The following is a 144,179-nucleotide window of genomic DNA, read 5'->3' as shown; positions in this document are numbered from 1 at the left end:
CGGCTTATATGGGGGCTATATATAATTATGGACCGATGTGGACCAATTTTTGCATGGTTGTTAGAGACCATATACTAACACCATGTACCAAGTTTCAGCCGGACCGGATGAAACTTGGTTCTCTTAGAGGCTCCGCAAGCCAAATCGGGGGATCGGTTTATATGGGGGCTATATGTAATTATGGACCGATATGGATCAATTTTTGCATGGTTGTTAGAGACCATATGCTTACACCATGTACCAAATTTCAGCCGCATCGGATGAAATTTGCTTCTCTTAGAGGCTCCGCAAGCCAAATCGGGGGATCGGTTTATATGGGGCTATATATAATTATGGACCGATGTGACCAATTTCTGCATGGTTGTTAGATACCATATACTTACACCATGTACCAAATTTCAGCCGGATCGGGTGAAATTTGCTTCTCTTAGAGGCTCCGCAAGCCAAATCGGGGGATCGGTTTATATGGGTGCTATATGTAATTATGGACCGATATGGATCAATTTTTGCATGGTTGTTAGAGACCATATGCTTACACCATGTACAAAATTTCAGCCGGATCGGATGAAACTTGGTTCTCTTAGAGCAATCGCAAGCCAAATTTGGGGGTCCGTTTATATGGGGGCTATACGTAAAAGTGGACCGATATGGACCAATTTTTGCATGGTTGTTAGAGACCATATACTTACACCATGTACCAAATTTCAGCCGGATTGGATGAAATTTGCTTCTCTTAGAGCAATCGCAAGCCAAATTTGGGGGTCCGTTTATATGGGGGCTATACGTAAAAGTGGACCGATATGGCCCATTTGCAACAATCAATAACAACTACTTGTGCCAAGTTTCAAGTCGATAGCTTGTTTCGTTCGGAAGTTAGCGTGATTTCAACAGACGGACGGACGGACATGCTCAGATCGACTTAGAATTTCACCACGACCCAGAATATATATACTTTATGGGGTCTTAGAGCAATATTTCGATGTGTTACAAACGGAATGACAAAGTTAATATACCCCCATCCTATGGTGGAGGGTATAAAAAAAATTATCATTTTCATAAATATCGAGTGATGTTTCGAAATGTCATTATACTGTTGTTACAAGTTCTTTTCAAGCTATTTCCTTATTGTGTTGGTCTAGAGAAGGAACAACCACAAAAAAATATTCACTTTACCTTTTGCAGCGGTAGTACTTAGCCGGCCGTCATTTCCAAAAATACTCATGTCATCGTTTTATATTCTGGCACAATTCAATTTCTATAGGAATATGAATCCTAGGCACGTTAGCACTTATGAGTTATGCGAATAATCAATTTATCATTTAATTGATTCACACGAACATGTCTATGAAATTACGTTTCCTTTCCGTTTTCATCCTTAGACCTTCTCATACACACACACACACACACACGTGCATAGGCATTATTCTCTTCGTTGCTTATTAATGGAATACTTATAAGGTTATGGTTGGTACTTTTTCACCTTGTCTGTCATTTAATAACACACTTTAATTTTTATGTGGCTGCTAATTTATGTTAATGTTCGTTTGCTATCTACAAGCCTTGAAACTTAATTAATCATGTGTTTCCTTTTTATGCTTAAGATTAATGGGAAAGTTTATTCTGTGGTTTATTTGGAAAATAATTTATATAGAGGAAAGGAACATCAGAAAACATTTGGATTAATTTCATTGCGAAAGGGGAGTCTCAATCTTCGTTATCTACTACACCATCGAAAAAGTGAACAACTAAATTGTGAAATTGAAAGCGTAAAACAAGCTAATAGGGACTAAATTTCATGTCGTGCTGTATCACATATACCATGGATCATGTGCTAAATTACCTGGTAAGGTTAAGAAATGCAAAACCAGCTTTAAAGGGTTCAAATTGTTATCTACTCGTATATTGGATGTTGGTTCCTAAGAAAACTTTGTCAACTGCTGAACATAAATATAAGATCTCTACGAGAAATAGATCAGCTCCACACTCAAAAAAAGTGAACTCTCTATTTCACTAAAGCCAATTTAACTTTATTGTAGTTGGATGTTGGTTCCTAAGAAAACTTTGTCAACTGCTGAACATAAATATAAGATCTCTACGAGAAATAGATCAGCTCCACACTCAAACAAAAAGTGAACTCTCTATTTCACTAAAGCCAATTTAACTTTATTGTAGTTCATGGAATTATTATGTTTGGAGAAAGTTTCCTTTACGCTAATAATTTTTTGCATATGTTGGTTAAATTAACTAAAACCGAGGAAAATAATATACACAAATGAAGCATAAAGATTAACTAAATTCGTGTCTTCCACAAAATTTTACTACAAATGCGTTCATCATGAACTTCGTATGTCACTAAAGACATTCTTGCAATTTTGAACTCCAATTTTTTCCTTCAAAATGCAAAATTTTCTTTAATAAGTGAAAAAACTTAATTATGTCTAATACATTTTTTTTTTGAATTTGTCGAAAAATATTTACCCATTTTTATAATATCGGCGTGATGCCAGCGTTTGTAATACTGTTTAGTTAAAATTTTCTAAAAGTATTCAAGATTTTCTAAAATTAACCCAAAATTTTCTTCCTGTTTTTTCAGTGCATGACCGGTGCAGAACCAGTTCCAGTTCTGATCAAAATATATGGAGCGGTTTGGCTATTTCTAGTCCAAATTTTTGGTGTACATCGGTTAGCTCTCGAAAATTCAATGGCTTTAGTCAAAGCTCACTTTTCAATATGTAATGCATCCTTTCTAGCGGTGGCATCATTAGACCATACGTTCTCAAAGATTAAGTAAATAGTAACGTAACTGTGAGCTCTATCGTGAAGTTATATCCAACTTCTTGTTTGCCCAAAATACAAAAGGTGCAGGTCGAGTTCTTGCACCTTCAACAAGGTGCAAGATAAATTTTGACAAAATTTTCTATAAAAATAAAATTTGGCAAAATACTCTATAGAACTAAAAATTTGGCAACATTTTCTGTAGAAATAGAATATTGACAAAACTTTCTATAGCAATAAAATTTTGGCAAATTTTTCTATAGAAGTAAAATGTTGACACAATTTTCTATAGAACTAAAAATCTTACAAAAAAATTTTACCAAACTAAAATTTTTACAGAAATAAAATGTTAACAAAATTTTCTATAGAACTACAATTTTGGCCAAATATTCTATAGAAATAAAATTTTGGTAAATTTTTCTATAGAACTAATATTTTTACAAAATTTTCGATAGAACTAAAATCTTGACAAAATTTTCAATCGAAATAGAATTTTGAGAAAACCTTTTATAGAAATAGAATTTTGAGAAAACCTTTTATAGAAATAGGATTTTGACAAAATTTTCTATAGAAATAAAATTTTGACAAAACTTTCTATAGAAATAAAACCTTGACAAAATTTTGTATAGAAATAAAATTTTGACAAAATTTTAACAATATTATAACCTGCTCCACACTGTGGAACAGGGTATTATAAGTTAGTGCATATGTTTGCAACACCCAGAAGGAGACGAGATAGACACATGGTGTCTTTGGCAATAATGCTCAGGGTGGGCTCCTGAGTCGATATAGTGATGTCCGTCTGTCCGTCTGTCCGTCTGTCCGTGAACACATTTTTGTAATCAAAGTCTAGGTCGCAGTTTTAGTCCAATCGACTTCAAATTTGGCACAAGTATGTGTTTTGGCTCAGAATAGATCCCTATTGATTTTGGAAGAAATTGGTTCAGATTTAGATATAGCTCTCATATATATATTTCGCCCGATATGGACTTATATGGCCCCAGAAGTCAGAGTTTTACCCTAATTTGCTTAAAATTTTGCACAAGAAGAACAATAAGTACTGTAGTCAAGTGTGCCAAATTTTATTGAAATCGGTTCAGATTTAGATATAGCTCCAATATATAGCTTTCGGCCGATTTACACTCATATGACCACAGAGGCCAATTTTTAACTCCGATTTAGTTGAAATTTTGCACAGGGAGTAGAATTAGCATTGTAGCTATGTGTGCCAAATTTGGTTGAAATCGGTTCAGATTTAGATATAGCTCCCATATATAGCTTTCGCCCGATTTACACTCATATGACCACAGAGGCCAATTTTTTGCTCCGATTTAGTTGAAATTTGGCACAGGGAGTAGAATTAGTATTGTAGCTATGCGTGCTAAATTTGGTTTAAATCGGTTCAGATTTAGATATAGCTCCAATATATAGCTTTCGCCCGATTTACACTCATATGACCACAGAGGCCAATTTTTAACTCCGATTTAGTTGAAATTTTGCACAGGGAGTAGAATTAGCATTGTAGCTATGCGTGCCAAATTTAGTTTAAATCGGTTCAGATTTAGATATAGCTCCCATATATAGCTTTCGCCCGATTTACACTCATATGACCACAGAGGCCAATTTTTTGCTCCGATTTAGTTGAAATTTGGCACAGGGAGTAGAATTAGTATTGTAGCTATGCGTGCTAAATTTGGTTTAAATCGGTTCAGATTTAGATATAGCTCCAATATATAGCTTTCGCCCGATTTACACTCATATGACCACAGAGGCCAATTTTTAACTCCGATTTAGTTGAAATTTTGCACAGGGAGTAGAATTAGCATTGTAGCTATGCGTGCCAAATTTAGTTTAAATCGGTTCAGATTTAGATATAGCTCCAATATATAGCTTTCGCCCGATTTACACTCATATGACCACAGAGGCCAATTTTTTGCTCCGATTTAGTTGAAATTTTGCACAGAGAGTAGAATTAGCATTGTAGCTATGCGTGCCAAATTTGGTTTAAATCGGTTGAGATTTAGATTTAGCTCCAATATATAGCTTTCGGCCGATTTACACTCATATGACCACAGAGGCCAATTTTTAGCTCCGATTTAGTTGAAATTTTTCACAGGGAGTAGAATTAGCATTGTTGCTATGCGTTCCAAATTTGCTTGAAATCGGTTCAGATTTAGATATAGCTCCAATATATAGCTTTCGCCCGATTTACACTCATATGACCACAGAGGCCAATTTTTAACTCCGATTTAGTTGAAATTTTGCACAGGGAGTAGAATTAGCATTGTTGCTATGCGTGCCAAATTTGGTTGAAATCGGTTCAGATTTAGATATAGCTCCCATATATATGTTTTTCTGATTTCGACAAAAATGGTCAAAATACCAACATTTTCCTTGTAAAATCGCCACTGCTTAGTCGAATAGTTGAAAAAATGACTAATTTTCTTAAACTTCTAATACATATATATCGAGCGATAAATCATAAATAAACTTTTGCGAAGTTTCTGTAAGATTGCTTCAGATTTAAATGTTTCCCATATTTTTTACTAACATTGTGTTCCACCCTAGTCCATTAGCCGACTTAAATTTTGAGTCTATAGATTTTGTAAAAGTCTATCAAATTCTGTCCAAATCGAGTGATATTTAAATATATGTATTTGGGACAAACCTTTATATATAGCACCCAACACATTTGACAGATGTGATATGGTATCGAAAATTTAGATCTATAAAGTGGTGCAGGGTATAATATAGTCGGCCCCGCCCGACTTTAGACTTTCCTTACTTGTTTTTCTATAGAAAATTTTGTGAAAATTTATTTCTATAGACCATATACTTACACCATATACCGGATCGGATGAAATTTGCTTCTCTTAGAGCAATCGCAAGCCAAATTTGGGGGTCCGTTTATATGGGGGCTATACGTAAAAGTGGACCGATATGGCCCATTTGCAATACCATCCGACCTACATCAATAGCAACTACTTGTGCCAACTTTCAAGTCGATAGCTTGTTTCGTTCGGAAGTTAGCGTGATTTCAACAGACGGACGGACGGACATGCTCAGATCGACTCAGAATTTCACCACGACCCTGAATATATATACTTTATGGGGTTTAGAGCAATATTTCGATGTGTTACAAACGGAATGACAAAGTTAATATACCCCCATCCTATGGTGGAGGGTATAAAAAAAAATCATCATATTCATAAATATCGAGTGATGTTTCGAAATGTCATTATACTGTTGTTACAAGTTCTTTTCAAGCTATTTCCTTATTGTGTTGGTCTAGAGAAGGAACATCCACAAAAAAATATTCACTTTACCTTTTGCAGCGATAGTACTTAGCCGGCCGTCATTCCCAAAAATACTCATGTCATCGTTTTATATTCTGGCACAATTAAATTTCTATAGGAATATGAATCCTAGGCACGTTAGCACTTATGAGTTATGCGAATAATCAATTTATCATTTAATTGATTCACACGAACATGTCTATGAAATTACGTTTCCTTTCCGTTTTCATCCTTAGTCCCTCTCATACACACACACACACACGTGCATAGGCATTATTCTCTTCGTTGCTTATTAATGGAATACTTATAAGGTTGGTACTTTTTCACCTTGTCTGCCATTTAATAACACACTTTAATTTTTATGTGGCTGCTAATTTATGTTAATGTTCGTTTGCTATCTACAAGCCTTGAAACTTAATTAATCATGTGTTTCCTTTTTATGCTTAAGATTAATGGGAAAGTTTATTCTGTGGTTTATTTGGAAAATAATTTATATAGAGGAAAGGAACATCAGAAAACATTTGGATTAATTTCATTGCGAAAGGGGAGTCTCAATCTTCGTTATCTACTACACCATCGAAAAAGTGAACAACTAAATTGTGAAATTGAAAGCGTAAAACAAGCTAATATTGACTAAATTTCATGTCGTGCTGTATCACATATACCATGGATCATGTGCTAAATTACCTGGTAAGGTTAAGAAATGCAAAACCAGCTTTAAAGGGTTCAAATTGTTATCTACTCGTATATTGGATGTTTGTTCCTAAGAAAACTTTGTCAACTGCTGAACATAAATATAAGATCTCTACGAGAAATAGATCAGCTCCACACTCAAACAAAAAGTGAACTCTCTATTTCACTAAAGCCAATTTAACTTTATTGTAGTTGGATGTTGGTTCCTAAGAAAACTTTGTCAACTGCTGAACATAAATATAAGATCTCTACGAGAAATAGATCAGCTCCACACTCAAACAAAAAGTGAACTCTCTATTTCACTAAAGCCAATTTAACTTTATTGTAGTTCATGGAATTATTATATTTGGAGAAAGTTTCCTTTACGCTAATAATTTTTTGCATATGTTGGTTAAATTAACTAAAACCGAGGAAAATAATATACACAAATGAAGCATAAAGATTAACTAAATTCGTGTCTTCCACAAAATTTTACTACAAATGCGTTCATCATGAACTTCGTATGTCACTAAAGACATTCTTGCAATTTTGAACTCCAATTTTTTCCTTCAAAATGCAAAATTTTCTTTAATAAGTGAAAAAACTTAATTATGTCTAATACATTTTTTTTTTAAATTTGTCGAAAAATATTTACCCATTTTTATGATATCGGCGTGATGCCAGCGTTTGTAATACTGTTTAGTTAAAATTTTCTAAAAGTATTCAAGATTTTCTAAAATTAACCCAAAATTTTCTTCCTGTTTTTTCAGTGCATGACCGGTGCAGAACCAGTTCCAGTTCTGATCAAAATATATGGAGCGGTTTGGCTATTTCTAGTCCATTTTTGGTGTACATCGGTTAGATCTCGAAAATTCAATGGCTTTAGTCACTTTTCAATATGTAATGCATTCGTTCTAGCGGTGCCATCATTAGACCGTACGTTCTCAAAGATTAAGTAAATAGTAACGTAACTGTGAGCTCTATCGTGAAGTTATATCCAACTTCTTGTTTGCCTAAAATACAAAAGGTGCAGGTCGAGTTCTTGCACCTTCAACAAGGTGCATGATAAATTTTGACCAAATTTTCTATAAAAATAAAATTTGGCAAAATACTCTATAGAACTAAAAATTTGGGAAAATTTTCTGTAGAAATAGAATATTGACAAAACTTTCTATAGCAATAAAATTTTGGCAAATTTTTCTATAGAAGTAAAATGTTGACACAATATTCTATAGAACTAAAAATCTTACAAAAAAATTTTACCAAACTAAAATTTTTACAGAAATAAAATGTTAACAAAATTTTCTATAGAACTACAATTTTGGCCAAATATTCTATAGAAATAAAATTTTGGTAAATTTTTCTATAGAACTAATATTTTTACAAAATTTTCGATAGAACTAAAATCTTGACAAAATTTTCAATCGAAATAGAATTTTGAGAAAACCTTTTATAGAAATAGGATTTTGACAAAATTTTCTATAGAAATAAAATTTTGACAAAACTTTCTATAGAAATAAAACCTTGACAAAATTTTGTATAGAAATAAAATTTTGACAAAATTTTAACAATATAATAACCTGCTCCACACTGTGGAACAGGGTATTATAAGTTAGTGCATATGTTTGCAACACCCAGAAGAAGACGAGATAGACACATGGTGTCTTTGGCAATAATGCTCAGGGTGGGCTCCTGAGTCGATATAGCGATGTCCGTCTGTCCGTGAACACATTTTTGTAATCAAAGTCTAGGTCGCAGTTTTAGTCCAATCGACTTCAAATTTGGCACAAGTATGTGTTTTGGCTCAAAATAGATCCCTACTGATTTTGGAAGTAATTGGTTCACATTTAGATATAGCTCTCATATATATATTTCGCCCGATATGGACTTATATGGCCCCAGAAGTCAGAGTTTTACCCTGATTTGCTTAAAATTTTGCACAAGAAGAACAATAAGTACTGTAGTCAAGTGTGCCAAAATTTTATTGAAATCGGTCCAGATTTAGATATAGCTCCCATATATATCTTTCGGCCGATTTACACTCATATGACCACAGAGGCCAATTTTTAGCTCCGATTTAGTTGAAATTTGGCACAGGGAGTAGAATTAGCATTGTATAGCCAAAATTTTATTGAAATCGGTTCAGATTTAGATATAGCTCCCATATATATCTATCGGCCGATTTACACTCATATGACCACAGAGGCCAATTTTTAGCTCCGATTTAGTTGAAATTTGGCACAGGGAGTAGAATTAGCATTGTAGCTATGCGTGCCAAATTTGGTTTAAATCGGTTCAGATTTAGATATAGCTCCCATATATAGCTTTCGCCCGATTTACACTCATATGACCACAGAGGCCAATTTTGAACTCCGATTTAGTTGAAATTTTGCACAGGGAGTAGAATTAGCATTGTAGCTATGCGTGCCAAATTTGGTTGAAATCGGTTCAGATTTAGATATAGCTCCAATATATAGCTTTCGCCCGATTTACACTCATATGACCACAGAGGCCAATTTTTTGCTCCGATTTAGTTGAAATTTTGCACAGGGAGTAGAATTAGCATTGTAGCTATGCGTGCCAAATTTGGTTTAAATCGGTTCAGATTTAGATTTAGCTCCAATATATAGCTTTCGGCCGATTTACACTCATATGACCACAGAGGCCAATTTTTAGCTCCGATTTAGTTGAAATTTTTCACAGGGAGTAGAATTAGCATTGTTGCTATGCGTGCCAAATTTGGTTGAAATCGGTTCAGATTTAGATATATCTCCCATATATAGCTTTCGCCCGATTTACACTCATATGACCACAGAGGCCAATTTTTAGCTCCGATTTAGTTGAAATTTTTCACAGGGAGTAGAATTAACATTGTCGCTATGCGTGCCAAATTTGGTTGAAATCGGTTCAGATTTAGATATATCTCCCATATATAGCTTTCGCCCGATTTACACTCATATGACCGCAGAGGCCAATTTTTAACTCCGATTTAGTTGAAATTTTGCACAGGGAGTAGAATTAGCATTGTTGCTATGCGTGCCAAATTTGGTTGAAATCGGTTCAGATTTAGATAAAGCTCCCATATATATGTTTTTCTGATTTCGACAAAAATGGTCAAAATACCATAATTTTTCTTGTAAAATCGCCGCTGCTTAGTCGAAAAGTTGTAAAAATGACTATAATCTTCCTAAATTTCTAATACATATATATCGAGCGATAAATCATAAATAAACTTTTTCGAAGTTTCCTTAAAATTGCTTCAGATTTAAATATTTCCCATATTTTTTACTAACATTGTGTTCCATCCTAGTGCATTTTATATCTATAGAAAATTTTGTCACAATTTTATTTCTATAGAAACAAGTAAGGAAGGTCTAAAGTCGGGCAGGGCCGATTATATTATACCCAGCACCACTTTGTAGATCTAAATTTTCGATACCATATCACATCCGTCAAATGTGTTGGGGGCTATATATAAATGTTTGTCCCAAATACATACATTTAAATATCACTCGATCTGGACAGAATTTGATAGACTTCTACAAAATCTATAGACTCAAAATTTAAGTCGGCTAATGCACTAAGGTGGAACACAATGTTAGTAAAAAATATGGGAAACATTTAAATCTGAAGCAATTTTAAGGAAACTTCGCAAAAGTTTATTTATGATCTATTGCTCGATATATCTGTGGTCACAACCCTTAAAAGCCCTTAACTCGAGTTAGGACACAATTGAGTTATTAGCACCACCATATTCAGAGTATCTAAATTTATTTGCTCTAAATTTTTCATGTTTGTATCTCTTCTAGGAAGGCAATTAATCCTAATGCCAAAAAACACCTTCTCCTGATTTTCAATGAAGATTCAAAACTTCCCAGCAAAAAAAGCGTCGCCAAAAAAGTAGTGAAAATGTTCTTTTTGGATCCGGAAGTGGTGCAAAATTGGCGCAGAAGCGATGATTTTAACATGGGTTTGTCATAGGACGAATATCCACCATATCAACAGCCGTTGCACTGAATTTGCATCACTTCTTAAGGTGTGATGCAAATCCAGTTATTTCGATGTGAATTAAGAAATTTTTGATATTTTTACGAATAAATAATTTTTAAAATTTTTTATGATTTTTAATGCATTATAACGCTTGTCTGGAACGTTGACATCAAATATTTTCAAAAATTCGCAATTTTTCTAGAAAGGATTTAGCATTTTTTCGGCAAAATTTAAACAATTTGCACTATTTTTTTAATTTTTAATCTGTTTTTAACCCATTTGAAACAATAAAACTTTAAATTTCCCATTAAAAATGTGAAAAAAGCGAGTTATAAAAAATTGCCTCAAATGAACTTCCAGTGCAGTTAACATAAAGAACATATTTGGGAGGACATTTTCGGAAGCGCTTTTAAAGTTGTGCCTTTAGAAGAACTTCAAAATTTTTTTGCTGGGTTTAAACTCCTGTACTGAAAATATTGAAAAACAGACTTAGGCTGTTATGGGTTGTGACCACAGATATATGTATTAGAACTTTAGGAAAATTTGAGTCAACTTTTCGTTTAAGCAATGGCGATTTGACAAGGAAAATATTGGTATTTTGACCATTTTTGTCGAAATCAGAAAAACATATATATGGGAGCTATATCTAAATCTGAACCGATTTCAACCAAATTTGGTACACATAGCTACAATGCTAATTCTACTCCCTGTGAAAAAATTCAACTAAATCGGAAATTGGCCTCTGTGGTCATATGAGTGTAAATCGGGCGAAAGCTATATATGGGAGATATATCTAAATCTGAACCGATTTCAACCAAATTTGGCAAGCATAGCTACAATGCTAATTCTACTCCCTGTGCAAAATTTCAACTAAATCGGAGCAAAAAATTGGCCTCTGTGGTCATATGAGTGTAAATCGGGCAAAAGCTATATTTGGGAGCTATATCTAAATCTGAACCGATTTCAATCAAATTTTGCACACTTGACTACACTACTAATTGTACTCCTAGTGCAAAATTTCAACCAAATTGGGGTAAAACTCTGATTTCTCCGTATTAGTCCATATCGGGCGAAAGATATATATGGGAGCTATATCCAAATCTGAACCGATTTCAATAAAATTTGGCACACTTGACTATGGTACTAATTGTTTTTCTTCTTATATATATATATATATATATATATATATATATATATATATATATATATATATATATATATATATATATATATATATATATATATATATATATATATATATATATATATATATATATATATATATATATATATATATATATATATATATATATATATATATATATATATATATATATATATATATATATATATATATATATATATATATATATATATATATATATATATATATATATATATATATATATATATATATATATATATATATATATATATATATATATATATATATATATATATATATATATATATGGGAGCTATCTGAACCGATTTCTTCTAAAATCAATAGGGTTCTATTCTGAGCCAAAACACATACTTGTGCCAAATTTGAAAACTGCGACCTAGACTTTGATTACAAAAATGTGTTCACGGACAGACGGACATGGCTATATCGACTCAAGAGCCCACCCTGAGCATTTTTGCCAAAGACACCATGTGTCTATCTCGTCTTCTTCTGGGTATTGCAAACATATGCACTAACTTATAATACCCTGTTCCACAGTGTGGCGCAGGGTATAAATATGGTTTTTTACAACATGTAATGCATTTGGATTGGAACAATCAGTTTATCAGTTTAGCAAGTGGCGAAGGGTATACTATAGTCGGCTCTGCCCGACTTTAGGCTTTCCTTACTTGTTTGATTTAAAGTCGTCAAACTTTTTTCTACCTACCCTAATATTCAACATATATGTATATCTTGGACTTGAGGCCATGCATGTTTTATTAATGTTGCGTACGTGTTTGTAATGTTTTTAAAGCTAGAACTTTTTGTATCAATGTATGCTTGTGTAGGTCTTGGCCTTCTATGTTTGCATGCGGGTTTTATATATATGATGATGTGAAATTTTGTACCTATGTATTTGTGTGTTTTGTATTATTTACCTTTTATTTGTTGTATGTACGTGTGTGTTTTTCGAGTTTCGTACCATTTTTATTTTATTTATTTTATTGTTTAATGTGAAATTTGTGGCTTAATTTTGGTGATGTTTAACAAATAGAATTTAGGATTTAATGTTTATCGCCCACACTTGTAAGGCTTCCCAGATATTTTTGTGAAAACAAATCATCTTGTTTATGAAAGCTGATATGAAGGGGCTATGACCTTGACGTAACTGAAGGCGATGGTGATGCGATAGGCTTTGTCCAAATAAATTTAACAAACGATTTGGTTGAAACAGATTACTGGTGGAGTCAAAATGATTTTTCTATAAATTCAGTGGAATTGTCGCTCCCAGAAAAGTCGATCAAAGACGAAACTAAAAGAAGACACAGATAAATAAAATATAGGAATTAAATAGTGGACGGTATTGAGGGATTTTATTTCTGTGAAATAATTTTTACCAATAAGTATGGACGCTTGCAGTAATAGCAACGTTAGTAAAATCTAAAGGAAGTGAAGTTCCCAGCAAAAAAAATTTGGAAAAGGCACAACTTTAAAAGCCCTTCCAAAAATACCCTTCCAAAGACGTTCTTTATTTTAACTGCCCAGGAAGTTCTTTTAATTCAATTTTTTATAACTTGGTTTTTTATACTTGGTTAAAAACAGTTTAAGAATTCATAAAATGTACGAATTATTTAAATTTTGTCGAAAAAAATGATAAATCCAATCTGAACAAGTAAAAAAAGTCTAAAGTCAGGAGGGGCCGACTATATTATACCCTGCACCACTTTGTAGATCTAAATTTTCGATACCATATCACATCCGTCAAATGTGTTAAGGGCTATATGTAAAGGTTTGTCCCAAATACATACATTTAAATATCATTCGATCTGGACAGAATTTGATAGACTTCTACAAAATCTATAGTTTCAAAATTTAATTCGGCTAATGCACTAGGATGGAACACAATGTTAGTAAAAAACAAGTAAGGAAAGTCTAAAGTCGGGCGCGGCCGACTATATTATACCCTGCACCACTTTGTAGATCTAAATTTTCGATACCATATCACATACGTCAAATGTGTTGGGTGCTATATATTAAGGTTTGTCCCAAATATTTTACATATCACTTGATCTGGACAGAATTGATAGACTTCTACAAAACCTATAGACTCAAAATTTAAGTCGGCTAATGCACTAGGGTGGAACACAATGTTAGTAAAAAAAAATATGGGAAACATTTAAATCTGAAGCAATTTTAAGGAAACTTCGCAAAAGTTTATTTATGATTTATCGCTCGATATATATTTATTAGAAGTTTAGGAAAATTAGAGTGATTTTTATAACTTTTCGACCAAGCAGTGGCGATTTTACAAGGAAAATGTTGGTATTTTGACCATTTTTGTCAAAATCAGAAAAACATATATATGGGAGGTATTTCTAAACTGAACCGATTTCAACCAAATTTGGCACGCATAGCTACAATGCTAATTCTACTCCCTGTGCAAAATTTCACCTAAATCGGAGTTAAAAATTGTGGTCATATGAGTGTAAATCGGGCGAAAGCTATATATGGGAGCTATATCTAAATCTGAACCGATTTCAACCAAATTTGGCACACTTGACTATACTGCTAATTGTACTCCTAGTGCATAATTTCAACCAAATTGGGACAAATCTCTGGCTTTTAGGACCATATTAGTCCATATCGGGCGAAAGATATATATGGGAGCTATCTCTAAATCTGAACCGATTTCAATCAAATTTGGCACACATGACTATACTACTAATTGCACTCCTAGTTCAAAATTTCAACCAAATTGGGCCAAAACTCTGGCTTCTGGGGCCATATAAGTCCATATCGGGCGAAAGATATATATGGGAGCTATATCTAAATCTGAACCGATTTCTTCCAAAATCAATAGGGTTCTATTCTGACCCAAAAAATGAACACGTGCCAAATTTGGCACACATGACTATACTACTAATTGTACTCCATGTGAAAAATTTCAAGCTAATCGGGATAAAACTCTGGCTTCTGGGTCCAAATAAGAGCATATCGGGCGAAATATATATATGGGAGCTATATCTAAATCTGAACCGATTTCAATCAAATTTGGCACACATGACTGTACTACTAATTGTACTCCTAGTGCAAAATTTCAACCAAATTGGGCCAAAACTCTGGCTCCTGGGGCCATATAAGCGCATATCGGGCGAAAGATATATATGGGAGCTATATCTAAATCTGAACCGATTTCTTTCAAAATCAATAGGGTTCTATTCTGACCCAACAAATGAACACGTGCCAAATTTGAAGGCGATTGGACTTATATTGCGACCTAGACTTTGATCACAAAAATGTGTTCACAGACAGACGGACGGACGGACGGACGGACGGACGGACAGACGGACAGACGGACATGGTTATATCGACTCGGGAGCCCGCCCTGAGCATTTTTTGCCAAAGACACCATGTGTCTATCTCGTCTCCTTCTGGGTGTTACAAACATATGCACTAACTTATAATACCCTGTTCCACAGTGTGGTGCAGGGTATAAAAATTGTGATTTTCGTGATCAAAGTCTAGGTCGCAATTTAAGTCCAATCGCCTTCAAATTTGGCACATATTCCTAATTTGGGTCAGAATAGAACCCTATTTATTTTGGAAGAGATCTGTTCAGATTTAGATATAGCTTCCATATATACCTTTCGCCCGATATGCACTAATATGGACCCAGCAGCCAGAGTTTGATACCGATTTGCTTGAAATTTTGTAGAAACATAACACTTAGTCGTATAGTCAAGTGTGCAAACTTTTATTGAAATCGGTTCAAATTTAGATATAGCTCCCATATATATCTTTCGCCCGATATGGACTTATATGGCACCAGAAGCCAGATTTTTGGCCGAATTTGGTTGAAATATTGCACTAGGAGTACAATTAGTAGTATAGTCAAGTGTGCAAAATTTGATTGAAATTGGTTCAGATTTAGATATAGTTCCCATATATATCTTTCGCCCGATATGGACTAATATGGTCCTAAAAGCCAGAGTTTTGGCCCAATTTGGTTGGCCCAATTTTGCATAGGGAGTAGATTTTACATTGTAGCTATGCGTGCCAAATTTGGTTGGTTGAAATCTTTCGCACGATATGCACTTATATGGACCCAGAAGCCAGAGTTTTATCCCGATTAGCTTGAAATTTGCACAAGGAGTACAATTGGTGTATAGTTATGTGTGCCAAATTTGATTGACATCGGTTCAGATGTAGATATAGCTTCCATATATATTTTTCGACCGATATGGACTTATATGGCCCCAGAAGCCAGAGTTTTGGCCCAATTTGGTTGAAATTTTGCACTAGGAGTACAATTAGTAATGTAGTCATGTGTGCCAAATTTGGTTGAAATCGGTTCAAATTTAGATATAGCTCCCATATATATGTTTTTCTGATTTCGACAAAAATGGTCAAAATACCAACATTTTCCTTGTAAAATCGCCACTGCTTAGTCGAAAAGTTGTAAATTGACTCCAATTTTCTTAAACTTCTAATACATATATATCGAGCGATAAATCATAAATAAAGTTTTGCGAAGTTTCCTTAAAATTGCTTCAGATTCAAATGTTTTCCATATTTTTTTAGCCGACTTAAATTTTGAGTCTATAGATTTTGTAAAAGTCTATAAAATTCTGTCCAAATCGAGTGATATTTAAATGTATGTATTTGGGACGAACTAGATATATAGCCCCCAACTCATTTGACGGATGTGATATGGTATCGAAAATTTAGATCTACAAAGTGGTGCAGGGTATAATATAGTCGGCCCTGCCCGACTTTAGACTTTCCTTACTTGTTATACCATCATAGGATGGGGTTATATAAACTTTGTCATTCCGTTTGTAACACATCGAAATATTGCTCTAAGACCCCATAATGTATATATATTCTGGGTCGTGGTGAAATTCTGAGTCGATCTAAGCATGTCCGTCCGTCCGTCCGTCCGTCCGTCTGTTGAAATCACGCTAACTTCCGAACGAAACAAGCTATCGACTTGAAACTTGGCACAAGTAGTTGTTATTGATGTTGGTCGGATGGTATTAAAAATGGGCCATATCGGTCCACTTTTACATATAGCCCCCATATAAAGGGACCCTCAGATTTGGCTTCTGGAACATCTAACAGAAGCATATTTCTTCCGATCCGGCTGAAATTTGGTACATGGTGTTGGTATATAGTCTCTAACAACCGTGCAAAAATTGGTTCACATCGGTCCATAATTATATATGGCGCCCATATAAACCGATCCCCAGATTTGGGTTGCGGAGCCTCAAAGAGAAACAAATTTCATCCGATCCGGTTGTAATTTGGAACATGCTGTTAGTATATGATCTTTAACAACCATGCACAAATTGGTCCACATCGGTCCATAATTATATATAGCCCCCTTATAAACCGATCCCCCGATTTGGCTTGCGGAGCCTCTAAGAGAAGCAAAATTTATCCGATCCGGTTGAAATTTGGTATGTGGTGTTAGTATATGGTCTCTAACAACCATGCACAAATTGGTCCACATCGGTCCATAATTATATATAGCACCCATATAAACCGATCCCCCGATTTGGCTTGTGGAGCCTCTAAGAGAAGCAAATTTCATCCGATCCGACTGAAATTTGATACATGATATTAGTATATGGTCTCTAATGACCATGCCAAAATTGGTCCACATCGGTCCATAATTATATATAGCCCGCATATAAACCGATCACCAGATTTGACCTCCGGAGCCTCTTGAAAGTCCAAAATTCATCTGATTCAGTTGAAATTTGGTACGTGATGTTAATATATGGCCACAAACACCCATGCAAAAATTGGTCGAAATCGGTACATAATTATATACAGGCCCCATATAAACCGATCCACAGATTGGACCTTCGAAGCCCCTGGGAAGAGCAAAATTCATACGATTCGGTTGAAATTTGGTACGTGATGTTAGTATATGGTACCCAACAACCAAGCAGGTATTGGTTCTTATCAGTCCATAATTATATATAGCCCCCATATAAACAGATCCCCAGATTTGACCTCCGGTGCCTTTTGGAGAAGCCAAATTCATCCGATGTGGTTGAAATTTGGTACGTGGTGGTGGTATATGTTATTTAACAACAAAGGCCTGCACAAGCCTATTCGAAGTAATCGATGTTCTAGTGAAGGCAATACACTCCACGAATACTTCGATTAATGAATAAAACAAAACCACTGTAAAGCGATTACAGTGTCAAGCATTGCAGAGCCATCACATTCAAAAGGAATCGTTTTACAGTTCTTTTCAATATTTTGGTTTTGAAGTAATCGTCACGATACGAGTAAATCAAAACATTTTTAGTGAAGATAGAATACTTTGCTTTAGCAACGACGAAACTTCGTATGGGACACGAAGTAACTATCAAACAAAAGACAAGCACAATCGTCGATCAGTTGATTGACAGAAGTGAATGAATGCAGGCTGTGAGCGGATCTGTGCTTTTTATTGTATGCGGCAACAATAAACAAAATAGGAATGGTGTGTATGCAGTGGTGCCAACTGTTTTGGGCTGAAAATCGTCAAAATCGTCAATTCATCCCAAAGAATTCGTCAAAAAATCGTCACTCATAAAACAGTTGAAAAAAAAGATTTAGGAACCAAATAAAAATTTTATTCAAACATCTGAGGCATCCATATATTGTATACACAATAAAGCTGTTATTAAAAAGGGGTTTATTCATTTTATGGTGTTTTCTTTTCCGAAAAAAGTGCTTTGCCTTCATTTTGTCTGTACAGAATGCGCATTTTTAAAATGTTGCCAGCAACCTTAAAAAATGCTGTCGTTTCAGCGGGCAGAAAAGAATTCAAAAAAGGAAACAAGGCAATCGCAGCACTCTCGTTTGTCGGCGGTGCTGAAAATGCCCGCACTTTGCCTCTATGCGTGGCGCTATTTTAACAAAAGAATTCGAAGCCTTTTCGCACTTTTGCCTGTTTTTTAGAAAAGAACCTAAAAAGTACATTTTCCGGGCAAAATGCAAACAAAGTGCGCATTTTATACAAGAAAAGAAAACGCTATTAGTTACATGAATAATGCCATTTAAATCTCTAAGTAAGTCATATAGTTTCCAGTTTTTTAAACGACGATTAATTGAAATAAATTTTTTAATTAATTTAAATTAATATATCTGATTGTGACCATATGTACTACATTGTTTAACAAAATTTTCTTTACAGAAAAATTTCCAACTCTCCAAGCGAATTTAAATCCTTATTACTTGCTCATGTATAATTTTTTTTTATTATTACTATTATCGGTAATGAATAAATAAATAAATTGAATTTAACTAAACTGGCTTCATAGCAATCAAAATTATTTCGCTTTAAATAGTTTATAGACAAAAGAATACCTTGCAATGTTTAAGTTTCAAAGGGATTTCGAATTTTAGGTTTATTTATATTGATTGCTTTGAAATTTCTTTCTACATTGGAGACGGCTGGGAGCAAGCTACATATAAATTGTCATATTATTGAGATCCAAAATAACATGTTTACATTACAACTTATGAAAATCGTCAACTTATAACTACATCTCTTTGAAAAATCGTCAAAAACCCTTAAAAGCAAACGCTTGAGTCGAGCATTTTAAAAAATCGTCATCTCATAACTAAGTTGTTTAAAATCGTCGTCAAATCGTCAGAGGCCAAATTTACCATCAAAAATCGTCAAAATGACGAAAAATCGTCTGAGTTGGCACCGCTGTGTGTATGTGTGTGAAGCATACTCTTATAATTGAGAAAACGAAATAACTTCATCTACACAGAAATGGAAAATATAAAACGAATGGATTTGGAATTCCGATTACATTCGAATACTTCAAAACATTGTTGGGTGCTTGCTTTACTGGGTTCTATTTGTTTTGGTTCACAATGAGCAAGGTTTATATTTCACTCGTTTGAGAAATGTACAATGAAGTGACTACTCGAATTGTGTGGCGTGTGCTTGAAGTATTCGCTTGTGTATTCTTTGCAGAGGTTTGCTTAACAACCATGCCAAAAGTGGTCCATATCAGTCCATAATCGTATATAGCGCCCATATAAACCGATCCCGAGATTTGATTTTGGAGCCTCTTGGAGTAGCAAATATCATCCGAGTCAGTTGAAATTTGGTACATTGTGCTAGTATATTGTCGTTAACAACCATGCCTAACTAGGTTCATATCGGTCTATAGTTAAAAAGTTTTAAGATACCACAACCCAAGTAATTCAAAGGTGGATGACAGTCTTTCGTAGAAGTTTCTACTCAATCCATGGTGGAGGGTACATAAGATTCGGCCTGGCCGAACTTACGGCCGTATATACTTGTTTTTATACCCTTCACCACTACTGTGGTACAGGGTATAATAAGTTTGTGCATTTGTATGTAACGCCAAGAAGGAGTAATCATAGACCAACCTTTTAGTATACGGATCGGCTTAGAATTAAATTCTGAGTCGATTTAACGATGTCCGTCTGTCTGTCTGTCCGTCTGTCTGTCCGTCTGTCTGTCTGTCTGTTGATGTATTATTGTGTGCAAAGTACAGCTCGCAGTTTTAGTCCGATTGTCCTAAAATTTGGTATAGGGTCCTGTTTCGGCTCAAAGACGATCCCTATTGATTTTGGAAAAAATCGGTTCAGATTTAGATATAGCTGCCATATATATTTTTCACCGATCTGGTCATAATTGGCGTGTATATCAACCGATCTTCCTCAAATTCCGTACATCCGAATATTTTATGAGTCTCGAAAAACTTGCAAAATATCAGCCAAATCGGTTCAGATTTAGATATAGCTCCCATATATAGCTTTCGCCCGATTTACACTCATTTGCCCACAGAGGCCAATTTTTTGCTCCGATTTAGTTGAAATTTTGCACAGGGAGTAGAATTAGCGTTGTAACTATGCGTGCTAAGTTTGCTTGAAATCGGTTCAGATTTGGATATATCTCCCATATAAAGCTTTCGCCCGATGTACACTCATATGACCACAGAGGCCAATTTTTAACTCCGATTTAGTTGAAATTTTGCACAGGGAGTAGAATTAGCATTGTAACTATGCGTGCCAAATTTGGTTGAAATCGGTTCAGATCTAGATATAGCTCCCATATATATGTTTTTCTGATTTCGACAAAAATGGTCAAAATACCAACATTTTCCTTGTAAAATCGCCACTGCTTAGTCGAAAAGTTGTAAAAATGAATCTAATTTTCCTAAACTTCTAATACATATATATCGAGCGATAAATCATAAATAAACTTTTTCGAAGTTTCCTTAAAATTGCTTCAGATTTAAACGTTTCCCATATTTTTATTTTTTACTAACATTGTGTTCCACCCTAGTGCATTAGCCGACTTAAATTTTGAGTCTATAGATTTTGTAGAAGTCTATCAAATTCTTCCAGATCGAGTGATATTTAAATGTATGTATTTGGGACAGACCTTTATATATAGCCCCCAACACATTTGACGGATGTGATATGGTATCGAAAATTTAGATCTACAAAGTGGTGCAGGGTATAATATAGTCGGCCCCGCCCGACTTTAGACTTTCCTTACTGGTTTTTTGCTGGGGTTCTTCAAAATGGCCTAGTGCTAATGTGCATCAAAATATATAATAATTTTTAAACCTAAAATTTAATTCGGCTAATGAAATATTTTCGAGACGGAATATATCACTCCATATATCTGTAAAAATGAGTCATTGCTTGATAGAAAGTTACAATTGCATTAGTTTCCACAATGCGGAAGAAATTAAATGAATCACACAGGTTTTCTTTGATCGTCCTGATTGTTACTCAGGCAAAGTTTCATGCGGGATATTCTTCTATTTGAAATACTCGTAGACCTTCATAAATTTTTTGAATTCTGTTTTCCGTGTTATGTTGATTGAAATTCGTATCTCTTTTAATTTTTTTCATCTATTTCCTTTGCAACAAAGTGTTTACATATCCAATGCAATTATGTTATGGAGCGAGAAGTAGTGTTTGTTAGCTCGAGTCAAATTCTAAACTAAATTTATTTCCTCTTTTGGATGAAAATATTTCATTAAACATTCATAAAAAAGAGCTTTCAAATTTTGATATTGTTGCATAGAATAGATATGGGAATGGATAGATGGATGGTTGATATCTCACATGCACATATTTATCTGACAAACAAATAAGAGCTAAAATTTGTATAAATTTGACACACTTGCAATTCGTACACCATCAAAAATTTTATGAATGAAACATTAAAAACAAATGTGAAAATAAAAATCGAAATTATGACAAAAATATTTCTGCCACGTAGCAGATGATGAAATCAATATCTTATAAAAATATGGTTTTAGTACTAAAACTTCACTTTTTGCAATCCTGTATCATGTGCTAAATTTCAAACCGATCGCATGAAATTTCCTACGCGGATAGGCTCCAGAAGCCAAATCCTTGTACTAACGTTCAACCAGATCGGATGAAATTTGCTCCTGCAAGAAGCTGCACTAGACAAATCTAGGGGGTCGGTTTGTATGGGGGCTATAAAATTGGCCCATAATGGTTTGTGGCAAATTTCAAGCCAATAGCTTGTTCAAGACAATAGCTTGTCCGTCCGCCCGTTATATCGATAGACGGGCGGACGGACGGACAGCGCTAGATCGACTCAGAATTATACCATGACATAGATAATTTATGTAGTCTGAGACCAATATTTCGATGTGTTACAAACGGAATAACAAATATTTTATACCCCCCACCCCCCATCTTGTGATGGAGAGTATAGTATTAATATTCAGTGCTAAAGAAGTATATACGGCCGTAAGTTCGGCCAGGCCGAATCTTATGTACCCTCCACCATGGATTGCGTAGAAACTTCTACGAAAGACCGTCATCCACAAACGAATTAATTGGGTTGTGGTATCTTAAAACTTCTTAACATCGATTTCTAAATTGTGAGTTAGTCCATACGTGGTATATGTTGGACAAAAAAGGTATATATAGGTAAGTCTACAAATAATTACGAATCGATATGGACTTTTGCACGGTACGTAAAGAGCCAGAATTGAAATATGGGGCTCGCTTATATGTGCGATATATATAATTATGAACTTGATATAGACCAATTTTTTGTGTGATTGGGGATCTATATATCTGAGGGCTATATATAAATATAGACCGATATGGACCTAGTTAGGCATGGTTGTTAACGGCCATATACTAGCACAATGTACCAAATTTCAACTGACTCGGATGAAATTTGCTCCTCCAAGTGGCTCCAAAACCAAATCTCGGGATCGGTTTATATGGAAGCTATATATGATTATGCACTGGTATGGACCACTTTTGGCATGGTTGTTAAATATCATGTACTAACATCACGTAGCAAATTTCAACCGAATCGGATGAATTTTGCTCTTCCAAGGGACTCCGGAGGTCAAATCTGGGGATCGGTTTATATGGGGGCTATATATAATTATGGACCGATTTCGACCAATTTTTTCATGGATGTTTTAGGCCATATATTAACACCACATATCAAATTTTAACCTAATCGGTGAATTTTGCTCTTCCAGGAGGCTCCTGAGGTCAAATCTGGGGATCGGTTTATATGGGGGCTATATATAATTATGGACCGATGTGGACCAATTTTTGCATGGTTGTTAGAGACCATATACTTACACCATGTACCAAGTTTCAGCCGGATCGGATGAAATTTGCTTCTCTTAGAGGATTCGCCAGCCAAATTTGGGGGTCCGTTTATATGGGGGCTATACGTAGAAGTGGACCGATGTGAACCAATTTTTGCATGGTTGTTAGAGACCATATACTAACACCATGTACCAAATATCAGCCGGATCGGATGAAATTTGCTTCTCTTAGAGGATTCGCAAGCCAAATTTTGGGGGTCCGTTTATATGGGGGCTATACGTAAAAGTGGTCGGATATGGCCCATTTACAATACCATCCGATCTATATCAATAACAAGTACTTGTGCCAAGTTTCAAGTCGTTAGCTTGTTCCGTTCGGAAGTTAGCGTGATTTCAACAGACGGACGGACATGCTCAGATCGACTCAGAATTTCACCACGACCCAGAATATATATATATATATATATATATATATATATATATATATATATATATATATATATATATATATATATATATATATATATATATATATATATATATATATATATATATATATATATATATATAGTGGGGTCTTAGAGTAATATTTCGATGTGTTACAAACGGAATGACAAAGTTGATATAAAGAAAGGTTTCTCATTAAAAACAGGTACATCTGGCTTAAATTTGGGCTGCCGAATCTCAGAAACCCACCGCCATGAACCAAATATAAAAGGTGACAGATGCTCTTCCAAGTTCAAATGGAAGTTTAACTTAAAGTTTCTTCACCAGATTCTGGATTTAAAAGTACCATACTGTTTGATTTGAGTTTTACAGGAATCTTAAGCATATCGACTAAGCCTTTAATATGGTTTGAAATCAGATTTTTCTATATAGTTATACGCGCATTATTTGAATGAGCACAATAACAAAAATCTTAGGTCCTCCAATTTGAATGGTTAGTGCAACATCTAAACCTTCAAGAAGTCAAATCGAGAGACTGATGTATTTGAGGATTATATCAAATGCTCATCTATTTAAACCAAAATTGACATATATCTTTATAATTCTAGCATACTTCTAGATCTACAATTTTAGGAAAAAATTGAGCTATATATTTTGGGCTTTAACAAAATATGAACCGATATAAACCGAATTCGACACTGATATTTGTGGACTTAAAATACCGCCAGATTTCGTATTTCAGGCAAATCGGGGAAAGTTTTCCGTATCTACAAGTTCAAAAAATTAAATCAGGAGATCGTCCTATAGGGGGGCTATACCAAGACATGGACCGATACTCACCATATTCAGACACTAGATTTCCCATTTCTGGCAAATCGGATAAAAACAACGGCTTCTAGAAGCAAAAGAACCCAAGTCGGTGGGGGGGGGGGGGTCGGTATATATAGGGACTATATTAAGACATGAACCGATATAGCCCATATTCGAACGTGACCTGCCTGCAAACAAAAAACAAATCTGTGCGCCAGTATTGAAGGCTGTCGCGTGATTACAAAAGACAGGCAGACTGATGTGGAAATATCGTCAAAGAACACTCTTTTTCTCACCCTTGATCTCAAAACGACATCGAAGCTTACTCTCAAAGTATGAAGTTCATTAAAACGGTATTGTGATTGACTTGACGAAGTCATCATCTAATCTTGGTATCATATCCAATGAAAAGTTATACTGGTCAAACCATATAAATTCAACTGTTGGGCAAAACGTACTTGATGCCCTTGATGCTTTATCAAATGGATGTGAAATATTCTTCAGCTGTAGCAACACTGGTTATGTGAAGCTTAAAGTTGCATCCAATAATAGTCCCAAATATATATATATATATATATATATATATATATATATATATATATATATATATATATATATATATTATATATATATATATATATTATATATATATATATATATATATATATATATATATATATATATATATATATATATATATATATATATATATATATATATATATATATATATACACCACTACTTTGTAGCAATATCGAAATTTTTATATGATCAATGGACCATTGGAAAGATACCTACACCCAGAGAAGGAATACGATCACCTCAAACATGATTTAAGAGCAAAATGTTATTTTTGGGTGGTGACCATGTAACATGGTTTTCGCAACCATGTTAATTTCTCGGAAATCATGTTTCTGATTTCGGCAAACAGGTTATATTTGCCGATAAAATAACATTTTTGTGACAAACATGTTACATGGTCACCCTACAAAATAACATTTTGTTCTTGAAACACGTTTGAGGTGATCATATTCCTTCTCTGCGTGTAGACGCAAGATATATTTGGTCTACGGACCATACTTAAAGCCAGTTAGTAAATACAAGACTTATAATCCTCACTATTCGTTCGCATCAGGTGAAGTTTAGTATTTTCCTCTGGCGAGGATGGAGAAACGCAAATTTTTTCTCCGTGTATTTTTATATAAAGTCATCTCAAATTCAGCTAGTTATGCATACGAATACTTTTGAAAGCGCATCAGCTTTGATTTTTAGTATACAAAAATGAATTTCATTATGTGCTAATAAAAATCCTATATAGAGAGGTTCTTACTTTGAGTAATTTTCATAAAAAAAAATGCAGTATACAAATAGCTGACATAAATTGCTAACAAATTCACACTGATACAACTGCTTAAGGTGCTGTTAAATACAACTCCCAAAGAGAACAAGTAAAGAAAGTCTAAAGTCGGGCGGGGCCGACTATATTATACCCTGCACCACTTTGTAAATCCACATTTTCGATACCATATCAAATCCGTCCAATGTGTTGGATGCTATATGCCCCCATACACACATATTCTGTATATCTGACCAGATCTGGACAGAGTTCTACAATGCTTATAGATTTTACATTTAAGTCGGCTAATGCGCTGAGGTGGAACACAATGTTAGTAAAAAACAAGCATATACGGCCGTAAATTCGGCCAGGCCGAAGCTTATGTACCCTCAACCATGGATTGCGTAGAAACTTCTACTGAAGACTGTCATCCACAATCGACTTAAATACTTGGGTTGCGGTAACACTTGCCAATGGCAAGGTATCTTCTTAAAACTTCCTAACACCGTCTTCTAAATTGCAAGGTAGTCCATAGTAGTATATATTAAACTAAACAAGTATATACGGCCGTAAGTTCGGCCAGGCCGAAGCTTATGTACCCTCCATCATGGATTGCGTAGAAACTTCTTCTAAACACTGCCATCCACAATCGAATTACTTAAGTTGCGGTAACGCTTGCCGGAGGCAAGGTATCTTAAAACCTCCTAACACCATCTTCTAAATTGTATGTAAGTCCATACGTGGTATATATTAAATCAAAAAAGATCGATCCAATACGTACATAATTCAGTTTGACAAAGTAGACATAAAATTTTGACAAAATTTTCTACAGAAATAAAATTTTAACAAAAATTTCTATAAAAATAAAATTTTCACAAAATTTTCTATAGAAATAAACTTTTGACAAAATTTTCTATAGAAATAAAATCTTGGTAGATTATTTTTCGCTCGAGTGGCAACCATGATTATGAACCGAATAAAATTTGAACAAAATTTTCTATAGAAATAAAATTTTGACAATGATGAAAATTTTATTATGAACCGAATAAAATTTTAACAAAATTTTCTCTAGAAATAAAATTTTGACAAAATTTTCTATAGAAATAAAATTTTACAAAATTTTCTATAGAAATAAAATTTTGGTAGACTATTTTTGGCTCTAGTGGCAACCATGATTATGAACCGATATGGATCAATTTTTGTGTGATTGGACCAATTTTAGTATGGTTGTTAGCGACCACATACTAACACCACGTTCCTAATTTGAACCGGATCGGATGAATTTTGCTCCTCCAAGAGGCTCCGGAGGTCAAATCTGGAGAACGTTTTATATGGGGGCTATATATAATTATGGACCGATATGGACCAATTTTTGCACGATTGTTAGAGACCATATACCAACACCATGTACCAAATTTCAGCCGGATCGGATGAAATTTGCTTCTCTTTGAGGCTCCGCAAGCCAAATCTGGGGATCGGTTTATATGGGGGCTATATATAATTATGAACCGATGTGGACCAATTTTACATGGTTGTTAGATACCATATACCAATATCATGTATCAAATTTCAGGCGGATCGGATGAAATTTACTTCTCTTTGAGGCTCCGCAAGCCAAATCTGGGGATCGGTTTACATGGGGGCTATATATAATTAAGGACCGATGTGGACCAATTTTTGCATGATTGTTAGAGACCATATACCAACACCATGTACCAAATTTCAGCCGGATGGGATGAAATATGCTCCTCTTAGAGGCTCCACAAGCCAAATCTGGGGATCGGTTATATGGGGGCTATATATATTTAATGACCGATATGGACCAATTTGTGCATGGTTGTTAGAGACCATATACCAACATCATGTACCAAATTTTAGCCGGATCGGATGAAATTTTCTTCTCTTTGAGGCTCCGCAAGCCAAATCTGGGGATCGGTTTATATGGGGGCTATATATAATTAAGGACCGATATGGACCAATCTTTGCATGGTTGTTAGAGACCATATACCAACATCATGTACAAAATTTCAGCCGGATCGGACGAAATTTTCTTCTCGTTGAGGCTACGCAAGCCAAATTTGGGATCGGTTTATATGGGGGCTATATATAATTATGGACCGATGTAAACCAGTTTTTGCACGGTTGTTAGAGACCATATACTAACACCATGTACAAATTTTAGCCGGATCGGATGAAATTTTCTTCTCTTTGAGGCTCCGCAAGCCAAATCTGGGGATCGGTTTATATGGGGGCTATATATAATTATGGACCGATGTAAACCAGTTTTTGCACGGTTGTTAGAGGCCATATACTAACACCATGTACCAAATTTTAGCCGGATCGGATGAAATTTTCTTCTCTTTGAGGCTCCGCAAGCCAAATCTGGGGATCGGTTTATATGGGGGCTATATATAATTATGGACCGATGTAAACCAGTTTTTGCACGGTTGTTAGAGACCATATACTAACACCATGTACCAAATTTCAGCCGGATCGGATGCAATTTGCTTCTGTTTTAGGCTCCGCAAGCCAAATCTGGGGATCGGTTTATATGGGGGCTATACGTAAAAGTAGACCGATATGACCCATTTTCAATACCGTCCGACCTACATCGATAACAACTACTTGTGCCAAGTTTCAAGTCGATAGCTTGTTTCGTTCGGAAGTTAGCGTGATTTCAACAGACGGACGGACATGCTTAGATCGACTCAGAATTTCACCACGACCCAGAATATATATACTTTATGGGGTCTTAGAGCAATATTTCGATGTGTTACAAACGGAATGACAAAGTTAATATACCCCCATCCTATGATGGAGGGTATAAAAAGGCCCATTTAATACATATATAATTAAGTTTGACAAAATTTGACAAAATATAGAAATAAAATTTTGATAAAAGTTTCTATAGAAATAAAATTTTGACAAAATAAAATTTTGACAACATTTTCTATAGTAGTAAAATTTTGATAAAATTTTCTATATAAACTTTTGTCAAAATTTTCTATATAAATAAACTTTTGTCAAAATTTTCTATAGAAATAAAATTTTGACAAAAATTTCTATAGAAATAAAATTTTGACATAATTTTCTATAGAAATAAAATTTTGACAAAATTTTCTATAGAAATAAAATTTTGACAAAATTTTCAACAGAATTAAAATTTTGACAACATTCTCTATAGATATAAAATTTTGACAACATTTTCTATAGAAATAAATTTTGCCAAAATTTTGCCAAAATTTCCTATAGAAGTAAAGTTTGACAAAATTTTCTATAGGAATAACATTGTGGAAAAATTTTCTATAAAAATAAAATTTTGACAAAATTTTCTATAGAAATAAAATTTTGGTAGATTATTTTTGGCTCGAGTGGCAACCATGATTGTGAACCGATATGGAACAATTTTTGTGTGATTGGGGAACGGCTATATATAACTATAGACCGATATGGACTAAATTTTGCATGGTTATTAGCGGCCACATACTAACATCACGTTGCAAATTTCAACCGGATCGGATGAATTTTGCTTCTCCAAGAGACTCCGGAGATCAAATCTGGAGAACGGTTTATTGGGGGCTATATATAATTATGGATCGATATGGACCAACTCGTGTCCATATCGTGTTTGTTAGAGACCACATATTAACACCACGTTCCAAATTTCAACCGGATCGGATGAATTTTGCTCCTCCAAGAGGCTGCGGAGGACAAATCTGGGGATCGGTTCATATGTGGGCTACATATGGACCAATTTTTACATGGTTGTTAGAGACCGTATACTCATACCATGTACCAAATTTCAGCCGGATAGGAGGGTCCGCAAACCAAATCTGGGGATTGGTTTATATGGGGGCTATATATAATTATGGACCATATAGTATATATAGAGACCATATACTAACTCCACGTACCGAATTTCAACCGGATCGGATGAATTGTGCTCCTCTAAGAGGCTCCGGAGGGCACACCTGGGGATCGCTTTATATGGGGGCTATATATAATTATTTACCGATATGGATCAATTTTTGCATGGTTGTTAGAGACCATGTACCAAATTTCAGCCAGATCGGATGAAATATGCTAATCTTATACGCTCCGCAAGCCAAATCTGGGGGTCCGTTTATATGGGGGTTATACGTAAAAGTGGACCGATATGGCCCATTTGCAATACCGTTCGACCTATGTACATCAATAACAACTACTTGTGCCAAGTTTGAAGTCGATAGCTTGTTTCGTTCGGAAGTTAGCGTGATTTCAACAGACAGACGGATGGACGAACATGCTTAGATCGACTCAGAATTTCACCACGACCCAGAATATATATATACTTTATGGGATCTTAGAGCAATATTTCGATGTATTACAAACAGAATGACATAGTTAATATACCCCCCATCCTATGGTGGAGGGTATAAAAATATAGGAAACATTTAAATATGAACCAATTTTGAGGCAATTTCGTAAAAGTGTATTTATGGTTTATCGGTCAATAGATATTTATTAGAAATAAAGGAAAATTTGAGTCATTTTTACAAGTTTTCGACTTAGCAGTGGTGATTTTATAAGGAAAATTTGAAGATTTTGGCCATTTTTGCCCAAATCGGAAAATCATATATATGGAAGCTAAATCGAAATCTGATTCGATTTCAACCAAATTTGGCATGCATACTTAGTATGTTAATTCTACTCTCTGTACAAAATTTCACGTAAATCGGACTACAACTTTTAACTCTGTGGTCATATGACGGAAAATGGGGAGAAATATATATATGGAAGCCGTATCAAAATCTGAACCGATTTCAATAAAATTGAGCACACTAGACTACACTACTAATTGTACTCCTAGTGCAAAATTTCAAGCAAATTAGGGTAAAACTCTTGCTTCTGGGGCCATATAAGTCTATATCGGGCGAAAGATGTATATTAGAGCTATATCTCAATCTGAACCGATTTCAATCAAATTTGGCACACCTGACTATAGTACTCATTGTTCTCGTGGTGCAAAATTTCAAGCAAACTCTGGCTTCAGGGCCATATAAGTGCATATCGGGCGAAAGATATATATATAAATCTGAACCGATTTCTTCCATTCTGACCCAAAACAGGAACTTGTGCCAAATTTGGAGGCGATTGGACTTAAACTGCGACCTAGACTTTGATCACAAAAATGTGTTCACAGACAGACGGACAAACGGACATGGCTAGATCGACTCGGGGACCCACCCTGAGCATTATTGCAAAATACACCATGTGTCTATCTCGTTTCCTTCTGGGTGTTGCAAACATATGCACTAACTTATAATACCCTGTTCCACAGTGTGGCACAGGGTATAAAAAGCGTACTCTTATGGATGATTGCACCTTTTAGATTTAGAGAGAATTTAGAAACAGACCATTTGCCGTCGCCCACTTATGGACACTCGAATATCTTTGAGTGATCAAGATTTTACACGGATGAAAAAGACTGTTTTTCATATGTTTGGCTATAATCATTATATGTTTGGGACACAAATTTTTAAACACAATATTTTTGAGTGCAAGCATATAATGTTCATAAACTAGCATAACATGTTTGGGACATATATGTTAATATGTTAGAACATATTATGTTTGGGACATAAAATGTTTGTAAATATAATATGCTTGGATGCAAACATATATTAATTTAGAAATAGCCTATAAACATATATGTGTTTAGTAGCTTGGAGCGCTATTTAACAGGGAGCGATATTGAATTAAGTTGGTGGTTGTTGCTTGTTATTTCAAAATTAACATTTTATTTTTCCTTGGGCAATTGATCAGCTACTTCTCTGATCCTTACAAACTGTGTGGTCCGCTGTTCGAATCCCCGTCCGGCAAAAGGTAAAATTAAAATAAAAAAAATCATACAATTGAATAATTTCTTCTACAATGTTTGTATTACAGAAAAAGGTGCTAAGAACTAAAAAATCTCGTGGAAGTGAGAAAGATGTGGGGGAATATACAATTGGGCAGAAACAAAATTTTGAGCATTCAGGTCGAAAACCTATGTTGTTAGCACCTATATTACCTGTTTATTTTCATAATTCATTATGATTGTAAATATATAAATAAATAAATAAAATGTTGAGCACAATATTGTTTGTGAGAATTTTTTTAAGCATATAATATTTTTGGGTGCAAAATGCTTCCAAACATATTATATGTTCACATAATAACATATTGTTTTTTGGAAGACAACATTATTGAATTTGGATGCAAAAATACAAAATGTTTGGAACTTAGACTACCCAAACATATATTGTTTAGACCAATATGCTTTCAAACATATTATATATTGGAAGAGATCAAACATATAAATGTTTGGGCAATACCCAAAAATGTATATGCTTGAAGCAAAATATGTTTGGGAGTATATGTTACAGAAGCGATTTTTTGTGAGCGTGTATACATCATTGCTTTTGCTTTCTTAATTTTCTTTTTGTTTTATTATAACAAGGAAATCTTACATACAATATCCTTATGCTAAATATACTCCTTATACTAAAGCCCGAGTCAAAATTTAATTTCAAATTAATTTCCCACCAATATCTGCCGTTCACCTCCTTCCCATCAGTGTCGTTTCATTTTTATGATTTCGGCCAAAGGCAAAGGTTGCATACGAATATCAAGACCATTGGCTGATGTTTGATACTCAGTGGAATCGGAACAGGGTTGACAACCACAGGCAGATGGTATTTCCAATTCCTTGGAGATTTTGATACCATCTTCACAAGTCAATTGAACTGTAATCGTTTTATAGGATTTGATATTGCAACAATGGCATATCTTGTCTTGGACGAAAGTGTCTGGAAGATGCCGAGAGAGAGAGAGAGAGAGAGAGGAAGAAGTTTACTTTTGAATCACCTGAAAAATTATTAAAACAAGTAACATACCTTTATTGTATTTCGAGCCAGAATTACAAGAGCCCATGCATTCGGTGAAACCTTGTATGGGCTTCTCATTGATACAATAGCCATGACCAGGTTTTAGGACCTTAACCAAGTTACGAGTTTCCGTTTCGGCCAAAGAAACAGGCAAACAATTGGCTGTGTAGGAAAACAAAAAATAAAATGGCCATTGATTATTTTTCAATCGATACCAGTGTGGAAAAAATTTTTGAGACCTTTTAAATAAACACTATACAAAAGAGGCTAACGGTTTTGTTAGAAAAATTAACTAACTCGTGCGAAAATTAAATTAAATTTATAGTGTGGTTCATATGTATTACAACCAAGTTCGGGTTGCTTACATTTCTAAGCCACTCCTTTTATAGCTGACAGATTTATTCCAGTGACAAAATTGTTTCAGTGGCTCAATTTTGGTTTGCAATATTTTCCCACAATACACACAAAGAAAATTTCGCCTAAGAAACTTCTTCATTATGACATTGGAAATGTTCGTTAATAGTATGGAACGTTTTGCTATTAAAACAAGAATTCTTTACAATAAAATATTCTTTGTATTTACGAAATTGTTTGATTGGCTCAAATCGTTTCGTTGGCACAAAGAAAATTTCAACAGAAAGTGAGCCAACGAAATTCGTTCATTACGACAATGAAATATTATTAAACGTTTTGCTATCAAAACAATAATTCTTTACAAAAAAAACATTCTTTGTATTTACGAAATTGTTTCATTGGCTCATTAGGAAAACGAAAGTGTTCATTAATAGTATGAAACGTTTCGTTATAAAATCAAAAATGTCAATGCAATAACGAAAAATTTCTTTGTTGTTAAGAAATTATTTCGTTGGCTCAATTTGAATGAACATTTTCGTTACAAGCTTTTACTACCCAACTTACTCATATCTTCCTTGCGTGGTTCCTCCTTGCAAATCATACAACAACTGTCCTTTTGTGGCATTAACAAATCTTCTCGGCAATCGCTAACATCCGGGCAAGTCTCTCTCATCGAACTTACAATCAAACTTTCACCCTTTTTCACACATGCATAGGTGGTGCAATTGTCTGTGGCTGACTTCCATTGTTCGTTGGCTTCATAGAGTTTACCATCCAATACACATTGGGTCTGGACACATTCGCCACAGCATTTGGAGAGATCTTTTCGCTTATACTCAAAACCGGGACCACATTTTGTGTCACATGTTACTATGGTGCTCAGAATCTGGGCAGTATCATGGGGTCCATATGAACATTGCATTAATCGACAAGGATCCTTGGGATCTGTCCATGTATCGGCTATAGTCTTGGTATATTTTCCATTAGGATCATCCTCTTCTACGATGCAAACGTCCTTGGGTGGATCACAATAATATGTGGGACAACAATCGGCGGCTTCTTGTTTCGTATAGACTTCATAGAATTCCTCTGCACAAGACTCTGGTTTGACGGGACATTCACTCTTATCACAGGCAATTTTTTGTGTGGGACAACAGCCAGACTCGTCCTTGACTAGTTTCTCACCAGGTTTCAAAATTCCTGGGGGTTTCAATGGCTCACATTCCTCTTTGGGCTTACATTCTGAAAATCAAACGCATTTAGTTTCCTTTCGTCCCCCGCTCATCGAGGTCAAATAGGCCATACTCACCGCATATATATTGGGGACATCCATCCGAACCGGTTTTGATTTTCTTAAATTGTCCCGGTCCACATACAGGCATCAAGGGCTCCAGACAGTCTTTGCGTTGCGGTTGTGGTGGTTCCTGGACACAAGTAAAACGAGGACAACACTGATCTTCGGGATCGTATTTCTTTTGTTGGACAAAACCTTCGGCACAGATATTCTCCTCGACCAAACATTTGCGTTCCAAACATTGCGTCTTTCCTTGCTTGTCGCACAGACATTCAGTGCATTTGTCCTTCTGCCAACGCTCACCAGGCATATGATCGGGATCTTCACATTTCACACACAATTCCTCGCTGATACAACGGCCATTATCCAAGACCTTACCAGGTGGACAGAAACAACCTTCGTATCTTTCACTGGGTCCACACAATTCCTCGGTGGTGACGGTATTTACCATTGTATTGGTATTCATATTGACCGCTTGGAATTCATTTAATTGCTGCAAGGAATCACAAGACTTGGAACAGCCACATGATTCGTAATGCATGTCCATGGGACAATCGTAGGGACACAGATCGGGACTGCGCCAATCTAAGCAAATGCCCTGTTTGGCACATTCCTTGGCATAGGCCGATAGGGATTCACAAGAGCCCTTTTGATCGTTACCCGGTTTGCACATATCTTGCTGGCAAGTGGATATATAGGGCAAGGGGTCCACAATCATATTGCATTTGCCAAATATGCCTTCATCAAACATCAACATGCAAGGATCTTTCTCTGGGGGCAAAGGTAAACACTCTTCCGTGACATCGATTTCACTCAAACACTCATCGACTTCCAAACCCAATTTGGGTTCATCAGCCTTCCAGGAGTTGATGACATCAACCAAATCAGTGCTGGCTTTACGACCCTTCTTCTTAGCCGGATTGGGTTGTAAATCATTATTGGGATTACCATCACAATCACCACAGAGACCTTCCATTTTACTGCCATACTTAACGCTGGGAACACCAATGGAGAAAATCAAATCTTCAAAAGCCGCCTTAAGTTCAACATGGGCCTCAGTTAAACTGAGAACCAATTCCTTGCCGGGTATGTCTTTCAGATTAATCCAGCTATCTTTATATGGGAGTTTCTTAACCATAAAACCATCGACTAGGACTTGCAATGCCTTAGGCTTTTTAGGATCTCTTTGAATGTGTATGACATGATCACCATTGAGAATATGCAGGGATTTGGCACAACTCGAATGTTCCGGAGCTGATAGTTTACCCAATTTGCGGCAATCATCCATGGTAACGTATACCTGAAAATGCGACAAGGAATGCAACACATATTGAAAAATAATTAAATACAGTTAAAAGTCGGGCGCCCCGCCTATATTATACCCTTCACCACTGTGTAGACCACAGTACGATCTCAAATCCATTAAATTTGGTGGGAGCTATATAAAGGTTTGTATTCCCATACACATATATTTAAATTTAAATCGATTTGGACAAATTTTTTAAAACTCTACAAATTCTCTACGCTTAACCCTTTCACTACCGATGTCCACCAAGGAGGACATACGAAAACGACACCAAACTCTATTTATCAATTTAGTTTCTATTTTTTTCTCTATCTTATTTTAAAGTAGAGGCTATAATCTAAATAAGCTATAAATATTTTACATAAAATGCATTTTTATAAACTTCTTTAGCAATGAACGAAAAATACGAAATTTTGAGTCCATTTTTCTACTGTATGTCTGTGGTAAATGGACATTCGTACAAAAACTATAGCTGATATTTTTTTGGGGTCTTTTTTGTAGTTTTTCTCACACTTCGAAAGATATAATAGGTCAAAAACCGCTTATTTTCATAGAGCTATTTGGTCACAATCCAAGAATCAAGTTTTCAGAACAAACTCATATAGCTCTTGAAGTAATTGAGGTAGGTCCTCAGAATTAAAATTTTTATTCTACATGCTGTTAATACAAGTAAAAACAGAAGAAAATCTTAAGTTTGTAACGTTGGGATTATTTCGGCAGTGAAAGGGTTAACATTGAATTCGGTTAATACCCTGGAAAGAAACACAATGTTAGCAAAAAAGAAGTATATACGGCCATAAGTTCGGCCAGGCCGAATCTTATGTACCCTCCACCATGGATTGCGTAGAAACTTCTACAAAAAGACTGTCATCCACAATCGAATTACTTGGGTTGCGATAACACTTGCCGATGACAAGGTATCTTAAAAATCCTTAACACCGTCTTCTAAATTGTAAGCTAGTCCATACGGGGGATATATTAAACAAAACAAGTATATACGGCCGTAAGTTCGGCCAGGCCGAATCTTATGTACCCTCCACCATGGATACCGATGGCAAGGTATCCAGCATTGAAATATGGGGGTCGCTTATATGGGGCTATATACAATTATGAACTTGATATGGACCAATTTTTGAGTGACTGGGGATCGATTTATCTGAGGGCCATATATAACTATAGACCGATATGGACCTAGTTAGGCATGGTTGTTAACGACCATATACTAGCACAATGTACCAAATTTCAATTCACTCGGATGAAATTTGCTCCTCCAAAAGGCTCCAAAACCAAATCTCGGGATCGGTTTATATGGGGCTATGTATGATTATGGACTGATATGGACCACTTTTGGCATGGTTGTTAAATATCATATACTACCACCACGTACCAAATTTCAAGCAGATCGGATGAATTTTGCTTCTTCAAAAGGCATCGGAGGTCAAATCTGGGGATCGGTTTATATGGGAGCTATATATAATTGTGGACCGATAGGAACCAATTCATGCATGGTTGTATATATACTAACATCACATACCAAATTTCAACCGAATGGGAAGAATTTTGCTCTTCCAAGGGGCTCTGGAGGTCAAATCTGGGGATCGATTCATATGGGGCCTATATATAATTATGGACCGATATCGACCAATTTTTGCATGGGAGTTTCAGGCCATATATTAACACCACGTACCAAATTTCAACTGAATCAGATGAATTTTGGTCTTCCAAGAGGCTCCGGAGGTCAAATCTGGTGATCGGTTTATATGGGGGCTATATATAATTATTGACCGATGTGGACCAATTTTTGCATGGTTGTTAGAGACCACATACTAACACCATGTACCAAATTTCAGAAGGATCGGACGAAATTTGCTTCTCTTAGAGGCCTCGCAAGCCAAATCGGGGGATCGGTTTATATGGGGGCTATATATAATTATGGACCGATGAGGACCAATTTTTGCATGATTGTTAGAGACCAGCCGGATCGGATGAAATTTTCTTCTCTTAGGGGCCTCGCAAGCCAAATCGGGGGATCGGTTTATATGGGGCTATATATAATTATGGACCGATGTGGACCAATTTTTGCATGGTTGTTAGAGACCATATACTAACACCATGTACCAAATTTCAGCCGGATCGGATGAAATTTGCTTCTCTTAGAGGCCTCGCAAGCCAAATCGGGGGATCGGTTTATATGGTGGCTATATATAATTATGGACCGATGTGGACCAATTTTTGCATGATTGTTAGAGACCATATACTAACACCATGTACCAAATTTCAGCCGGAGCGGATGAAGGCCTCGCAAGCCAAATTTGGGGGTCCGCAAGCCAAATTTGGGGGTCCGTTTATATGGGGGCTATACGTAAAAGTAGACCGATATGGCCCATTTGCAATACCATCCGACCTACATCAATAACAACTACTTGTGCCAAGTTTCAAGTCGATAGCTGGTTTCGTTAGGAAGTTAGCGTGATTTCAACGGACGGACGGACGGACATGCTCAGATCGACTCAGAATTTCACCACGACCCAGAATATATATACTTTATGGGGTCTTAGAGCAATATTTCGATGTGTTACAAACGGAATGACAAAGTTAATATACCCCCATCCTATGGTGGAGGGTATAAAAAGGCCGATTAAAGACGTATATAATTCAGTTCGACATAATTTTCTATAGAAATAAAATTTTGATAAAATTTTCTATAGAAATAAAATGTTGACAAAATTTTCTATAGAAATAAAATTTTGACAAAATTTTCTATAGTAATAAAATTTTGACAAAATTTTGTATTGAAATAAAATTTTGGTAGATTATTTTTGGCAATATGGACCCATTTTTGTGTGATTGGCCATTGGCTATATAAAGGGTGATTCTTTTGAGGTTAGGATTTTCATGCATTAGTATTTGACAGATCACGTGGGATTTCAGACATGGTGTCAAAGAGAAAGATGCTCAGTATGCTTTGACATTTCATCATGAATAGACTTACTAACGAGCCACAACGTCGAATTTTCAGTGAATGGGCCCTAGAAAAGTTGGCAGAAAATCCGCTTTTTTATCGACAAATTTTGTTCAGCGATGAGGCTCATTTCTGGTTGAATGGCTACGTAAATAAGCAAAATTGCCGCATTTGGAGTGAAGAGCAACCAGAAGCCGTTCAAGAACTGCCCATGCATCCCGAAAAATGCACTGTTTGGTGTGGTTTGTACGCTGGTGGAATCATTGGACCGTATTTTTTCAAAGATGCTGTTGGACGCAACGTTACGGTGAATGGCGATCGCTATCGTTCGATGCTAACAAACTTTTTGTTGCCAAAAATGGAAGAACTGAACTTGGTTGACATGTGGTTTCAACAAGATGGCGCTACATGCCACACAGCTCGCGATTCTATGGCCATTTTGAGGGAAAACTTCGGAGAACAATTCATCTCAAGAAATGGACCGGTAAGTTGGCCACCAAGATCATGCGATTTGACGCCTTTAGACTATTTTTTGTGGGGCTACGTCAAGTCTAAAGTCTACAGAAATAAGCCAGCAACTATTGCAGCTTTGGAAGACAACATTTCCGAAGAAATTCGGGCTATTCCGGCCGAAATGCTCGAAAAAGTTGCCCAAAATTGGACTTTCCGAATGGACCACCTAAGACGCAGCCGCGGTCAACATTTAAATGAAATTATCTTCAAAAAGTAAATGTCATGGACCAATCTAACGTTTCAAATAAAGAACCGATGAGATTTTGCAAATTTTATGCGTTTTTTTTTTTAAAAAAGTTATCAAGCTCTTAACAAATCACCCTTTATAACTATAGACCGATATGGACCAATTTTTGCATGGCTGTTAGGGGCCATATACTAGCGAAATGTACCAAATTTCAACCGAATCGGATGAATTTTGCTCCTCCAAGAGGTTCCGGAGGTCAAATCTGGGGATCGGTTCATATGTGGGCTACATATAATTATCGACCGATATGGGCCAATTTTTGCATTGTTGTTATAGACCATATACTAACACCAAATGCCAAATTTCAACCGGATCGAATGAATTTTGCTTTTTCAAGAGGCTCCGGAGGTCAAATCTGGGGATCGGTTTATATGGGGGCTATATATAATAATGGACCTATATGGACCAATTTTTGCTTGGTTGTTGGAGACCATATACTGACACCACGTACCAAATTTCAACTACATCGGATGAATTTTGCTCCTCCAAGAGGTTCCGGAGGTCAAATCTGGGGATCGATTTATATGGGGGCTATATATAATTATGGACCGAAATGGACTAGTTTTTGCGTGGTTGTTAGATACCATATACTAACACCACGTACCAAATTTCAACCGGATCGGATGAATTTCGCTTCTCCAAGAGGCTCTGGAGGTCAAATCTGGGGATCGGTTTATAGGGGGGCTATATATAATTATGGACCGATACGGACCAATTTTTGCATGGTTGTTAAAGACCATATACTTACACCACATACCAAATTTCAAGCGGATCGGATGAATTTTGCTCCTCCAAGAGACCATATACTAGCACCACATACCAAATTTCAACCGAATCGGATGAATTTTACTCCTCGAAGATGGTCCGGAGGTCAAATCTGGGGATCGGTTTATATGGGGGCTATATATAATTATGGACCGATATGAACCAATTTGTGCATGGTTGTTATAGACAATATACTAACACCACATACCAAATTTCAACCGAATCGGATGAATTTTGCTTCTCCAAGAGGCTCCGGAGGTCAAATCTGGGGATCGGTTTATATGGGGGCTATATATAATTATGGACCGATAAGGACCAATTTTTGCATGATTGTTAAAGACCATATACTTGCACCACATACCAAATTTCAAGCGGATTTGCTCCTCCAAAAGGCTCTGCAAGCCAAATCTGTGGATCGGTTTATATGGGGGCTATACCTAAAAGTGGTCCGATATTTCCCATTTGCAATACCATCCGACATACATCAATAACAACTACTTATGCCAAGTTTCAAGTCGATAGCTTGTTTCGTTCGGAAGTTAGCGTGATTTCAACAGGCGGACGGACGGACGGACATGCTCAAATCGACTCAAAATTTCACCACGACCCAGAATATATATAGTTTATGGGGTCTTAGAGCAATATTTCGATATGTTACAAACAGAACGGAACAAAGTTAATATACCCCCATCCAATGGTGGAGGGTATAATACTAAATACTTTGTTGCGTTACATATCAGTCACCCTGCATTGCGAAGTTTTTTTTTCAATTTTTTACAATTTTAATGACATATTTCGTTAATATAACAAAGCCGAGTGTTCAATCAGCTGGTCGAGAGAAAAGTGCCGACATTCGGATTTTTGCAAAAGTGGAAAATTCGACTTTTTCCAAATTTGGGGAAAATTAAGTTTTATTAAAAAACAATTTGCTACGTAGCCAGTCACCGTGGTGCAATAGTTAGCATGCCCGCCTTGCACACACAAGGTCGTGGGTTCGATTCCTGCTTCGACCGAACACCAAAAAGTTTTTCAGCGGTGGATTATCCCACCTCAGTAATGCTGGTGACATTTCTGAGGGTTTCAAAGCTTCTCTAAGTGGTTTCACTGCAGTGTGGAAAGCCGTTCGGCTATAAAAGGGAGGTCCCTTGTCATTGAGTTTAACATGGAATCAGGCAGAATCAGTGATAAGAGAGAAGTTCACCAATGTGGTATCACAATGAACTGAATAGTCTAAGTGATCCTGTTACATCGGGCTGCCACCTAACCTAACCTAACCTAACCTACGTAGCGACTTTTGTCATGTTGATGAATTTTTAGTACAAAAGGAGCTACATAAATTTTGCTTTCAATTGAAAAAGGGCTTTTCCATTAGGCGATGGTGGTCACAGAATCGGTGACTCGAGTTTGACCAGCAACAATTAATACATCGATTTGCTATGATTTCCATAAAATAAAAGACAAGATAGATATAGAATATCCACATTATAAATTTCTCACCTGGAAAGTATGAACACCTGGTAGGACTATATCTCTGGACAACAAATATGTGCAATTTCCATTAAAAGCAAAATCATTGCGATCATAAGTGAAATACTTTTTGGCACCAATGGTATCGCATACACAATCTTTACACTCTGAAATGGGCACACAGGTTTCATCCTTACGTACGGTACCCTCTGGACAATAGCAACCGGCAAAGCAGGCATCCGATAAAACGGGACAATCATCAGTATTCAGAGTATCACAGGATGGTTCGCAGCGACGTTTATAACAATCGGAATGTACAAAAGGTGCTGGACAGGCAATTTCTATGAAAGATAAATGAATGACCAAATGGCCGATTTCCGATTTATAGGTTAAAGCTTACGATATGACACCATACTTACCGCATTGATGTTTCGCTCTCCATGTATCCAATTTTACATTGGGATTTACAGCCAGACATTGTTTAACATAATCCTCCATAAGATTGCATCTACATTTCTTGACATCACCATCATGTACCTTGAGACACTCACAGGTGGTTTCCACACATTTTGTGGCGAAAGGTTTATAGCTGACCGATTTTTTGCAATTGATAAATTCATCGAACCTAAATAGAAAAAAAATATATAACCAAAATATTTCCATTTGAGATGGTGTTTGAAACTGAAAAGAGTAATCGACTAAAAATTTAAAAATAGAATATTGAGAAATTTTTAGGTAGCATTTCCCTTTCCCCCTTGTCATACTTACTTGATTGAATTGCACAATGTCAATGCCTGTGTACGCAATTTCAATGGACATGTCTGAGGATAGCACTGATCTTTGGGCGTTTTATTGTCAAACCAACTTTCACCGAATTTCACTGTATTTGGCATTTGGGTGCCATCGGGAGCACGCTTGTCATTGCTGGCATTGCCATCATAGTAACCACATAGACCATCAACGGTCTTAATGAATTTCGATGAAACGCCTATTCTAATGTATCCAATGTCATCGTAGCGTACCCAGAAACCATTGTCTGGCGATACTACCATAACTGTATCGCCCACCTGAGAGACAACGAACGATGCCTTGCATATGGGTGAGTTTATCAATTGTGGTACAGTGTATTCGAAGCCATTAAAATTCAAACGTTTTCTGGGTAGAATTGTTAGGGTAGCACCACGTACAGCATCCTTGATGGTAATCGTTTTACGACAAACTTTGCGTGTGGCATCGGTGCACTCCAAATGAACTAAAATAGAGGGGAAAATAAAAATTCAAATTAGAAAAGACAATCTTTGGAGCAAATTAACTAAAATTTTTATACCCTCCACCATAGGATGGGGAGTATATTAACTTTGTCATTCCGTTTGTAACATATCGAAATATTGCTCTAAGACCCCATAAAGTATATATATTCTGGGTCGTGGTGAAATTCTGAGTCGATCTGAGCATGTCCGTCCGTCCGTCCGTCCGTCTGTTGAAATCACGCTAACTTCCGAACGAAATAAGCTATCGACTTGAAACTTGGCACAAGTAGTTGTTATTGATGTAGGTCGGATGGTATTGCAAATGGGCCATATCGGTCCACTTTTACGTATAGCCCCCATATAAACGGATCCCCAAATTTGGCTTGCGAGGCCTCTAAGAGAAGCAAATTTCATCCGATCCGGCTGAAATTTGGTACATGGTGTTTATATATGGTCTCTAACAACCACGCAAAAATTGGTCCACATCGGTCTATAATAATATATAGCCCACATATAAACCGATCCCCAGATTTGGCTTGCGGAGCCTCAAAGAGAAGCAAATTTCATCCGATCCGGCTGAAATTTGGTACATGGTTTTGGTATATGGTCTCTAACAACCATACAAAAATTAGTCTACATCGGTCCATAATTGTATATAGCCCCCATATAAACCGATTCCCAGATTTAGCTTGCGGAGCCTCTAAGAGAAGCAAATTTCATCCGATCCGGTTTAAATTTGGAACATGGTGTTAGTATATGGTCTCTAACAACCGTGTCAGAATTGGTCCATATCGGTCCATAATTATATATAGCCCCCATATAAACCGTTCTCCAGATTTGACCCCCGGAGCCTCTTGGAGGAGCAAAATTCATCCGATCCGGTTCAAATGTGGAACGCGCTGTTAGTATATGGTCTCTAACATCCATGCAAAAATTGGTCCACATCGGATCATAATTATATATAGCCACCATATAAACTTATCCCTAGATTTGGCTTGCAGAGCCTTTAAGAGAAGCAAATTTCATATGATTCGGTTAAAATTTGGTACGTGGTGTTAGTATATGGTCTCTAACAACCGTGTCAGAATTGGTCCACATCGGTCTATAATTATATATAGACCACATATAAACCGATCCCCAGACTTGGCTTGCGGAGCCTCAAAGAGAAGCAAATTTCATTCGATCCGGCTGAAATTTGGTATATGGTTTTGGTATATGGTCTCTAACAACCATACAAAAATTGGTCTACATCGGTTCATAATTGTATATAGCCCCCATATAAACCGATCGTCAGATTTGCCTTGCGGAGCCTCTAAGAGAAGAAAAATTCATACGATTTGGCTGAAATTTGGAACATCGTGTTAGTATATGGTCTCTAACAACCCTGTCAGAATTGGTCCATATCGGTCCATAATTATATATAGCCCCCATATAAACCTATCCCTAGATTTGGCTTGCAGAGCCTTTAAGTGAAGCAAATTTCATATGATTCGGTTAAAATTTGGTACGTGGTGTTAGTATATGGTCTCTAACAACCATGCCAGAATTGGTCCATATCGGTCCATAATTATTTATAGCCCTTATATAAACCGATCCCCAAATTTGACCTCCGGAGCTTCTTGGAAGAGCAAAATTCATCCGATCCGGTTGAATTTTGGCACATTTCGCTAGTATATGGCCGATAACAACCATGCCAAAATTGGTCCGGATCGATCTATATTATATATAGCACCCAAAAAAATTATATTTCTATAGAAAATTTTGTCAAAACTTTATTTCTATAGAAAATTTTGTCAAAATTTTATTTCTGTAGAAACTTTTGTCAAAATGTTATATCTATAGAAAACAAGTAAGTAAAGTCTAAAGTCGGGCGGGGTCGACTTCACCCCTATGTAGGCCAAAATTTGTTTTACCATCTCAACTACTTCACATTTGCTGGAAGCTATATAAAGGAGACAATTTTTTTACTTCTACAAAATCTCTAGAATTAAAATTTAAATCGGCTAACGCTATCCAGTTATAATTGGAGAAAACTTCCATTGAAAATGGGTCTAAAATGTGTAACAGTCTACCTTATTTCCCCAACTCTGGTGTACGTATGTATGGGAGCTATATATAATCTGAACCGATTTTGACTAAATTTGACATGTATAGTTAGAATAATACTTCTGCTATCTATGCGAAATTTCACGTAAATGGGAGTATAACTTTGGCCAACCTGGTCATATGAGTGCAAATCGGACGGAAGATATATATGGGAGCCATATCTAAATCTGAACCGATTTCAACCAAATTTGGCACAATCAACGATACTACTAAACGTACTCCTTGTGCGAAATTTGAAGCAAATCATGGCAAAACCCTGGATTTTGAGGCCATATAAGTTCAAATCGGACGAAAGATATATATGGGAGCTATATCTAAATGTATAGATGACCATATTTGGTACATACAATAGTATCGTTAAAAGTACCGCTTGTGCAAAATTTGAAGTAAGTCAGGGCAATACTCGGGCTTTTGAGACCATATAAGTCCAAATCGGGCGAAAGATATATATGTGAGCTATATCTAAATCTGAACCGATTTTAACAAAATTTGACACACTTAACGATACTATTAAATGTACTCCTTGTGCAAAATTTGAAGCAAATCACGGCAAAACTCTGGCTTTTGTGGCCATATAAGTTTAAATCGGACGAAAGATATATATGGGAGCTATATCTAAATTTGAACCGATTTCAATCATATTTACCAAGCATTGGTAGAATGTCAATGCTACCCTCTGTGCAAAATTTCACGAAGATCGGTACATTTCGCTAGTATATGGTAAACTTTGGCTTCTGTGGTCATATGAGTCTAAATCGGACGAAAGATATATATGGGAGCTATATATAAATCTGAACCGATTTGGCTGATAGTTTGCAGGATTTTCGAGATTCATAAAATATTTGGATGTACGGTATTTCAAGAAAATCGGTTGATAAACACGCTAACTATGACCAAATCGGGGATAAATATATATGGCAGCTATATCTAAATCTGAACCGATTTTTTCCAAAACCAATAGCGATTGTCTCTGTCCCAAGAAACGGCCCTATGCCAAATTTGAGGACGATCGGACTTAAATTGCGAGTTGTACTTTGTACACAAAATTACATATACAGACAGACGGACGGACAGACAGACAGACGGACATCGCTAAATCGACTCAGAATTTAATTCTAAGCCGATCGGTATACTAAAAGATAGGTCTATGACCACTATTTCTTGGCGTTACATACAAATGCACAAACTTATTATACCCAGTACCACAGTAGTGGTGAAGGGTATAATTAATGAAGCATTTCATAATTGTAGAGGAATATTTTGCAAAATCTTCCAAAACATCAAGAATTCTACCAAACAGTAAAAAAATATGCCATTTTTGGTAGACTCGTGTTCATAATTGTATATGGCCCCCATATAAAGCGACCCCTATATTTCAATTCTAGCTCTGTAATTACCGAACAAAAGTTCATATTGGTTCGTAATTATTTCTTCCCTATATATACCGGTCAAGAACTGAATATATACGTATTTAATTGACCTTTCTTTTGTCTACTATATATCCCGCATGGACTAACTTACAATTTCGAAGATGGTGTTAAGAAGTTGTAAGATGCCTTGCCATGGACCGCAATCCAAGTAATTTAATTGTGGATGACCGTCTTTAGTAGAAGTTTCTACGCAATCCATGGTGGAGGGTACATAAGATTCGGCCTGGCCGAACTTACGGCCGTATATACTTGTTATATTTATGGTATATATTGGACAAATCAGTGATGAACACTGATGATAGGACAAAATTTAGGACTTAGTCCTAACAAAATAATTTCACAAACGTAAAGAAATGTCTTAACCTAGCTGAGTAAAATTATAGATTAACGCTGGGGACCCCAAAATAAAATGCTGTGTCCGTTTCTAGTCCAAATGCTTCATTTTCACCTTTTTGTATTTATTTTAATAATGTATAAATAAACATAATATAAATAATATAAATAATTATTGTAATGTTTTTATACTGAACTGATGTCGAAAAAATCACCAAATTTACGGAATTTCTCTACCAAATCCCCAATTCCCCAACTCAAAAATTTCGTCTCCATCCACGAAAAAAAATCCCCAATACTGGCAACACTGCCACTAAATGCCATACTTTTACGTTTTTATACCCCGGACCATAGGATGAAGGCTATACTAACTCTGTCTTCCGTTATTTTTACTCGGCTTTGTGAATAAAATCTCATCCGATCTAGCTAAAGTTTTGCATGTGATGTCAATATATATTCTCAAATGGAATCTAAGTTTTGATTCTGACTTTGGTTGAAATCCTGATACATAGAAGAATATTGTTACTTACGCGATATGACCCATGATGAATTCAATAAATCTCTGGCCAAAATATGACTACAGGTCTCATAGTTGAATTCGGTACCATCAAAAGTCCTAAACACTTTGCCACTAATCTCACAGAAATCATCCTTATTCGGTTTCAATATGCAGGCATAGGGTGGACAATCTCCAGGCTTTACCGATGACATATCCAATTCGACCACATATTTGTCAGGACACGAAGGTGGAGTACAAGATCTCGAGATGTTTTTACTGACCACAACCTCTTTGATGGGTACACAAGTAAATTCGGCACAATCCTCTTCATGAACCACATCAAATTCTTCCGAAGGTTTATCAAGGAACTCCTCAGAAGAGGTGATAACTTTCGTTTTAGTTACACGGCCATCTTCAGCCCGATTAACAGTGACTTTTTTGGTAAAGCTAACGAAATGGCAAAGTTAATTTAAATAGCAATAAGGGCAAAATTAGAGGAAAATTCTTACGTGGACGAAAACATGTTAGACATTTTTCTTTGTTTTTTCTCGGTAATTTTCATCTTCATCTTGGGAGGACACTCAGGGGCAGGACAAGAAATTATTTCCGCTGTAAGATAAAACAAAGCAAACATATTAAACTCCTGTTTAGGTAATATTTTGTGAGATGATAACTTACACTCTGTGGTTGTAACATTTGGTTTATTATTTACATAGATGACATTGGAACAGCTGCTATCCTCATCATCGGCACAATCTTTAATGCCATTACACCATAGAGTTTCAGCAATGCAATCACCGCTGGATGGACACAATCGTTGGTGTTTGGGGCATGGTTCACACTTGCAATAGCAACCAGTACCCACAATGGGTCGTTGATCCGGTTCCTTGCAAGGGGGACATTTTTTGGGTTTACAACTACTATGACCACCCAAGACACATGTGCAATCCTCGCAAAGTTTATTCTCAAAAGTGGAGCCAATGGGATAACTAAAAGTAAGGAAAACAGAAAATAGATCTCTCTACGGCACTTGTCCGTAGTATGAGGCGCTAAGAATATGGGCTCCAATACCTAAATGAAGTAGGACCCCAAAATGTATATGGAAAACAACAATATGAACTTTTTTATTTTCTGGGGATAAATTTCCCCCTTATATTATGAAAATAAACCACAATTTTTTAAACGAAAATTAACCTCAGTTTCGTTTAGGGATTGCACTTCGTCAAGTTGGACCTATTTTCGCTTCGGGACTTTCTACCCGGACTTTAGCCATTAGCCATTTTAGAATTTTATGATTCAGTTACATTTTATTGGGGCTCATATTCATTACGAAGCGTCGCCTTTCTACCAACGATGGCCACAGTTGGTGGAATTTTACCAGAAAATGGTAGAGTTTTTACTATTTGGTAGATTGACTATTTTACAAAATTTTCTATAGAAATAAAATTTTGACAAAATTTTCTATAGAAATAAAATTTTGACAAAATTTTCTATAGAAATAAAATTTTGACAAAATTTTCTACATAAATAAAATTTTGACAAAATTTTTTATAGAAATAAAATGTTGACAAAATTTTCTACATAAATAAAATTTTGACAACATTTTTTATAGAAATAAAATTTTGACAACATTTTTTATAGAAATTAAACTTTATCAAATTTTTCTATAGAAATAAAATTTTGATAAAATTTTCTATAGAAATAACATTTTGACAAAATTTTCTATAGAAATAAAATTTTGATAAAACTTTCTATAGAAATAAAATTTTGAAAAAAATTTCTACATAAATAAAATTTTGACAAAATTTTCTATAGAAATAAAATTTTGACAAAATTTTCTATAGAAATAAAATTTTGAAAAAATTTTCTATACACCCAAAGAAATTTGTTAGTAGGGACAGCAGAAAAGTCTGCTAAAACAGCAGAAAGTCTGCTGAAAAAGGGACAGCAGTCACTGTTTGCTGAAATAGCAAACATTTCCTGCTATTTATTTTGAAGCTATATTATAATAAAACATGTTTTATTTGGCTAAAACAAATAAAAATGTCAACATAGGAGCTATCCTAACATAATTAAAACAATATTTTATGAATATCTATAGTATTTGACCAAAAATCTGAATATTTATAAAATTGAGGCATAACAGCAAACAAAATATTTGCTGATCGTATTTAGGAGCTTGTAAGTATATTACAGTGCAAAAATACACCAAAACCTACTTTTGGTTCTTAAATATGCTTTGGGAAAAAATTTATAACCTAAAAATTTTATAAATTGTTGTTCATTAGGCCCTGAAGTACAGAAATATAACAGCAGACATCGACTGCTGTTTTTAGCAGAATTTTTTCTATGAGTGTAGAAATAAAATTTTGAGAGAATTTCAATAGGAACAAAATTTTGAGAAAAACTTTTATAGAAATAAAATTTTGAGAAAATTTTCTATAGAAATAAAATCTTGAGAAAAATTTCTACAGAAATAAAATTTTTAGAAAATTTTCTATATAAATAAAATTTTGAGAAAATTTTCTATAGAAATAAAACTTTGAGAAAATTTTCTATAGAAATAAAATTTTGACAAAAATTTCTGTAGAAATACAATTTTAACAAAATTTTCTATAGAAATAAACTTTTGACAAAATTTTCTATAGAAATAAAATTTTGACAAAATTTTTTATAGAAATAAAATTTTGACAAAATTTTCTATAGAAATAAAATTTTGAGAGAATTTCAATAGAAATAAAATTTTGACAAAAACTTTTATAGAAATAAAATTTTGAGGAAATTTTCTATAGAAATAAAATTTTGAGAAAATTTCCTATAGAAATAAAATTTTGAGAAAAATTTCTACAGAAATAAAATTTTTAGAAAATTTTCTATAGAAATAAAATTTTGAGAAAATTTTCTATAGAAATAAAACTTTGAGAAAATTTTCTATAGAAAACAAATTTTGACATAGTTTTCTGTAGAAATAAAATTGTGACAAAATTGTCTATAGAAATAATATTTTGACAAAATTTTCTAAAAAAAAAATTTTAGCAAAATTATCTATAGAAATAAACTTTTAACGACATTTTCTATAGAAATAAAATTTTGACAAAATTGTCTACAGAAATAAAATGTTGACAAAACCTTCTATAGAAATACAATTTTATAAAAATTTTCTATAGTAATAAAATTTTGACAAGATTTTTTATAGAAATAAAATTTTGACAAAATTTCCTATAGCGATAAAATATTGAAAAATTTTTCTATATTTTATACCCTCCACCATAGGATGGGGGTATATTAACTTTGTCATTCCGTTTGTAACACATTGAAATATTGCTCTAAGACCCCATAAAGTATATATATTCTGGGTCGTGTTGAAATTCTGAGTCGAAATCACTCTAACTTCCGAACGAAACAAGCTATCGACTTGAAACTTGGCACACGTAGTTGTTATTGATGCAGGTCGGATGGTATGGCAAATGGGCCATATCGATCCACTTTTACGTATAGCCCCCATATAATCGGACCCCCAAATTTGGCTTACGATTGCTCTAAGAGAAGCAAATTTCATCCGATCCGGCTGAAACTTGGTACATGGTGTTAGTATATGGTATCTAACAACCTTGCAAAAATTGGTCCACATCGGTCCATAATTACATATAGCCCCCATATAAACCGATCCCCCGATTTGGCTTGCGAAGACTCTAAGAGAAGCAAATTTCATCCGATCCGGCTGAAATTTGGTTCATTGATGTTAGTATATGGTCTCTAACAAGCATGCAAAAATTGGTCCACATCGGTCCATAATTATATATAGCTCTCATATAAACCTTGCGAAGCCTCTAAGAGAAGCACATTTCATCCGATCCGGCTGAAATTTGGTATATGGTATAAGTATATGGTCTTTAATGACCATGCAAAAATTGGACCACATCGGTCCATAATTATATATAGCCCCCATATAAACCGATCACCAGATTTGACCTCCGGAGCCTCTTGGAAGACCAAAATCGATTTGATTCAGTTGAAATTTGGTACGTGGTGTTAGTATATGGTATCCACTAACTATGCAGGAATTGGTTCATATCAGTCCATAATTATATATAGCCCCCATATAAACCGATCCCCAGATTTGACCTCCGGTGCCTTTTGGAGAAGCAAAATTCATCCGATCTGGTTGAAATTTGGTACGTGGTGGTAGTATATGATATTTAACAACCATGCCATAAGTGGTCCATATCAGTCCATAATCATATATAGCCCCCATATAAACCGATCCCGAGATTTGGTTTTGGATACTCTTGGAGAAGCAAATTTCATCCGAGTCAGTTGAAATTTGATACATTGTGCTAGTATATGGCCGTTAACAACCATACCTTACTAGCTCCATATCGGACCATAGTTATATATAGCCCTCAGATAAATCGATCCCCAATCACACAAAAATTGGTCCATATCAAGTTCATAATTCTATATAGCCCCCATATAAGCGACCCCCATATTTCAATTCTGGCTCTCTAGGTACCGTGCAAAAGTCCATGTCAATTCGTAATTATTTGTAGACTTACCTATACATAACTTTTTTGTCTAATTTATACCACGTATGGACTAACTCACAATTTAGAAAACGATGTTAAGAAGTTTTAAGATACCACAACCCAAGTAATTCGATTGTGGATGATAGTCTTTCGTAGAAGTTTCTACGCAATCCATGGTGGAGGGTACATAAGATTCGGCCTGGCCGAACTTACGGCCGTTTATACTTGTTTCTATATAAAATATTGACAAAATTTTCTATAGAAATAAAATTTTGACAAAATTTTCTATAGAAATCAAATTTCGACAATATTTTCTATAGAAATAAAATTTTGACAAAATTTTCTATAGAAATAATATTTTGAAAAAATTTTCTATAGGAATAAAATTTTGAGAGAATTTCAATAGGAAAAAATTTTTGAGAAAAACTTTTATAGAAATAAACTTTTGACGACATTTTCTATAGAAATAAAATTTTGACAAAATTGTCTTTAGAAATAAAATGTTGACAAACCTTCTATAGAAATAAACTTTTATAAAAATTTTCTATACTAATAAAATTTTGACAAGATTTTTATAGAAATAAAATTTTGACAAAATTTCCTATAGCGATAAAATTTTGAAAAATTATTCTATAGAAATAAAATTTTAACAAAATTTTCTATAGAAATAAAATATTGACAAAATTTTCTTTAGAAATAAAATTTCGACAATATTTTCTATAGAAATAAAATTTTGACAAAATTTTCTATAGAAATAAAATTTTGACAAAATTTTCTATAGAAATAAAATTTTGAGAGAATTTCAATAGGAAAAAAATTTTGAGAAAAACTTTTTTAGAAATAAACTTTTGACGACATTTTCTATAGAAATAAAATTTTGACAAAATTGTCTTTAGAAATAAAATGTTGACAAACCTTCTATAGAAATAAACTTGTATAAAAATTTTCTATACTAATAACATTTTGACAAGATTTTTTATAGAAATAAAATTTTGACAAAATTTCCGATAACGATAAAATTTTTAAAAATTATTCTATAGAAATAAAATTTTAACAAAATTTTCTATATAGAGATAAAACTTTGACAAAATTGTCTATAGAAATAAAATTTCGACAAAATTTTCTATAGCAACAAAATTTTGACAAAATGTTCTATAAAAATAAAATTTTCTATAGAAATAAAATGTTGACAACATTTTCTGCAGAAAGAAAAATTTTTATAGAAACTAAATTTCTATAGAATAAAAAATAAAATTTTGGTAGATTATTTTTGGCTCGGGTAACAACCGTAGGTAGGACCCCTAATTAATTAGTTTCCATTAATTTATGATTTTATGAAAAAAACCCAAAATTTTAAATGAAAATTAACCCCAATTGTTTTTGGATTACGCTTTATCCAGTGGGGCCTATTGTCGCTTTAGATTCTTCTGCCGGGGCTAGAACCATTAGCCTTTCTCGATTTTCATGCTTCAGTTACATTTGGTTGAGAATCGTACTAATTCCCTGTTTCATTTGGGTTTGGGGCTCATTTTCGTTGTGTCCATTTTCTTATCGCCTTATGAGGCGTGATGAATATGTGCCCCATTGAAATGAGTCACAAACCCTAAATGAGATAAGACCCCCATAATTATGGCATGAACACCAATTTTATATATTTTTGGGGATGGACTTCATATTATTTTTGGTACCCGATGGTATTATGAAAATGCTTCGTTTTCTAGCGAAATCTAATTTCGCACGCTAGAATTTTACAATGGTTGCAACTATACACACTTTTGTTGTTTTTAATATCATTGTACACCAAGTTTTTTTTTCGTAGGAGGCCTACGACCGGAGTTTAAGACTTTCTCCAAAATGGGCTAACGCGATACCAAATAGATTCGCACTCAGTAATTCATATTTTCGTGTTTTCTTAAACCTTCATATTTTTCCTATCAGTTAGGGTTGATTTTCACACGCTGTTTTAAATTTAAAGAGAAAATGAGCCCTAATTTCATTTTGGAGTCGACTTTCATTATTTTTTAGTTAACTTTTTTGGGGGCTCATTTTCATTAGGGAGCTTTGCCCTTCATTTGGGATCCTGCTTCATTTGGGTTTCGAAGCTCATTTACTGGGCCCATTTGCATAGCGCCAATGTATGATGACCACTTACGTGATATAGTTCTCAACACAGGGACACAAATTGCTTTGGACACATTTGTTGCCATCCCAGAACAAATTATCCTTGCATTTGCAATTACCATCGGTGATAGATGCATCCACAATGCCTTCACATACCAAACATTTGCTTGTCTTTGGCTTCTCCTCCACAGTTACGATATTCTCTTTGACTATAGCTGGAATAAAAAGACAAATAATTATTTTATATATAAAGCACTTGCGAACATCATAGGTAGATAAAATGACACTCTTAACAAACGTACGATATTTCTGGAAACATCCCACCGGTTCGACACGCATATTAATATTATTCTCATATTTCGCCGGTACCAGTTTAATGTATTGAGTCATCACAGGAGTCTTGAAATAGTTGGCATGTTCCGTATCCTTATCGTGATTGCCGGGGAATATACGCGGTTGACCATTGGTATCCAAAACCTTATTCCAAATGAGTTTATTCTTCGAGTATAAAATTTTGTAGCCAGTAACCCAACCCTCAGGACCACCTTTGGTTATGAAACCCGATATGTTACGTGGTTCCAAAAAGTCAAATTCAATATACTCATTTGGTGTATTGAGAGCAGGTCTCCAACCATAGGGCGAGGAGAGTTTCAACAAATCCAAAAGTTGAGGTTTCTTGGCGGGTTTGGGCAACTGCCATATTGTACTAGCCTTAACTTGGCTAGGATTCATTTCATTGTTCTCCACACCCATTTTATCCGTACATTGTAATTCATCAATCATGTGTATGGGATGTTCTGTAATTGGAGTAGTTTTAGGTTTAACCGTTGTTGTTTCAATATGGCCACAGCCTAGAAGTTCTACGCGTATAGCTATCGATCCATGCCATTTGAGTGGATAGATCTTCAATGATTTTGCCTCAATTGGTAGTTTGAAGAGAGTCTTGGCAGGTGTGCGAGAGTCATGGGGACCATTGAACAGTTGTGGTTTGTCAGTTTCATCATTCAAAGCGTGATATGATTCTCCATCATTGGTGTAATAGATCTGGAAAGAGATGAGAATTAAGTGTTTTTTACAAAGAACTGAGAATAGAAGCTTTAAAAATTGTTATGTCAAAACAAACCCCGAAACCTTAGTCTTCTCTTTATATAGTGACAGTAATGACTAATTTGGGTTAAATCAAGAACATGGATAGCATATACTAACATCACGTACCAAATTTCAACCGAATCGGATGAATTTTGCTCTTCCAAGGGGCTCCGGAGGTCAAATCTGGGGATCGGTTTATATGGAGCTATATATAATTATGGACCGATATAGACCAATTTTTGCATGGTTGTTAGAGACCATATACTAATACCTTGTACAAAATTTTAGACGGATCGGATGAAATTTGCTTCTCTTAGAGGGTCCGCAAAACAAATCTGGGGATCGGTTTATATGGGGACTATATATAATTATGGACCGATATGGACCAATTTTTGCAGGTTGTTAGAGGCCATATACTAACACCACGTACCAAATTTCAACCGGATCGGATGAATTTTGCTCCTCTAAGAGGCTCCAGAGGTCAAATCTGGGGATCGGTTTATATGGGTGCTGTATATAATTATGTACCGATATGGACCAATTTTTGCATGGTTGTTACAGACCATATACTAATACCATGTACAAAATTTTGGCCGGATAGGATGAATTTTGCTCCTCTAAGAGGCTCCGGAGGTCAAATCTGGGGGTCAGTTTATATGGGGGCTATACGTAAAAGTGGACAGTTATGGCCCTTTTGCAATACCATCCGACCTACATCAATAAGTTTGAAGTCTATAGATTGTTTCGTTCGGAAGTTAGCATGATTTCAACAGACGGACGGACGGACGTGCTTAGATCGACTCAGAATTTCACCACGACCCAGAATATATATACTTATGGGGTCTTAGAGCAATATTTCGATGTGTTACAAACGGAATGACTAAGTTAATATACCCCCCATCCTATGGTGGAGGGTATAAAAATGTGAAGCAAGTATATACGGCCGTAAGTTCGGCCAGGCCGAAGCTTATGTACCCTCCACCATGGATTGCATAGAAACTTCTACTGAAGACTGTCATCCACAATCGAATTATTTGGGTTGCGGTAACATTTGCCGATGGCCAGGTATCTTAAAACTTCCTAACACCGTCTTCTAAATTGCAAGGTAGTCCATACGTAGTATATATTAAACTAAAAAAGGCCGATTAAATACGTATATAATTAACCCCCATTTTCATGAAACTCCGTTAGTGCTCCGTTAGCTAACGAACTTTTAAACCGTACCATGGATATATCTGTCATCTTGCCTATATATTCCACATGCCAGTTAGAAATTTAACTGCTGAAATTTTTTCAGTTAAAATTAACCGGAGAGAAGATATTTGCAATTTACTTTCTATTAACTGGCAGTTAAAGCCTAACGGAGCTACAAGAAAATGGCCGTAAGTTTGATAAAATTTTGTATAGAAATAAAATGTTGACAAAATAAAATTTTGACAACGTTTTCTATAGAAGTAAAATTTGGACAAAATTTTCTATAGAAGTAAAATTTGGACAAATTTTTCTATAGAAATAACATTTTTTCAAAATTGTCTATAGAAATAAAATTTTGACAACAATTTCTATAGAATTAAAATTTTGAAAAAATTGTCTATAGAAATAAAATTTGGTAGATTATTTTTGGCTCGAGTGGCAACCATGATTATGAACCGATATGGACCAATTTTTGTGTGATTGGGGATCGGCTATATATAACTATAGACCGATATGGACCAAATTTGGCATGGTTAGTAGTGGCCACTTACTAACACAACGTTGCAAATTTCAACCGGATCGGATGAATTTTGCTTCTCCAAGAGACTCCGGAGATCAAATCTGGGGATCGGTTTATATGGGGACTATATATAATTATGGACCTATATGGACCAATTTCTGTATGGTTGTTAGAGACCATATACTAACACCACGTACCAAATTTCAACCCGATCGGATGAATTTTGCCCCTCTAAGAGGCTCCGGAGGTCAAATCTGGGGATCGGTTTATATGGGGGCTATATATAATTATGGACCGATATGGACCAGTTTTTGCATGTTTGTTAGAGATCGGATGAAATTTGCTTCTCTTAGAGGGTCCGCAAACCAAATCTGGGGATCGGTTTATATGGGGACTATATATAATTATGGACCGATATGGACCAATTTTGGCTGGTTGTTACAGACCATATACTAATACCATGTACAAAATTTTAGCCGGATCGGATGAAATTTGCTTCTCTTAGAGGGTCCGCAAACCAAATCTGGGGATCGGCTTATATGGGGGCTATATATAATTATGGACCGATATGGACCAGTTTTTGCATGTTTGTTAGAGATCGGATGAAATTTGCTTCTCTTAGAGGGTCCGCAAACCAAATCTGGGGATCGGTTTATATGGGGGCTATATATAATTATGGACCGATATAAACCAATTTTGGCATTGTTGTTAGAGACCATATACCAATACCACGTACCAAATTTCTGCCAGATCGGATGAAATTTGCTTCTCTTTGAGGCTCCGATAGCCAAATCGGGGGATCGGTTTATATGGGGGCTATATGTAATTACGGACCGCTGTGGACCAATTTTTGCATGGTTGTTATTTGCTTCTCTTAGTGGATCGACAAGCCAAATTTGGCGGTCCGTTTATAATAAAAAACTACTTGTGCCAAGTTTCAAGTCGATAGCTTGTTTCGTTTGGAAGTTAGCGTGATTTCAATAGATGGATGGACGGAGGTGGCTTGATCGGTCCAGAATATATATATACTTCATGGGGTCTTAGAGCATTATTGCGATGTGTTGCAAACGGAATGACAAAGTTAATATTCCCCCCTCCTATGATGGGGGGTATATAAACACAGACTGCCACCTAAACGTAAAACTTCTCAAGGAGAATGGAATGATTGGCCGTATCGAAACTTTTTGACAGATCAAGCTGTAAATTCTCTACAAGCCACGGAAGAATAGTGATGAGAAAAGGAAGTACAGTTGTACCACTCTCTATTACTCAAGGTTTTGCCAGTTTCTAGTACCACAATTTCTTCATCCGGACCTTCGAAATCGGTAGGATAAGTGACAAACCGAAGAGATTGATCATACACGCCAGTTTCTAGTACCGCAGTTTTTAGCATTTTCATACATAGTGTCATGTTTCAATCCCAGCTTTACTTGAGGGTAATGGTTGAAATCGTTTCTAAACACAAGCTATCGATGGAATCAGGCATCACGCATTAATCATAGAACTTCACCACCTGTGGTATAACAGTGGACTGAATTGTCTAGGCTAGAGTATATTGAAAAGAAACTTCACAAAAAAAAATTGTTTCCATTCTCCGAATGAGATTCTGCACCTCTTAACCCATATGGCAGGGTCTATATCGCACAATAGCAAGGCAATTGCATAGGTTGTGTTTCAATGCTTCCTCCTGCTCGAAACAACTTCTACATACAACATCGTTGTCCTTTTGGTCGATGCACTGTTTTACTTTAGCTCTATGTATTTCCCGTAGTCATTCATCCAACTCGGCCCGCGTAGCCTCTATGAGATTTGCGTTTCTTACCTTGGGACGTTCACTTTCCTTTACATTTCCTCTTTTTATGGGTATATGCGCATACCAACACCATGCGAATTTTGCCGTATTCCGAATAATCATTGATCATTCTTGTGCACTCCCCAATGGTTTGTGGTCGGCTATTACTTGCATTGACCTCCTGCTATCGGTGAAAATGTTCAGTTTGTCATTGCGTTATTGTTGTATATTTTCCAGTAGATCTGTGCTATTGACCAGCTGTCACAATAGGATCACGGTTTCTGGCCCTCTATGTATACGTTAAGTCCCAACCTCCCGCCCATCTACGATCTATCGGTGTAACAGTAATTTCCTTTTGGTATCTATTCTCAGTTCCATTGTAGCATCTGAATATCCCATTTCGCGGACATGGCACACAGGTATTCGATTATGGATTGTTGCCGCCTGCGCAGCTAATCACACTGTCTACCCTATTATTCTTCTATGGTTTGCTAGTCCTTGGGTTTTTCATTCCTACTTTTACCTGCAGGACGCTGCTGTGATCCGAGAATTAGAATGAGATCTCGGTGTCTGCATCCGACTACCTATTGCGTTATTGCCGTATTTTTACATGCAGAACAATGATGTTGTCCGGCAATCACGATGGGATCTTGGTGCCTGCATCCGCTCGTATACGTTCAGTCACACTATCTCGTCCATCTTCGATCCATTGATGTCACATTCAATACTGGGGTTCTCTCAGGATTATATTTCTGTTATCGGATTATCCCTTTCTGCGATCATAGCAACTTCATTTATACGATCATGAATTGCTGCGGTATCCTCCACAAACTCTAACATATTGTGTTGGAATCGTCCGTACTTTTGCCTGCAGAACTGTGCTGTAGTCCAGCAGTTAGAGTGTGATCTCAGTGTTTGAGTCCGACAAGTGTATGTTCAGTGCCCATCATCGACCCGTTGTTGTAACCGTCATCTCTGGAGTTCCATTCTCCCTGAATTGGCTATGAGGTGTCAGAGTGTCACATTCAGCATCAGAATGTCAAAGCGGCATCCGCCGCACTCCCAGCATCTATCCTATTATCTTTTGATGGTTCGCCATTCTGCCAACTCACCATTCTCCACATTTGCATCGCCGCCATGATAGCTTCGCTTATAATATCTACTTCTATAGCTCAAATGTCCTGTATCGATGGATACCAGATATAATGGGCTCCTCTTAATTTTGACTATCCCTACTTAATATACGTACACAATTCCTGGTATTTCCTTCTTCGACGTCACGGTAAAGATACTTTGAAACCGTTTGAACTTTGGTGGCGTCTGTATCAATTATGCATCATAATCTGGGAGTCTGTATATATGGGTTTGGCCGTTGGTTCTATGTATTACAAGTCCTTAAATATCTTTGGCGGATCATTATCCTCATTTGATTTACTTACAGGACTAATCAATCTTTTCGTACCTACTTTTGTTGCCAGCACTTCTTTACATATTCTCTGGTTTTTTTTTTTTTAACCCACGCACTCACCTTGAACAAAGTCACATAGTTATCAAAATCTGGACTTCCAGCCATAATAATACCAAATAATGGTTCAGCTTCTGGTAACGTTATTTCCAAATATTGATTTTGATCATTGATCATAGGTGACCAAGCGCCCACATTTTCTTTGGAGTTCTCCACCAAACGAGCCTTTGATGGAGCATAATTGGGACCCAAAGAACTGTTAGCTTTGAAAATTGTATCCGGCAAAGGAATTTCACCTTCAATGACAGGAATCATGCTGTAATAAATTCAAATCAATCAATTTTGGGATTATACCTTGCTTAGCTTGTACTTTGGATACTTACGATTCAGGATTACATTTCTTTGGTGGTGAAATGGTAGCTGGGAAGACAACGATATGATCTAAAATATTGATTTTGGGAGGTTGTCTTATATCCAATTCCTCGATTTTATTGGGCAAACAAGTGTAGGCATTATCCAAACATTGGCAAACCTCCCATTCACCCACGAAAGGCATATGTGGTTGGACATACTTCTCGGTACTATCCATGCAAGGACAAGCATCAGCTTCCACACAAGTATTTTCATCACGCCAGAATTTTCCTGATGGACAATCAACACGTTTTGAGGAAACACAACCACCTTTGCAATGTTCACCTTCTTGACAGAGACCTCGTTTTCTCAAGATCTGAAAGAATTAGGGATAAGAATTTGGAACTGACAGTAGTTAATAAATCCCTTTACCATGCCATAGTAGTGACAAGTGTGTTCACATTGATTAGCACAGTCTGACCATACAGTATCGGGCGGACATAAAAGACCCAAGGGACCAGCATCATCTTTTTTGCCACACACTGGCTTCAATTCCTGCACCGTAGAGATGTGGTCGCACACATTCATTATGGGATTGAACATCATGGATTCGCCGCAAGTCTTCTCCACATAATGCCAACTGCCGTCAGATTTTGGTTGACAATGCAAAAACTTATGGCAATCTCCTGGATATTCCTTGTATTCGGCAATGACGCTATCACATGGCAAGCCCGTTTCCGGTTTCTCCTTAGGTTTAGGGGTAGTTGGAGCCACAGCATCACATTCACAGAACACCCGTATCTCATAATCATGGCAATTGCCAACACAATTGAGACCATTTTGCAGATTACAGAAAACATTTTCATCCATGAAATCCGAAGACTCATGGGTACCCACAACACGACATTCAATTTTCTTCATGAATTCCTTTTTACACGTGCCATAGATGGACTCCATACGATCGTAACGTGGCAGCTTTTCCGAGTCATCTAAACGTATGACATTGGTCGAAGTATAAGGATCATCATCAAACCATCTGGTCCAACCCTTTATACATTTGGGTTGTTCCTCTGTCTTCATGGGTTTCGAGGTGGTACCCTCTATAACAGGATTTGGAGTTATTAACTCTTCCGCACATTTTACTCCACTGCATATCTCCTTTTTCTTTGAACAACGGCATGTCGAGCACTCATCTTGATATGTTATATCACCTTCATAGTACGTCTTTCCATCTTTGATTAGGCACACAGGCTTACATTCCGATTTTGGTACACATTCCCTATAGCTATCGTTGAGATAGATCAATCCCTCATCACATGGCTTGATTTGACATCCTTCCATACAATTTTCAGTTTTGCACATATGTTCACCACCTTGTTGCAGGAAATTGTCACACGTTTCGACGGGACATGCTGAAGTACAAGACTTGTATTCGGAGCAATGGGGATCACATTGCATGGCTACATGGATGCAAAGCAAGAAGAAATAGGTAGAGGAAAAAAGAACCATTAATGAATGTAAATGGAATACTTATGGTCATAAGAGAGAAGTTCACCAATGTGGTATCACAATGGACTGAATAGTCTGCCACCTAACCTAACCTAACCTATGGTCATAGATATGTGCTGGAATCAAGTTTAAAGCAAAAGTTGTCATTGGTGAAGTCCCAAGTATGTTTTCACTCCATGGTGGAGGGTACATAAGAACTTCCTGCCGTATATACTTGTTTGTATTGTATAACCTTGTTTGTAGGGACAATCATCTCTATACTAAACCTATCGCGGCGATTTCTCTTCCCTACATAATGCTACAGGTTTTTCATTTTCCGCTTCGCACACCCCGAGGAATTTTCCTATTGGACTCAGGCCTCAGATGGATTAAGAATAAGCTATGGCCTTTCATATGTCCCAGCCCTGTAGATCTCGTCATATCGTGTGGGTTCAGTATCATGTACTGAACCTTGAAAGCAAGACCGCCATTGCGATGATCAGGCTGAAAAACTTGAGAGAATGGGTGGAAAAAAGACAAACCGTCTAAAGATAAAGGGGACACTTATCCTTCTCCGATTACTTGTTTATGAATCAACATTGTTACGATGTGAATATGATGACATTATTCAAAAGTCATTATTGAGCGAAGGAAGGACCTAGTTCTTCGATTCATTTGGTGAATGAAATATACCAAAACTAATGACCGCATACCTCTTGAGCACCATGACTGCCGAGGGAGAAATTCTGACACCAAAACGACCTTTAAGAAACGGTACCAGAACAGATACCAGAGAAAATTTTCTGTTAAACCTATGAATCAAAGATGGACGAGAGATTGGAAGGAGAAGAATTGTTGATTGAGGACAATGAAAGCAATATTGCAATCATTACTCTAAATACATCACAATCCCCATCATATATGTGCCTGTACATGCCAGCAAAAGAGGATACTTGAAAGCAAATAAACTGACGATAAGGGCAGAGACCCAAAGTCAAGCCAATTTGGAGAATGTAAAACCCGGACCGGGACATACAAAGCTATGCGAAACTGTGTACCATCGGAAGGGCGGCGAAACTACTATGAGGTAGCCGAACCAAAAAAACTGGAAAACAATGAAAGCAACGTATGGCAATAATCCTCGTGACTATGAATAAAGCAGTGTATGACAATAGTCATCGTGACTATGACAATGACCATCACTACCGGGCATATCAGTGTCAAATAGGAACAGCGTATGATGGTGTCTAAACGATGCGTTGTTAGATGGAGGAGAAATCGACACGCCCCCTGTGTCATTGCCCGGCTTTCAGGAGATATGGAGCTTACCTTATCGGCAAAGTGGTGATTCAGAATCCGTTTGGAAACAGAGACTGCAAACAAAATTGGTAATTCATTAAAGTTACGGAATGAAGCGACTATGCTCCAGTGTCTGTAAATCTATCAATTCCAAGCGATTGACATAAAGACTGAGATTCAAGATATCAGCTCACCCTCAAAGAGTATAAATTTCTTCTGAGCGGATTCCACCACTGATAACTGAGGGACCAAACTACAGACACATATTCCAGGATTGGTCGGACAAGTTAAGTGTAGAGACGTTTCGATAAGTAAGGATCATAAAATTCCTTCGACAATCTCTTGATGAAACCCAGTGTGAACATAGCCTTCGCAACACTTGATTCCATATTACAATCAAACTTCTGTCTGGATAACCGAAGCGACTATGCTCCAGTGTCTGTAAATCTATCAATTCCAAGCGATTGACATAAAGACTGAGATTCAAGATATCAGCTCACCCTCAAAGAGTATAAATTTCTTCTGAACGGATTCCACCACTGATAACTGAGGGACCAAACTACAGACACATATTCCAGGATTGGTTGGACAAGTTAAGTGTAGAGACGTTTCGATAAGTAAGGATCATCAAATTCCTTCGACAATCTCTTGATGAAACCCAGTGTGAACATAGCCTTCGCAACACTTGATTCCATATTACAATCAAACTTCTGTCTGGATAACCGATGGAAAAAGAGCAACGAGCACTGGTTCGATATCTTACGAGAAGGCTAGCCTTAAACATCACTCACTGAACCCTGTCAGACAAGTAAGATGAAATCAAGCATAGCATAGTTGCAGGAAAACCTAGTAATGATATCTTATACCTTAAGAGACTATCCCTCGTCATATATCAATCTTATATAAAGGGTGGTTAAATTGTAAGGGCCGATGTTGAATGTGAACCACACCTAAACGCCAAGTTTTTTTCGAATTTTATTTTACATTTCTCTATTTCAGACTTACTCAATTTGAACAATGGACGTCGTGAATGGGCAGAATGGTTCCAAGAAATAGCAACAGTGGATGATCAATTTTCGAAGAAAATCATCTTCAGTGATGAGGCACATTTTCACCTCAGTGGATTCGTCAATAAACAGAATTGCCACATTTGGGCGAATGAGAATCCAAGAGTGATTGTCGAAAAACCAATGCACCCACAAAGAGTGACTGTTTGGTGCGGTTTATGGGCTAGCGGCATCATGGGGCCGTATTTTTTCCAAAATGAGGCCGGTCAGGCAGTTACTGTGAATGGTGTTCGCTATCGTGAGATGATAACGAACTTTTTATGGCCCGAATTGGAAGATATGGATGTGGACGATATGTGGTTTCAGCAATGGCTCTTTTGCGCAACAAATTCATCGCCATTATCTCACGTAATGGCGATGTCAATTGGCCGCCAAGACCATGTTGGACTTTTTTTCTTTGGGGTTATTTGAAAGAAAAGGTGTACGTCGATAAGCCAGCAACAATTCAAGAGCTAAAGGATGAGATAATTCGGCACATTAACGGCATAGAACCTCCATTATGCCTCAGCGTCATTGAAAATTTGGACCATCGGATGAAGGTGTGCCACCGAGGTCGCGGAGCCCATTTGGCCGATATTTTGTTCCATACATAATTGAGTAATACCAATATATCATAATAAAATAAAATTACAATAATTTCGTAAATAATTTGTGTTTTATTCAAAATCAACATCGGCCCTTAAAATGTTAACCACCCTTTCTTTGACAAAGTGTAAATTTAGCCCGTCAATGACAAACCCATGTTAAAACAAGTAAGTAAAGTCTAAAGTCGGGCGGGTCCGACTATATTATACCCTCCACCACTATGTAGACCAACATTTGTGTTACCTCCACAACTATTTCAAATTTGCTGGGAGCTATATAAATATTTGCATTTCCAGATACAAATACTTATAATGCAGACAATTTTTGTTGTACTTCTACAAAATCTATAGAATTAAAATTGAAATCGGTTAATACCCTGGGATGAAACACAATGTTAGAAAAAAACCAGTAAGGAAAGTGTAAAGTCGGGCGGGGCCGACTATATTATACCCTGCACCACTTTGTAGATCTAAATTTTCGATACCATATCACATCCGTCAAATGTGTTGGGGGCTATATATAAAGGTTTGTCCCAAATACATACATTTAAATATCACTCGATCTGGAAGAATTTGATAGACTTCTTCAAAATCTATAGACTCAAAATTTAAGTCGGCTAATGCACTAGGGTGGAACACAATGTTAGTAAAAAAATATGGGAAACGTTTAAATCTGAAGCAATTTTAAGGAAACTTCGAAAAAGTTTATTTATGATTTATCGCTCGATATATATGTATTAGAAGTTTAGGAAAATTAGAGTCATTTTTACAACTTTTCGACTAAGCAGTGGCGATTTTACAAGGAAAATGTTGGTATTTTGACCATTTTTGTCGAAATCAGAAAAACATATATATGGGAGCTATATCTGAATCTGAACCGATTTCAACCAAATTTGGCACGCATAGCTACAATGCTAATTCTACTCCCTGTGCAAAATTTCAACTAAATCGGAGTTAAAATTGGCCTCTGTGGTCATATGAGTGTAAATCGGGCGAAAGCTTTATATGGGAGATATATCCAAATCTGAACCGATTTCAAGCAAATTTGGCACGCATAGTTACAACGCTAATTCTACTCCCTATGCAAAATTTCAACTAAATCGGAGCAAAAAATTGGCCTCTGTGGGCAAATGAGTGTAAATCGGGCGAAAGCTATATATGGGAGCTATATCTAAATCTGAACCGATTTTGCTGATATTTTGCAAGTTTTTCGAGACTCATAAAATATTCGAATGTACGGAATTTGAGGAAGATCGGTTGATATACACGCCAATTATGACCAGATCGGTGAAAAATATATATGGCAGCTATATCTAAATCTGCACCGATTTTTTCCAAAATCAATAGGGATCGTCTTTGAGCCGAAACAGGACCCTATACCAAATTTTAGGACAATCGGACTAAAACTGCGAGCTCTACTTTGCACACAAAAATACATCAACAGACAGACAGACAGACAGACGGACAGACAGACGGACATCGCTAAATCGACACAGAATTTAATTCTAAGCCGATCCGTATACTAAAAGGTTGGTCTATGATTACTCCTTCTTGGCGTTACATACAAATGCACAAACTTATGATACCCTGTACCACAGTAGTGGTGAAAGGTATAATGACAGCTCCCTTCCATACATTTTAACCAGAACTGGGACTGGTACATACACACCAGAGACTAGTCCTGTACGGGTCCTCTGTTCGATCCGTTTCCCTTAGGATTTGTTCTTATCTATATCTTACCATGATGTAATTCTACCGTAGACACATTGAATTGATTTTATAGAAACGTGAACACCATGCAAGAGTTTTTCTATCAGTATATGAACTAATGTCGCAAAATTATAGTTGGATAACGATTATCAATCTAAAAATATATAAATCTCAATAGAAAGATTGAGGGATTTCCTTGCAGGAAATATAAGCCTAATGACTTGTGTTCTTCAGTCACAAGGTCTGCGTTCATGTCATTTGCATTTATCTCGGGTATATCGCATATCAAACTACTCTACCTCCATTTTTCATTGTATACTGAACTCAAACAATATGCTTTTCCTTCCTTCATTATATCTTCACCACCATCACTCGCATGGATGGATATCCTCATTCATTTTCTTGATGGTGGGTTAAATCTCTAATAACCACAATAACGATTATGGGATTATACAAATCAACTAATGTTCCATGGATACCCACTGGCAGTATTAAAAGTCTTTAAGGATCTATTAAGGTATAAGAGACACTTCAAACTTCAACGATATTGAATAAAGTTTGCATCCGACCACATGTAAGGCTTGTTTCGATTGAGCAAAGTAGGAAATTCCTTCTTTTACCTAACATGAGTGTTATGGAAGGAAAGGTTTTGAGTACCATAAAGTGAGAGAAAAAAGAGAGGGAGTGGATGTCAGTAGACTGCATACATTCATGTCTCTTTTTACATGTGTCTGACAATCTGACACCCTGATACTCATGTCAACCAAGCACTCACCAAAATTTGAACTTCATATGGAGAGGGTTACATAGCCAAGGTTCATACGTTAGCAATAGCTGAAACATTCAATGGGGGTGCACTACGCCTGAACAATGGCAACATATTGAACAGTTTTGAACAGGGTACATCGAAACCCTTTACATTCCTTCATTTTCGACATTCTTTTCTTTGCAAGCAAGTACAAAGGGAATTTAACGAATATACTAAAAGGTAGTATGATCAGTCAATAACTAACTGTGATAGGCACAGCAATCAGAGATTTGTCTACCGACCTGTAGACCGGTCGAGAGGTTGCGACACGTAAGATAAGGACATCAAATGGTGCACGGATGAAAAAGACTGTTTTTCATATGTTTGGCTATAAACATTATATGTTTGGAATACAAATTTTTAAACACAATATTTTTGAGTGCAAGCATATAATATTCATAAACTAGCATAACATGTTTGGGACATATATGTTAATATGTTAGAACATATTATGTTTGGGACATAAAATGTTTGTAAATATAATATGCTTGGATGCAAACATATATTAATTTGGAAATAGCCTATAAACATATATGTGTTTAGTAGCTTGGAGCGCTATTTAACAGGGAGCGATATTGAATTAAGTTGGTGGTTGTTGCTTGTTATTACAAAATTAACATTTTATTTTCCCTTGGGCAATTGATCAGCTACTTCTTTGATCCTTACAAACTGTGTGGTCCGCTGTTCGAATCCCCGTCCGGAAAAAGGTAAAATTAAAATAAAAAAAATCATAAAAATGAATAATTTCTTCTACAATGTTTGTATTACAGAAAAAGGTGCTAATAACTAAAAAATCTCGTGGAAGTGAGAAAGATGTGGGGGAATATACAATTAGGCAGAAACAAAATTTTGAGCATTCAGTTCGAAAACCTATGTTGTTAGCACCTATATTACCTGTTTATTTTCATAATTCATTATGATTGTAAATATATAAATAAATAAATAAAATTTTGAGCACAATATTGTTTGGGAGAATTTTTTAAAGCATATAATATTTTTGGGTGCAAAATGCTTCCAAACATATTATATGGTCACATAATAACATATTGTTTTTTGGAAGACAACATTATTGAATTTGGATGCAAAAATACAAAATGTTTGGAACTTAGACTACCCAAACATATATTGTTTAGACCAATATGCTTTCAAACATATTATATATTGGAAGAGATCAAACATATAAATGTTTGGGCAATACCCAAAAATGTATATGCTTGAAGCAAAATATGTTTGGGAGTATATGTTACAGAAGCGATTTTTTGTGAGGGTGTGGTAATCTCTCAAGAAAGAGGTTCAACGAACGCAGAAATGCTTTGTTTATCCTAAAGAAATTTGGATTAGTCGACCTAAGCAGGTTGTCGGCCAAGCAAAGCAATTCCTTAAAATGGTCACAAAAACTTCTTGAAGCTAACTCAAAAAAAAAAATCGCTTCTGTAACATATACCCCAAACACATTTTGCTTCAAGCATATATATATTTTCAGGATTGGTCCAAACAAAATATTTTTTGTATTGTTCAAACATATTATGTTTCATCTTAGAGCATACACGGGTAGAAAAAAATTTCAATGGAATTTTCTTTGTGTGGTCACATTTTTAAGGCGCCATTTGGTTACTTCCATTATTTTACTTGCATCATACACTCTAGGTCTCTCTTTCTAAACACATATATGTTTATAGGCTAATTTTAAATTAACATATGTTTGCATCCAATCATATTATATTTACAAACATTTTATGTCCCAAACCTAATATGTTCTAACAGATTAACATATATGTCCCAAACATGTTATGCTAGTTTATGAACATTAAATGCTTGCACTTAAAAATATTGTGTTAAAAAATTTGAGTTCCAAATAAATAATTTTTACACCCAAACATATGAAAAACAGTCTTTTTCGTCCATGTACCAAGCACGAATTAAGATACTCGCATTTGCGGCCGAGAGGTCTGAGGATTGTTTTAAAGCTGCGTTGATACTAATTGGGGAAGTTTGGGAAGAAGCCGCTTTGGAGTTAATCGAGAAGAAGGACATCACATGCAAGGATAATTGCCAAATCTCCAGATCCTGAGTCTATATTAAACAGACTAAAGAAATGTAACCACAGTTGCCACTCTTGCTAAAAATAATCTACCACAATTTTAAGAAAAATTTACCAAAAATCTACTAAATTAACCCTTTCACTACCGAAATAAACCTAATGTTAAAAACTTTAATTTTTCTTCTCTTTCCACTTGTACTAACAGCTTGTAGAACAAAAGTTGTCATTTTAAGAACCTACCTCAATTACTTCAAGAGCTATATGAGCTTGTTCTGAAAATTTGTTTCGTGAATTATGACCAAATAGCCTTATGACAATAAGCGTTATTTGGCCTATAATATCTTTCAAAGTCTGAAAAAAAATACAAAAAAGAACCCGTAGTAGTATCAGCTGTAGTTTTTGTATGAATGTCCATTTACTAGAAACATGTAGTAGAAAAATTGTCTCAAATTTTCGTATTTTTCGTTTATTATTAAAGAAGTTTATAAAAACTTCTTATATGGAAAATATTTATAGCCTATTTAAATTAAAGCGTCTACTTTAAAATAACATCAAAAAATAAATCGAAACTAAGTGGGAAAATAGAATTTGGTGTCTTTTTCGAATGTCCTTCAAAATGGACATCGATAGTGAAAGGGTTAAAACAAGTATATATGGCCGTAAGTTCGGCCAGGCCGAAGCTTATGTACCCTCCATCATGGATTGTGTAGAAACTTTTTCTAAACACTGCCATCCACAATCGAATTACTTGCGTTGCGGTAACGCTTGCCGACGGCAATGTATCTTAAAACCTCCTACCACCGTCTTCTAAATTGTAAGTAAGTCCATACGTGGTATATATTAAATCAAAAAAGACCGATTAAATATATACGTATTCAGCTTGACAAACTTTTCTATAAAAAACAAGTAAGGAAAGTCTAAAGTCGGGCGGGGCCGACTATATTATACCCTACACCACTTTGTAGATCTAAATTTTCGATACCATATCACATCCGTAAAATGTGTTGGGGGCTATATATAAAGGTTTGTCCCAAATACATACATTTAAATACCACTCGATCTGGAATGAATTTGATAGACTTCTACAAAATCCATAGACTCAAAATTTAAGTCGGCTAATGCACTAGGGTGGAACACAATGATAATAAAAAATATGGGAAAGATTTAAATATGAAACAATTTTAAGGAAACTTCACAAACTTTTATTTATGATTTATCGCTCGATATATATGTATTAGAAGTAGAGGAAAATTAGAGTAATTTGTACAACTTTTTCACTAAACAGAGGCGATTTTAAAAGGGAAATGTTCCGATTTTTACCATTTTTGTCGAAATCCGAAAAACATTTATATGGGAGCTATACCTAAATCTGAACCGATTTCAACCAAATTTGGCACGCATAGCAACAATGCTTATTATACTCCCTGTACAAAATTTCAACTAAATCGCAGTAAAATAATTGGCCTCTGTGGTCATATGAGTGTAAATCGGGCGAAAGCTATATATGGGAGCTATATCTAAATCTGAAGCGATTTCAATCAAATTTGGCACACTTGACTACACTACTAGTTGTACTTCTAGTGCAAAATTTCAACCAAATTGGGCCAAAACTCTGGCTTCTAGGACCATATTAGTCGATATCGGGCGAAAGATATATATGGGAGCTATATCTAAATCTGAACCGATTTCAATAAAATTTAGCACACTTGACTACACTACCAATTGTACTCCATGTGCAAAATTTCAACCGAATTGGGCCTAAACTCTGGCTTCTGGGGCCATATAAGTGCATATCGGGCGAAAGATATATATGGGAGCTATATCTAAATATGAACCGATTTCAATCAAATTTTGCACACTCAACAATACTACCAATTGTACTCCTCGTGCAAAATTTGAAGCAAATCGGGCTAAAACTCTGGCTTCTGGATCCATATAAGTGCATATCGGGCGAAAGATATATATGGGAGCTATATCTAAATATGAACCGATTTCTTCCAAAATCAATAGGGTTCTATTCTGACCCAAACCAGGAACATGTGCCAAATTTGAAGTCGATTGGACTTAAACTGCGACCTAGACTTTGATCACAAAAAGGTGTTCACAGACAGACAGACGGACGGACGGACAGACGCACATGGTTATATCGACTCAGGGAACCACCCCGAGCATTATTGCCAAAGACACCATGTGTCTATCTCGTCTCCTTCTGGGTGTTACAAACATATGCACTAACTTATAATACCCTGTTCCACAGTGTGGAGCAGGGTATAAATATGGGAAACGTTTAAATCTGAAGCAATTTTAAGGAAACTTCGCAAAAGTTTATTTATGATTTATCGCTCGATATATATGTATTAGAAGTTTAGGAAAATTACTAATTTTTACAACTTTTCGACTAAGCAGTGGCGATTTAACAAGGAAAATGTTGGTATTTTGACCATTTTTGTCGAAATCAGAAAAACATATATATTGGAGCTATATCTAAGTCTGAACCGATTTCAATCAAATTTGGCACACATGACTATATTACTAATTGTGCTCCTAGTGCAAAATTTCAACCAAATTGGGCCACAACTCTGGCTTCTGGGGCCATATAAGTCCATATCGGGCGAAAGATATATATGGGAGCTATCTCTAAATCTGAACCGATTTCAATCAAATTTTGCACACTTGACTATACTACTAATTGTACTCCTAGTGCAAAATTTCAACCAAATTCGGCCAAAAATCTGGCTTCTGGGGCGATATAAGTCCATATCGGGCGAAAAATATATATGGAAGCTATATCTAAATCTGAACCGATGTCGATCAAATTTGGCACACATGACTATACTACCAATTGTACTCCTTGTGCAAAATTTCAAGCTAATCGGTATAAAACTCTGGCTTCTGGGTCCATATAAGTGCATATCGGGCGAAAGATATATATGGGAGCTATATCTAAGTCTGAATCGATTTCAACCAAATTTGACACGCATAGCAAGAATGATAAATCTACTCCCTGTGCAAAATTTCAACCAAATTGGGCCAAAACACTGGCTTTTAGGACCATATTAGTCCATATCGGGCAAAAGATATATATGGGAGCTATATCTAAATCTGAACCGATTTCAATCAAATTTTGCACACTTGACTACACTACTAATTGTACTCCTACTGCAAAATTTAAACCAAATTCGGCCAAAAATCTGGCTTCTGGGGCCATATAAGTCCATATCGGGCGAAAGATATATATGGGAGCTATATCTAAATCTGAACCGATTTCAATCAAATTTTGCACACTTGACTATACTACTAATTGTACTCCTAGTGCAAAATTTCTACCAAATTCGGCCAAAAATCTGGCTTCTGGGGCGATATAAGTCCATATCGGGCGAAAGATTTATATGGGAGCTATATCTAAATATGAACTGATTTCAATCAAATTTTGCACACTTGACTATACGACTAAGTGTTATGTTTGTACAAAATTTCAAGCAAATCGGTGTAAAACTCTGGCTGCTGAGTCCATATTAGTCCATATCGGGCGAAAGATATATATGGGAGCTATATCTAAATCTGAACCGATTTCTTCCAAAATCAATAGGGTTCTATCCTGACCCAAGTTAGGAACATATGCCAAATTTGAAGGCGATTGGACTTAAATTGCGACCTAGACTTTGATCACAAAAATGTGTTCATAGACAGACGGACGGACGGACGAACGGACAGACGGACATGGTTATATCGACTCAGGGACCCACCCTGAGCATTATTTCCAAAGACACCATGTGTCTATCTCGTCTCCTTCTGGGTGTTATAAACATATGCACTAACTTATAATACCCTGTTCCACAGTGTGGCGCAGGGTATAAAAATGTTAACAAAATTTTCTATAGAAATGAAATTTTCGAAATGAAATTTTAACAAAATTTTCTATAGAAATAAAATTTTAACAAAATTTTCTATAGAAATAAAATTTTGACAATGTTTTCTATAATAATAAAATTTTGGTAGATTATTTTTGGCTCGAGAGGCAACCATGATTATGAACCGATATGGACCAATTTTTGTGTGATTGGAGATTGGATATAACTATATAACTATAGACCGATATGGACCAATTTTGGTATGGTTGTTAGCGGTCATATACTAACACCACGTTCCAAATTTGAACCGGACCGGATGAATTTTGCTCCTCCAAGAGGCTCCGGAGGTCAAATCTGGAGAACGGTTTATATGGGGGCTATATATAATTATGGACCGATATGGACCAATTCTGGCACAGTTGTTAGAGACCATATACTAACGCCAAGTTCCAAATTTCAACCAGATCGGATGAAATTTACTTCTCTTAGAGGCTCCACAAGCCAAATCTGGGGATCGATTTATATGGACCAATTTTTGCATGGATGTTAGAGACCATATTCTAACACCACATTGCACATTTGAACCGGATCGGATGAATTTTGCTCCTCGAAGAGTCTCCGGAGATCAAATCTGGAGAACGGTTTATATGGGGGCTATATATAGTTATGGACCGATATGGATCAATTCTGGCACGGTTGTTAGAGACCATATACTAACACCATGTTCCAAATTTCAACCGGATCGGATGAAATTTGCTTCTCTTAGAGCCTCCGCAAGCCAAATCTGGGTATCGGTTTATATGGGGGCTATATATAATTATGAACCAATGTGTACCAATTTATGCATGGTTGTTAGAGACCATATACCAATATCATCGGATCGGATGAAATTTGCTTCTCTTTGAGGATCCGCAAGCCAAATCTGGGGATCGGTTTATATGGGGGCTATACGTAAAAGTGGACCGATATGGCCCATTTTCAATACCATCCGACCTACATCAATAACAACTACTTGTGCCAAGTTTCAAGTCGATAGCTTGTTTCGTTCGGAAGTTAGCGTGATTTCAACAGACGGACGGACATGCTCAGATCGACTCAGAATTTCAGCACGACCAAGAATATATATACTTTATGGGGTCTTAGAGCAATATGTCGATGTGTTACAAACGGAATGACAAATTTAATATACCCCATCCTATGGTGGAGGGTATAAAAATGAAGTTTTCTATCAATTTTTTTTTTCAAATTTTACATTCAATAGAAAGTTTTGCAAAATTTTATTTGTACAGAAAATTTTGTCAAAATTTTATTTCTATAGGAAATTTTGTCGAAATGTTATTTCTATAGAAAATTTTGTCAAACATTTATTTTTACAGAATATTTTGTCAAAATTTTATTTCTACAGAAAATCTTGTCAAACTTTTATTTCTATAGAAAATTCAATTAATTTTTTATGGATTTTTTTTCTATAGAACAGTTTTTAAAATTGCTATTTCTATATAAAATTTTGTCAAAAATTTTATTTCTGTAGAAAATTTAATCAAAATTTTATTTATTTAGAATTTTTTTTTTTTAAATTTTATTTCTATAGAAAATTTAATCAAAATGTTATTTCTATAGAAAATTTTTTTTTTAAATTTTATTTCTATAGAAAATTTATTCGAAATGTTATTTCTATAGAAAATTTAATCAAAATTTTATTTCTATAGAACGTTTTTTAAAAAGTTTCTTTTCTAAAACATGAAGAATTCTACCAATCTACCACACAGTAAAACATAATCTACCAAACAGTATGAAGTTCCATAATAAAAATATGAAGTTTTCTATAAAAATTTTTTCTCAAAATTTATATTCAATAGAAAGCTTTTGCAAAATTTAGTTGTATAGGAAATTTTGTCAAAATTTTATTTCTATAGGAAATTTTGTCGAAATGTTATTTCTATAGAAAATTTTGTCAAACATTTATTTTTACAGAATATTTTGTCAAAATTGTATTTCTACAGAAAATCTTATCAAAAATTATTATACCCTGCTCCACACTGTATTATAAGTTAGTGCATATGTTTGCAACACCCAGAAGGAGAAGAGATAGACATATGGTGTCTTTGGCAAAAATGCTAGGGGTGGGCTCTTGAGTCGATATAGCGATGTCCGTCTGTCTGTCTGTCCGTCAGTCCGTGAACACATTTTTGTAATCAAAGTCTAGGTCGCAGTTTTAGTCCAATCGACTTCAAATTTGGCACAAGTATGTGGTTTGGCTCAGAATAGATCCCTATTGATTTTGGAAGAAATCGGTTCAGATTTAGATATAGCTCCCATATATAGCTTTCGCCCGATTTACACTCATATGACCACAGAGGCCAATTTTTTTGCTCTGATTTAGTTGAAATTTTGCACAGGGAGTAGAATTAGCATTGTAGCTATGCGTGCAAAATTTGGTTGAAATCGGTTCAGATTTAGATATAGCTCCCATATATAGCTTTCGCCCGATTTACACTCATATGACCACAGAGGTCAATTTTTTGCTCCGATTTAGTTGAAATTTTGCACAGGGAGTAGAATTAGCATTGTCGCTATGCATGCCAAATTTGGTTGAAATCGGTTCAGATTTAGATATATCTCCCATATATAGCTTTCGCCCGATTTACACTCATATGTCCACAGAGGTCAATTTTTAACTCCGATTTAGTTGAAATTTTGCACAGGGAGTAGAATTAGCATTGTTGCTATGCGTGCCAAATTTGGTTGAAATCGGTTCAGATTTAGATATAGCTCCCATATATATGTTTTTCTGATTTCGACAAAAATGGTCAAAATACCAACATTTTCCTTGTAAAATCGCCACTGCTTAGTCGAAAAGTTTTAAAAATGACTCTAATTTTCCTAAACTTCTAATACATATATATCGAGCGATAAATCATAAATAAACTTCTTCGAAGTTTCCTTAAAATTGCTTCAGATTTAAACGTTTCCCATATTTTTTTACTAACATTGTGTTCCACCCTAGTGCATTAGCCGACTTAAATTTTGAGTCTATAGATTTTGTAGAAGTCTATCAAATTCTGTCCAGATCGAGTGATATTTAAATGTATGTATTTGGGATAAACCTTTATGTATAGCCCCCAACACATTTGACGGATGTGATATGGTATCGAAAATTTAGATCTACAAAGTGGTACAGGGTATAATATAGTCGGCCCCGCCCGACTATAGACTTTCCTTACTTGTTTTCTATAGAGCAGTTTTTAAAATTGTTATTTCTATAGAAAATTTAATCAAAATTTTATTTATTTAGCAAAATTTTTTAAATTTTATTTCTATGGAAATTTTTTTTTTAAATTTTATTTCTATAGAAAATTTAATCAAAATTTTATTTCTATCGAAAATTTAATCAACATTTTACTTCTATAGGAAGTTCTGTGAAAATTTATTTCTATAGAAAATTTAATCAAAATTTTATTTCTATAGAACATTTTTTAAAAAGTTTCTTTTCTAAAACATGAAGAATTCTACCAATCTACCACACAGTAAAACATAATCTACCAAACAGTAGATTAAAAAAAAAAAGTAAAAAATCTATCTTTTTTGTTAGAATTCTACCAACTGTGGCATGTAAAGGGTGATACGGTCAAAATTTGGTCAATATAAACTTGACGTATTTCTTTCAATTTTGCATTTAAAAAACCTGAACACCCCTCATTTTAAAGGTGTGTGTGTGTAGAATGGTGCTCCTATTTTGATTTTGGAATTCACTCTTCAGTTGTCAAAATGCCGTCCAAGCAAGAAGAGCAGCGTATCAAAATTTTGCTCGCGCATCGCGAAAATCCGAGCTACTCGCACGCAAAGCTGGCAAAATCGCTAAAAGTTGCCAAATCAACCGTTACAAATGTAATTAAAGTGTTTGGGGAACTTTTGTCCACAGCCAGGAAGTCTGGATCGGGGGGACATCGAAAAACGGAAGCCGCTGAGACGACAAAGAGAGTTGCCGGTAGTTTCAAGCTCTCTCTCCGAGATGCCGGGTGTATCGTCTAAGCTGGGTGTATCGTCTACAACCTTGCATCGAGCCAAAAAACGAGCCGGACTATCGACTTACAAGAAGGTAGTGACTCCAAATCGCGATGATAAACAAAATACGACGGCCAAAGCGCGACCCCGGAGGCTGTACACGACGATGCTGACGAAGTTTGACTGCGTGGTAATGGACGACGAAACCTACGTCAAAGCCGACTACAATCAGCTTCCGGGACAGGAGTTTTATACGGCAAAAGGAAGGGGAAAGGTAGCAGATATTTTCAAGCACATAACACTGTCAAAGTTCGCAAAGAAATATCTGGTTTGGCAAGCCATCTGTACCTGTGTTTCAAGCCACGGCATTTTCATAGCTTCCGGGTCTGTCAACCAAGAAATTTACGTGAAAGAGTGTTTGAATAAACGTCTGCTGCCTTTCCTGAAGAAACACGGTTGTTCCGTACTGTTTTGGCCGGATTTGGCATCTTGCCATTACGGTAAAAAGGCCATGGAGTGGTACGCCGCCAACAACGTGCAGGTGGTTCCCAAGGACAAGAACCCTCCCAACATGCCAGAGCTCCGCCCAATTGAGAAATACTGGGCTATTGTCAAGCGGAACCTAAAGAAGACCAAAAAAACTGCTAAGGACGAGCAGCAGTTCAAGGCAAACTGGCTTTCTGCGGCGAAGAAGGTGGACAAGGTGGCTGTACAAAATCTGATGGCAGGTGTCAAGCGTGAGGCCCGGCAATTCAGATTTGGAAAAGCGAAAGCCTAACTGAATATTTTTCCTGAATTTTATACTAATTGAACTTGAAAAAGAAATTTAATTTGATTTTTTAAATAAACGATTTCACCGATTTACACGCGTTTTCCCTTGACCAAATTTTGACCGTATCACCCTTTATGTATCCCAAAATTGCTATTCTATATCATAATCAAAGTACCTGAGCTCTGGACTAAATTTAAAACCACACCATGTTATCGATCCCTCGTAAACGAAGCCCTTATCGTCCATGTTTTTGTTCTTGCCATATCGAGTGGAACAATGAACATATGAAGTGCAAGACAAGTATGTGACGATTTTCCATAATGAATAATTGAAAACAATAGTTGAACATACATTGAACACCATCAACGCCAAAGTCCTTAACATATGCACCAGGTGGTAGTGGTGGAGAGGGTAGGTGGGTGGGATTGGAGACGACTAAATTTCATGAAAAGAGAAAGGCTTAAAATCCTGATGAGGATTTCAAATGATACAGTGACAATATTGTCAAGGATCCTAAGGTTAGAGGTAAATATTGAATTGCTTCACATTGGCGGGCAAGTGTACAGCTTACCTCGGAAATATGCAACATGTTTTTCGGTACTTGGCTTTATACGAAGGTAGTATTCGAACATGATGTAGTGCAATGTATGTGAGCACAAGTGTGTGTATATGTGTGTGTTTATTTCAATATCCATTACAAAATCTTTTCTTACGTTCGTTGTACAAATGAATTAATGTAGATATCTAAATGTATGTGTGTGAGTTTGTATATTTGGATGTCTATATATTGGGTAGTCGAAAAAGGTTTTTCATATTTTGTCAACAGATATCGCTGGAGTCGTCTATCTCCAATGATACCAATCATATTATGGTGTTGGAAAGCTAATGTTTTAAGCTTTAACCAAACCATCCATGTAGTTGTATCCTGCACACTGTAATGATAGATTTTCCACCGAATCCGTTCGGACTCGTCTATAAAAATGGGGTCCCTTGTCATTGAGCTAAACATGGAATCGAGCATCACTCAGTGATAAGAGAGAATTCGACCACTGTGTTATCACAATGGACTAAACAGTATAAGTGAGTCTGAAATAAAGGGTTGCCACAATACCCGATCGGGTGGAATTTTGAAATTTGGAACGTGATATCAGTTTACGTTATATAACACAGTGGTGGACTTCTCTCTTATCATTGAGTGATGCTCGATTCTATGTTTGGCTCAATGACAAGGGACCTCATTTTTATAGTCGATTCCGAACGGATTCTGTGGAAAGTCTATCATTACAGTGTCCAGGATACAGATGTAAAATCTAGGGATCGGTTTATATGGAGGCTATGTATAATTATAAACCACAATGGAAGAATTCTTGTATGGTTGATCTCACATACCAAATTTAAACCAGATAGGATGAAATTTACTTCTCCAAAATGTTCCAGTTGTAAGAGGGGATATACGAGTACTAACTCCGCATACCAAATTTCAACTGAATTGGACGAAATTTGTTCCCCCTTAAGGTTTCAGATACGAACTCTTGAAGCCAACTCTTTGAAATTTGGAACGTGATATCAGTTTACGTTATATTATAACACAGTGGTGGACTTCTCTCTTATCATTGAGTGATACTCGATTCTATGTTTAGCTCAATGACAAGGGACCTCATTTTTATAGTAGATTCCGAACGGATTCTGTGGAAAGTCTATTATTACAGTGTGCAGGATACAGATGTAAGATGTAAAATTTGTTCCCCCTTAAGGTTTCAGAATCCAACTCTGTATATCGCTTTATATGGGAGTTGGACCGATGTGGACAAAACTTTTGCACGGATGGTAGAGGGAATTTATATACATCACTTACCGAATTTCAAACGGATGGGATGAAATTGGACCTTTCAAGAGGCTCCTTTAGCGCGGTTGTCACAGTTGGTCGATTTCTCCCAAAAATGGTAGATTTTTTACTGTTTGGTAGGTTGGTAGAATTCATGAGGTTTTGGTATTTTGAAAAATATTGCGCTTCAATAAGGAGGTACTTACATTTCTTATAGAAATTAAATTTTGACCAAATTTTCTACAGAAATAAAATAATGACCAAATTTTCTATAGAAAACCAATTTTGACAAAATTTTCTATATAAATAAAATGTTGGCAAAATCTTCTATAGAAATAAAATTTTAGCAAAATCTTATATAAAAACAAGTAAGGAACATCTAAAGTCGGGCGGGGCCGACTTAATTATACCCTGCACCATTTTGTAGATCTAAATTTTCGCTACCATATCACATCCGTCAAATGTGTTGGGGGCTATATATAAAGGTTTGTCCCAAATACATACATTTAAATATCAATCGATCTGGACAGAATTTGATAGACTTCTACAAAATCTATAGACTCAAAATTTAAGTCGGCTAATGCACTAGGGTGGAACACAATGTTAGTAAAAAACAAGTAAGTAAAGTCTAAAGTCGGGCGGGGCCGACTATATTATACCCTTCACCCCTATGTAGGCCAAAATTTGTGTTACCATCTCAACTACTTCACATTTGCTGGAAGCTATATAAAGGAGACAATTTTTTTACTTCTACAAAATCTCTAGAATTAAAATTTAAATCGGCTAACGCTACCCAGTTAATTGGAGAAAACTTCCATTGAAAATGGGTCTAAAATGTGTAACAGTCTACCATATTTCCCCAACTCTGCTGCACGTATATATGGGAGCTATATATAATCTGAACCGATTTTGACTAAATTTGACATGTATAGTTAGAATAATAATTCTGCTATCTATGCGAAATTTCACGTAAATGGGAGTATAACTTTGGCCACCCTGGTCATATGAGTGCAAATCGGACGGAAGATATATATGGGAGCCATATCTAAATCTAAACCGATTTCAACCAAATTTGGCACAATCAACGATACTACTAAACGTACTCCTTGTGCGAAATTTTAAGCTAATCACGGCAAAACCCTGGATTTTGAGGCCATATAAGTTCAAATCGGACGAAAGATATATATGGGAGCTATATCTAAATTTGAACCGATTTCAATCATATTTACCAAGCATTGGTAGAATGTCAATTCTACCCTCTGTGCAAAATTTCACGAAGATCGGTAGTAAACTTTGGCTTCTGTGGCCATATGAGTCTAAATCGGACAAAAGATATATATGGGAGCTATATCTAAATCTGAACAGATTTGGCTGATAGTTTGCAAGATTTTCGAGATTCATAAAATATTTGGATGAACGGTATTTCAAGAAAATCGGTTGATAAACACGCTAACTATGACCAAATCGGGGATAAATATATATGGCAGCTATATCTAAATCTGAACCGATTTTTTCCAAAACCAATAGCGATTGTCTTTGTCCGAAGAAACGGCCCTATGCCAAATTTGAGGACGATCGGACTTAAATTGCGAGCTGTACTTTGTGCACAAAATTACATATACAGACAGACGGACAGACAGACTGACAGACAGACAGACAGACGGACATCGCTAAATCGACTCAGAATTTAATTCTAAGCCGATCGGTATACTAAAAGATAGGTCTATGACCACTATTTCTTGGCGTTACATACAAATGCACAAACCTATTATACCCTGTACCACAATAGTGGTGAAGGGTATACATATGGAAAAATTTAAATCTTAAGCAATTTTAAGGAAACTTCGCAAAAGTTTATTTATGATTTATCGCCCAATATATATGTATTAGAAGTTTAGGAAAATTAGAGTCATTTTTACAACTTTTCGACTAAGCAGTGGCGATTTTACAAGGAAAATGTTGGCATTTTGACCATTCTTGTCGAAATCAGATAAACACATATATGGGAGCTATATCTAAATCTGAACCGATTTCAACCAAATTTGGCACGAATAGCTACAATGCTAAATCTACTCCCTGTGCAAAATTTCAAGCAAATCGGTATAAAACTCTGGCTGCTGGGGCCATATAAGTCCATATCGAGCGAAAAATATATAAGGGAGCTATATCTAAATCTGAACCGATTTCTTCCAAAATCAATAGGGTTCTATTCTGACCCAAATTAGAAACATGTGCCAAATTTGAAGGCGATTGGACTTAAATTGCGACCTAGACTTTGATCACAAAAATGTGTTCACAGACAGACGGACGGACGGACAGACGGACATGGTTATATCGACTCAGGGACCCACCCTGAGCATTATTGCCAAAGACACCATGTGTCTATCTCGTCTCCTTTTGGGTGTTACAAACATATGTACTAACTTATAATACCCTGTTCCAAAGTGTGGCGCAGGGTATAAATATGGGAAACATTTAAATCTGAAGCAATTTTAAGGAAACTTCACAAAAGTTTATTTATGATTTATCGCTCGATATAAAGGGTGATTTGTTAAGAGCTTGATAACTTTTTTTTAAAAAAAACGCATAAAATTTGCAAAATCTCATCGGTTCTTTATTTGAAACGTTAGATTGGTCCATGACATTTACTTTTTGAAGATAATTTCATTTAAATGTTGACCGCGGCTGCGTCTTAGGTGGTCCATTCGGAAAGTCCAATTTTGGGCAACTTTTTCGAGCATTTCGGCCGGAAGAGCCCGAATTTCTTCGGAAATGTTGTCTTCCAAAGCTGGAATAGTTGCTGGCTTATTTCTGTAGACTTTAGACTTGACGTAGCCCCACAAAAAATAGTCTAAAGGCGTCAAATCGCATGATCTTGGTGGCCAACTTACCGGTCCATTTCTTGAGATGAATTGTTCTCCGAAGTTTTCCCTCAAAATGGCCATAGAATCGCGAGCTGTGTGGCATGTAGCGCCATCTTGTTGAAACCACATGTCAACCAAGTTCAGTTCTTCCATTTTTGGCAACAAAAAGTTTGTTAGCATCGAAAGATAGCGATCGCCATTCACCGTAACGTTGCGTCCAACAGCATCTTTGAAAAAATACGGTCCAATGATTCCACCAGCGTACAAACCACACCAAACAGTGCATTTTTCGGGATGCATGGGCAGTTCTTGAACGGCTTCTGGTTGCTCTTCACTCCAAATGCGGCAATTTTGCTTATTTACGTAGCCATTCAACCAGAAATGAGCCTCATCGCTGAACAAAATTTGTCGATAAAAAAGCGGATTTTCTGCCAACTTTTCTAGGGCCCATTCACTGAAAATTCGACGTTGTGGCAGATCGTAAGTCTATTCATGATGAAATGTCAAAGCATACTGAGCATCTTTCTCTTTGACACCATGTCTGAAATCCCACGTGATCTGTCAAATACTAATGCATGAAAATCCTAACCTCAAAAGAATCACCCTTTATATGTATTAGAAGTTTAGGAAAATTAGAGTCATTTTTACAACTTTTCGACTAAGCAGTGGCGATTTTACAAGGAAAATGTTGGTATTTTGACCATTTTTGTCGAAATCAGAAAAACATATATATGGGAGCTATATCTAACTCTGAACCGATTTCAACCAAATTTGGCATGCCTAACTACAATGCTAATTCTACTCCCTGTGCAAAATTTCAACTAAATCGGAGTTAAAAATTGACCTCTGTGGTCATATGAGTGTAAATCGGGCGAACGATATATATGGGAGCTATATCTAAATCTGAACCGATTTCAACCAAATTTGGCACACATAGCTACAATGCTAATTCTACTCACTGTGCAAAGTTTCAACTAAATCGGAGCAAAAAATTGGCCTCTGTGATCATATGAGTGTATATCGGGCAAAAGCTATAAATGGGAGCTATATCTTAATCTCAACCGATTTCAACCAAATTTGGCACACAACGCTACAATGCCAATTCTACTCCCTGTGCAAAATTTCAATTAAATCGGAGTAAAAGATTGGCCACTGTGGTCATATGAGTGTGAATCGGGCGAACGATATATATGGGAGCTATATCTAAATCTGAACCGATTTCAATAAAATTTGGCACACATGACTACACTACTAATTTTACTCCTAGTGCAAACTTTCAACCACCGTCCGATATGGACCGTATTAGTCCATATCGGGCGAAAGATATATATATATATATATATATATATATATATATATATATATATATATATATATATATATATATATATATATATATATATATATATATATATATATATATATATATATATATATATATATATATATATATATGTATATATATATATATATGTATATATATATATATATATATATATATATATATATATATATATATATATATATATATATATATATATATATATATATATATATATATATATATATATATATATATATATATATATATATATATATATATATATATAATATATATATATATATATATATATATATATATATGTATATATGGAAGCAATATCTAAATCTGAACCGATTTCTTCCAAAATGCTCCAGTTGTAAGAGGGGATCTATTCTGAGCCAAAACACATACTTGTGCCAAATTTGAGGTCGATTGGACTAAAACTGCGACCTAGACTTTGATTACAAAAATGTGTTCACGGACAGACGGACATGGCTATATCGACTCAAGAGCCCACCCTGAGCATTTTTGCCAAAGACACCATGTGTCTATTTCGTCTCCTTCTGGGTGTTGCAAACATATGCACTAACATATAATACCCTGTTTCAGAGTGTGGCGCAGGGTATAATAAAATTTTGGCAAAATTTTCTATAGAATTTAAATTTTGGCAAATTTTCCCATTGAAATTAAATTTTTTGTAAAATTTTCTATAAATATAAAATTTTCGCAAAATTTCCCATAGAAGGCATTTATATATTTAACCGGATCGGATGAAATTTGCTCTTCTAAGTGGCTCGGGAAGCCAAATTATGGGTCGCTTTATACGGGGCTATACCGAACAGTGGTCCTATATGGCCCATTTGCTATACCGTCCGACCTACATCAGTAACAACGACTTATGCCGAGTTTCAAGTCGATAACCTGTTTCGTACGGAAGTTAGATTAATTCAACAGACGGGCGGACGCACGAAAATCGCTAGATCGACTCCACCACGACCCAGAACATATACCTAATGGAGTCTCAGAATCATGTTTCGATGTGTTGCAGGCGAAATGACACATTTAGTATACCCCCATTCTATGGTGATGTGTATAAAAATAAGTTAAACTTTAATTGGAAATAGACTTTTTCGACTACCCAATATATAAATCCTTTCGGTTAGTTTGTTATTGTACTTACGACAGAAATGCGGTGTTCGCCATCTAATTTGTATGCCCTTTTGTGCACAGGCATGGGCATAGGCTGCCACAGCAGTACAAAGACATTCACAATCGCCACCTTGATCACAGGCACAGGTATCGAATATGCAACGTTTCAAGTATTTTTCCACTGGCACTTCAGAATGACAATCCTACACTCGAGAACATTCAATTGTTGGCGATATTCAGGGTGTTCCAATGGTCACATATACACCCGCACACCCATACATCCATCCATAAATAAAGCGATAACAGCAGGAATTCAGCAATCAGTTTGTGGGCGTGGTGTTACAGCGTACGCGGAGGACATGGAAAGAAATTTGAAAAAGTACAAAGAATTTTAATTACATTACAATCAAATGGCATATAACAATGAGCAATAATACCACCCAGCAGTCCTTCTAAAGATACTAAATGAGACCTAAGTACTACATTTCAATAAAACAATGAATTCCATAGACCGGAATAATAAAAATTCATGCTAAAGGAAGATGTGGTCTACAGACAATTGTTGAATGTGAGAAAACATTCAGGTATTCGAGAGATATAGAAGGCAAATGAGATGTGGCTTTAAATTTGCAATTAATTTAAAACAAATGAGGACAAAAGCGAGTAACCGTGGTGCAATGACTAGCATCCTTGTCTTGCATATAAGGGGTTTTGTGTTCAAATCCCATTTTCGGCAGACCCCCAACAAGCCCATCTACGAACTTGACTTCCCTGCTAAGAAACCTAATTTGTCCGGTCGCAATTATTAACCGATTTTGACGAAATTTTGTACAGGATGTTTTTTTTGGGCACAAGGACGAACGCTATTGATTTTGCAAGAAATCGGATCAAATTTGGATATAGCTGCCATATATATGTATCACCAGATTTCGACATATTGGGTCGCATTGCACTTTTTTAAGAACCGATTGTCAAAGTAATCTCTTTCGTCACCCTTCAAGTCTGCAAAATTTTATTGAAATCGTCCGATTTTGCCAAATTTGGCCATAAAACCCTTATTTATTAACCGATCTTACTCAACGTCGGCTAAATCCAATAGCCCTAACTGGATGTGTAAAATTTCATCGAAATCGGTTCAGATTTAAATATAGCTCCCATATATGTATTGCCCGATTTTGAAAAAATTGCCCCTTTTTATACCCTTCACCACTACTGTGGTACAGGGTATAATAAGATTGTGCATTTGTATGTAACTCCAAGAAGGAGTAATCATAGACCAACCTTTTAGTATACGGATCGGCTTAGAATTAAATTCTGAGTCGATTTAGCGATGTCCGTCTGTCTGTCTGTCTGTCCGTCTGTCTGTCTGTTGATGTATTTTTGTGTGCAAAGTACAGCTCGCAGTTTTAGTCCGATTGTCCTAAAATTTGGTATAGGGTCCTGTTTCGGCTCAAAGACGATCCCTATTGATTTTGGAAAAAATCGGTTCAGATTTAGATATAGCTGCCATATATATTTTTCACCGATCTGGTCATAATTGGCGTGCATATCAACCGATCCTCCACAAATTCCGTACATTCGAATATTTTAACAGTCTCGAAAAACTTGCAAAATATCAGCCAAATCGGTTCAGATTTAGATATAGCTCCCATATATAGCTTTCGCCCGATTTACACTCATTTGCCCACAGAGGCCAATTTTTTGCTCCGATTTAGTTGAAATTTTGCACAGGGAGTAGAATTAGCATTATAGCTATGCTTGTCAAATTTGGTTGAAATCGGTTCACATTTAGATATAGCTCCCATATATAGCTTTCGCCCGATTTACACTCATATGACCACAGAGCCCAATTTTTAACTCCGATTTAGTTGAAATTTTGCGTAGGGAGTAGAATTAGCAATGTAGCTATGCGTGCCAAATTTGGTTGAAATCGCTTCTGATTTAGATATAGCTCCCATATATAGCTTTCAGCCGATTTACACTCATATGACCACAGAGGCCAATTTTGTGCTCCGTTCTTGTTGAATTTTTGCACAGGGAGTAGAATTAGCATTGTAGCTATGCGTACCAAATTTGGTTGAAATCTGTTCAGATTTAGATATATCTCCCATATATAGCTTTCGCCCGATTTACACTCATATGACCACAGAGGCCAATTTTTAACTCCGATTTAGTTGAAATTTTGCATAGGAACTCCCATATATATGTTTTTCCAATTTCGACAAAAATGGTCAAAATACTAACATTTTCCTTGTAAAAACGCAACTGCTGAGTCGAAAAGTTGTAAAAATGACTCTAATTTTCCTAAACTTCTAATACATATATATCGAGCGATAAATCATAAATAAACTTTTGCGAAGATTTCTTAAAATTGCTTCAGATTTAAATGGTTCCCATATTTTGTACTAACATTGTGTTCCACCCTAGTGCATTAGCCGACTTTAATTTTGAGTCTATAGATTTTGTAGAAGTTTATCAAATTGTGTCCAACACATTTGACGAATGTGATATGGTATCGCAAATGTAGATCTACAAAGTGGTGCAGGGTATAATATAGTCGGCCCCGCCCGACTTTAGACTTTCCTTACTTGTTTTTACTAAAATTGTGTTCCACCCTAGTGCATTACCCAACTTAAATTTTGAGTCTATAGATTTTGTAAAAGTCTATCAAATCCTCTCCAAATCGAGTGATATTTAAATGTATGTATTTGGGACAAACCTTTATATATAGACGCCAACAAATTTGACGGATGTGATATTGTATCGAAAATTTAGATCTACAAAGTGGTGCAGGGTATAATATAGTCGGCCCCGCCCTACTTTAGACTTTCCTTACTTGTTTTTTACTATAGAGGTCTCATTTATTAACTGATCGTACTCAAAATTTTTTTTCTGTGGTATCAATCATACCTGCAGAATATTATGCAAAGTTGTTCAGATTTAGATATAGCTCCCGTATATATGAATCGCTCGATTTTCCCAAATTTGGCCCAAAATACTCTGATTTATTAACCAATGTTACTCAAATTTCAAAATTTGATGTACTAGCTGATCGTATTTGGACTTACCTCTTACAAAATAATATTGACCGATTTTTACCAATTCGAAATTATTACACACAACTAATTAAGTGATTTCCTCTTTTTTTAATAATGGGCTCTATATTAGTAGCATACTCAGTAGGTGCAAAATCAACTATAGCTCCGAATATCGGACATTTCTGCTCAGGTAGGACTCCCATAAACATGTACACGTTTATGTTCTTAAATGTGAAAATGGGGTTTATCACCCAAACCTACACCATTGATACCCCACAAACAAGTCTATGAATTTAGTAGGGATGGTTTAGGGTATGATATAGTCGGCCCCGCCCGACTTTCTACTTTACTCACTTGTTTAATAATGAACTCAATATTAGTGGTCCACTAACTCTGTAGATGGGAGCCACATTGGTGCAATGATTAGCTAAACACTCAGTGATAAGAGAGAAGTTCACCATAGTGGTATCACAATGGACTGCATAGTCTAATGAGCCTGATATATCGGTCTGCCACTATACCTAACCTAACCTAACTCCGTAGGTATAAATCCATGCATATATATATATTGTTATAATTTAATGGGGTGGTTTAGGGTATGATAAAGTCGGCCCCGACCGACTTTTTACTTTACTCACTTGTTTTTTTTTTATTTTAGTTCTATGGAAAATTGTGTCAAAATTTTATCTCTATAGAAAATTTTGAAAAGATTGTATTTCTATAAAAAAATTTTGCCAAATTTTTTTCTCTATAGAAAATTTTGCCAAAATTTTATCTCAATAGAAAATTTTGTCAAAATTTTATCTCAATAGAAAATTTCGTCAAAATTTGATCTCTATAGAAAATTTCATCAAAATTTTATCTTTTTAGAAAATTTTGTTAAATTTTTATCTCTATAGAAAATTTTGCAAAATTTTATCTCTTTAAAAAAATTTTGTCAAAATTTTATCTCTATAGAAAATTTTGTCAACATTTTATTTCTGTAGAAAATTTTGTCAAAATTTTATCTCTTTAAAAAAATTTTGTCAAAATTTTATCTCTATAGAAAATTTTGTCAAAATTTTATTTCTGTAGAAAATTTTGTCAAAATTTTATCTCTATCGAAAATTTTGTCAAAATTTTATCTCTATCGAAAATTTTGTCAAAATTTTATCTCTGTAGAAAATTTTGTCAAAATGTTATCTGTTTAGAAATTTTTGTAAAATTTTTATCTCTATAGAAAATTTTGTGAAAATGTTATCTCTATCGAAAATTTTGTCAAAATTTTATCTGTTTAGAAATTTTTGTCAAAATTTTATCTTTATAGAAAATTTTGTCAAAATTTTATATCTATAGAAAATTTTGTCAAAATTTTATCTCTATAGAAAATTTTGTCAAAATTTTATCTATTTAGAAAATTTTGTCAAAATTTTATCTGTTTAGAAATTTTTGTAAAATTTTTATCTCTATAGAAAATTTTGTGAAAATGTTATCTCTATCAAAAATTTTGTCAAAATTTTATCTGTTTAGAAAATTTTGTCAAAATTTTATATCTATAGAAAATTTTGTCAAAATTTTATTTCTATAGAAAATTTTGTCAAAATTTTATCTGTTTAGAAAATTTTGTCAAAATTTTATCTATTTAGAAATTTTTGTAAAATTTTTATCTCTATAGAAAATTCTGTGAAAATGTTATCTCTATAGAATATTTTGCAAAATTGTATCTCTTTAAAAAATTTTGTCAAAATTTTATCTCTATAGTAAATTTTCGCAAAATTTTATCTTTATTAATTTTCTTTTTATTCGACCTTTTATCAATATATAATGAAATGATTAGTCAAGCTCGAGGTCTTTATTTTATCTCTAGAAAAAATGTTGTCAAAATTTTATCTCTAGAAAATATTTTGTCAAAATTTTATCTCTATAGAAAATTTGGTCAAAATTTTATCTCTATAGAAAATTTTGTCAAAATTTTATCTCTATAGAAAATTTTGTCAAAATTTTATCTGTTTAGAAATTTTTGTAAAATTTTTATCTCTATAGAAAATTTTGTGAAAATGTGATCTCTATAGAAAATTTTGCAAAACTTTATCTCTTTAAAAAATTTTGTCAAAATTTTATCTCTATAGTAAATTTTCTCAAAATTTTATCTCTATAGTAAATTTCCTCAAAATTTTATCTCTAGAAAAAATTTCGTCAATATCTCTCTAGAAAATTTTGTCAAAATTTTATCTCTTTAGAATATTTTGTCAAAATCTTATCTTTATAGAAAATGTTGTCAAAATTTTATATCTATAGAAAATTTTGTCAAAATTTTATCTCTATAGAAAATTTTGTCAAAATTTTATCTGTTTAGAAAATTTTGTCAAAATTTTATCTGTTTAGAAATTTTTGTAAAATTTTTATCTCTATAGAAAATTTTGTGAAAATGTTATCTCTATCAAAAATTTTGTCAAAATTTTATCTGTTTAGAAATTTTTGCCAAATTTTTTTCTCTATAGAAAATTTTGCCAATATTTTATCTCAATAGAAAATTTTGTCAAAATGTTATCTCTATAGAAAATTTCGTCAAAATTTGATCTCTATAGAAAATTTCATCAAAATTTTATCTCTATAGAAAATTTTGTCAACATTTTATTTCTGTAGAAAATTTTGTCAAAATTTTATCTCTTTAAAAAAATTTTGTCAAAATTTTATCTCTATAGAAAATTTTGTCAAAATTTTATTTCTGTAGAAAATTTTGTCAAAATTTTATCTGTTTAGAAATTTTTGTAAAATTTTTATCTCTATAGAAAATTTTGTGAAAATATTATCTCTATCAAAATTTTGTCAAAATTTTATCTGTTCAGAAATTTTTGTCACAATTTTATCTCTATCGAAAATTTTGTCAAAATTTTATATCTATAGAAAATTTTGTCAAAATTTTATCTCTATAGAAAATTTTGTCAAAATTTTATCTGTTTAGAAATTTTTGTAAAATTTTTATCTCTATAGAAAATTTTGTGAAAATGTTATCTCTATCAAAAATTTTGTCAAAATTTTATCTGTTTAGAAATTTTTGTCAAAATTTTATCTCTATAGAAAATTTTGTCAAAATTTTATTTCTATAGAAAATTTTGTCAAAATTTTATCTGTTTAGAAATTTTTGTAAAATTTTTATCTCTATAGAAAATTTTGTGAAAATGTTATCTCTATAGAAAATTTTGTGAAAATGTTATCTCTATAGAATATTTTGCAAAATTGTATCTCTTTAAAAAATGTTGTCAAAATTTTATCTCTAGAAAATATTTTGTCAAAATTTTATCTCTATAGAAAATTTGGTCAAAATTTTATCTCTATAGAAAATTTTGTCAAAATTTTATCTCTATAGAAAATTTTGTCAAAATTTTATCTGTTTAGAAATTTTTGTAAAATTTTTATCTCTATAGAAAATTTTGCAAAACTTTATCTCTTTAAAAAATTTTGTCAAAATTTTATCTCTATAGTAAATTTTCTCAAAATTTTATCTCTAGAAAAAATTTTGTCAAAATTTTATCTCTCTAGAAAATTTTGTCAAAATTTTATCTCTAGAATATTTTGTCAAAATTTTATTTCTATAGAAAATTTTGTCAAAATTTTATTTCCATAAAAATGTTGTCAAAATTTCATTTCTATAGAATTTTTTTTTTCAAAATTTTATCTCTTTAGAAAATTTTGCCAAATTTTATTTCTATAGAAAATTTTGTCAAAATTTTATCTGTTTAGAAAATTTTGTCAAAATTTTATCTATTTAGAAATTTTTGTAAAATTTTTATCTCTATAGAAAATTCTGTGAAAATGTTATCTCTATAGAATATTTTGCAAAATTGTATCTCTTTAAAAAATTTTGTCAAAATTTTATCTCTATAGTAAATTTTCGCAAAATTTTATCTTTATTAATTTTCTTTTTATTCGACCTTTTATCAATATATAATGAAATGATTAGTCAAGCTCGAGGTCTTTATTTTATCTCTAGAAAAAATGTTGTCAAAATTTTATCTCTAGAAAATATTTTGTCAAAATTTTATCTCTATAGAAAATTTGGTCAAAATTTTATCTCTATAGAAAATTTTGTCAAAATTTTATCTCTATAGAAAATTTTGTCAAAATTTTATCTGTTTAGAAATTTTCTCAAAATTTTTTTCTCTAGAGAACATTTTGTTAAAATTTTATCTCTAGAGAAAATTTTGTCGAAATTGTATCTCTGTAGAAAACTTTGTCAAACATTTATCTCTTTAGAATATTATGTCAAAATTTTATTTTATAGAAATTTTTGTCAAGATTTTATTTTTATAGAAATTTTTGTCAAAATTTTATTTCTGTAGAAAATTTTGTCAGAATTTTATTTCTATAGAAAATTTTTCTCAAAATTTTCTTTCTATAGAAAATTTTTCCCAAAATTTTATTTCTATAGAAAATGTTGTCAAAATTTTATTTCTATAGATTTTATTTTATAGAAATTTATTGATATAGATAATTTTGTCAAAATTTTATTTCTATAGAAAATTTTGTCAAAATTTTATTTCTATAGAAAATTTTGTCAAAATTTTATTTCTATAGAAAATTTTGTCAAAATTTTATTTCCGTAGAAAATTTTGTCAAAATTTTATTTCTATAGAAAATTTTGTCAAGATTTTATCTCTATAGAAGAATTTGTGAGAATTTTACCTCTATATTTTGTAAAAATTTTATTTCTATAGAAAATGTTGTCAAAATTTTATTTCAATATAAAATTTTGTCAAAGTTGTATCTTTATAGAAAATTTTGTCAAATATTTATTTCTATGAAAAATTTTGTGAAAATTTTATTTCAATAGAAAATGTAAGTACCTCTTAGTTGGAGAAGAATATTTTGCAAAAACTACCAAAAATCAAATATTCTACCAATCTACCAAACAGTTAAAAAAAACAATCTTCCATTTTTTCCAGAATTCTACTAACTGTGGAAACCGTGATTACCATCCAAAATTCTATTCTTAGAATTTTTTAACCTGTTTGTCTTCGACAATAGTCCGATGAAGAAAAGTTTATAGTATAGAATGTCAAAGGCAAATGTAAAATCGAGAAAAAGACGTATTTTGGCGTTTCATTTAATCTATTGAGCGGAACTTTCCATACATTATTTATTCTAGTTAGAGACTTCTGTCGTAGGCACATTTGCATCTCCCTTCTTATACAAACAAATTAGAATAGACTCCCGGAAAGACGATTGGATGTTTAGAACATGATCAACTGTTTTTCATATGTTTGGTTGTACAAATTATATATTGGGAAGTCTAATTTTTAAACACAATATTTTTATATGCAAGCATACAATGTTCATAAACTATTATTGTGGAACATATATCTTAATATGTTAGAACATATTATGTTTGGGACATAAAATGTTTGTAAATATAATATGATTGGATGCAAACATATTTGTGTTTAGAAAGAGAGACTTAGAGATTATGCTGCATGTAAAAGAATGGAAGTAACCAATTGGCGCCTTAAAAATATATACATACAAGGAAAATTTCATTAAATTTTTATACCCTCCACCATACGATGGGGGTATATTAACTTTGTCATTCCGTTTGTAACACATCGAAATATTGCTCTAAGACCCCATAAAGTATACATATATTTTGGGTCGTGGTGAAATCCTGAGTCGATCTGAGCATGTCCGTCCGTCCGTCTGTTGAAATCACGCTAACATCCGAACAAGCTATCGATTTTAAACTTGGCACAAGTAGTTGTTATTGATTTAGGTCGGATGGTATTGCAAATGGGCCATATCGGTTCACTTTTACGTATAGCCCCCATAAAAACGGACCCCCAAATTTGGCTTGCGATTGCTCTAAGAGAAGCAAATTTCATCCGATCCGGCTGAAAGTTGGTACATGGTGTTAGTATATGGTCTCTAACAAGCATGCAAAAATTGGTTCACATCGGTCCACTTTTACGTATAGCCCCCATATAAACGGACCCCCAAATTTGGCTTGCGTTTGCTCTAAGAGAAGCAAATTTCATCCGATCCGGCTGAAAGTTGGTACATGGTGTTAGTATATGGTCTCTAACAACCATGCTAAAATTGGTCCACATCGGTCCATAATTACATATAGCCCCCATATGAACCGATCCCCCGATTTGGCTTGCGGAGACTCTAAGAGAAGCAAATTTCATCCGATCCGGTTGAAATTTGTTACATGGTGTTACTATATGGTCTCTAACAAGCATGCAAAAATTGGTTCACATCGGACCATGATTATATATAGCCCCCATATAAACCGATCCCCCGATTTGGCTTGCGGAGCCTCTAAGAGAAGCAAATTTCATCCGATTAGGCTGAAGTTTGGTATATGATGTTAGTATATGGTCTCTAACAACCATGCTAAAATTGGTCCACATCGGTCCATAATTACATATAGCCCACATATGAACCGATCCCCCGATTTGGCTTGCGGAGACTCTAAGAGAAGCAAATTTCATCCGATCCGGTTGAAATTTGTTACATGGTGTTACTATATGGTCTCTAACAAGCATGCAAAAATTGGTCCACATCGGTCCATAATTATATATAGCCCCCATATAAACCGATCACCAGATTTGACCTCCGGAGCCTCTTGGAAGAGCAAAATTCATCCGATTCGGTTGATATTTGGTACTTGATGTTAGTATATGGTATCCAACAACCATGCAGGAATTGGTTCATATCAGTCCATAATTATATATAGCTCCCATATAAACCGATGCCCAGATTTGACCTCCGATGCCTTTTGGAGAAGCAAAATTCATCCGTACGTGGTGGTAGTATATGATATTTAACAACCATGCCATAAGTGGTCCATATCAGTCCATAATCATATATAGCCCCCATATAAACCGATCCAGACATTTGGTTTTGGATCCTCTTGGAGAAACAAATTTCATCCGAGTCAGTTGAAATTTGGTACATTGTGCTAGTATATGGCCGTTAACAGCCATGTCTTACAAGGTCCATATCGGTCTATAGTTATATACAGCCCTCAGATAAATCGATCCCCAATCACACAAAAATTGGTCCATATCAAGTTCATAATTCTATATAGCCCCCATATAAGCGACCCCCATATTTCAATTCTGGCTCTCTACGTACCGTGCAAAAGTCCATGTCGATTCGTAATTATTTGTAGACTTACCTATACATAACTTTTTTGTCTAATTTATACCACGTATGGACTAACTCACAATTTAGAAAACGATGTTAAGAAGTTTTAAGATACCACAACCCAAGTAATTCGATTGTGGATGACAGTCTTTCGTAGAAGTTTCTACGCAATCCAAGGTGGAGGGTACATAAGATTCGGCCTGGCCGTATATACTTGTTTTTTTTTTCTACCAGTGTATGCCCAAGGTGAAACAAAATATGTTTGATCAATACAAACAATAATTTGTTTGGACCAATCATGAAAATATATATGCTTGTAGCAAAATGTGTTAGGGATATATGTTACAGAAGCGATTTGTTTGAGGGTGTGTATATGGAGGTTATATCAAACCCTTAACCAATAGTCGATCCTCTAACATGCCTGTTTAGGAAACATAGAACATATATGTGTCAAATTTCAGGAGGACAATTGGCACGGTACTCCTGTAGTGCCACCAACACCAAATTATCCTCTCCATTGGCGTTTTAAGAGCCGGCACCCCTGACATGCAGGTTATATTTGTGAAAAGCATCGTGTCTGCAAACAATATCGTTTTTGGTCAAACATCCTGGAAAATCCTTTCGTCACCCCTTTTTTAAGAAACTTTTTTCCTTTTACAATATACTCATTAGAGAAGGTTGATAGACAGACACATATCGTTAGATCGTCTTAGCAGTTCACCCTGAGTATATATATAGGCATTGTATAGTGGGAAATCGATATTTCGATAAGTTATGGTGATGGTTATACAAATCGGATATTCTACCACTTTTTATAAATTTATAGTCCCTTGACCACAGTATCCAAAATGATGAAAATCGGCAAAAAGATTCAGCTTACCTTGAATTGACTGGCTTTGAGGACACCACATTTTAATTGAGCCCAAGTTTCACGTTCTGGATGTTCCTTGCATGCATCAATTGGTATTGTGGGCATAGCACAATACTGTTGTACCTTCCAGGAATGTCCGAAAGTTAAGGCACTCGTTTCTAGGGCTTGTGATGGAGTTTGCATATCATCCATGGCATTATCGTTGTAGTTGCCACACAAGCCACTAACTTTGTTCTTCCATTCATTGCCTAATTTGACATAGACGCGAGTACCTTCATCCCATTTGATTTGTAAATGCAAGGGTAAGACTTCGACAACAATAAATACTCCAGCCCTATAGACATGGAAAGCTCCATGGGATTTTGTGTTAATGGTATCACGGATTTCTGAAAGGATACACAATTGCAAATCATAAAGGATCACTCTATCTCCCTCTCTCTCTCTCGTGGAATATCTACTTACTGGCCATTATCGATTTGTTAGGATCATCCAAATATGAAGCATCTCCTGCCAATATCAAAGTATCCTGAACACTGCCTGTTAGGGAGATTTCCACAGATTTCGAACAAGTCACTCCCATTGTGCCACACAATACATTTTGTATGGTTATGGAGAAACCATCACCATTATTGGCCACACCTTTGGCCAGAACATAATCGCAGGCACCCTGGAAGTCAAAGTCATGACGATCAAAAGTAGTGAAATGCGAATCACCCCACACAGAGCAAGTGGATTCACAACCATTTGAGGAGCATTTCCAATTACCCGCTTGACACACACTAAACAACAATACCACCATCAAGGACATCAACATAGGGCACAGTAACACCAACACATGAAAAAAGAGTAAGGAAGCAAACGCAGGCACGTTTCATATTGCATTTCTCCAATTTGAAGAGCGTACAAGAAATGGCCAACTCACCATGTATTGCAATCCTCCTTAATTTTTTCGCCATCGTTATAACTTTTGCCACCATGATGACATGAGCATTTTTCGGGTAAAACGCACATTTTCAATGCAGTGTCGTATACATACCCCTCCATGCATTGGCATCCAGGAACACACTCATCCATATCGGCTTTATATTCGTGCATATTCTTGCAAGTTTTTGGCTCTTTGGCAACACATTTGGTAAATTCGGCATACGGGCGACTGGCACATTCAGCACGCAACTCTGAAGAGGGTGGATATCTTTTGTCATCGCCTACATCGGCTTCTTCACATTCCCACAGGCCATTGAGACAGGTACACAAGTCAAGGAATTTCGAACCAGGACGTACTTCTTTGTAACCTGGCCTAAATGTCATGCCATCGTATGAACAATGACATTTACTCTGGGGAACACATTCGTTTTGCTCATTGAGATATTCACCATGGGGGCAACGACATCCTTCAACGCATTCCTTGGCACAGGTATCCTTTGTGGGTAGATCTTCGCAGGTTAAAGCACAGTTATCACCACATTCATCGTAGATTTGACCCAATGGGCATTTTATAGCTGAATGGCAAGAAAGAGGATATAGGAGATAAAGAAATGTATAGTAAGACTAATCGAAAGGTAACATAAAAAGGGGGATGCAAAGGATACTTGGATACTTACCACACTCCTTAACAGCCATTCTCCATCCCGTCTTGATGCCTTGACGCATACACTCTGAACCATAAGCAGATAAAATCGGGCAGAAACATTTCGCTGGATCATCTTTGCAAGCACAAACATCGTATAAACAATCTTGATAATATTGCTCTGTGTCCACAGACCAATGACAATCCTGGAATATATCATCCATAATCCAATTGCAATGTTTCTCAGCCTCAGCTCGCTTCGTGGGATTTGCTGTACATGGATGGGGAGTAACGCCAGTTTCGGTTAGGAAATCACAGGTGTCCTTGGTACGCCATTTATCGGCAAAAGGTTCAATGGCCGTTTCTATATCGCCCTCAGGTGTCAGGAAATCATCTTGGGTATTTGAATTGAATGTGCCACAAAGACCAGAGGTCTTATCACGGAATGAGGGAGGAGCATCAATGTACACACGGGAAACACCATCCCACCAAATACGAATGCCATCGGTAAATTCCACCGTAATGAATGAAGAACTGGCCCGACGTATCAATACCTCACCAGCACCCAAAATTTTGGGATATTTGAGTAACTCTTTGCCATTCACTTGAGCCGCCAGACCCTGGTCCAGTTTGATGCTAGTGGCTACACCATTTTTCTGTACAAATTTCACAGTTACGGATTTTGTACATGAGGGATTATCGGCAGCGGCAAAATTCAAATTCTCCGAAATGGACCCGGAGCAGGCAACATTTTCAGCTTCCACTGAGAGATTGGAAGTTTTCAAAAGATAATAGGAACACTTGCCCATGAAATCGAAACGACGACCATCGAAAGTCTGGTAATGGGGATCACCAATGGCCCCACAACGTGCACCACATTGTTTGTCAGTACATTTCCATTGACCACTTTTGCAGGTGCAGGTATTACAATGCTTCCGTATTTGGGTATCCGGTTTGAATTCTCGATCACGCATGGTGCAAGGACATAACTCTGGGGTTATGCAAGCATCTTTGTACTGGACTGTGCCTTCGGGACAGAAGCAACCTTCATTGCATTTTCCTTTAGTGGGAGTGACGGATGATTCACAGGTAGGTTCCACATCAGGGCCACAGGGTAGATAGACACGGCCAAAGGCACAACTAATAGCTACAAAGAGGAGAAATGTTAAAATGGATACGAACACGCATTTTGGGACACAACACAATTGAAACTTACGGCAAATTTCCAGATTTCTCCATCCATGTTCCAGTTTTATACCTTTGAAGGAGCATTCCTTGGCCAACATGGACAAAGCATCACAATTGCAGGTCTCTGGATGGGCTTGATTGACACAATTGCAATAATCATCCACGCAGGTCTTGATTAAAGCCTCAAAATTAAAGCCCTTGATGCACTCTCCCAATTTCTCATTGGTCAGTAGGCGCTCACAAACCGATATGGCCTTATTACGTTTATTGGGATCACAATTCTTTGAGCCAAATTCCACTTCAGCACTACTCTCCATGACACAAAGTTCCGAGTTGTCTTCGACACGCCATGAGTCTGTAAACGATTTCACAGTTTGCACAATTTTACCAGATTTTGTCATAAGATCATTTTTGTAATCGCCATCCAAGGAACCGCATAGACCACCAACGCGAGACCATAAGGCTCCACTGGCATGAATGCCCACATACTGTTGACGATCCCAATCAAGTTTCAATCCAATTGATTCCAAATCAATTTCCAAGTGTTGGGCCACAGGTACTACCTTCATGCCCATAACTTGGACTGGTATGGGTAATCTCTTGGTGGGTGTTTCCAAGACAACAGTGCCATCTATAAAGAAGATATACAAAAATTACTAAACGGTTCTGCTATTAAGCAAGTAATCGACGACGTACTTTGATTTTTGAAGGTATACATAACCGACTGCCAGTAGACAATGAGCGAGTGTGAGCATCCATAACCAGATCCATATGGACATCCCTTCAATGTTATATCGAAAGTAGAATCCACTTTATCGGTAATCAGAGTATGAGAACAAGACAAAGGAGCCCTAAAGAAGAGTTAATGTTCATTATAAGAAGTCTTCATTAGTCATAACCACTCTCAACTTACTTGAATACTAAACCATCGAAGGTCTTCATATTAATGCCACCCCAAGTGGTACAGAATGCTGGCTTTGGCGTACGATCAATAACCACATTGACATCTTCGCTAACATAGAGGGAATAGCTGCTGGGTGTAACATAAGTTTCCTCAGATGACCACCATTCCTAGGAAAAAATACAAAAACCAAATTGCATTACTATAATATTATAAGAAAAAATTTTGCCTGCCTGCTTCTTCAGTTAGCCCACTGACTTACTATTACCCAACTGAGTTATTTGTATCTACAATTTTCACAATGATTTTTGCTTATCTATCACTGATTTCTTGGGATCTATAATTCTCCCATTGTGTTCTTCGTATCCACAGTTTCCCCACCGAATTTTGATATCTGTAGTTCTGCTACTAAGTTCTTCGATTCCAATTACAATACCGCCATTAACTTATTTGAATCTACAGTTGCCCCATTGATTTCTTCCAATCAATAGTTTCCCCACTGAGTTCTTGGCATTTAAAATTTGTCGACTGCGGTCTTCAGACCTATAGCTCCCTCGTGAGTATTTCGGATCTACAATTCTGCCACTTAGCACAACTCAGCGCTCGGTTCACAGTTTGTCTTATTTATAGGTCCCCCACTTAGTACTCCGGACCACACTTTCTTTACTGAATTCTTAGGATCTGCAGTCCACCCATTGAGTTCGTGAGATCTATGGTTCCCCTACTGAGTTCCTCGATTCGATCTACAAAACCGTCATTGAGTTCTTCAAATCTATAGTTCCCTCTCTGATTTCTTCAAATCAATAGTCTCCTCACCGAGGTCTTTGCATCTATAGTTTGCCCTCTGAGGTCTCAGATCTACATCTCCCAGTGAATATTTTGGATCAACATTTGCCCACTCAGCACAAATCAGCTTTCGGATCTCAGTTCTTCGGATCTATAGGTCCCCACTTAGTACACCGAACTATATCTTAGGGTCTAGGAACTGCTCTGATTTCTTCGGATTTACAGTTTGCTCACTGAGTTCTTATGACCTACAGTTCCCGCCCGTGAGTTCATCGAATGTACAGTTTGTTTACTAACTTCATCGTATCGACAGTTCGCACACTTAGTTCGTCGGATTTACAATTTGTCCACTGAGATCATCGTATCTACCATTCCATCACAGAAATCTACAGCTTTCCAGTGAGCTTTTCTTATCAACAGTCCCACCTGTGAGTACTTCGAATTTACTATTCTCCAGAGCTATTCTTATATAGGGTTCCCCTGCTTTGTTCTTTGGATCTTGAGTTCTTCCACCGAGTTCATAGGATCTACAATTCATCTACTGAGTTCGTTCGTCATTTCATCCACTAAGGTCTTCGGATCCATAATTACACTACGAAAAGTTTGAGACTTCAATTCTACACTGAGCTGTTTGAATCTAAAGTTCACTCACTGATCTCAATATATCCACTAAGGTCTTCGGATTTTTAATACCCACTAAGCTCATCTGATCTTCATTTCATCCACTAAGGTCTTCGAATCGATAATTTTACAATCCTCATACGAGTTGTTTATACCCTCCACCATAGGATGGGGGGTATATTAACTTTGTCATTCTGCTTGTAACACATCGAAATATTGCTCTAAGACCCCATATTCTGGGTCGTGGTGAAATTCTGAGTCCATCTAAGCATGTCCGTCCGTCCGTCTGTTGAAATCACGCTAACTTCCGAACGAAACAAGTTATCGACTTGAAACTTGGCACAAGTACTTGTAATTGATGTAGGTCGGATGGTATTTTCAAATGGGCCATATCGGACCACCTTTACTTATAGCCCCCATACAAACCGACGCTCAGATTTGGCTTGCGGAGCCTCTTGGAGGAGCACAATTCACCCCATTCGGTTGAAATTTGGTACATGGTGTAAGTATGTGGTCTCTAACAACTGCACAAAAATTGGTTCACATCGGTCCATAATTATATATAGCCCCCATATAAACCGATCCCCCGATTTGGCTTGCGAGACCTCTAAGAGAAGCAAATTTCATACCATCCGGCTGAAATTTGGTACATGGTGTTAGTATATGGTCTCTAACAACCATGCAAAAATTGGTCCACATCGGTCCATAATTATATATAGCCCCCATATAAACCGATCCCCCGATTTGGCTTGCGAGACCTCTAAGAGAAGCAAATTTCATACCATCCGGCTGAAATTTGGTACATGGTGTTAGTATATGGTCTCTAACAACCATGCAAAAATTGGTCCACATCGGTCCATAATTATATATAGCCCCCATATAAACCGATCCCCCGATTTGGCTTGCGAGGCCCCTAAGAGAAGCAAATTTCATCCGATCCGGCTGAAATTTGGTACATGGTGTTAGTATATGGCCTCTAACAACCATGCAAAAATTGGTCCACATCGGTCCATAATTATATATAGCCCCCATATAAACCGATCGCCCGATATGGCTTGCGAGACCTCTAAGAGAAGCAAATTTCATTCGATCCGGCTGAAATTTGGTACATGGTGTTAGTATATGGTCTCTAACAACCATGCACAAATTGGTCCACATCGGTCCATAATTATATATAGCCCCCATATAAACCGATCCCCCGATTTGGCTTGCGAGGCCTCTAAGAGAGGCAAATTTCATCCGATCCGGCTGAAATTTGGTACATGGTGTTAGTATATGGCCTCTAACAACCATGCAAAAATTGGTCCACATCGGTCCATAATTATATATAGCCCCCTTATAAACCGATCCCCAGATTTGGCTTGCGAGGCCTCTAAGAGAAGCAAATTTCATCCGATCCGGCTGAAATTTGGTACATGGTGTTAGTATATGGTCTCTAACAACCATGCAAAAATTGGTCCACATAGGTCCATAATTATATATAGCCCCCATATAAACCGATCCCCAGATTTGGCTTGCGAAGCCTCTAAGAGAAGCTAATTTCATCCGATCCGCCTAAAAATTGGTACATGGTGTTACTATATGGTCTCTAACAACCATGCAAAAATTGGTACACATCGGTCCATAGTTATATATAGTCCCCATATAAACCGATCCCCAGATTTGGCTTGCGGAGCTTATAAGAGTAGCATATTTCATCCGATCTGGCTGAAATTTAGTACATGGTGTTAGTATATGGTCTCTAACAACCGTGCAAAAATTGGTCCACATTGGTCCATAATTATATATAGCTCCCATATAAACCGATTTGATGAAATTTGGTACATTGCGCTAGTATATAACCGCTAACAACCATGCCAAAATTGGTCCATATCGGTCTATAGTTATATATAGCCGATCCCCAAAAATAATCTACCAAAATTTTATTTCTATAGAAAATGTTGTCAAAATGTTATTTCTATATAAAATTTTGTCAAAATGTTATTTCTATCGAAAATTTTGTCAAAATTTTATTTCTATAGAAAATTTTGTCAAACTGAATTATATACGTACTTAATCGGCCTTTTTATACCCACCACCATAAAATGGTGATGGGGGTATAATAAGTTTGTCATTCCGTTTGTAACGCATCGAAATATCGATTTCCGACTATATAAAGTATATATATTCTTGATCAGGGAGAAATTCTAAGACGATATAACGATGTCCGTCTGTCCGTCTGTCTGTCTGTCTGTCTGTCTGTTGTAATCACGCTACAGACTTCAATAATGAAGCAATCGTGCTGAAATTTTGCACAAGCTCGTCTTGTGTCTGCAGGCAGGTCAAGTTCGAAGATGGGCTATATCGGTCCAGGTTTTGATATAGTCCCCATATAAACCGACCTCCCGATTTGGGGTCTTAGGCTTATAGAAATCGTAGTTTTTATCCAATTTGCCTGAAATTAGAAATCTGGAGGTATTTTATGACCATAAAGAGATGTGCCAAAAATGGTGAGTATCGGTCCACGTTTTAGTATAGCCCCCATATAGACCGATCTCCCGATTTTACTTCTTGGGCTTATAGAAACCGCAGTTTTTATTCAATTTACCTGAAATTTGAAATCTAGAGGTATTGTAGGACCACAAATACGTGTGCCAAAAATTGAGAGTATCGGTCCATATTTTGGTATAGCCCCCATATAGACCGATCTCCCGATTTTACTTCTTGGGCTTATAGAAAACGCAGTTTTTATTCAATTTACCTGAAATTGGAAATCTAGAGGTATTGTAGGACCACAAATACGTGTGCCAAAAATTGTGAGTATCGGTCCATATTAGGGTATAGCCCCCATATAGACCGATCTCCCGATTTGGGGTCTTGGGCTTATAGAAACCGTAGTTTTTATCCTATTTGTCTGAAATTGGAAATCTAGAGGTATTTTAGGACCATAAAGAGGTGTGCCGAAAATGGTGAGTATCGATCCATATTTTGGTATAGCCCCCATATAGACCGATTCCCCAATTTTACTTCTTGGGCTTCTAGAATCCGAAGTTTTTATCCTATTTGCCTGAAATTGGAAATCTAGAGGTATTTTCGGGTCACAAAGAGGTGTGCCGAAAACGGTGAGTATCGGTTCATATTTTAGTATAGCCCCGTAAGAAAGATCTCCCTATTTAACTCCTTGGGTTTCTAGAAACCGTAGTTTTTATCTGATTTGCCTGAAATTGTAAATATTCTGGTATCACAAAAACGTGTATCGGATTAAGTTTTTATCGGTCCATTTGGTAATGCCTCCATATAGACCGACTTCACTTCTTGAGGGTGTAGAAGGCGCACTGATCATGAAAATTGCTTGAAACTCAATGTAAAATTTCCAGATTTTACTTCTACAGATTTAAGATATCAAATCAAGACGTTATTTTATAATTTTCTTGCACACTTACAAGAGATGTTAATGATTTCTTTAAAACTCAAACAAAAATGGTTCTTATAAATCCAGAATCTGATATAGTCCTCATAGGTGAAATCTTTAAATTTATCTTCGGGTTGTGTCCTCAAGTCCTCAAGCCCTCCTGAAATTTCAAAGGAAACCCTAATATTTGGTTCATGGTGGTGGGTATTTAAGATTCGGCCCGGCCGAACTTACTGCTGTATATACTTGTTTTTGTTCAATATATATCCCGTATAGACTAACTTACAATGAGAAGACGGTGTTAAGAAGTTTTAAGATACCTTCCCATCGGCAAGTGTTACCGCGAACCAAGTAATTCGATTGTGGATGACAGCCTGTAGTAGAAGTTTCTACGCAATCCATGGTGAAGGGTACTTAATATTCGGCCTGGCCGAACATACGGCCGTATAGACTTGTTGAATCTAAAGTTCACTCACTGAGCTCATCTGATCTAAATTTAATCCGATAAGGTCTTCGGATCTTTAATACCACTACTGATAGCTTGGAGTCTACAGTTCTTCACTGAGTTTTTCGCATCTACAGCTCCTTCCGTTAGTACTTCGGATCAACAATTTGTCCACTGAGTTGTGTGGAGTTCTTCAAATCTACAGATCCTCACGGAGTCATCAGATTTACATGAGATCTTCGTATCTACAATTCTATTACAGAAATTTTGGCGTCTACTGTTCTCTACTGAAGTCTTCGGATGTAAGGTATACCCGCTCAGTATTTCGGATTGACAATTCGCTTTCTGAGTTTTGTAGAATTCTTCCGATCTATGGTTCCACCATTTAATATATTAACTTTGTCATTCTGCTTGTAACACATCGAAATATTGCTCTAAGACCCCATATTCTGGGTCGTGGTGAAATTCTGAGTCCATCTAAGCATGTCCGTCCGTCCGTCTGTTGAAATCACGCTAACTTCCGAACGAAACAAGTTATCGACTTGAAACTTGGCACAAGTACTTGTAATTGATGTAGGTCGGATGGTATTTTCAAATGGGCCATATCGGACCACCTTTACTTATAGCCCCCATATAAACCGACGCTCAGATTTGGCTTGCGGAGCCTCTTGGAGGAGCACAATTCACCCCATTTGGTTGAAATTTGGTACATGGTGTAAGTATGTGGTCTCTAACAACTGCACAAAAATTGGTTCACATCGGTCCATAATTATATATAGCCCCCACATAAACCGATCCCCCGATTTGGCTTGCGAGGCCTCTAAGAGAAGCAAATTTCATCCGATCCGGCTGAAATTTGGTACATGGTGTTAGTATATGGCCTCTAACAACCATGCAAAAATTGGTCCACATCGGTCCATAATTATATATAGCCCCCATATAAACCGATCCCCAGATTTGGCTTGCGGAGCCTCTAAGAGATGCTAATTTCATCCGATCCGGCTGAAATTTGGTACATGGTGTTAGTATATGGCCTCTAACAACCATGCAAAAATTGGTTCACATCGGTCCATTATTATATATAGCCCCCATATAAACCGATCCCCAGATTTGGCTTGCGGAGCTTATAAGAGTAGCATATTTCATCCGATCTGGCTGAAATTTGGTACATGGTGTTAGTATATGGTCTCTAACAACCATGCAAAAATTGGTCCACATCGGTCCATAATTATCTATAGCCCCCATATAAACCGATCCCCCGATTTGGCTTGCGAGACCTCTAAGAGAAGCAAATTTCATACCATCCGGCTGAAATTTGGTACATGGTGTTAGTATATGGTCTCTAACAACCATGCCAAAATTGGTCCACATCGGTCCATAATTATATATAGCCCCCATATAAACCGATCCCCCGATTTGGCTTGCGAGACCTCTAAGAGAAGCAAATTTCATACAATCCGGCTGAAATTTGGTACATGGTGTTAGTATATGGTCTCTAACAACCATGCAAAAATTGGTCCACATAGGTCCATAATTATATATAGCCCCCATATAAACCGATCCCCAGATTTGGCTTGCGAAGCCTCTAAGAGAAGCTAATTTCATCCGATCCGCCTAAAATTTGGTACATGGTGTTACTATATGGTCTCTAACAACCATGCAAAAATTGGTACACATCGGTCCATAGTTATATATAGTCCCCATATAAACCGATCCCCAGATTTGGCTTGCGGAGCTTATAAGAGTAGCATATTTCATCCGATCTGTCTGAAATTTAGTACATGGTGTTAGTATATGGTCTCTAACAACCGTCCACATTGGTCCATAATTATATATAGCTCCCATGTAAACCGATTTGATGAAATTTGGTACATTGCGCTAGTATATAACCGCTAACAACCATGCCAAAATTGGTCCATATCGGTCTATAGTTATATATAGCCGATCCCCAAAAATAATCTACCAAAATTTTATTTCTATAGAAAATGTTGTCAAAATGTTATTTCTATATAAAATTTTGTCAAAATGTTATTTCTATAGAAAATTTTGTCAAAATTTTATTTCTATAGAAGATTTTGTCAAAATTTTATTTCTATAGAAAATTTTGTCAAACTGAATTATATACGTACTTAATCAGCCTTTTTTTTTGTTCAATATATATCCCGTATAGACTAACTTACAATGAGAAGACGGTGTTAAGAAGTTTTAAGATACCTTCCCATCGGCAAGTGTTACCGCGACCCAAGTAATTCGATTGTGGATGACAGGCTGTAGTAGAAGTTTCTACGCAATCCATGGTGAAGGGTACTTAATATTCGGCCTGGCCGAACATACGGCCGTATAGACTTGTTGAATCTAAAGTTCACTCACTGAGCTCATCTGATCTAAATTTAATCCGATAAGGTCTTCGGATCTTTAATACCACTACTGATAGCTTGGAGTCTACAGTTCTTCACTGAGTTTTTCGCATCTACAGCTCCTTCCGTAAGTACTTCGGATCAACAATTTGTCCACTGAGTTGTGTGGAGTTCTTCAAATCTACAGATCCTCACGGAGTCATCAGATTTACATGAGATCTTCGTATCTACAATTCTATTACAGAAATCTTGGCGTCTACTGTTCTCTACTGAAGTCTTCGGATGTAAGGTATACCCGCTCAGTATTTCGAATTGATAATTCGCTTTCTGAGTTTTGTAGAATTCTTCCGATCTATGGTTCCACCATTTAATTCTTCGGAAGTAGAGTTCCGCCAATAAGATCTTTCGAAATACAGTTTACTTTGGATCTACAATTGCACCGCTAAAATCTAGGTGCATACAGTTCGCTCATAAATTAGCTAGAAAAGCACTACACATGAGTAGTCGAGATTAATATTAAAATCAATCCAAACTAACTACCGACCCCGAGCTGTAACAGAGCATGAAACCACTACCGAAACCAGACAGTCTACCGTACAACTGCCGATACCAAGCATAATTTCCACTTCGAGCCAACATAGGAGATAATAAAAACATTCAACAATGGCCAAGCAAAACCGTCGGAATGGCAAAGGCTTATATACTCCCGACTACCTACATCTCTGCGAATATATCGGTTCCCTAACAACTACAAATCGATTAATTCAATAGTTTCCAATCACATACAATCTGAAATTGTCATCACCTTTCAATCATCTGTCAACCAACAGCGGATCAACTACAAATTGAAGAACTCATTGACTCACGATTAACTACATCTATTCGAAGAAACTAGTTCTCTATTAACCAAAAAATTTACGACCCTCGAGAGTGGGGTAACATCAACAACCAACTATAGGCACACGTTGGTTTTCGAAGAGATTTACAACTCCCGAGTCCCTACGTCTCTGCGAAAAATCTGTTCTGCAAGAACTACAATTTTTTTATCCTCTTTTTGATCGCCCAGAATTAAAAAAAATTTTTTTTTTTGCATTTTTCTTTTACAGAGGTGGTTCATCACTTACGCTCTTTGAGTCATACTCCTTGTATCTCGCAATTATAGCAAATATTTTTTCACGTTCCGTCATATATTGATAGCCATAAGAATTGCTGGATCCGGTTTTCGTATATGCTTGAGATTCAGTATAGTGGGAGGTTCGAGATCCCTGGCGTATGGTATAGCCAGGAGCTGTCAATAAACCAAACCAAAATATGAATTATTTTCTCTAGCAAATAGGATTATTGTACCAATGTATAACTTACGATAAATACACTTGGGCAATGGTGAAGGGAAGAATAAGCCCTCATCATATCTACACTTGTACTCTATATCCAATCTTCCCTCAACTTTTAGACCAGGAACCTCTGGACACAAGAATGTACATTTGGCCAAATCATTATCATAGGCACATTTATAGTTGCCATTGAAATTGGTTTTGGTAACATTACAGGCACTAATGCTATGTTGGCAATGATCACCACGATAGTTTTTGGCACATTGGCAAACATTGAAGGAAATACAGCGCCCTCCATTGCCACAGGGTGGATCACAAATTGCTGAAAAGTGGGGAAAAAGTCCATAAATAGATTTCGTAATTAATTTTAGTCTTTCAAAGTCTTAAAATCCATTTTTAAATTACTCTGACCAACTTACGTCCACAATCTGGAGGCTTGGTAAGACCAGTCTTCTTATGTATCCATTTATCATCTTGACATTCAATATTGGTTATTGTACTACCATCTGGGAATTGGAATCCACGGAAACATTCAGCATTACAAACCCTAGGAAAATTAAAAAAAAAGAATTTTCCATCAAAAAAAAATCCATCTGTGCCATATGACCTTCACTTACCCATTGGTACAGCTAACTTTGGAATTCTTGGGCACTGGTACCTTAGTTGTACACACGGATCTCTTTTTCTGGCACAAAGGTCCTGAGAAGTTATCGGGACATTTACAAATACCGGCCTCAATGCATATGCCATTATTTTGACATGGTGGATTACAACTGGCCTGACATGGTGGTACACTAACATATTCCGAATCGCGTATAATCCAAGCATCTCCAACACAAACCATTTTCAGACTAGTCTTTCCATTGGGGAACGTGTGCAATGGTGGACAGGATACCTCACATTGTTCCGAGCGACATGTATGTAGGACATTGGCTGGTAGAAGGTAGGCCAAACATCTACCATAAACTGGTAATTGTGAGCGACGTTCATATTGAAGGAAATTATTCGTTTGACCTTGGCTATAATGACATAAATTAGATTTGGATTTATGCAATTTGTATACTGGATTGAAAAAGGGAAAAATTGTAAGCCGAGAGAATGGGTTCTTGTTGCCAATAAATGCCACTTTTTGGGGTTAATAAAATTTGGAATTTTGAAAATTTCTTCATGGGTTTAAAATGTTGATAGGTAGATATTTTACAATTCACATTAATCGTCAATCGAATGTATCACACAAAAGAATAACAATTTCACAATTTCTCGTGTCTGAGTTTAAAATGGAATAAGTCGTTTTTCTGAAAGGGGTCGGAAAAGTTGTTTAATCGAAAACTGATGTTCGACCATATTGAAAATTAATAAACCAATATTTGACAAGAAAACTATTGACATTATTTTTACAATTAATTTTTTTAAAGATGTTTAAAGTTTTGCTAATTCCATTAATTTTTTGGAACCCAATTAATTCATAATTAAAAACCAATATCAATCACAAAAGTTACTAGAATCAATTAACTGGATCAATTACATTTTTAAATGCACAGAAAAAAAATAATGTTTGGCTTCAATCACGAAATGAATGGATCCTATTAATTTTTAATTGCAATGTCTTTAATCACAGAATTTATAGTATCAATCATCATAGTCAATTCAAACGTTAATTGATTCAATAAAAACAAAGATACACGGCCGTAAGTTCGGCCAGGCCGAATCTTAAGTACCCTCTACCATGGAATGCGTAGAAACTTCTACTACAGACTGTCATCCACAATGGAATTACTTGGGTCGCGGTAACACTTGCCGATGGCAAGGTATCTTACAACTTCTTAACAATTGTAAGTTAGTCTATACGGGATAAATATTGAACAAAAAAAGGCCGATTAAGTACGTATAAAATTCAGTTTGACAAAATTTTCTATAGAAATAAAATTTTGACAAAATTTTCTATAGTAATAACATTTTGACAAAATTTTCTACAGAAATAAAATTTTGACAAAATTTTCTATAGTAATAACATTTTGACAAAATTTTCTATAGAAATAAAATTTTGACAAAATTTTCTATAGTAATAAAATTTTGACAAAATTTTCTATAGAAATAAAATTTTGGTAGATTATTTTTGGGCATCGGCTATATATAACTATAGACCGATATAAACCAATTTTGGCATGGTTGTTAGCGGTCATATACTAGCGCAATGTACCAAATTTCACCAAATCTGGGAATCGGTTTATATGGGTGCTATATATAATTATGAACCGATGTGGACCAATTTTTGCATGTTTGTTAGAGACCACATACTTACACCATGTACCAAATTTCAGCCAGATCGGATAAAATATGCTACTCTTATAAGCTCCGCAAGCCAAATCTGGGGGTCTATTTATATGGGGGCTATATATAATTATGAACCGATATGGACCAATTTTGGCATGGTTGTTAGAGACCATATAGTAACACCATGTAGCAAATTTCAACCGAATCGGATGAATTTTGTTCCTCCAAGATGCTCCGCAAGCCAAATCTGAGCGTCGGTTTATATGGGGGCTATACGTAAAAGAGGCCCGATATGGCCCATTTGCAATACCATCCGACCTACATCAATAACAAGTACTTGTGCCAAGCTTCAAGTCGATAGCTTGTTTCGTTCGGAAGTTAGAGTGATTTCAACAAACAGACGGACGGACGGACATGCTTAGATCGACTCAGAATCTCAACGCAACCCAGAATATATATACTTAATGGGGTCTTAGAGCATTATTTCGATGTGTTACAAACGGAAAGACAAAGTTAATATACCCCCATCCTATGGTGGAGGGTATAAAAATTAGTTGATACTAATGATTTTTGTTATACCCTCCACCATAGGATGGGGGGGTATATTAACTTTGTCATTCCGTTTGTAGCACATCGAAATATTGCTCTAAGACCCCATAAAGTATATATATTCTGGGTAGTGGTGAAGTTCTGAGTCGATCTAAGCATGTCCGTCCGTCCGTCTGTTGAAATCACGCTAACTTCCGAACGAAACAAGCTATCGACTTCAAACTTGGCACAAGTAGTTTTTATTGATGTAGGTCGGATGGTATTGCAAATGGGTCATATCGGTCCACTTTTACGTATAGCCCCCATATAAACCGACCCCAGATTTGACCTCCGGAGCCTCTTAGAGGAGCAAAATTCATCCGATCCGGTTGAAATTTGGTACATAGTGTAAGTATATGGTCTCCAATAACCATGCAAAAATTGGTCCATATCGGTCCATAATTATATATAGCCCCCATATAAACCGATCCCCAGATTTGACCTCTGGAGCCTCTTAGAGGAGCAAAATTCATCCGATCCGGTTAAAATTTGGTACGTGGTGTAAGTATATGGTCTCTAACAACCATGCAAAAATTGGTCCATATCGGTCTATAATTATATATAGCCCCCATATAAACCGATCCCCAGATTTGACCTCCCGAGCCTCTTGCAGGAGCAAAATTTATCCGATCCGGTTGAAATTTGGTACGTGGTGTTAGTATATGGTCTCTAACAACCATTCAAGAATTGGTCCATATCGGTCCATAATTATATATAGGCCCCATATAAAACGATCCCCAGATTTGACCTCCGGAGCCTCTTAGAGGAGCAAAATTCATTCGATCCGGTTAAAATTTGGTACGTGGTGTTAGTATATGGTCTCTAACAACCATGCAAAGATTGGTCCATAATTATATATAGCCCCCATATAAACCGATCCCCAGATTTGATTTCCGGAGTCTCTTAGAGGAGCAAAATTCATCCGATCCGGTTAAAATTTGGTACATGGTGTAAGTATATGGTCTCCAATAACCATGCAAAAATTGGTCCATATCGGTCCATAATTATATATAGCCCCCATATAAACCGATCCCCAGATTTGACCTCTGGAGCCTCTTAGAGGAGCAAAATTCATCCGATCCGGTTAAAATTTGGTACGTGGTGTAAGTATATGGTCTCTAACAACCATGCAAAAATTGGTCCATATCGGTCTATAATTATATATAGCCCCCATATAAACCGATCCCCAGATTTGACCTCCCGAGCCTCTTGCAGGAGCAAAATTTATCCGATCCGGTTGAAATTTGGTACGGGGTGTTAGTATATGGTCTCTAACAACCATTCAAGAATTGGTCCATATCGGTCCATAATTATATATATGCCCCATATAAACCGATCCCCAGCTTTGACCTCCGGAGCCTCTTAGAGGAGCAAAATTCATTCGATCCGGTTAAAATTTGGTACGTGGTGTTAGTATATGGTCTCTAACAACCATGCAAAGATTGGTCCATAATTATATATAGCCCCCATATAAACCGATCCCCAGATTTGACCTCCCAAGCCTCTTGGAGGAGCAAATTTCATCCGATCCAGTTGAAATTTGGAACGTGGTGTTAGTATGTTGTCTCTAACAAACACGATATGGACACGAATTGGTCCATATCGGTCCATATTCATATATAGCCCCCATATAAACCGTTCTCCAGATTTGATTTCCGGAGTCTCTTGGAGAAGCCAATTTCATACGATCCGGTTGAAATTTGCAACGTGGTGTTAGTATGTGACCGCTAATAACCATGCCAAATTTGGTCCATATCGGTCTATAGCTATATACAGCCGATCCCCAACCACACAAAAATTGGTCCATATCGGTTCATAATCATGGTTGCCACTCGAGCCAAAAATAATCTACCAAAATTTTATTTCTATAGAAAATTTTGGCAAAATTTTATTTCTATAGAAAATGTTGTCAAAATTTTAATTCTATATTGAATGTTCTCAAAATTTTATTTCTATAGAAATGTTTGCCAAAATTTTATTTTTATAGAAAATTTTGTTAAAATTTTATTTCTATACAAAATTTTGTTAAAATTTTATTTCGATACAAAAATTTGTCAATCTTAATTATATACGTATTTAATCGGCCTTTTTTAGTTTAATATATACTACGTATGGACTACCTTGCAATTTAGAAGACGATGTTAGGAAGTTCTAAGTAACCTTGCCATCGGTAAGTGTTACCGCAACCCAAGTAATTCGATTATGGATGACAGTCTTCAGTAGAAGTTTCTACGCAATCCATGGTGGAGGGTACATAAACTTCGGCCTGGCCGAACTTACGGCCGTATATACTTGTTCAAATTAAAAAAAAAATCGAATTAGTTAAATTTTAAATATTTTTTGAAAATTCAAAATAAAATTTTAATTTTAAAATTTAATTTTAATATTTTGTTCTCTGTGGAGGTTGATGATTGATATTACCAATTCCGTGATTGAAATAATTTCAATTAAAAATTAATTTGATAAATTAATTTCGTGAGTGAAGCCAAAACATATTTTTTGTATTATTTATTGTGAGCGATTTGTGCTCAAAATAACTGTTTATCACCAGTACTGTTTTTAATTTTTGTCATTTTAAAATTGTTCTCTAAAATATGAATTGTTAAATATTTTCCATATATTTTGTGACTTTATTCCAAAATCTATTTACCCTTTGTACATATTGTTGTGATTGTGACCTGGGGTATAATGTCCGTACGTATATCGGCTCATGGTACTACCGCTATGACCAGGATGACTACTAATTCAAATTTAATGGTATATGGATGTTTTTATTTCACAAATATTTGTAATATTTTTTCTGTCTTTTAGTGCATTACATATAGAGATGTGAGCATGATACTAAATGGTATTGTAGAATCACGATAGTGTGCTTGAGTGTAAGTAAAAATGGGAACTAAATAATGATGTGGAAGATACCCTGTGAAATCTTGCACTTTTCGAAGCTCCAATCACTTAATTCTAAGGTGGATTGTAATGATAGCCACTTGTAGTTTTCCAGTCAAATATAAAGCAATGCTATCACGCTTGATAGCATAACTTTATTATTGAGTGCAATAGATCAACATGCTTTTATAAACTTGTAAACAATAAAATGAATTGCTACTGGAATAAATCTGTAAGATAAAGGGTGATACGGTCAAAATTTGGTCAAGGGAAAACGCGTGTAAATCGGTGAAATCGTTTGTTTAAAAAATCAAATTAAATTTCTTTTTCAACTTCAATTAGTATAAAATTCAGGAAAAATATTCAGTTAGGCTTTCGCTTTTCCAAATCCGAATTGCCGGGCCTCACGCTTGACACCTGCCATCAGATTTTGTACAGCCACCTTGTCCACCTTCTTCGCCGCAGAAAGCCAGTTTGCCTTGAACTGCTGCTCGTCCTTAGCAGTTTTTTTGGTCTCCTTTAGGTTCCGCTTGACAATAGCCCAGTATTTCTCAATTGGGCGGAGATCTGGCGTATTGAGAGGGTTCTTGTCATTGGGAACCACCTGCAAGTTGTTGGCGGCGTACCACTCCATGGCCTTTTTACCGTAATGGCAAGATGCCAAATCCGGCCAAAACAGTACGGAACAACCGTGTTTCTTCAGGAAAGGCAGCAGACGTTTATTCAAACACTCTTTCACGTAAATTTCTTGGTTGACAGTCCCGGAAGCTATGAAAATGCTGTGGCTTGAAACACAGGTACAGATGGCTTGCCAAACCAGATATTTCTTTGCGAACTTTGACAGTTTTATGTGCTTGAAAATATCTGCTACCTTTCCCCTTCCTTTTGCCGTATAAAACTCCTGTCCCGGAAGCTGCTTGTAGTCGGCTTTGACGTAGGTTTCGTCGTCCATTACCACGCAGTCAAACTTTGTCAGCATCGTCGCGTACAGCCTCCGGGATCGTGCACGGTTGTAGACGATACACCCAGCTTATTTGCGGCATCTCGGAGAGAGTGAGGTTAGGGTTTCGCTTGAAACTACCGGCAACTCTCTTTGTCGTCTCAGCGGCTTCCGGTTTTCGATTTCCCCCCGATCCAGACTTCCTGGCTGTGGACAAACGTTCCCCAAACACTTTAATTACATTTGTAACGGTTGATTTGGCAACTTTTCGCGATTTTGCCAGCTTTGCGTGCGAGTAGCTCGGATTTTCGCGATGCGCGAGCAAAATTTTGATACGCTGCTCTTCTTGCTTGGACGGCATTTTGACAACTGAAGAGTGAATTCCAAAATCAAAATAGGAGCAACATTCTACACACGCACACCTTCAAAATGAGGGGTGTTCAGGTTTTTTAAATGCAAAATTGAAAGAAATACGTCAAGTTTATATTGACCAAATTTGTATGACCGTATCACCCTTTAGAAATAAAATTTTGGTAGATTATTTTTGGCTCGAGTGGCAACCATGATTATGAACCGATATGGACCAATTTTTGTGTGATTGGGGATCGGCTATATATAACTATAGACCGATATGGACCATGGGTGTTAGAGAGCATGGTGGTTAGAGACCATATACTAACACCACGTACCAAATTTCAACCGGATCGGATGAATTTTGCTCCTCTAAGAAGCTCCGGAGGTCAAATCTGGGGATCGGTTTATATGGGGGCTATATATAATTATGGACCGATATGGACCAATTTTTGCATGGTTGTTAGAGACCATATACTAATACCACGTTCCAAATTTCAACCGGATCGAATGAATTTTGCTTCTCTAAGAGGCTCCGGAGGACAAATATGGGGATCGGTTTATATGGGGGCTATATATAACATAATTATGGACCGATATGGACCAATTTTTGCATGGTTGTTAGAGACCATATACTAATACCATGTACCAAATTTCGGCCGGATCGGATGAAATTTGCCTCTCTTAATATGGGGGCTATATATATTAATGGACCGATATGGACCAATTTTGGCATGGTTGTTAGAGACCACATACTTGCACCATGTACCAAATTTCAGCCAGATCGGATAAAATATGCTACTCTTATAGGCTCCGCAAGCCAAATCTGGGGGGGGGGGGGGTCGTTTATATGGGGGCTATACGTAAAAGTGGACCGATATGGCCCATTTGCAATACCATCCGACCTACATTAATAACAACTACTTGTGCCAAGTTTCAAGTCGATAGCTTGTTTTGGTCGGAAGTTAGCGTGATTTGAACAAACGGACGGACGGACGGACATGCTCAGATCGACTCATAATTTCACCACGACCCAGAATATATATACTTTATGGGGTCTTAGAGCAATATTTCGATGTGTTACAAACGGAATGACAATGTTAATATACCCCCCATCCTATGGTGGAGGGTATAAAAATAATCGATCGGTCAGCTAAACTTTACACCTTCGATGGGCCACCAGAACTCTGTGATGGCGGTAATGGTGTGGGCCGCTTTAACGACTGATGGTGGTTACTCTCCTCCCGTATTCATCGATCATAGGGTCAAAATAAATACCGAGTATTAACGGGAAAATATTCTAAAGAGAATGTTGAAGGCCTGGACAGGCAAACGTATAGGCAGACGATGAACATTCGAACAGGAGTCAGCACGTGTTAACAAAGAATGGAATGGAAAGGAAATTCCTAGTTTCGTCGGGATCGGGATCTCAACCCGTTCGACTTTTGCGTCCAGGACATTTTAGAGAGTATGTTAGTGATGGCACCCAAAAATATCAAAGTGTGGATCATCTCAAGTTGGCTCTCAGGCAGCAATTGTGATGCCGTTTGGCAAACTTTGACACGATCTATGCCGAAGTTAGCCAATTCGAGGAATAACATAAAAAAAAATTAATATAGCGCTTACTTTGTTGCATTACATGTCAGCCATTATACATTTTAAGGTATACATTTTCGGCGAGATATCCATACATTTTACAAATCTAAGCAAACGGCATTTGAAATTGGAAATTTGATGGTGAAAGTGGATTTTCATAAGTATTTTTGTGAGATGTGTTATTATCTTGATACATATCTTTTGTGCGCGAAAGTATCAACGAATGCCATTATGAATGTCCGACGAGGCTATCAATTTTCAAATGGGAGTTTGATTGTGAGAGTAGCATCCATTCATGAGAGAGATATTTGTTGTAAGTTTTATTTGTGAGGGTGATTTAGATCGTAAGCATGAATTCATATCTGGAGTGTGCGGCAATGTTAACTTGACATTTGTTAGGATAGCGAAAGAGACAATGAATTTTCGACATGACCATCAATATTCAAATGTGAGCAAAATCATTTGTGAATGAGAATTTGATCGTGAAAGTTATATCTATTCAAGAGAATTGTGATAGTTACTATTATCGTTAGCTTGATTTGGTTTCTGAAGAGTATCATCTTTGTTAGTATAAAAATACCCCTCAGCATAAATGTTCTTCAATATTGCCTAACTCAAATGTAAACAAAAGTTCAAATGGACTCACGCATCACATCTCTATGTATAAGTTTTCTGTACAACTTACGTTTTGACTCCATAATTAGCCGAACTATAACCGGTATTTCCACGCATGTTCATATTATAACCTCCAAGGCCAAGATTGACGTTTCCACCGTAACCATCACCATGATTGAGACCATAACTTGCGCTGGCATAACTGCCTCCATAACCACCATAGGTGCTACTTGAACTACTGGAGCTTCTGCTAGAGCTACTGGCACTACTGTAAGCAGCTGTTTTAAATCCATAACCACTTTTAAGAAAATAAAAATTAGATATTCCATTAAAAAATCCAATAAATAATAATTAAGAAATTTTCTTACGTATTAACTACTGGTTGTGGAGCCGCTGCGGGTGCCTTTTCCTTTTTAAATATGTCGAATACTCCGCGTTCATCCCGTTCCTTATCATTAGCCTCTTCTAGAATTCCCAAAGGGCTGAAAAATTAAAAAAATAAAAAATAAAAAATATTAAAATTTGTTTAAATATTTAATGTATTAAAAAAAAAACAACAAGCATATACGGCCGTAAGTTCGGCCAGGCCGAAGCTTATGTACCCTCCACCATGGATTGCGTAGAAACTTCTACTGAAGGCTGTCATCCACAATCGAATTACTTGGGTTGCGGTAACACTTGCCAATGGCAAGGTATCTTAAAACTTCCTAACACCGTCTTCTAAATTGCAAGGTAGTCCATACTTAGTATATATTAAACTAAACAAGTATATACGGCCGTAAGTTCGGCCAGGCCGAAGCTTATGTACCCTCCACCATGGATTGCGTAAAAACTTCTACTGAAGGCTGTCATCCACAATCGAATCGAGCCACCGTGGTGCAATGGTTAGCATGCCCGCCTTGCATACACAAGGTCGTGGGTTCGATTCCTGCTACGACCGAACACCAAAAAGTTTTTCAGCGGTGGATTATCCCACCTCAGTAATGCTGGTGACATTTCTGAGGGTTTCAAAGCTTCTCTAAGTGGTTTCACTGCAATGTGGAACGCCGTTCGGACTCGGCTATAAAAAGGAGGTCCCTTGTCATTGAGCTTAACATGGAATCGGGCAGCACTCAGTGATAAGAGAGAAGTTCACCACTGTGGTATCACAATGGACTGAATAGTCTAAGTGAGCCTGATACATCGGGCGGCCACATAACCTAACCTATCCACAATCGAATTACTTGGGTTGCGGTAACACTTGCCAATGGCAAGGTATCTTAAAACTTCCTAACACCGTCTTCTAAATTGCAAGGTAGTCCATACTTAGTATATATTAAACTAAACAAGTATATACGGCCGTAAGTTCGGCCAGGCCGAAGCTTATATACCCTCCACCATGGATTGCGTAGAAACTTCTACTGGTAGATTATTTTTGGCTCGAGTGGCAACCATGATTATGAACCGATATGGACCAATTTTTGTGTGATTGGGGATCGGCTATATATAACGTCTGATTAGCGGCCTTATACTAACACCACGTTGCAAATTTCAACCGGATGAATTTTGCTCCTCCAAGAGGCTCCGGAGGACAACTCTGGGGATCGATTTATATGGGGGCTACATATAATTATGGACCGATATGGACCAATTCTTGCATGGTTGTTAGAGACCATATACTAACACCACGTACCAAATTTCAACCGGATCGGATGAATTTTGCTCCTCTAAGAGGCTCCGGAGTTCAAATCTGGGGATCGGCTTATATTGGGGCTATATATAATTATGGACCGATATGGACCAATTTTGGCGTGCTTGTTAGAGACAATATACTAACACCACGTACGAAATTTCAATCGGATCGGATGACTTTTGCTCCTTTAAGAGGCTCCGCAAGCCAAATCGGGGGATCGGTTTATATGGGGGCTATATGTAATTATGGACCGATATGGACCAATTTTTGCATGGTAATTAGAGAACATATACCAACACCATGTACCAAATTTCAGCCGGATCGGATGAAATTTGCTTCTCTTAGAGGCTCAGCAAGCCAAATCGGGGGATCGGTTTATATGGGAGCTATATATAATTATGGACCGATGTGGACCAATTTTTACATGGTTGTTAGAGACCATATACCAATATCATGTACCAAATTTCAGGCGGATCGGATGAAATTTGCTTCTCTTTGAGGCTCCGGAACCCAAATCTGGGGATCGGTATATATGGGCGCTATATATAATTATGGACCGATGTGGACCAATTTTGGCATGCTTGTTAGAGACAAAATACTAACACCGCGTACCAAATTTCAATCGGATCGGATGACTTTTGCTCCTCTAAGAGGCTCCGCAAGCCAAATCGGGGGATCGGTTTTTTATGGGGGCTATATGTAATTATGGACCGATATGGACCAATTTTCGCGTGGTTGTTAGAGACCATATACTAACACCTTGTACCAAATTTCAGCTGGATCGGAAGTTCCAGATCTTTAGAATATACTCCGAAACCCACTTGGCCATCCAATTTGGAGCCATCAGTGTAGAAATCTATATATCTTTTATTCCCCGGGGTCCGTGTGCACCACGCCTCACTGCTGGGGATTAGAGTCTCAAACTTTTTGTCGAAAAGTGGCTTCGCCAAAGTGTAGTCCACTACGTTAGGCACATCTGGCATTATTATATAATTATGGACCGATATGGACCAATTCTGGCACGCTTGTTAAAGATCATATACTAACACCATGTTCCAAATTACAACCGGATTGGATGAAATTTGCTTCTCTTGGAGACTTCGCAAGCCAAATCTGGGGATCGGTTTATATGGGGGCTATATATAATTATGGACCGATGTGGACCAATTTTTACATGGTTGTTAGAGACCATATACCAATATCATGTACCAAATTTCAGGCGGATCGGATGAAATTTGCTTCTCTTTGAGGCTCCGGAACCCAAATCTGGGGATCGGTTTATATGGGCGCTATATATAATTATGGACTGATGTGGACCAATTTTGGCATGCTTGTTAGAGACAAAATACTAACACCGCGTACCAAATTTCAATCGGATCGGATGACTTTTGCTCCTCTTAGAGGCTCCGCAAGCCAAATCGGGGGATCGGTTTATATGGGGGCTATATGTAATTATGGACCGATATGGACCAATTTTCGCGTGGTTGTTAGAGACCATATACTAACACCTTGTACCAAATTTCAGCCGGATCGGATGAAATTTGCTTCCCTTAGAGGGTCTGCAAGCCAAATTTGGGGTCCGTTTATATGGGGGCTATACGATATGGCCCATTTGCAATCGGGGGATCGGTTTATATGGGGCCTATATATAATTATGGACCGATGTGGACCAATTTTTACATGGTTGTTAGAGACCATATACTAGGTTAGGTTAGGTTAAAGTGGCAGCCCGATTAAGATTCAGGCTCACTTAGACTATTCAGTCCATTGTGATACCACATTAACTAAAAGTACCTATTACATATGGGCACTTCTGGTTTTAACCGCTGAACCTTCTCGATTATTTTTCTTCACTGAACCAACCAGATTGTTGGCAGACTGCTTAAGTTAACGTTTTCCAGATCCGCCAGTAATCTGAAGCTATATGCTCCTAAAAGTTGCTTGCGCTTTACACAAAATGCAGGACACTCACACAAGAGGTGTTTAATTGATTCTTTTTCCTCCGCATCATGACAGCTCATACAATAGTCATTATACTTCGCGCCAATAGTTTTTGCAAAATCGCCTATAAGGCAGCGGCCTGTTATAGCAGATATCAGGAGTGTTATCTGACGTCTCGAGAACATTAGCATATCTAGTGTGCGGTTTAAGTTGAAATGGGGCCATATTTGCTTGGTGTCGTTACAACCCTTGCAATTCTCCCATCGAACATTTGCCATCATAACAGCCTTCTCACGCAGCATGAGCTTGCAGGTACCTAGGAGCATACCAACAAAATCTAGTTCCCCTGGAATATGTAAGGTAGTTCCTAGCCTTGCTAACACATCTGCTTCGCAGTTCCCCGGTATGTTCCAGGCACCCATATTAGGTGAATATTGTACTGCTCAGCCATCTCGTTGAGAGATTTTCGGCAGTCTATGGCCGTTTTCGAGTTAACGAATACAGAGTCCAAGGATTTTATTGCAGGTTGACTGTCTTAGTATATATTAATGCCCACATTTTTTGGAACATTACTTCTCAGCCAATTCACCACTTCTCTTATTGCTAATATTTCAGCCTGAAAAGCACTACAGTGATCAGGTAATTTTTTCGCTATTCGAAGTTCCAGATCATTAGAATATACTCCGAACCCCACTTGTCCATCCAATTTGGAGCCATCAGTGTAGAAATCTATATATTCTTTATTCCCCGGGGTCTGTGTGCACCACGCCTCACTGTTGGGGATTAGAGTCTCAAACTTTTTGTCGAAAAGTGGCTTCGCCGAAGTGTAGTCCACTACTTTAGGCACATCTGGCATTATTTTGAGGACCGAACTGTGACCGTAACTTTTTTCCGACCACAGCGTTAGTTCGCGCAACCGCACAGCCGTTGTTGCAGCTGATTGTTTGGCCAAAATGTCTTAAGGCAATAGATGCAGTATGACATTAAGGGAACTTGTCCCCGTCTTGCTGAATGTGCCTGAGATACACAAACACGCCATACGCTGAACTTTGTCTAAACTTATTGGCTGGTGAAGTGCCGGCCACCAGACTACAACACCATATATCATTATAGGTCTAACCACTGCCGTGTATAGCCAATGCACAATTTTTGGTTTTAGTCCCCACTTTTTATACCCTTCACAACTACTGTGGTACAGGGTATAATAAGTTTGTGCATTTGTATGTAACGCCAAGAAGGAAAAGTCTGAGACCCATCGTTTAGTATACCGATCGTCTTAGAATTAAATTCTGAGTCGATTTAGCGATGTCCGTCTGTCTGTCTGTCCGTCTGTCCGTCTGTCTGTCTGTTGGTGTATTTTTGTGTGCAAAGTACAGCTCGTAGTTTTAGTCCGATTGTCCCTAAATTTGGTATAGGGTCCTGTTTCGGCTCAAAGACGATCCCTATTGATTTTGGAAAAAATCGGTTCAGATTTATATATAGCTGCCATATATATTTTTCACCGATCTGGTCATAATTGGCGTGCATATCAACCGATCTTCCTCAAATTCCGTACATCCGAATATTTTATGAGTCTCGAAAAACTTGCAAACTATCAGCCAAATCGGTTCAGATTTAGATATAGCTCCCATATATAGCTTTCGCCCGATTTACACTCATTTGCCCACAGAGGCCAATTTTTTGCTCCGATTTAAATGAAATTTTGCACAGGGAGTAGAATTAGCATTGTAGCTATGTGTGCCAAATTTGGTTGAAATCGGTTCAGATTTAGATATAGCTCCCATATATAGCTTTCGCCCGATTTACACTCATTTGCCCACAGAGGCCAATTTTTTGCTCCGATTTAAATGAAATTTTGCACAGGGAGTAGAATTAGCATTGTAGCTATGTGTGCCAAATTTGGTTGAAATCGGTTCAGATTTAGATATAGCTCCCATATATAGATTTCGCCCGATTTACACTCATATGACCACAGAGGCCAATTTTTTGCTACGATTTAATTGAAATTTTGCACAGGGAGTAGAATTAGCATTGTAGCTATGCATGCCAAATTTGGTTGAAATCGATTCAGATTTAGATATATCTCCATATATATAGCTTTCGCCCGATATGCACTAATATGGACCCAGCAGCCAGAGTTTTATACCGATTTGCTTGAAGTTTTGTACAAACATAACACTTAGTCGTATGGTCAAGTGTGCTAAATTTGATTGAAATCGGTTCAGATTTAGATATAGGTCCCATATATATCTTTCACCCGATATGGACTTATATGGCCCAGAAGCCAGATTTTTTGCCGAATTTGGTTGAAATTTTGCACTAGGAGTAAAATTAGTAGTATAGTCAAGTGTGCGAAATTTGATTGAAATCGGTTCAGATTTAGATATAGCTCCCATATATATCTTTCGCCCAATATGTACTAATATAGTCCTAAAAGCCAGAGTTTTGGCCCAATTTGGTTGAAATTTTGCACAGGGAGTAGATTTAGCATTGTAGCTATGCGTGCCAAATTTGGTTGAAATCGATTCAGATTTAGATATAGCTCCCATATATATCTTTCACCCGATATGCACTTATATGGACCCAGAAGCCATAGTTTTATCCCGATTAGCTTGAAATTTTGCATAAGGAGTACAATTGGTAGTATAGTCATGTGTGCCAAATTTAAATCAAATTGAAATCGGTTCAGATTTAGATATAGCTTCCATATATATTTTTCGCCCGATATGGACTTATTTGGCCCCAGAAGCCAGAGTTTTGGCCCAATTTGGTTGAAATTTTGCACTAAGATTACAATTAGTAATATAGTCATGTGTGCTAAGTGTGATTGAAATCGGTTCAGATTTAGATATAGTTCCCATTTATATGTTTTTCTGATTTCGACAAAAATGGTCAAAATACCCACATTTTCCTTGTAAAATCGCCACTGCTTAGTCGAAAAGTTGTAAAAATGACTCTAATTTTCCTAAATTTCTAATACATATATATCGATCGATAAATCATAAATAAACCTTTGCGAAGTTTCCTTAACATTGCTTCAGATTTAAATGTTTCCCAAATTTATTTTTTACTAACATTGTGTTCCACCCTAGTGCATTAGCCAACTTAAATTTTGAGTCTATGGATTTTGTAGAAGTCTATCAAATTCTGTCCAGATCGAGTGATATTTAAATGTATGTATTTGGGACAAACCTTTATATATAGCCCCCAACACATTTGACGGATGTGATATGGTATCGAAAATTTAGATCTACAAAGTGGTGCAGGGTATAATATAGTCGGTCCCGCCCGACTTTAGACTTTCCTTACTTGTTTCCTATTGCCTTTTTGCACGAGCACAAAGCTACTTTTGCTTTCCTCGCCCTTTCTTCAATATTAAGTTTAAAGTTCAGCTTCCTGTCCAAAATAACGCCAAGGTATTTTGCACACTCACTAAAGGGAATTTCAATACCCCCCAAGGAAATGGGTCTAACCGTGGGAGTTTTGTGATCTTTGCAGGACATGACTAGTTCTGTCTTTGCAGGATTTACCCCAAGACCATTATCTTTCGCCCATTTCTCAGTCATCCGGAGGGCCCTCTGAATAATATCTCTGATTGTGGATGGGAATTTTCCCCTGACTGCCACATCATCTGCGTATGCCACCACTTTTATCCTTTCTTTTTCTAGGGTAACCAGAAGGTTATTTATAGCAACATTCCAAATAAGAGGTGATAGAACTCCTCCTTGGGGAGTGCCTCTGTTCACATACCTTTGTATGTGTGCTTGTCATATACTAACACCATGTACCAAATTTCAGCCGGATCGGATGAAATTTGCTTCCCAAACGGAATGACAAAGTTAATATACCCCCCATCCTATGGTGGAGGGTATAAAAAACCAATTTTGGTTGTGCAAACAAGCGATGCTCCGTTTTTTACAAACATTGTACCAACTACAAATTTTGGGTAGAACAAAAATCAAAAATAATTTAATTTTAAATATATTTGAAGAAATTTAAAGGGTCAATTTAGGATGTGTGTAATTTTTAGTTTAGCGTGATCATCGTTTTAAAATTTGATAAAGCGCTCTTACATTTATTGCCTCATATTTTGTCTAATTCTATAATTTTTATTTTTAGCATTTGACAACCGGTATGTAGAGTAAATAATTTTGCAAAATATTTAAGATTATTCATTTCCGTTTTTACAATGTGATAACTTTATTTTCCACATATACAATGAATACAATATTCTGGCTTTGCAATAGAAATGTCACCAAATCGTTGGTTTGTTTGTTTCGTTATCGCCAAAGTGTTTCTGTAGGCTTAGTTTTAAGCAGAACCCAATCAAGGTTCCTATGAGAAATTCAAAGTCTACACATTCAGATAACATACTTTTTCTTCTGACTATTGGGTTGAGCTTGAACTACATATCAACTATTAAAAATGTTTGGCAATGCAAAATATAAATACGCATTTTATTTCAATTTATTTTATAATTCCATTTTATACCCTTAATCATAGTCATTCCGTGTATAATACATAAAAATATTGGCCTCAGACCCAATAAATCTTCTTTGTGGAGAAATTCTGAGTAGATTTAGTTAGTCCATCCGTCTATTGAAATAACGCACCCAAAGAAGAATATACTTTCCTCAGGTACAAAATTTTAAAAGAAATTCTCATTGAGAGCATTTACAGCCGAAATTGTGACAAACTATTTAACGATTCTCTCCAAATTTTTATACCCTCCACCATAGGATGGGGGTTTATTAAGTTTGTCATTCCGTTTATAACACATCGCAATATTGTTCTAAGACCCCATAAAGTATATATATTCTGGGTCGTGGTAAAATTCTGAGTCGATCTAAGCATGTCCGTCCGTCTGTTGAAAACACTCTAACTTCCGAACGAAACAAGCTATCGACTTGAAGTACTTGTTATTGACGTAGGTAGGATGGTATTGCAAATGGGTCGTATCGGACCACTTTTACGTATAGCCTCCATATAAACCGACGCTCAGATTTTGCTTGCGGAGCCTCTTGGAGGAGCAAAACTCATCCGGTTATCACAATGGAGTGAATAGTATAAGTGAGTCTGAAACTTCATCGGGCTGCCACATTAACCTTTTGGTACATGGTGTTACTATATGGTATCTAATAACCATGCAAAAATTGGTTCATATCGGTCCATAATTATATATAGCCCCCATATAAACCGATCCCCAGATTTGGCTTACGGAGCCTGTAAGACAAGGAAATTTCATCCGATCCGGCTGAAATTTGGTACATAATGTTAGAATATGGTCTCTAACAGCCATGCAAAAATTGGTCCATATCGGTCCATAATTACATATAGCCCCCATATAAACCGATCCCCCGATTTGGCTTGCGGAGCCTCTAAGAGAACCAAATTTCATCCGATCCGGCTGAAATTTGGTACATGGTGTTAGTATATGCTCTCTAATGACCATGCAAAAATTGGTCCCTATCGGTCCAGATTTGTCCTCCGGAGCCTCTTGGACGAGCAAAATTCATCGGATCCGGTTGAAATTTGGAACATGGTGTTAGAATGTGGTCTCTAACAAACACGCAAGAATTGGTCCATATCGGTCCATAATTATATATAGCCCCCATATAAACCATTCCCCAGATTTGATCTCCGGAACCTCTTGGAGGAGCAAAATTCATCCGATCCGGTTGAAATTTGAAACGTTGTTTTAGTATAAGGCCGCTAATATACATGCCAAAATTGGTCCATATCGGTCTATAGTTATATATATAGCCGATCCCCAATCACTCAAAAATTGGTCCATATCGGTTCATATTCATGGTTGCCACTCGAGCCAAAAAAATCTACCAACATTTTGTTTTTATAGAAAATTTTGTCAAAATTTTATCTTTATGGAAAATTTTATCAAAATTTTATTTTTATGGAAAATTTTGTCAAAATTTTATTTCTATAGAAAATTTTGTCAAATTTTATTTCTATTTCTATAGAAAATATTGGCAAAATTTTTAATTCTATAGAGAATGTTGTCGCCTTATAATCAGGGTTGCCACTCGAGCCAAAAATAATCTACCAAAATTTTATTTCTATAGAAAATTTTGTCAAAATTTTATTTTTATGGGAAATTTTGTCAAAATTTTATTTCTATAGAAAATTTTGTCAAAATTTTATTTCTATAGAAAATTTTGTCAAAATTTTATTTCTATAGAAAATTTTGCCAAAATTTTAGTTCTATAGAAAATTGTGCCAAAATTTTATTTCTATAGAAAATTTTATCCAAATTTTACTGCTATAGACAATGTTGTCAAAATTTTATTTCTATAGAAAATGTTGTCAAAATTTTATTTCTATAGAAAATTTTGTCAAATTTTATTTCTATTTCTATAGAAAATATTGTCAAAATTTTAATTCTATAGAGAATGTTGTCGGTTTATAATCAGGGTTGCCACTCGAGCCAAAAATAATCTACCAAAATTTTATTTCTATAGAAAATTTTGTCAAAATTTTATTTTTATGGGAAATTTTGTCAAAATTTTATTTCTATAAAAAAAATTTGTCAAAATTTTATTTCTATAGAAAATTTTGCCAAAATTTTATTTCTATAGAAAATTTTATCCAAATTTTACTGCTATAGACAATGTTGTCAACATTTTATTTTTTCAAAATTTTATTTCTATAGAAACTTTTATCAAAATTTTATTTCTATAGAAAATTTTGTCAAAGTTTTATTTCTATAGAGAATGTTGTCAAAATTTTAATTCTATTGAAGATGTTGTCCAAATTTTACTTCTGTAGAAAATGTTGTCAAACTTAATTATATACGTATTTAATCGGCCGTTTTTAGTTTAATATATACCATGTATGGGCTACCTTGCAATTTAGAAGACGGTTTTAGGAAGTTTTAAAATACCTTGCCATCGGCAAGTGAAACTTCTACTGACAGTCTTCAGTAGAAGTTTCTACGCAATTCATGGTGGATAAGCTTTGGCCTGGCGGAACTTACGGCCGTATATACTTGTTTAAATTTATTTGTCGAATTTGAAGAAAGTTCAAAATTGCAAAAATGTCTAGCGCCTTAAGAAGGTCACAATTTTTGGTTAAATTTACAAATTTTATTTCTTTATATTGTAAACAGTTTTGACATTTCTTAGTTCATTAGTTCATTTAACTAACGTACACAAAAAATATTAAAGTCGAGATCAACATAATAATTCCATGAATTACAATAGAGTTGAATTGAGGGTTCACTTTTTATACCCTGCGCCAATCTGTGGAACAGGGTATTATAAGTTAGTGCATATGTTTGTAACACCCAGAAGGAGACGAGATAGACACATAGTGTCTTTGGTAATAATGTTCAGGGTGGGTCCCTGAGTCGATATAACCATGTCCGTCTGTCCATCCGTCCGTCCGTCCATCTGTCTGTGAACACATTTTTGTGATCAAAGTCTAGGTCGCAATTTAAGTCCAATCGCCTTCAAATTTGGCACATGTTCCTAATTTGGGTCAGAATAGAACCGTATTGATTTTGGAAGAAATCAGTTCAGATTTAGATATAGCTCCCATATATATCTTTCGCCCGATATGCACCAATATGGACCCAGAAGCCAGAGTTTTATACCGATTTGCTTGAAATTTTGTACAAACATAACACTTGGTCGTATAGTCAAGTGTGCCAAATTTGGTTAAAATCGCTTCCGATGTAGATATAGCTCCCATATATATCTTTCGCCCGATATGCACTTATATGGACCCAGAAGCCAGAGTTTTATCCCGATTAGCTTGAAATTTTGCACAAGGAGTACAATTAGTAGTATAATCATGTGTGCTAAATTTGATTGAAATCGGTTCAGATTTAGATATAGCTTCCATATATATTTTTCGCCCGATATGGAGTTATATGGCCCCAGAAGCCAGACTTTTGGCCCAATTTGGATGAATTTTTGCACTAGGAGTACAATTAGTAATATAGTCATGTGTGCCAAATTTGATTGAAATCGGTTCAGATTTAGATATAGCTCCCATATATATGTTTTTCTGATTTCGACAAAAATGGTCAAAATACCAAAATTTTCCTTGTTAAATCGCCACTGCTTAGTCGAAAAGTTGTAAAAATGACTCTAATTTTCCTAAACTTCTAATACATATGTATCGAGCGATAAATCATAAATTAACTTTTGCGAAGTTTAAATAAAATTGCTTCAGATTCAAATGTTTTCCATATTTTTTAGCCGACTTAAATTTTGAGTCTATAGATTTTGTAAAAGTCTATCAAATTCTGTCCAGATCGAGTGATATTTAAATGTATGTATTTGGGACAAACCTTTATATATAGTCCCCAACACATTTGACGGAAGTGATATGGTATCGAAAATTTAGATCTACAAAGTGGTGCAGGGTATAATATAGTCGGCCCCGCCTGACTTAGACTTTCCTTACTTGTTTTTTTTTTTTGAGAATAGTAAAATATTTTCGTTAAAATTTTCTAAAATAAACCGACTCTTAACAAAAGATTGCACTAAAAAAATTTGATAAATTTAAAGTGGCACATGGAAATTAGTTTGTTTTAGTTTAAATTTCTTCAATATTAGAAAATTTTGTTCACTTTAATAATTTTTTGTGTTCTTTACTAAAATGAATAAAAAAAGAGAACAACAATTTATACACACACGAAGCATATAAAATTATTAAATTCGAATATTCAAAGCACGACATTTTATTTAACAAGTGAAAAAAATAATTATGTATAAGAAATAATCTAGAATGTCCTTGAAATAAGGATCATAGAGTGCGAATCTTTCTTTTAATTAACAAAAAATTGTATTTATTTTTATATACAATAAATCACTCAAAATATATTATTATTTTTTCTTAAAATGTTCACTCACTTTATATCCTCGGTATTTATAATATCGTCATCATCGATATTAGCTGAAACCAGGCCCAATAGAACAACAGTGATCACACATAACCAGAGTTTAAACATTTTGATTTTGTTAAGTATCCTTTGAAAATTCAAAGGATGTTTCGTTCTGTAATATAGTATTTTTTATTTTATTTAAACATTATCACTTTTTTCACTTAATATAAAAAAATGTAAAGTTGAAATATTAATCCTGGAAAGGATCCAGGATAATCGATTTTAGTTCACAATTTTATGTTTGTATTTCTGTTTATTATTTTTTTTTCTTATTAATCCTTTTTTTAATTTGATCCTTGAAGTTGTTAATTTTTAATTAAAAATATCCTTTTTGTATACAAGAGCACAACACTATCGTTTCACCACTATCCGTTTGTATGGATCAACGAATTTATCGAAAAATCTAATCCGCACTGTGATGTGATTTTCTCTCGTCGTGGTCTTTTATAGTTGAGTTGCTCTTGAAATTTTTATCACAAAATTGCCATTGGATATATTTGTAAGCATTTAGTTAGAATTGAAATAAGCCTACACAGTGGTTTAATTCAAGTAAAATACACACTTTGCAAAACTAAACTAGCAAAAGAATTTTATAGGCAAGGAGGTCAAAATAGTTTACCGATACGACAACATGCCGAATTGTATTTCGATAAAGATGCCTTAAACCCAATAAAATTAAGTGCCTTGAATTTGTGAAGCGACATCATATTTGGTTGATATATAAAACTTCTCTAAATTCTAAATATTATTCTTCCAAGAGTAAAATAAGTAAAATCGGCAAATTGAAATCCATTGTGATACCACATTGGTGACCTTCTCTCTTATTACTGAGTGCTGCCCGATTCCATGCTAAGCTCAATGACAAGGGACCTCCTTTTTATAGCCGAATCCGAACGGCGTTCCACATTGCAGTGAAACCACTTAGAGAATCTTTGAAACCCTCAGAAATGTCACCAGCATTACTGAGGTGGGATAATCCACCGCTGAAAAACTTTTTGGTGTTCGGTCGTAGTAGGAATCGAACCCACGACTTTGTGTATGCAAGGCGGGCATGCTAACCATTGCACCACTGTGGCTCCCGTTTATACCCTAAACCACATAGTGGTCAGGGTATAATAAGTTTGATCTGCAAAAAAATTTGCCTACCAGAAATATTGGTTTTATACCCCATAAAATATAGTAGTAGTAGTAGTAGTAGTAGTAGTAGTATCTTTATTTCATAATTTTCATTTATATATACATGTTATAAAATTTTTGATGTAACATTTTAGTTACTTGTTTTGTTTTTCTTACAAAAAATAGATAAAACAAGTAAGGAAAGTCTAAAGTCGGGCGGGGTCGACTATATTATACCCTCACGCTCACAATAAATCGCTTCTGTAACATATACTCCCAAACATATTTTGCTTCAAGCATATACATTATTGGGTATTGCCCAAACATTTATATGTTTGATCTCTACCAATATATAATATGTTTGAAAGCATATTTGTCTAAACAATTTATGTTTGGGTAGTCTAAGTTCCAAACATTTTGTATTTTTGCATCCAAATTCAATAATGTTGTCTTCCAAAAAACAATATGTTATTTTGTGAACATATAATATGTTTGGAAGCATTTTGCACCCAAAAATATTATATGCTTAAAAAAATTCTCCCAAACAATATTGTGCTCAAAATTTTATTTATTTATTTATATATTTACAATCATAATGAATTATGAAAATAAACAGGTAATATAGGTGCTAACAACATTGGTTTTCGAACTGAATGCTCAAAATTTTGTTTCTGCCCAATTGTATATTCCCCCACATCTTTCTCACTTCCACGAGATTTTTTAGTTCTTAGCACCTTTTTCTGTAATACAAACATTGTAGAAGAAATTATTCAATTTTATGATTTTTTTATTTTAATTTTACCTTTTGCCGGACGGGGATTCGAACAGCGGACCACACAGTTTGTAAGGATCAAAGAAGTAGCTGATCAATTGCCCAAGGAAAAATAAAATGTTAATTTTGTAATAACAAGCAACAACCACCAACTTAATTCAATATCGCTCCCTGTTAAATAGCGCTCCAAGCTACTAAACACATATATGTTTATAGGCTATTTCTAAATTAATATATGTTTGCATCCAAGCATATTATATTTACAAACATTTTATGTCCCAAACATAATATGTTCTAACATATTAACATATATGTCCCAAACATGTTATGCTAGTTTATGAAAATTATATGCTTGCACTCAAAAATATTGTGTTTAAAAATTTGTGTTCCAAACATATAATGTTTACAGCCAAACATATGAAAAACAGTCTTTTTCATCCGTGCTGCACCACTTTGTAGATCTAAATTTTCGATACCATATCACATCCGCCAAATGTGTTGGGTGCTATATATAAAGGTTTGTCCCAAATACATACATTTAAATATCACTCGATTTGGACAGAATTTGATTGACTTTTAAAAAATCTATAGACTCAAAATTTAAGTTGGCTAATGGAACACAATGTTAGTAAAATAATATGGGAAACATTTAAATCTGAAGCAATTTTAAAGAAACTTCGCAAACTTTATTTATGATTTATTGCTCGATATGTATGTATTAGAAGTTTAGGAAAATTAGAGTCATTTTTACAACTTTTCGACTAAGCAGTGGCGATTTTAGTTACAAGGAAAATTTTGGTATTTCGACCATTTTTGTCGAAATCAGAAAAATATATATATATATATATATGGGAGATATATCTAAATCTGATCCGATTTCAACCAAATTTGGCACGCATCGCAACAATGCTAATTCTACTCCCTGTGCAAAATTTCAACCAAATCGTAGCAAAAAATTAGCCTCTGTGGTCATATGAGTGTAAATCGGGCGAAGGCTATATATGGGAGCTATATCTAAATCTGAACCGATTTCAACCAAATTTGGCACGCATAGCTACAATGCTACTTTTACTCCCGGAGCAAAAAATTGGCCTCTGTGGTCATATGAGTGTAAATCGGGCGAAAGCTATATATGGGAGATATATCTAAATCTGAACCGATTTCAACCAAATTTGGCACACATAGCTACAATGCTAATTCTACTCCCTGTGCAAAATTTCAACTAAATCGGAGCAAAAAATTGGCCTCTGTGGTCATTTGAGTGTAAATCGGGCGAAAACTATATATGGGAGCTATATCTAAATCTGAACCGATTTCCACCAAATTTGGCACGCATAGCTATAATGCTGATTCTACTACCTGTGCAAAATTTCAACTAAATCGGAGCAAAAAATTGGCCTCTGTGGGTAAATGAGTGTAAATCGGGCGAAAGCTATATATTGGAGCTATATCTAAATCTCAACCGATTTGGATGATATTTTGCAAGTTTTTCGAGACTCATAAAATATTCGGATTTACGGAATTTGAGGAAGATCGGTTGATATACACGCCAATTATGACCAGATCGGTGAAAAATATATATGGCAGCTATATCTAAATCTGAACCGATTTTTTCCAAAATCAATAGGGATCGTCTTTGAGCCGAAACAGGACCCTATACCAAATTTTAGGACAATCGGACTAAAACTGCGAGTTGTACTTTGCACACAAAAATACATCAACAGACAGACAGACAGACGGACAGACAGACGGACATCGCTAAATCGACTCAGAATTTAATTCTAAGACGATCGGTATACTAAACGTTGGGTCTCAGACTTTTCCTTCTTGGCGTTACATACAAATGCACAAACTTATTATACCCTGTACCACAGTAGTGGTGAAGGGTATAAAAAGTGGGGACTAAAACCAAAAATTGTGCATTGGCTATACACGGCAGTGGTTGGTGTTGTAGTCTGGTGGCCGGCACTTCACCAGCCAACAAGTTTAGACAAAGTTCAGCGTATGGCGTGTTTGTGTATCTCAGGCGCATTCAGCAAGACAGGGACAAGTTCCCTTAATGTCATGCTGCATCTATTGCCTTAAGACATTTTGGCCAAACAATCAGCTGCAACAACGTCTGTGCGGTTGCGCGAACTAACGCTGTGGTCGGAAAAAAGTTACGGTCACAGTTCGGTCCTCAAAATAATGCCAGATGTGCCTAAAGTAGTGGACTACACTTCGGCGAAGCCACTTTTCGACAAAAAGTTTGAGACTCTAATCCCCAACAGTGAGGCGTGGTGCACACAGACCCCGGGGAATAAAGAATATATAGATTTCTACACTGATGGCTCCAAATTGGATGGACAAGTGGGGTTCGGAGTATATTCTAATGATCTGGAACTTCGAATAGCGAAAAGATTACCTGATCACTGTAGTGTTTTTCAGGCTGAAATATTGGCAATAAGAGAGGTGGTGAATTGGCTGAGAAGTAATGTTCCAAAAAATGTGGGCATTAATATATACTCAGACAGTCAACCTGCAATAAAATCCTTGGACTCTGTGTTCCTTAACTCGAAAACGGCCATAGACTGCCGCAAATCGAGATGGCTGAGCAGTACAGATGTGCGAAGCAGATGTGTTAGCAAGGCTAGGAACTACCTTACATATTCCAAGGGAACTAGAATTTGTTGGTATGCCCTAGGTACCTGCAAGCTCATGCTGCGTGATGACAAATGTTCGATGGGAAAATTGCAAGGGTTGTAACGACACCAAGCAAATATGGGCCCATTTCAACTTAAACCGCATATATATATATATATATATATATATATATATATATATATATATATATATATATATATATATATATATATATATATATATATATATATATATATATATATATATATATATATATATATATATATATATATATATATATATATATATATATATATATATATATATATATATATATATATATATATATATATATATATATATCGCCCGATTTCGACAAATGGGGTCACGTTGCACTTTTTTACTAACCGATCTTTGTCAAATTTACCACAAATTAATCTTCTGCATCACCCTTAAAGTCTCCCAAAAATCATCGAAATCGGTTCAGATTTAGCTATACACCCATAGAAAAAATCATGAACGGCGTGGTCATTTCAAAACGATCCGTTCATGAAAGTGAATCAACACACATGTGTTGTCAAACTGAGAACATATGGGGTCAATCTGACAACATTAAAATGACACCATACGTTGTCAAAACAACAACCAGCGTTCATGATCTGAAAACGTAATGGTTACGTATTTAAAAACAAATTTAAAAAAAGATTTCCGCTACCGTGACTCGAACCTGTGTCGTCTGCACCATACGCGTTAACAGTCGCCTTAGCACATTGCACCACCGATGGAGTTGCCATAACAACGTCTAAGGATTATTTTCAGAATTTTCATGGCCAAAGAAAAACGAATGCCGTTCATGAAATCGTGAACGCCCGTGGGCGAAATCGTGAACATTCCGTTTTGATATTTTGTCAACGTTTCCGTTTCATTTTGTCACCGTCCGTTCACGATTGCGGAACGTATTTTTTTCTATTAGTGTGGCCGGATTTTTCTAAATTTGGCCATAAAATCCTTATTTATCAACCGATATTACTCAAAGTTGGCTATATCCAGTCCTCTATAGTACTAACGGTATATGCAAAATTTCATCGAAATCGATTTAGATTTACCTATAGCTCCCATGTATGTATCGCCCGATTTTCAAAAATTTGCCCCTAATAACCTTATGTTTGACCACAGAGGCCTCATTTCTTAACTGATCTTACTCAAATTTTGCACAAGGTAACCTTTTGTGGTATTAATCCAATCCGCAAAATATTATGCAAATTGGTTCAGATTTACATATAGCTTCCATATAACATAGTTACATGTATTTCAACTTTTTTCAAAGCAAAGAATAGAGCGAAGAATGAAGTGGCGTTTTCATTTCATAATTTTTCAATACCTTTTGAATCTGTTCTCGCCATATGTTCAGCGCACGAGCAAGTTTACAATTGCTGCATGGATTTAGATCAAATCTGGCTTTCAATGTTCGGATAATTTCTGGTACCGATTTTCCGTCCACTTTTTGGACGCAATGCAACAATGCTAGCTGGCATCACGGTAACAAGCACTGGAACGAGAAACAAAAAAATTAAATGCTGGGGGATTGTAACGACATATGTACATATTTATATATAGTTTACATTTGTTAACTAATTTTGTGTATACAAATAAGGAAGAAATATTTTTTTCTGACTACACGCAAAAAAAATAATTCTTTCCTCTCAAACGAAATTTTAGACAAACAAAGTTCGTTTCTCATTTGCTTTTCGTTGAAGGGAAGTGTATTTGGAAGAAAAGTATATACTTTTTGTGATAAACGTTTATTCTTTTACATGATGTAAAAACAATTTCATAAAGACTACTCTAAAAAAAAAATTTTCTGGCTAATTGCATTTCCCTCACATCTTTCTCACTTCCACAAAGTTTTTTTAGTTCTCAGCACCTTTTTCTGTAATACAAACAATGTAGAAGAAATTATACGATTTTATAAATTTTAATTTTTTTTACCTTTCGCCTGGACGCAGAATCGAACCGCGGACCATGCAATTTGTAAGCCAACACACTATCCACTGAGCTATGTAGCCGTTATTGTCATCAATAGACAATTACCCATATAAGTTATATTTATGTAGCATAGCTTGCGGCGCCCACGAGCCTATTAAATAAAGTTTATTTAACAGAAAAATACGTTTACTTGGGCACCGTGGAGCAGTGGTTGCTACGTCCGACTTACATGCCAAGGGTCGTGGGTTCGATCCCTGCTTCGACCAAAATTTTTTTTTTTTTTTTATATATTCCAGATATGGTGGGAAGATTACAAAAAAATGTTCAACATTATATTCTACTATATTAAATTTTTACTATGAACTGTAAAATGTGTCTTATTAAAGACCTAAAGTCAGAAAAGAACAGTGTTTGATATAAACGAAATGGACTGTGTTGTTGGTTTAAAAATAATTTTTTTTTATTGAAAAAATAAAAATTTTGTAACAAACGATTTTTTTTTTTTTGGTGATAAAAGTGTATACTTTTCGAAGCAATTCAAAAAACTCTAACAAAAGAAAAACGTTTTCGGTACACGTTTTCCAAACGTTTTTGTTCTTTGCGTGTATATCAGTTTAATATGTTTTTTTACTAACAGACTTTTGATAAAAATATATTTTCCTAATTAATTATTAATTCACTGTACTGAGAACGTTTTCTGATTTCCTCCCTCGATTTTAGAGAAACTAATCATTATTAAATTTGCCGTTACTCGTAAATGGTTCTCATTTTATTTTATTTCGCAGTTTAATCTCAAATTTTATTTTATTTTATTTAATTTTTGTTTTTGTTTTTTTTGGCTTGAACTACATTTACTACAAGAAAAAAAAATTGTTATCAAATCAAAGAAAGTCAAAGTAAAAAATTTAAGAAAAAATTGTATTTGCAAAAATAGTGAATTATACATTTCGTATATATCACCAGCAAACTTCCTTTGCATAATTTGTATTTGCTTCCAAAATCTATGGCCTTGAGTTTTGCAATAGAGGTTTTTTTCTTGTGGATTTGCAAAAATTATCGTAAGCCTTAGGAAATGAGGTGAGCCACAGAGTCAGAAGAATGATTAGAATATTGCAAACAGAAAAGCAAAAATTCGCCAAACATTTGAGATAAAATATGAAAAAAGTGTATTTATACATATATTGTGGCAATTTAAAATAACCATATTGACCTAGATTATAGTAATTTTGGTTTGTAGTGATTGCTTGAATTGTCGTTGTGAAGAGTAATTCATCTTCGGGATTTAGTATTCCTAATTTCTTGGAAGACACTTGGCAAACAAATGGTTATGTATCACTCAGAATTGACTGTTCTGCGTTGTTCTAGTAGAACGATGGCAAGATGTCCAGTATTTCCGAAAAAAACTGGCGATCATTTGTTTGGAGTGGCTTCGTGTGTGACCAACTCTTGTTGCATTGGCCAATCCCAAAATATCAAAGGCAGCCCTTACACTTATTGATCTGTTTTTTTTTTTTTTTTTTTTTTTTTCTAACGCCACTTCATATTCTGCACACAAATGAAATTCTCCTTTGTTGCATAACAGTTTCCTGAGCAACATTTCGAATATTCATCCGAAATTTTGCTAGCTTTAGGAGCAAGGGATACTTTCCTGTACATTAGCTGAAATAGCACCGCCCAAGTCTCTACGGATAACCTTCTCTTGTTAGCATTAATCCGGGTGGTGTTATACCACCGTTCTGAACAATTTCCGAATAAAGAAGTGAGTAAAGTAGAAAGTCGGGCGGGGCCGACTATATCATACCCTAAACCACCCATGCTGTGGGGTATCAATGCTATATGCTTGGTAGATAAACCGTATTTCCATATTCAAGAACATTAAGGGGTACATGGTTATGGGAGTCTTGTCACAATCTGAGCAGAAATGTCTGATATTGGGAGCTATAGTTGATTTCGCACCTATAGAGTTAGTATGCTACTAATATTGAGTCCATTATTAAACAAGTATATACGGCCGTAAGTTCGGCCAGGCCGAATCTTATGTACCCTCCACCATGGATTGCGTAAAAACTTCTACGAAAGACTGTCATCCACAATCGAATTACTTGGGTTGTGGTATCTTAAAACTCCTTAACATCGTTTTCTAAATTGTGAGTTAGTCCATACGTGGTATATATTAGACAAAAAAGTTATGTATAGTTAAGTCTACAAATAATTACGAATCGATATGGACTTTTGAACGGTACGTAGAGAGCCAGAATTGAAATATGGGGGTTGTTTATATGGGGGCTATATACAATTATGAACTGGATATGGACCAATTTTTGTGTGATTGGGGATCGATTTATTTGAGGGCCATATATAACTATAGGCCGATAGGGACCTAATTAGGCATGGTTGTTTACGACCATATACTAGCACAATGTACCAAATTTCAACCCACTCGGATGAAATTTGCTCCTCCAAGAGGCTCCAAAACCAAATCTCGGGATCGGTTTATATGGGGCTATATATGATTATGGACTGATATGGACCACTTTTGGCATGGTTGTTAAATATCATATACTACCACCACGTACCAAATTTCAAGCAGATCGGATGAATTTTGCTTCTCCAAAAGGCACCGGAGGTCAAATCTGGGGATCGGTTTATATGGGAGCTATATATAATTATGGACTGATAGGAACCAATTCCTGCATGGTTGTTGGATACCATATACTAACATCACGTACCAAATTTCAACCGAATGGGAAGAATTTTACTCTTCCAAGAGGCTCCGGAGGTCAAATCTGGTGATCGGTTTATATGGGGGCTATATATAATTATGGACCGATGTGGACCAATTTTTTGCATGGTTGTTAGAGACCATATACTAACACCATGTACCAAATTTCAACCGGATCGGATGAAATTTGCTTCTCTTAGAGGCCTCACAAGCCAAATCGGGGGATCGGTTTATATGGGGGCTATATATAATTATGGACCGATGTGGACCAATTTTTGCATGGTTATTAGAGACCATATACTAACATCACGTACCAAATTTCAACCGAATTGGAAGAATTTTGCTCTTCCAAGAGGCTCCGGAGGTCAAATCTGGTGATCGGTTTATATGGGGGCTATATATAATTATGGACCGATGTGGACCAATTTTGCATGGTTGTTAGAGACCATATACTAACACCATGTACCAAATTTCAACCGGATCGGATGAAATTTGCTTCTCTTAGAGGCCTCGCAAGCCAAATCGGGGGATCGGTTTATATGGGGGCTATATATAATTATGGACCGATGTGGACCAATTTTTGCATAGTTATTAGAGACCATATACTAACATCACGTACCAAATTTCAACCGAATGGGAAGAATTTTGCTCTTCCAAGAGGCTCCGGAGGTCAAATCTGGTGATCGGTTTATATGGGGGCTATATATAATTATGGACCGATGTGGACCAATTTTTGCATGGTTGTTAGAGACCATATACTAACACCATGTACCAAATTTCAACCGGATCGGATGAAATTTGCTTCTCTTAGAGGCCTCGCAAGCCAAATCGGGGGATCGGTTTATATGGGGGCTATATATAATTATGGACCGATGTGGACTAATTTTTGCATGGTTATTAGAGACCATATACTAACATCATGTACCAAATTTCAACCGGATCGGATGAAATTTGCTTCTCTTAGAGGCCTCGCAAGCCAAATCGGGGGATCGGTTTATATGGGGGCTATATATAATTATGGACCGATGTGGACCAATTTTTGCGTGGTTGTTAGAGACCATATACTAACACTATGTACCAAATTTCAACCGGATCGGATGAAATTTGCTTCTCTTAAAGGCCTCGCAAGCCAAATCGGGGGATCGGTTTATATGGGGGCTATATATAATTATAGACCGATGTGGACGAATTTTTGCATGGTTGTTAGAGACCATATACTAACTCCATGTACCAAATTTCAGCCGGATCGGATGAAATTTGCTTCTCTTAGAGGCCTCGCAAAGCAAATTTGGGGGTCCGTTTATATGGGGGCTATACGTAAAAGTCGTCCGATGTGGCCCATTTGCAATACCATCTGACCTACATCAATAACAACTACATGTGCCAAGTTTCAAGTCGATAGCTTGTTTTGTTCGGAAGTTAGCGTGATTTCAACAGACGGACGGACGGACGGACGGACGGACGGACATGCTCAGATCGACTCAGAATTTCACCACGACCAAGAATATATACACTTTATGGGGTCTTAGAGCAATATTTCGATGTGTTACAAACGGAATGACAAAGTTAATATACCCCTCATCCTATGGTGGAGGGTATAAAAAGAGGAAATCGGTCAATTAGTGATAAGAGTGATAAGAGAGAGGTTCACCACTATGATATCACAATGGACTTAATTACGTCACCGATTTCTAATGAGACTGATATATCGGGCTGACACTATACCTAACCTAACCTAACTGTGTAGGTGTAAAACCAAGTATAGCTCCTAATATCAGGCGTTTCTGTTCAGATTGTGATAAAATTGCAATAAACATGTACTCCTTAATTTTCATAAATAAGAAAATGCGGTCCATCTCCCAAACCTATAGCAATGATAACACCCAAATGCTTATGTTTACTAATTCACTGGGGGTGGTTTAGGGTATGATGTAGTCGTCCCCGCCCGACTTTCTACTTTACTCATTTGTTTTTTAATGAAATTTTGCAAAACCAAATCAAAAGTAACTGCTCTATGTCATCGATTGCATCACGAATTCTATCTGTAAGCTCTTGGTTCGACGTTTGGCTTCTGGCGTTGGACTTATCTTTTATGTAGTACCAAAGGAAGAAGTCGAAACAAAACCTTGCAAAGTAGTTTTTGGTGTGGGTTCGAACCCTGCGGAAGAGACGTTAGGTTACATTGAAAAGAGGATTCAGGTTGCCCTGTCTCATGTCGGCTGACATACACCGAAGCCAGTATTCGATTTGTTATCTGCTCTAACTTCTTCACTTCATCGTACCATTGTTTTATTCCAGGAACTCTGTGTTTCTAAGAATTATCTAATTTTTGTAAGTCCCTGTTTCCAAGCTGGGTCCGGTCCCGAATCACAACGTCACCGATTTCGTTAACTTTTTGCCTAGTAAAAGCAGGGCCGTGATGAAGGTAGTGTTCCAAGGTATCATTATCCTGAAAAGATGCTCTACATGCATTATCCTTTGCTGGTCCTATGCTTTCACCCTATGGGCCCGGTTACTCTCCTTGAGTAATTCTCCACTGTTTTTCTTATCCGGCTGCCCCCATTGTATTTTCATCGTCCTTCCGATCGTTGCATTGGTCCACATCGTTTTATGCGTCTCCCGTGCCCATTGATCCATCTTGGCCCGCGTTACCTCTATTGGCTTGAATTCTCTATGATCAGTTCCCCATGTGCCTTAGCTCTTATCGCCAGTTCATTTGCTTTTACGTTTCCTCTTATTCCGCCATATCCCGGCATCAATATGAGCCATATTCTAAACAGTTGTCGATCGCATTTCTTTGCAGCAGCAGATGATGTTCCAAGGTATCATCATCCTTAAAACACGCCCTACATGCACTATCCTCTGCTGCTTCCATTTGGCACAAATGTGCTCTTCATCCTAGGGGTCCGATTATTATGCCCGCAACCCTCCTGACTGTCGTCCCACTCAACTTGTGTAGTTCTCCAGATTATTTCTTGTCTAGATCATCCCATAGTCCACTTCGCTTTATGTGTCTCCCGTGACCATTCACCTATAGTATTATTTTTTGAGCCGGGATTGTGCTGTGGTCCGGGATTAGGAATAGGACCTTGGTGTCTGGGTCCTCCACATATACGCTCAGTCCCGTCCTCTTACCCGTCTTTAATCCTTCGGTATAGCTGCTATTTCCCTCTGTTATCTGTTCTGGGATCCCACTCTTCCATGACCATCTACTAGCGTCAGAGTGTAAAACTCGACAGCTAAGTCTACCTCAGATGTACGACCAAGAACTCGAAAGAAAATCGAGTAACTCAGAGGACGTATCAAAAAATATTTTCAAGTATGATTCGATAAGGATTGCACCAAAATTTCAAACCTGTATATTTAGCTATCCTTTCCAATTTCGTGTCTCCCATGTTTTCCATTCCAAATAGACCATTCGATCGATCGAACCAAAAATAGAATTTTTCCATTTCACCTAAAAATGTTTTCATTTGAATATTTTATTCTCCACATTGATGGTCACAATAAGACATTATTGTTTCAGACTATTGAAATTGTAACGCCCCCACTCTTCTGTGGGGTGTTTCAAAAAATGAGTTTTTCCGTAAATGCAAATGCATGAATAGGAGACTTGCAATTTGCAGGTCCCATCCTGTCATTGCTATTCTTTCGGAGGGCTTGTAGAATAGAATCAAAATGACAAAATGCCACACAAGCGGCTTAACATTTCGAATGAATAGTAATCCATATTGAATTTTCTATTTTGAAAAATCCTCCATAATAAACTTCGATATGAACTACGTTTGTGTTGTTGTCTGGCCTTATTAGGGTGTCCCGTAATCGTTGGTCTGCTCGGGTTGCCTAAAAATATGACTTCCACCCTATGGCAAACTCATAGAAAATAAATTGCTTCTGGACAATTTATGCATCGCTACCGGGACCAAAAGGAATATTTTCAGTGTCACTCTTGTCTTCCTGTGTAAGGAGTTGGCAGTGAGGTTCTCATCGTCTGACATTTGTCTGGCATTAAAACGTTACGCCCCGAAGTAGCAGACGGAGACCCAACTTTAAGTCGTGTCCGTCTGTCTATATTCGTGTATATTTGTCTTCCCGGTGTTAGGCCCATCGAATTTGAACTTTTTTGCAATATTGCTTCTCTCTACACGGACGAAAAACACTGTTTTTCATATGTTTGG

At 36.0% G+C, this 144,179-nt stretch overlaps 1 protein-coding gene across 3 annotated transcripts; it reads right to left on the bottom strand.

Annotated features, from left to right (window-relative positions):
* Nucleotides 1-32,550: 32,550 nt before the first annotated feature.
* Nucleotides 32,551-131,186, bottom strand: Hml (hemolectin). Of its 3 annotated transcripts, none has more exons than XM_075306484.1 (31): nucleotides 130,752-131,186; nucleotides 118,631-118,744; nucleotides 118,333-118,560; nucleotides 114,525-114,614; nucleotides 109,630-110,031; nucleotides 109,432-109,559; nucleotides 109,041-109,334; nucleotides 108,803-108,966; nucleotides 100,091-100,248; nucleotides 99,874-100,028; nucleotides 99,206-99,808; nucleotides 98,024-99,136; nucleotides 97,345-97,921; nucleotides 96,885-97,201; nucleotides 96,432-96,808; nucleotides 85,420-85,591; nucleotides 61,034-62,061; nucleotides 60,634-60,977; nucleotides 60,314-60,566; nucleotides 54,493-55,234; nucleotides 54,222-54,405; nucleotides 48,222-48,532; nucleotides 48,053-48,152; nucleotides 47,575-47,990; nucleotides 42,694-43,177; nucleotides 42,345-42,550; nucleotides 41,956-42,266; nucleotides 34,681-35,965; nucleotides 33,936-34,613; nucleotides 33,027-33,179; nucleotides 32,551-32,939 (listed from the first exon to the last, which is right to left on the bottom strand). In XM_075306484.1, the coding sequence occupies exons 1-31, from the start codon at nucleotides 130,847-130,849 to the stop codon at nucleotides 32,704-32,706; spliced, it is 11,721 nt and encodes a 3,906-aa protein (XP_075162599.1). In that variant the 5' UTR covers nucleotides 130,850-131,186; the 3' UTR covers nucleotides 32,551-32,703. The 3 variants fall into 3 exon arrangements, with proteins under 3 accessions (XP_075162599.1, XP_075162600.1, XP_075162601.1); XM_075306485.1 differs by having other exon boundaries at nucleotides 114,525-114,611; XM_075306486.1 differs by lacking the exon at nucleotides 114,525-114,614.
* Nucleotides 131,187-144,179: the final 12,993 nt, after the last annotated feature.

Source organism: Haematobia irritans, chromosome 4, assembly GCF_050003625.1.
Source record: "Haematobia irritans isolate KBUSLIRL chromosome 4, ASM5000362v1, whole genome shotgun sequence".
In the NCBI taxonomy this organism is placed as follows: Eukaryota; Metazoa; Arthropoda; class Insecta; order Diptera; family Muscidae; genus Haematobia; species Haematobia irritans.
The sequence above is the reverse complement of the archived record's forward strand: the minus strand, read 5'-3'. Positions and strand labels throughout refer to the sequence as shown.

Coding starts and splice junctions, on each gene's coding strand:
- Hml (XM_075306484.1), bottom strand. CDS start 130,849: ATGTTTAAACTCTGGTTATGTGTGATCACTGTTGTTCTATTGGGCCTG. Junction 110,032..114,524: donor CACAACAATATGTACAAAGG/GTAAATAGATTT, acceptor ATGTCATTATAG/CCAAGGTCAAACGAATAATT. Junction 97,922..98,023: donor AATGGCTGTTAAGGAGTGTG/GTAAGTATCCAA, acceptor CTTGCCATTCAG/CTATAAAATGCCCATTGGGT.